Source organism: Hippoglossus hippoglossus, chromosome 6, assembly GCF_009819705.1.
Source record: "Hippoglossus hippoglossus isolate fHipHip1 chromosome 6, fHipHip1.pri, whole genome shotgun sequence".
Taxonomy (NCBI): domain Eukaryota; kingdom Metazoa; phylum Chordata; class Actinopteri; order Pleuronectiformes; family Pleuronectidae; genus Hippoglossus; species Hippoglossus hippoglossus.
This window is the reverse complement of record NC_047156.1, coordinates 18,247,891-18,353,689: the sequence shown is the minus strand read 5'-3', so window position 1 is coordinate 18,353,689 and position 105,799 is coordinate 18,247,891. Positions and strand designations below refer to the sequence as shown.

Sequence of the window (105,799 nt, the reverse complement as noted above, 5' to 3'; positions counted from 1 at the left end):
CTTCTCACACCCATCATAAAGCTGTTGGTCATGTCGCTGAATGTGACGGAGCAACAGAAAGACTATGTCCTTGGTTTGGTGATGCGGCTGCAGGAATCTCGGAAAGTGAGACCAGACAGTTTGTCTCAAGCGATGCTTGGGTGTGGTTCGAGCTGAACAAATTTGTGCAAACTGCCATTTACGTGCAAGAAATTCTTCAGCACAGGGGATAAGCCAAAAGGAAACCAGTAATTCTGTGAGTGATTGTTCTCCTCCCAGTGCTTAGAAGTGTTTGGCAAGTGTCTGCTCATGTCTTCACTGCGAGAATGACAACAAGGAGGGCTTTCCAGAGATTAGCCTGTATCAGATTCAACATCATCCAACCTTCTCAGTTATACTGCGGAAATAAACCCAGCCTTTTTGGGGTTTTATTCTGTCAAACTGACAAGCACAAGATGTAATATTTTGAACTGTACTCTAAAGCTGCTTTCAGACATGCACTGGACTCCGCAGGTGCTCAATATTGTCTCCGGTGGAGGTGCATGTGTGAACACAAATGTCCGAGTGAGACTCTCCGTAGTTTCTGCAGTATAAAGTCTGTAGAAATCCAGGTGATGTCGATGTGTGAACACAGCAGGGGATCCACCGCTGGATTACCACGAGCGAGTGTCGGGGGGGGGTTGATGACACTTCAAAACAGAAAACATGTAGAAGACACCGATGAAGATGTCAACAGAGTTTGTGTTGATAAAAGCCGGCGACGGTGTCGGGGGGCTGTAAACATGATCACGTCATCTCGGCAGTGGAGTTACTACATCGCTTCCTGTCTCTGTCTGCTGCACCCGGCTGCTCCACCGCTCGCCTGAGTAATGCAGAGGATTTGATGCTGTTGTGAATGCGTCTGTGAAGAGAACCTATGTTGCACATGTGTGAAAGGCAAACTCCGAGGCAAATTCTCTAGATTTTACCCGTAGGTCCTGTAAACAGCTTAATATTAAGGAAGAAAAGAATGCGTTTTAAGTACATAGTTATCATGGTTTTACCTTTTAAAATCAGACTTCCTTTTCAATGAATGAGCTTTAGAAAATCCAAATGACTTTTCACATGAAAGTTGTGATTTGTTCCCAGATATTTGAACCCAGACAGATTTCAGGATCATTAAATGCTGAGGCTGAGATCGCTAAACCTTGGAAGCAAAATATTTCTTCCCTCGTGCACATGGAATCGCCAGATTGTACACACAACCACACACAACCCTATTTTCTTATTATTCTTCAAAAAGCTAATCTGCCTTGAAAAAAAATGTGGTATTGCATGAAATCACCAAGCCCACAAAGGGAGAGGTTCCTCAAAGACTTCCTGTGGACAAAGTCTTATCTTTGTGGGCCAGATATTCATTTGATGCAGAGCTCCAATTCAAACCATTTTTGTGAGGGATATTGTGACCAGTAAGAAAGGGGTCATCTTTTCTCTTCATCTGAAGCACTTTCATGTAGGTTAAACAGATTATAGCACCCCGGTATGGTGCCCTGCCCCTGGCAGCAGAGACATGGCTGTCTGCGGATACAAAGATAGACAGAAACGGGGATTTGATTTAATGCAGGAAGAAAGCCATTCTGTCACTTCTTTGTAATCCTCATACTCCTTTACTCATGGGTTGTAATCTTTCTGCAGTAAATTTGCCAAACATTAGTTTATTTATACTGAGGCATCTGTGTTCTGGTGGTGGGTAAAGTTGAAAAACAGAGGTAGGCCCATTTACCTCTGGTAAATAACAAACTGATTGAATGGTCTGATACACATAGCATAAGGTAAAATGCAATTGCTGCCATTGGATGGACTTGCATGTTTTAAATCTGATAATAGTTCTAATAAAGGAGGGTTGCAGGGGGGGTGGAGAGAGGGGGAACACCCTGCACAAGTCACCAGTGTATCGCAGGGTTGACATGCAGAGATGAACGACCATTCACACTTACATTCACACCTACGGTCAACTAGAGTCTCCAATTAAGCAAACCCCAATCTGCATGAAAACCCTCACAGACACGGGGAGAACATGCAAACTCCACACAGAAAGCCCAGGAACCTCCTTGATGTAAGGCGACAGTGCTCATTAAGGTCCGTCACACATTACAGTCACAAATATGTTGCATTCTAAAAATCAAAAGACATTTATTTGCCCATAAAAAAACTTGTGTTCATCTTACTGGAGTTGCTGCCAGTCCACTCTGTGGTACATGCTGAATCAAAACACCCAAAGAAACCAGGCTACACATGGAAACATTAATAACTCTGCTCCGAAAATTGAGTAAAAGACCTTAAATTAGTTGCAGTCAGTATCGCAAGTCTGGTCATAACAGTGAAAAGCATAGTGGAATAGTTAAAGTCATTCATGGGCATCAAACATGTTGTAAAATGCCAATTGTGGTACAGTCACACTCAAAACCTAAAGCGTACAGAGCATCCTAACTCAGCCAAGTTAATGCAGCCAAGCATTGGATTAATGCAGAGCCTACACTGTAGCCTAAACATGCAGACGCCATTGTGACCATTTACAAAACTTTTTGTTTTTGTCACCCTGTCCCCAACACACATGGTTATTGGTTGTTTTCCCTGATTAAAGACATGTGCAGTGTAGAAAATCAGCCCAGCCTATGTGACCGACCCGACCTGAACCAGAATATAAATTCAACTCAGTCCTTATTACAACCACCAAGAATAATGGATTAACCCTGGAGAGAAAGCTGTAGCAATTGTTTCGTTCTAACATTGGCGATTAACAGATAAATGACAATTTGGTCGGAGAAGAGCATGTCGACCAACTACTCGGCCAATCAAACGGGAGAGTGCAGCCCTACTAATTAAGCAAAAAGGGGGGGAAATGAAGCGAAGCCAACAACTTTGACCATGAGAGTCTATAAGAGACAGATTTAGGGGGGGGTGGGGGGTGCAAAAGAAAAACTATAAGCACATTTTAGTCCTGTGTTGTGCCAGGGGGAGACGGGGAGAATTTCAAAGTCAGTTGTACCTACAAATCAAAGATAGTGGGCGCAATAGTAAATCCTGTCAGAGAAGAGCTGAGAAATGTGACTCCATCTGCCCTGCAGTGGAATGCAGCGTTGTCTCCGATAAGAGTGAGGTCTCGCCGTAACGCCTGAACACGCCATGGGGGCAGAGGCCTCGGAACGATTGCTGATCTAATGATATGCTATACTTTACACTTCTGCCAAAATAGAGGGGGAGAGAGACAGAGATGGAGAAGTCTGAAGGAGAAATCCCCAAATTAGAAAAGCTGCACAGCAGCAACACGAAGAATATTTCAGGCTAGAATAAAACGTCTGTTGGCAGCGAAATTGTTTAACTGTAGCTTCAGACACTTCCCAAACCATCCTCAGTGTATTTTGGAGTAGATTTTCGATTGTGGTAAGATGAGCACTGCCATGATTCTCAAATGAAAATCTTGATGGAACTTTGCCTGCCATTTATAGTCAAAACTAATAAATTGCAGAAAATGAATAAAATCCCTCTCTAATCTGGAATAACAATGAAAGAAAGGCCAGCAAGTGTTTCACGTGACCACTCTCAGCGTCGGCTCTACCCGCCAAGTACAGCTTACCAAGTGCAGGTAACTCAGAGTTCAAGAATAATCTGGGGATAGCAGAGGTTTTAGAAACGCTTAGCTTGCTTTGTTTGTGAAAACATTCACAAAAGCCTTGACACAACATCGCCTATGGTTCCAAAATCAGCCTCAAGCGTCTGAAAGTAAATTTGTGTTTGCCCGTGGAAAGTGTTAAGTGTTAAAGACTACAGCTCCAAGCAAGCAAATACCTCTGTACTATGACTCGAGGTCTGTGATGGTGGATATGGCAGATGAAGGAGCTTGTAGATCCACTATAACAAAGAGAGAGCCAGCAAACAGATGGCATTGTTGATCCTATATGAAATGACTGTACTGGACGGAAGATGTGTATTCAGAACCATGATTTCTTTCTCTTTTTCATTTATATAAATAAAGTTTATGCCTAAGAGGGAAACTTGCTTTGGTGTTTTTATGGGAACTTTCTAAAATGTTGCAGCATTTCACTAGATCCAGGTTTTTATTTGGATCAGCACCAACCAAATTGCACACACTCATAAATATCAGTCGTCTCAACATGCTAGATTTTTTTAAATCGAGATTCATGAAGTTCACTGACAAGGTTGAAAAACGCCCTATCTCGCAATGTTAAAGAAAGTGAAAATAATTCCCAGATCTGCCCCTTCATCCAGATCCATAATTGAATGTCTTTTTCCCTGACCCGCACCACATCCTTCAATCCAGTTTTCAAGTTGAACATTTGTATTTTTGTCAGTCGGTATGCAGTGTATTTCTGGGGATATTTTGGTCTTACCAAGTAAATGTAGGTGAGCACTCCTGTCTGTCATGCTGTTCTTTGGTGTAAACCTACCTTGAGTCTTCCTGTGTTCTTAGTGAAGATGTCTTTGACGATACAGACGGGGATCCTTGGTGAGTCCGAGTGAGATGGATGCCGCGCCTGGTCGGGCTCTGAGATCATGTCATCTTCTTCTTTCAGTGTCAAAGCGGTGAATGCACAGTTTACACCGACTTAGTCTCAATATAGTCTCAGGCTTTTGTTTGATATGTCGTGGCATAACTTGGTTTGTACTCAATTATGTGAATGTCGCCCTGAATGTTTTGCTGATCCGTGTTCAAACATCTGGCAGTTCACGAAAGCATTGTTTGATAGTCCAGATTGCATGTATATATTGAAAAGCCAAATCTGATATGACCGAAAAAAATCTTTCGAGGGTTCAGCTTGATTTAATGAAACATAGTTTTAACGTGGATCCAAATTGACATGGGTAAATTGAACGTAATCGTACAAATAGGCACTTACTAATTGTCCCTCTTCGTGGGTTTGCACTCGACACACACAAAAAGGCACACATGATTAAGTTTGTAAGAGAAGTTGAAATCCTCCCACCGGCTGTTTCAGAGTCTGTTCAATAAGATGAAATAATTCAACAGACACTTAGTTCAATTCATGCAGAACCCAAAAGACTTTTGCATGAAAGTGAATGTATTGCATTTAAAACCTTCGATCTTTCCCCAGACATGACACATGTTGCAAAATGTTTACCCAAGCAGTCGCTGATAAACCGCTGTCACAAAACACTTTTTTATTTACTTCCCATTTTGTCAAACTGTCAGCTTTTGTGGCTTCTGTGGAAGACCCGGGTAAAAATAGAGCTATTATTTACATTTTTCCTGCCAGTCATCTCACAGTTGTGACCTCAACCAAAACACTGTGGGTATGCTCGCTGCCTGTTTGTTTCCTGGTGATGTGCACCGCACAAGCGCTCAGGATGGGGATCGATGTTGCCCTCGCCAGCTGAAAGCAATAACCACGCGGTGGGTGGAAAACATTGTAAGGTCTGAACAATTTTGTGGCATACTCAGACCCGAAGAGAGTGTTGTTGATTATGTCAGGGCTGCGTATTCACGGACCAACAATGCTGAGTTGGAACTTTCACAGATTTACGAGAGCCTACAGATCTTACACAAGCATATTTAGCAAGAAGAAGCAACCTCTATGAGCTGGTTCATTAGCAAGCAAAATTGGCAGGATGTCTGTAACTCTACACAGCTGGTGGCAGTTTCAGATCCAGTCCACTCCACTTCGAGTCTTGAAGCTGGAAACATAAAAACAGACAGCAAAGTTTTTCTTCTTCCTCGCTTTCACTCTCCCGACCCAGTGAATAAAGAGCCGTGTTAACACTGACCTGATCCTCACCACTCTAGTAAAAGTCACATTTTATCAGGCTCTTAACAGAAGCTTGGCCTTTTGATCCTTTCCACTTCCCTGTTTACAGGTATATCGACCCTGCGCTGACCTTTCCTAACCCTAGTTCACCTCGAGACCAGGGTCAGGAGGGGTAAAAGGAACAGAAAGGTCAAAGGTCATTCTGTTGATTTCATGCTCTAATTAAGGCTATCACACACACATATATTACGACTGGAGACGGGGGAAACTAAAAACAATATTTTCTTTGATTCTTCCTCCTCAAGGCTCATATCATAGAATTACATGTGGCCCTCAGCAAAGTCACCATGCATGTAACTGTAGCTTTCAACTAAACACAACAGTTAGGTCATCAAAGGAGCGGTGACGAGGTATGACTGCTCCAACTTATCTGCTACAAGGTTGGTTTTCCTCTGCACACGTTTGAAAGTATTTAGATCTGTTTATCTCCAAATAGGCATTAAAGAACATGTGTAACAGTTTGTAAAATTAAGAACAAAATGTAAAAGAAAATTTTACTCAAAAAATGTGCCTTCTTTTCAGTAGTGTTCTTTGATAGATAGATAGATAGATAGATAGAGATATAAGAGCCTACCTCTGTTTTCTACCACACAGACTTAAACATTAATTTAAACCACCTTTACTGCATTTAGAAGAAACAATGCTTTCATTGTCTGTTTTCTGTAACAAATCTTTTTTAAATTATTTATATGAATATCTCTTCACGGTTTCTGATTTAAAATTATTCAAGGTTTTGCCTATTATCAGGTTGTGCATTTAACTAGGAAGATGGATGCATGATAAGCTGAGTCATATTCAAATTTGTTCATAGATGGAGTTATGACAAAACTACATAAGGTAGATTACGTGTCCCAGTGGTTGCTCAGCTTTGTTCCCCTTTCCTTTTTGAAGCCGGTGTGAAGCAAGTGCTACAAAGCCTTGGTAATCTTCTCCTTTTCAGTGACACACATCAGGCAAAGTCATTTCTACTACAAGCCTTCTGTTCACTGTGATTCCCACTGTCACAGTGGATCAAAAAAGGGCTTGGCAGTTGTCCCCCATTTAGTCTTGCTGTGTGTCAAAAATTAACAACAGTGTAAAGACTGTAGAAAAAATAACCAAAGCACATCCATATATTTATCTGTCCAGTGTGGGCTGATGAATTGGTGAAATCACAAACAGTGAAGTGTGTCAAAGTAGTATGAAGTAATCAAAACATAGTATAATATAGCACAGCAAAACTGCAGTGTATCTCTTGCGTCGAGAGCCAGTGTAACTTTAGTTATGTTGTTTGTCCTGCAAAGCCTGGAACATGAACATGGATGTGTATAACCATCTATGGATCTAATGTTTTATTGAAACATTTAAAGTTGTATTGTAAAATGTTTGTATATTGTAAGACAGAAGTTAAAAACTCTATGCATAAGTACGTTTGTATTGAAAGTCATAACAAAAAACCTACACATTGCTAATAAATTCTGTGAAACAGTACAATGAGAGAATTAAGTTCCATCACATCACTTTTACAGTCGAGCCGCGCTAGAAATAAGCACAACACCTTTTATTCCTATTTTAGGTCAACCGAGCGTCCCCCTGGGGAAACCAATAAGAGCGAAAAATCCAAGTAAAGCACAGTAGATAGATAGCATCACATTTGAACCAGATCAGAGCAGCTCTCCATGGACCTAACCACCCGGAGGCTTGCAGCCTCCCACTTTGGCCCACCCTGGACACTTCCTGTCGGGCCACTCCTACTCTTCAGTTGTGGGGAACGCTGGATCTTGGTGGAGCCTGACAGAGTTGTACTTAGCATTAGGCAGCCTTGCTTGGCGTGATTGTGGCAAAGCTTGGAGGAATGGAAGTGGACTTGATGTTATCAAAGATCCTGCTCGGTTGGGGGGTGGGGGGGGGGGGGGGTTGGGGTGGAGGGGGTGTCTGGAACGTAGGCAGCAGCCCTCCTTTTAATGACCCTCTGTCGGCTCGTAATTGTTGACTTGGCTTATGCTCAAGCTCAGCAGTCATGATCAAAGTTGTTCTTAACCTAGCAATACCTTAATCGCCTCAGTAATAAACAAGGCTTGGTGACAGAGGCCTCTTTGGTTTCAGTGTGGATTAAAGCAGTGCTCCAAAGCCCCAGCCTCTTTTATTGACATCCCTCATTGTGCCTCTTACCCAGACAGAACTCTGGAATTGAGGATTAACTTGCTTGGCTTGATCAGCAGTCACGTCCTACCTGGACCTGTCATGTTGCCACTCATGTCCTAATCACCAGTGATGGATACTCCTATTGAAAAGATGAATGCAGCTATTCTTTCTATCACCTGAGATGGAGGGATTACTGCCACATGAAGGCGAGCTCATAAGAACGTCAACAATCCATTTAGCCATTCCACAGATTCCTCTGATACCTGGAAGGGTACAGTATGATAAAGTTACACACAGGTACAGTTTGTACAAAGGTGTCCCCAGTGAAAAACAGTAATCTAGGCTTCGATCCACAGCTCCTTTTTCCTCAGGAAAACACTTTTTTATTTTTGGGGGGTTAAGAGGTTTGTGTCAGAAATCTTCCCTTGTGACTCCTAATTTAAGAGGAATTATCAGCAAAATGACATATGCCAGAACATGCAGTTATATCTAAAAGAGGAGGTTTTCATAATGGCAGGATAAAGTGAGGTTTTTTGATAACCTGTTTCACATTAACTAGCATCATATTGAACGGTTTCGGGCTTGTAACATCACTGCCACACATATCCATGCATTGGTCATGTTTGTGTTTAGTTGGTGAAGTAAGTATAGAACCAATGGACAGCCCAAATATGAATCCAAAGCTGCTCAAAGAATGCCTGAGACTTGTTTGTCCCCACTTGACTACAAGTTTATGATGTAGTAGTTTGTAACTGAAGTGCAAAGTTGTCATTATACATGTCTAATTGCAGGGTGAGTGTCTGTATGTTGAAACCATAGACTGTACAAAGAGATGGACGACATGCCGACTTCCCACAAGTGAAGCTAAAACATCTTGATCTCCCCCTGGTGGCTGGATGCGGAATATGTCATAAAACCTGCATCCTCCATGTTAGCAAAAATGGATCAAACTAAAAAGTCAAAGTGCAGTAAGTTAATTATTTTCTTCTCAAAGATGGTTTCTGTCCTTTTAGGTAATTCTTATCACATTGATGTATCTTCAAGTAAGTTTGGTTTATTATCAGAGGCTATGAAAACGGGGTAAACCACCACGATTGACAGCTGAGACTGACTCGATTTTGATCGAGCACGTGTATGAACCTCGATACTGAGGCTCCACTCCATGAACACTACTGTGCTGACTTTGGCTCGAAATGACATCACCAGTGCAAGACGGCAGCCCCTGTTCTCAAGATATCTTGGCTTCATTATTGCTCAGTGGGAGAAAGTGGAGACACGCCGTTCATCTTCATTTGCAGCCAATGGGTGAAACAGTAAAACGTCCACTTCATCCATTTTGGTTCCCTCAGTAGAGTTACATCCTTAAGCTGCTTCAGAAGAACAAATTGTACCACAGCTTCCAGATGGAAATGTTTGTATCAGTGCGAATGAAGGATCGAGCAGTGTTGATAAGCAACATCCACTCAAAGCTTTTCACTTATAAAGACGTTTTGAAATGGTTATTTGACTTCTCTGTAGAGGCCCAGTACATTTTTCCAGTGTAAACATGTTATTGTGGACAACGCTCGAGCAAAAACATGCTCACTCACCGGCTATCCAACTTGATTGACACTGGCAGTACGAGCGCCAATATATGATGCGATGTCACAGAAATATGCCTCAATATTGTGTCACCACAATGTTTCTCTGTGGGATGTGCGGTCTGCCTCTTTCCCATAAACCAGAATTTGGCTATCGTAAGACTATTGTAAGTCTTCCACGATACCTACTGCACAGTATCTGGTAAAAATTATAGATTATCAAACCATTTCAAAACATTTTTTTTTAATATTTCGAGTGAGCACATGAACATTGGTCTCAGCAGTAGTAGATGGAAAGAGAGTGACAGAGCGATAGATGATATGTGAAATATACCACGTGTACAGACATACTGTAGACAGTGTACTCTGTGTCTCCATAGCAGCCCCAGCACTAAACACCTGTTTTCACTTACACAACATACCGGTATCAACTTGCTTCAGCCAATAAACAGTTTGAGTGAATTATTGTACTGTAAAAAGTTTTCCCTCTGTGTCTGAGAATATCAGTAATATTCAACATCTCTATTTGGAGCTTTAAAGTCAAAATCTTTCGATATAAAACTCTTGTATGTTTATCTTTTTAATAACATGTTGGAAATGAACAGTTATTACCTTCACCAAGGAGGTTATGTTTTCACCCCTGTCCATTTGTTTGTGGGTTGGTTGGTTTGTTCGTTAAAACTACTGATTGGATTTCCACGAAACTTAATTGAAGAATAGGACATGAGCTGAAAAAAAAATTATCACATTTTGGTGTGGATCATGACAAACTGGCAGATCCAGAAATGTTTACCTTGTTTTTTTATTTTTTATATTTAATAATTCATGGATCTTGATGAAAAAATGTGGTTGTAGTAGATTTAAATGTGGTTTAATAAGAGGACAGTTTGTGGAGGTATGTGTTCTACTGAGTGCCACTCTAGTTTTATACTTGTGCTGACATCACAGTAAGAGTGACCATAGACACTGTGTATTGAAATAAAAGTTTAGCAAAAGTAGGTTAAAGCTGCAAAATAGTAAACATAAAAAAAAAAAAGTTTCAAGAGCAAAAATTATTCACGAAATACATGACTTTCAATAGATAAAAAAATGTAAGTTAAAGTAATCACAGGGAACATAATGTGTCAGTATAAATTACTTCAGCTAATTTGAATGATGTTTGGAGCTTCTTTTTTGATCTTGCTTGCCTTAAATCATGGACTCTATAGAGCCTGAAATTCGCGGTGGGTTTTGTCCCGGTCTCGTGAGCCTGCCGTCACAGTCATCAATTGCTCCAACAACAGAGGTTGTAAAGAGCAAGCTCTTTGGTATATTTCTGGGTTTGAATTCTTATGATTTATTATCCAGCTGCCCTCAAATATGTTCCAACTTGGCAGCGACTTCTGCTGAGGATTAGCAGCAGCCGTGGCTAACAGGCAACTGAATATTTATATGCCGCCGAGCAGCAGCAAACAAACCCCCTTTTGAGGGTCAGCAGCGTGAGCTGTGAAATTGCTCTATTTACGCCCTTGTTTACATAACTCTTGCAATATTTTCATGGAGGATGGATGCAACTTCTATCTCAATCATGACCCAGCTCAGGGGTTAAGTGGCGACAAAATGCATACGCATAGAGTGCAGAGGGACAAGTCAAACAATCTGTTCGTTCTGCATAATGTGCTTTGAAATGAGGGTGGTCACTCTCTGACTAGAATGGCCTCTTGTATGGACTTTGGCCAAAGAGAGCAGTGAGGGCCACACAGTGTTTCCAAAAAAGTGGACAGGCTGAGCAGCCACAGCGCAGGGATCGTCCTCTGCTCCCTAACCTGAAGGTGTGCGTATTAACTCTGTCTGGCTAATCCTTATGCCATAGAGAATAGAGGAGGATTAAGACTTTAACCCCTTCAGAGAGAGAGTGCCATTCTGCAGCAGAAAGGGCCCTTGGCCAGCGTCTCTCTGCTGGAGCTCCTCACGGACTCATTGTCCCGTCACGAAGGCCAGCTGTCAGTGTCCTTGGGACGAGGAGATGAATGAGGAGCCCTTGAGCTGTACGTCTGCTCCCTCTGTTTACTGAGGGGCCTCTTGCTGTGTAAATCATGACTTCAGGGCAGAAGGGGTGAAAAAAAACTATCCAAAGACTTTCTCATCTATGGATGAGTCTGAAACGTACAAGGAAGAGTAATTACATGATGTTAGTTTGGATCAGCCGACACTGACCCTAGAAGTTCTGTTTAATCCGGAACAGCAAATATGTTTGGACAGAAAATGAATCCCACTTGAAGTTATAAACATATTTGTAAAATGTCCAATGACAGCATAAGACATTTGTTTTCCCTATGGTATCTGTATACTGCATATACAATATCTCCTCATAGGAACTAGAGCATGAATAAAACTTTATAGTTGTGTGAAGACAATCTTCACTAAATTCAGATTGTTCAGCCTCCATTCACCTATTATATATGAGTGGTATATAAATGTTTATAGGACACATGGCTGTAGCTTCTCTGGCCAAGGTCCTCAGGGGGAAAAAACATATGAATATACAGTATCAAATGCAAACATGGCTTTAAATCAGGATTTAAATATCTTTTATTTCCATGTTGCTGCTGTATTATGATATTATTATTATTATTTTTTGTTATATACCCGATTTAAAAAAACTGTACCATAAATTCAAATGGATTGCTGCAACACAGCCAGCCACTCACTTACACATTTATTAGGTACATCTGGATAAAACTAATGCTGTGTAATGCAACAGGTCTGCAATAAATTGTCCCTTTCTGGTAATTATAATGTTCAGCTTTTATTGAATCCATCTGTTTGAGAGGTGTTGATTCATTTTACTGGTCATTTCGGAGGCTGTAATTTAAAGTGTTGTTGAACTGTACTGGGTTACACTGAAAGATTCCTTGTTTTTTGTACGTCATGTAATATGCTTTAATGGTTCACTCGACAAAGCAGAAACACTTCTCAGTATAACATAGAAGATTGAGGTCAATCAGATTAGTGGGTGCAAAAAAATCAAAGGACAGACAGAGATTCCTTTATTGAATCAACCCACCCATGTGTTTTTAAGTCTTGAAGACACACCAGCCAAAATCAGATGCTTGTGTTGTGTTGCATATTTGTAGTTGTTTTTTATCAAGTGAAACCAAGTACAAACAAATTGTTAAGGCCCTTTTTGTTGATGGAGGCTTTGCAGCTTTTACCAAACACGTGAGTCCTTGTTGCGAAGAAGGAAATATCACAGCTATCACACAGTGATTGAGGATTGAAAATGGGGACAGACAGTCAAAGGACATCTAGTGGGCAGATGGAGAAAACATGAGAGAAGTGAGAGGGGCTTGAGAAAGAGGCCGAGGGCACTTGAAGCAGCCGATTGTGACATACACTGTAACTATAAATAATTTTCAGGCCTCATTAATAATTAGTATTCTGGCTAAAATCTAATACTGACAGGTGAATAGAGATATGTAAATATGGAGAAATGAAAGTCAGGGGTAGACAGGACATGGAGCTGACTATGTGTTGGTACACCTGCACTGTTTATGAGGGACTGGGAGGGGACTACCCAACAGTGTCCTCTCAGACTCAAACTGTAGGTGGTCCACTCCTCCCACCTGCCTCTGCGTCCCGGCCCTGTCATCCCACACAGCTGCAGCACAGCACCGTCACTCACTTAACACCATGTCTCACAGCCTGTCTGCATCACAGGTATTCACCCCCTTGGGCTGATGTGATGTGGAACCTGCAGTGCCTCCACTGAGTGATCACTGATCAAAACAAACGCACTGATAAGGGTGATGGGTCACCAAACTGAATCCCTTCGCCAGGCTGCTTCTACTTCAGGCCGATCGGTGAACCGGCAGATCTAATGTGTGATGTTTCACTTGACTGCTCTGCAATTGGTGGTCTTCCCTTCCCATATACCTCCTACGCGTCTTGCTTGACTTTTCCCGCTGTTCCACATCCATTGTGGCACCTGAGACCCCGCATCAGCCTGCATGATCAGACGTCTCATTGTCACTCTCGAGTTCAGCGTACGGCCAAGAAAAATACCACCAACTGAGAGACCGGAGAGTTCCCATCAACAGATGTCCTGAGAAAAACCTACGTAAGCTCTCACAGTCACCCTACAATCATCCCAGGCTGCCAAAGCTCCCATTGATGCTGTAAGATTGAGATGACAGTAAATTGTCTGGGTTTGTGGTTGACGGTAAAGGGAGTGTCCGTTTCATGTCGCTGACTCAGCTCTTGCTAAGCAGGATGAGTGACGGCAGCGGAGGATGGGTTGGAAGGAGAGCCCGTGCAGGACCAGCTGTTTTTCTGAACGGTAACCGCAAAGGTCTGGACCCTCTGGATGATCCTTACCCATCCTTGACCTGGAAGTCAGTTCTGCTGTCAACAGCTCTTGGGAATGAACATGTTCACCCCTTTCATCTTGGGTCCTCTCTGTGAAATTGGCAGCACCTTCTCATCCCAGCAGGCTCCACTGTATCAGCCACTGCTGCAGCGTGAGGAGAGGAAAGCTTATCCTGCATTTTACACCTGGAGCTGCTTTCAGACATGCAGCTCTGGATACTCTTCTGACTTTATCCGGAGAATGCAAACGTCCCGAGTCAGTTGCTGCAGACATTCTCCAGAGTTTCTCCAACCAGCCCCCTGGTAAAAGCTCCAGAGAAACTCTAAGTGAGTCCAGGTGAGAACACAGCGGAAAGATTTACCATGAGCGAGTTAATGATGTTTCTAACACATGATGGACGCAAAACTGAAAATAACCAAAAGAATACGAATATCTAAAGATGAAAAGATGTGGCAGACACGTAGAAAAAAACAGAACAGAAGATGCAAACTGAGAAAGACAACAAGATTCAAGAGTTTTCGGTGATACAGGCCAATGCCAGTGTTGATGTACATTCCCTTCTGCCTGTTGCGCCTCCCACTTTCCTGAATGCTCTGGAGATTTCTGTGTTGTTGTCCACACGTCTGAGCAGGTTCCAGTGTATCAGCCACTGCTGGTGCCCACACGTCTGAGCAGAGAATCTCCTGCTGCGTTGTTCCTATGGAAAAGGCAAACTCCGGAGAAAGTCCGGACCCAACTGTGCAGACATTCACTAGAGTTCATGTCTGAAAATGGCTTGAGTTGAGCTTTTCATTAAGCTCTACTCCCACACTAAACATTTTTTTATTAGCTTTAATTATTACTCAACAAAAATGACAATATACTGTCTTCCAGATGCAGTCACCACCTCCGCACATTTCATTTGAACTTACTGGAAAGTGCCTTAAGAAATGTCAGTGATATCTTAAGGATGGTTAACCATGATAACTCCCCCTCCCCCGGACTGCCTGCCCACTGTTTCCAGTGCAAGTGCTCCCCATTTGTCTCTGTGGATCAAATGTCCTGGCGACTGCTCTGTTGATCGGCAAGCCTCCTTATAAGGTCTGAGCAGAGAGAGCAAAGCCTTGAGAGAGCCCTACCAGCCCTTTCCCGTTTATTTACATAGACAGGGTGCACACAAGCATGGAAAATCCTATCTTCTTTTCTTCATGAGCTCCAGGAACACCTTTATTGTCCAATGCTCCTAATGTGGCACAACCAGCCGCTGCGATCTCACTTCATTCTTTGTGTCCTCTCAGTTTTTTTGCCAGAATATGGAATCGATTTACACAATGTTATGTTTCGCCATTAAACAAGCTGTATAAATTTAAAATGTTTTCATTGCCGTTGCACTTAAAAAAAGTTGTAACTGTATGTGTGTGGCTCAATATTTCAACTGTGTATAAAACGGTTAATGTCTTGGCTTGTTGCCAATCTCCCATCCATGGGACTTAAATGACTGCTTTCATTTCATATCCCTTAAACTTACAGATACACTCACAGAGGTCATTACAGCACAGATCAAAATTCATAGTATGGCTAATGCAGAAACGACAGTGTCCCCCATAGCATGTGAAACAGGAATTTCCTGTGCTGGAGGGCTGTTAACCTGAATCTTAGGGTTAATCTGTCTGGAAAACGGTAATATTACTTTTTTTTCTCCCCTCATAGATTTGAACATGTGACTGGTTGAGCAAACACGTATTCAGGGAGGGCCTTGTGTGAACAGTACCTGCATTCAGCCCGACAGTCTCCCCTATAGTCCCTTTAAACCACTGGCTACAGCACGTGGTAACACAGCTCTGTAGAATGTAATGCACTCCAGAGTGTTTAGGCTGATTTTTAAGTTTTAAATAAACTTTTTAAATAAGGAAGTGCATTTGAATTCCTTTGTTTTCTCGCACAGCTGCTAGCGATTTCTCTTTCCCTGTCTTTATTCTATCAGCCACACATTTTGCCCCAAATCCTCTCCAGATAGTTGAACATGCGTAAAGGCTCACACATGCTTAGTTTATTAGTAAACCACAAATGGAACTAAAGGTATCAGGATTGCGGAGGCTTTGCCGCAGTAGCAGCTCATTTGCCAGGGACTTTACATTTTAATTATCCAGTTCCAGTCTAGGCCCAGCCAATTAAAAATGATGTATGGTTTTATGTAGGGACGAGTGCCGGCTCTCAGGAAACGCACATCCATCAAGTGAACAACACGTTCATTTACCATTTAAACTGAAGATCGACTCGCTCTGATTGGCTGAGGCGGCTGCTGTGCTGAGCCAAGCTGAATTTGAAGTGTGACAGGCATGTTGTTGTTATTGTAATGGGCTCTCAAGTTGCACTTAATTGAAAGGCTTCTCAGTATAACTTGGCACTGTTTTCTGCTTCATGTTTTTCTTTTCTCCTCAGGTTCTTTGTGTTTTCAGTCACCCTTTGCAAATTTTCTGTTACAATCACTGTCAATGCATTAATTTGCAGACAGTACATGTATATATTTTTTGTATTTCTGTCATCATTGTTTCCCTATTATAAATTACCTGCTCTTGGAAAGTCACAATCTAAAACACACACAGACATCTGCATCATTACACATATGGCTAGAGGCAAGGGAGGTGTGTGTGTGTGTGTGTGTGTGTGTGTGTGTGTGTGTGTGTGTGTGTGTGTGTGTGTGTGTGTGTGTGTGTGTGTGTGTGTGTGTGTGTGTGTGTTGGTGTACTTCTTAGGAACATTTCCAGCATAAAAGGTCCTAGTTAAGGTTAGGGATAAGGTTTTGGTTAGGCTGTCCACAATGAATGGAAGTCAATGCAAAGCTATCAAATGGATAGCTGCTCAAACTTACATTTTGTACTGATTAAAAGTAAGTAGTTACTTGCTGTTAAATGTACTTAAAGAATAAAAATAAAATGTCTACTATATTATTAACTGTGGCTTTTGAATATGGCTATGGATGGTGTATGTAATGGCCTCTGATAGGTGTTTTCAGTCATGCTGCTGCAGGCGCACTTTGCTCTCATTGAAGGAGGCATGGTCTAATAATGTAACCTGCCCACTCTGATTGGATCAGTGGATCAATCCTTCTCGTTATTGGTCACTTTAAAGATATAGAAATTGAAAAGTACAGATATTTGCTGATATATTTAGTGGAGTCAAAATGAAAAGCACACAAAATTACATCTACTTAAGTAAAGTACCGATACATGAAAAATGTACTTAAGAATAAAATTTACTTAATTGGTAGTGTTCCCTATCTGAGTCTTTCTTATGAGCTTTCCAGCAATTTTAATGGACATTAGAACAGGATTAACATCTTAACCAAATCAGTGAGGCCAGACACACTTATCCGTGTCCCAAAGGTAAATTATCGTGGCTAGGATGTTAGTCTGCGTTGTGGAGACTTGGCCTGGCTGCTGAGCTAAAGGTCTCAGACATGCAGTTATACAGATAATGAGGGAGTGGAGCCGGACAGCGGACAATCAGACCTGTGTGTATGTGTGGTTGTTATGTGTGCATGACAGGCAGAGACAGTCATCAGTGCGACAAACCTGCGTCAAGGTTGGCAGACAGTAACGACCACTGCAACTGACAGCAGCCTTCAGCGGTCAACAGGACTCGATGAATTCATGCAAGGAGGCGCAAAATCGTCCCCGGCCAATGCTGCAGTGCAATGACTTGATAAATCGGGGTATCTTGTATTTTTATGCAAAAAGCCGAACAAGTCAATTACAAAACCTACAAGCTGTTTTCCATTCCAGAGAATCCCCTTGCTCTGAGCCTGAGAGTTTACAAGCCCCATGTGAATGCGCTTTGATTTGTTAATGTGGGGTAAACCTGTTAGGAAATGCAATGTGTGTTTCTTTGTATATCTGTGAGCTAGTAAAAATCAACCAGCCAGCCAGATAGCCAGCCAGCCAGGCTCAGAGCAAGGCCCTGGGGCAGTCTGGGTAATTACTGGCGAGTCATGAAGGCCAAATGAAATGTTTACTTTACCCCCGGGTCAGCAGGCGTTATGAGAGTGCTCCTCAAAAAGCCATGACAAGATTTGCAATGGGCCACTTTGTTGTTGGTGTCCCTCTTTAAAAGATAATTGGCTTTTCACCATAGCTCTGTTTGAAAAACCTTTCTGAATGCTATATGCACACCTTTTTTATGGGTGAGGAATACTGTTGTTGTTTTAGTCAAGAAGTCCATCACAAATAATATTTTCTCACATTGCTGTTATCCACAGCTTCCTGTCTTTGCATTCCTGTCTATCCTGTGTGATAGAATTTGTCTTTTTAGAATAATAGGCTGTAAATTGTGCTCCAGGAGCAGGTCACAGGTAAACACTCAGGCCATAAACAGCTTTGTTTGACAATCCCGCCCACGCTCTATGTAAACCTCACAAATCAGCTCGCTGAGTATGATCTTTAGGCATAACTGTCAGATGCTCGGGCTGTGGCCTGGCCCCGGGCTCTTGGCCCTTGACCCCTAGGCACCGAGTTCACTGAGTGGTGAAGCTTGTGACTTTGAGGGCAGACCCTCCACGACTGGTCAGGAACCAGTCAGACGCCTCCAGGACCAAGGGGAGACTGTGCCCACATGAGTCAGGAGTGCACAGACCTCAGGGCAATGACCTTAAGTCTTTCACATCTTCAACATTGCTGAGATTCCAACTCCAGGTTTATGATTTGTTTTTTATTAGACCCTGAATACAAGCCAAACTCATGCCTCTGCATTAGATGTTATCCTGTCAAGAGCAGATACTCATTGACGAAGCTGTTAGGGGGCTCATATTTTATGGGGGAATATCCTGAGGGTGCTGAAGCAGAACTCTAAACAAGTCTTGCTTGCAGTGACTTATGTTCTGTGTTCAAATAAGTTATAACCATATAAAACTCGAAATCAATTTATTCTTAATTAAACTTGGTCAGTAAATAACGTGTTCCACAAGAGCCGGGGACTCATTTGGAGAGTGTCAGAATGATTTTGTTTCCTCGGCTGAGTTGTTGTTCTTGGCAGTAAACAACACAGTGCGTCCAAGCCAATGTCTGCGGGGTTGTAACCATTTTCCTCTTCGTTCTGAGCCACAGCTTTGGCCTTCAGCTTATTTCAAACATATAGTCGGACATATGGAGTCAAATGAATGTTTTTGAGATGTGTTCTTGTCTAGCTTGCTAGGTTTGGAGTATGGGAAAGTTTCAGCTTTAACAAGTTACATTATCTGCTATGTATCTTTCTGTCTGCTCATATGATGTAATGATGGGAGTCACTGTCGCTGCTGTAGCCAAAGGATGGATTTAAATAAATAGGGGTTGAGTTACACCCACAGTAAGGAAAGATAGGATCTGTTTCCGCCGGGTAAGGTATAGGGGAAGTGGGATGGCACAGTAGGAACCAGTTCGGGGATTTCATGTAAAAGCCCCTCTTGTTGGCTTTCCTGCTGTCCAAAATCCATGTGACAGAGATCTGTGTTGGGATAGCACTGCTGCTTCCCACCACAACAAAGGCCTCCTGCTTAAAGGCCAATGCTCCAACAAAAACTATGCCAGCACATATCCGCTGGAAACGGAGCTGTGAATCCTATCAAGATCCTACAAGATGGGAATGTATTTTAGCTCTCCAAACTGGGCTTGTTCTGCAGAGAAGGGATCAGAGTCAAGCTTGGGGGAAAATTGAAAAAGAGAGACGAGACTATTGCAAGAAGACATTTGTGAAATTGTGAAAGTCTTTCAAGCTGTTTTCAGACATGAACTCTGAAATGTCCGAGAAATTGGGTTGTGGACCTTTGCAAGAGTTTGCCTTTCACATGTGAAGAACGCAGCAGGACATTTTGCAGGGTCAGACGTGTTCACAAAAAGCAGAAACATTTCTGGAACATTCAGGTGAGGAGTAGCACCTGGGTAGAGCAAGCAGGGGGCAGGACATGACACATACATTCTGCTGTGGAAAGCACAGTGTTTTCATATACAGCACAACGTCACTAACGCGTTAACCCTTAATGTCAAAAGCTCTTGAATGTCATTGTCTTTCTTATTTGACATCTTCATCAGCCTCCTCTGCATGAATGGTACCTCTTTTTCATCCTGAGATATTTGTATTCTTCCACAAGAATGCCCACTCGCTCACTGTGAAATTACCAGATATTATCCTGCTGTGTTCTCACATGGGCTCACTCAGGTTATTTGCAGGCTTTTTACCAAGAGGATAACAGGAAACATTTTGTAAAATGTCGAGAGCAACGGACTCAGACATTTGCACAAACTGCCACTCCAGAAAGTTTCAGGTTAATGTGCAGACTTCTTTGCCTGTCTGAAAGCCGCTCTAGAGTCACGGCCTCAGTAACCCGCTGCCTAGACAGTGGAGACTTGTTCAACTCATCCACAAATCACACCATCAGTGAGAGGAAACGGAACAGGCAGAGTTGTTTTTAAAGCCGGCCCCGTTCAGGGCTGTCTGTGTGGTGCTAGAATCTCAGCTCCTCGTCAGTACAGCGCATCTCTTTGGTATGAGGTCATCTGTGTGGATCCGGGGTGCCATAGGGGCAAACTCCCTATTACGAGACAGACAGTCGTGCATGCTCCTGACAATGAGATATGCAGAGGCATTTACCCTTTATCCAGCCAGCAATCGCTTCAATCATTTGGTAAATATGCTTGTATAACACAAACAAACATAACGACACAGTCCTGACAAGTTTATGACTTTACTTTCATCACTCACTTTTGTTTTTGGTGAGGAATAATAACTAAAGATTAGTAAAAGATTTGATGCAATTTCTTGTCTCAAACTAAGGGGACTGAAATAAATCAGATAGTTTGCCTTTTATACATGAAAATAAGTTACCGACACTGAGAACTGACAAATGCTTACCAAGCAATTTAATGTTTAACAACAACTCAAAGGTTTACAGTAGTACAGAGTTAAAATCATAAATAAATTATTTCTGATCTTACCAGCATAAATGAGAAATGTAAAAAAGACTTTTGGAAACAATCTGTCCAGATCACATCAGGGGTTTATGCATCCACGGTTGAACAATATAAGAGAACTAAAGCTGCAGATATGCTTGATGGGTTTGTCATTGCGTGCACTGACTGTGGCACAACATCATGACCAATCCATCATGCATGTGACTCTTGCAGTCTTCTCCCAAACAATAGGTGTAGCCGCTGAGAAAAATACAAAAGTACCAGAAAAAAAGGAAAAAAACGCAAAAAGAACAGTTTTGGCGCTGGCTTGTTTACTCCACGCTTTACACCGCTTAGGGATGTGTGCACTTCTCTGCCTTGACAAACCAGTCGCAGATGAGAAAAATGAGAAGGTCTGGTCTACATGTTGCGTCACCAGCTTGTCCCGCCGTCACAGCCATCGCCTGGCAACAAAGCTATGGACGAAAAGGTTCTTCGGTTGATTAAAAATGTTGAAAAGATGTTTTTTTTTACGTGTACAGTTAGCTGTTCAGTTGAGTACTTACATTTAAAAATAAATTCTCCTTGCTTTTTGACGCTATTACCTCTTTGAAAAACAGTTTGTCACTGAAGCACAATGAATCATGGGATATGTTGTGCCGGGAAGGATCTACCCAGTGGAGCCTCCGTTGCTCAGGGGGTGGAAGGACACATTTGTCGGCCGCATTTGGAGGACCCTTGGTACAGTCTAGTCTCGCCACTGTGACGCAAACGGTCTTCGAATGCAGCCGATGAGGGATGCTACCCCTAATTTCAGACACAAGTTCTTATGGGCTGTAATAAGGCACAGCAAATACTTTGAGCTAAATGCTAATGTCAGCATGCTAGCTCACAGATTTTTTGAAGGTATAATCTTCAATTCATCCAGAGAGGGACATAATTTCTTTTCTAGATTTCATGGCTCTTCATCGTCGGTTGTTGGGACATTTCACCCCAAAATTATAAAGGTGGTCGTCATGGTAGCAGTCGATGGAACATCAGGGCAATCATCATGATCAGTAAACTTCAACCTCTGGTTTCCATGAACGTCTGTACCAAATCTCACTGCAATTAATCCAGTGGTTGTTTAAATATTTCAATGGTGCAAAAGTGAGGTTAGAAGTGACGCTTACAGGATTTTTCCACGAGCAATGTGGCCTGATGACAGAACTGTTTGCTGAGGCCGTGCAGGAGGTGTTCAGCCGGGCCTGATTCCGGTTAGAGGGCTGAGAGATGACACAACACGTTCAGCTCAAACCATCTGCACAACTGCTGGCCCGACTCGGGATGTGCCAGAGCATGCCAACTGCTTCCTGACTGCTGCCCAGCTCCAAGTGTTGGAGACTGTCCTTTTAGTCAGAGGAGAAGGTCATTACGGAGTCAACATACAATAACAATGTTATGACAGAACTGTGTGTTGACAGAGCAGTTAGTTATGACACGGTGGTAAGACGTCTTGTTGGCTTTAAACTGGAAGCAAAGATTTAAATCCTGACTTCAAGAGCTAAAAAACTGCTTATTGGAAAATCTGTGTAGTTTTATTTGGGGAAGGATCAAACCGAGGGCGAGTTGCCTAATGAAAAGCTAATAAATGAATGTGTGTACTGGGGGAAGTCTCAAGTGTCTTCTATCCAGGCTGCACTCTGATCAGGAATGTTAGTTCACTTCCTTACCTTCTGTATCTGACTGTAATTACAGGCCTTGATATTTCCTGTGCCCGTTCACAGTGCTAACAGAGGGACAGGGCCTCTCCGTGAGCACAGAGCCATGTTCATACTGCTATTTTCAGTACTAATGGCCAAGATAAATGTAGATTTCTCTGATAAACAGAGGATTAGGAAATATGTGTTTAATAAAGTTTCACCCCCAGTTTGTTTGCTTGTCCCGTGTGCCAGAGCGATTAAGTGCAAAAGCAGAAATGGTGCATATTTTTGTGGCCGCGCTGCATAATTGAAAAATGCTGGGTATCAAATGAACGGCCACTATCCAGGTGTGTGTAAAAGTAAATGCTAGCACTTTTTTTTTTTTTGCTGGAATGCAGAGACTTGAGAAAACATTTTTTTTGTGCACCTAGCGAAGGTGGGGGAATGAAAACAACATGGAATGAATGCAGGGCCTCAGAGCGCCGTGTCCGGCATGTGCTGACGAGAGCCAGAGACCAGACCTAATCCACACTCCTGGCTCGAACGAACACAGGCACATGCATACATGCAGAAAAGTGCCTGCTCATGCACAAACATTAGAGGACTGCTAATGTAGCTCAAAACTATTGAAATGGCAGAGTAGGAGGGGGCAGACAAGTGCATATCTGCTGGAGGCTACTGTTAAATGCCCCAGACTGAAAGTGAACTCATGTGATATGTAAGAAACTCACTCACTCACTCTCCGAGGTTTCTTTTAATTAGGCTGCGTGCTCCGTGCAGGCCTATCAAATTGTTTCTCCCAGCAGTCTTGCTGTCTGGGATACAGCTACGCAGCTACAGTGCCGCAATGCATGACTCGCCAAGACCCAGCAGGACTGGAGGCCATAAAGCATTTTCTTCATTCATCATAGAAAGCTGACCTGGGGTATGAGTGGGAGCTCGGGCTGGACTGCAAACACTCTGGCTGCTCTTAACTCATGGATCCTCCTCTCTTCACTTCCACCCGTGTACGTTGCAGAGATGAAAACTCTTTGGTTTTCTTTAGTTCAATGATGGAGGCAGAGCTGATGACGAATGGTTCAGGTTGAATTAATTAATGCTGCTAATAGTGCATCTCAAGCACAGATCTTTCTAACAGTTGCTCGATCAGACACGTTAGAGCATGTGCCCTCTGTTTCTTTTTAGCACAATGCACTTGCTTATGTTTCCACGATGAAGCGGGAACAGTCGTGCCTTCATGTAAAACTGACTGACTTGCCCCATTTCAATCACTGAGCAGTTCATTAAAAACCCTCCCTCACATGGACACACTGGGAATTCCTCTCCTCTGAGTTCTGTTGTGACCCGAATAGAAGACCACACCTACAAAGATGGAAACATGAGCTTTACAGAGTACATGTAGGAAAGTATATTTCTCAAAGTGAAACCATATGACTCAATCCTTCGCTATGTTTTCAGCTGCAGCATCGCCAGTCAGGGAGAAAAGGTGCTGGGGAAACACGGAGCAATTCTCAGCTGGCAGAGTTTATGGACTTTGCGCATTCAGGCGAGCCGAGCGTGGCACTTCTCTTGGTTTGGCGTTATTAATATGGAATCTTCTGGTCCCAGTGTAAGGGGAGATGGGATTCAGACTACATTATGTTGTGAATCTGAGGAGTCGCTGTGTTTATAAAGTTTACAAAGACATTGAAAGGTTACTGTCCAGCGCTACAGAGGAAGAAAACCACCATCGAAGTTTCGCTATTGCATGAGAGGGAACTCTAAATATCTGCACATGTTCCAGTGAATAAGTGCATTTCACAGAACGCCAAAGCAGTCATTTTAGCAGCATGCACAATATTAAATACGTCAGACAGAAGCAGAGCCAAAAATGTAAAACATTGAGCTCATATTTGTTGCTCATTGATGGATAAAATTGCATTTTAAACCTGCAGCACCCAAATAAAAAACCCATTATTTTCAAGCAAGTAAACGGCAAAGCAGAAGGAATTGGGCGTTCAGCATTTCGAGGACGCCCTATCTCTATTATTGTACACATGCACCAGTGCATTTGGGAACAATTGAGTCCGCGGTCTCCTGTGACAATCTCTCTTTTTACAAATCTCCTGCCATTACTCATCGGTGGCATTCAATTTGTCAACCAAACACTCGCAGTAATCTATTCATGTCTGGCTGCAGATGCTGCACAGCCCCCTGAGCAGGGATTGTGTGTGTTCTCTCTGCTCAAAGAAGACGTGGTCCCTTATCACAGCTCGCTGAGCTCACACATCTATTAAGATACAACATCTGCGCTGCAACGTCTCCTATTTCATCCACCTTTTTTCCTGCCTGACTCTTTTTGAGGGAGGCGGGGGAACAAAACTTTAATGAGCCAGCTTGTCCACTGAGGATGGGTTTTATTATTGCTCTTTCCGCTCAGCTCACTTTTATTGCTCATTGCTATAAGAGTGACCAAACCGCTACACATAAAAAGAGATTTTATAGTAGCTGTAATGACTCTAAGATGTTTGAATGTCAGTTACTGTGGTAAGTAAATTGATTGTCCTGCATTTTATTTGTGTTTATTCCAAACAAACCACATTTTACTCTGAAACATAGAATGTATAAAAAAGATGGACGACATGACGGCTCCCTAAAAAGTGAAGCCAAAGCATCTCGATCGCCACCCGGTGGCTAGCTGCAGTAAATGTCATTAACTCCGCCTCCTCCGTTAGTGGTTGGGACATGGACCAAAATATATCAAAAGTCTGTTCAAGTGTTCGTTTCCTGATAAGTTTGGTTTTCATGAGGTATTTCATGCTATTAAACGAGGAATGATTGGCAGCTGAGACTGACTCTCGATTGGTCGAGAGTGGGTATTGGTGGGACCTCGCATCCATGGCTGCACCCACTGGGCAGACTCTTGCTCCACAAAATGGCAGTGTTCGTATGCGGGATATCGTGGCATCATTTCTGGATGGTGTGAAAGTGTTAAACTGAGGTGTTCCATGTGCAGCAATGGACCAGAGAACTGTGTTTACAGCAGTAATAGGAAGTACAGTGTCCGGTAAAGGAATCACTACTGAATCACTGTTATACGAACCGGCAAAAAGAGAAAACATTATAAAAATGAAAAAAAACGTCAGATTATGACTTGAAAGCAGCGAGGCTACACCAGATCTGTCCGCCTGCCCCGGTCGGTGCAAGCAGCTGAGCTGTCATGGGGAGGATGAATGGACCCAGGGCCTCCACATGTCAAAAGCAGAAGTTACTGTAGCGTGGAGTGAGGGAGCTTTTGGTGCACCCTCAGCTGACCCACCCCCTCGCCCCCTCCCTCCCTCCAGCCCTTCCAGCCAAAGCTCGGAGACACAGGCTGAGGGTGTGGGTTTGTTTGGACACAGCTTGACGGACAGGCCGCGGGCTCTGACAAAGATTGAATGGCGCATCACCCGGACCAGCCGCTGGTCCCTTCGCTCCCCAAACCAGACAAAGAAACCCTTCATTGGCTGTGTCTTCATAGCAGAATAATGTCTTTTAATCTGCTTGTTTATTATCATTTGCTGCAAAGATGACACCGTGCTGGCACTTCAGTCCTCTTATAGCCCATAAAAGAAGAATGTTCCACATAATTCATGCTTCTTTCTTGCACCAGTTGGAGTGGGTACTGACTGCCTGAGGGTTTGGACCATTTTGGGTTATTTCAGCTGTGGTTTGTGCTCAGGCAAAAGGGTGTAAATCCTCAGAGCGTGAGCCCAGCATAAGCCTGTACAGACTGTCAGACCTTGTGTTTCCAATTTGGCTTTATGACACTGAACACTTGATATATGTTTTGTATTTTATTATGGACAAGCAGAGATGTCTTGGAGGGGAATAGGGCAGCAGGGGGAATTTTGGATTAATCATATACTAATAAAATTATAAATTATTCATTTACTGTAATATTGTATGACTCATTTCTAAAAAACTAAAATGACTTAGAGTAAACAATCTTTCAACAATTTCACAGTATGGCGCTGGTGGTTTATAGCTGTTTATTTAACAGTTTGCTCTCTATAGTCATTAGGATGGTTATGACCGTGGAGACTAATGCATTCATTTCACATACAATCATCCCTATTGTATATTTACACTGTTGTCCAGCGCTCTACACACACACACACACACACACACACACACACACACACAGACACTCCTTTACTCCGACAGCCCATAACTAAATTGCTCATACTTGGGAAAACAGCTGAGAGAGAGAGAGAGAGAGCATTGAGAAAACAGTCTGCAGAGTGACTCATGTCTCCTCACAACACGGCTTCAGTCCACTCATCACTGTGTGTCTCGCTCACAGTGACAACTGTCTGGCATTGTTCTGTGGTATCACCGTAATAACAGATTGGAACAAGTCTCATTTTCCTCTGAAGCCCTTATTGTAGTGTTCACCCGTTTCCAACTGCCCTGAGGGGAAGTCATGAGTAGCTGTTCACATTAGCTCAAAGCAGCTTCGCCGTGAGGGAGGGGGGTCAAAGGGTACCGATTACCCCAGGTCAGGAACCCAGACGGGGCCCATACTAAGGTCATCGGGACGTCTATGATTGGCCCCTAAATGATCTTATGATGATGATTTACTTACTGACATTTATCACTGACATTACAATTTATATGTATTTACAAATAAATGTGTGTTTAAACGTATCATCTGTTATATCTGGAACATTCAGGTGAAGGGTGGCTCCTGGGTAGCGCATGCAGGTGTCAAGAAATTGAAATTAATGTTATGGACATTTAAATTTCGCTATATAGAGTCCAGGTTTTTTTTTTTCAGCCAATTGACACCAACGTCAACCCTTATGGCCAAAAGCAAAAAAGTGAACTTCCCAGGCATTTTCCTGCTGTATTTTCACATGGGCTCTCTCAAATATTTTCCGGACAGTTCCCTCAGGGGCTGGAAGATATCAGGACTTCAGTGCCTGTCTGAAAGCTTAAAAACATTGTTTCATCTCAAGCAAGTGAAGAATGGAGTGCTAATCTGTAACATTTTTTCTTCTTAAAAGAAGATGCCTTTTGTGAGATGGATATTTTTTGCAGTGTGATCCTCTCCTGGCCTGCGCTCCCTCCCTGGGCAATAAACCGTTGCCTAATATAACCCAGAACAATATGTATTCCCTGACAGTGAATTATGGTCCTAGTTTACGCCACATTTATATCTTGGCCTGATCGGCCTCATGGTCCAACTCAATTGCTGTTTCATTGGGGGCTGAAAGAGAATAATTTGTCTTCATCAGAAAGTGCCTGCAGAACACTTGAACACAAGCTTAGTCCATCTGAGATGTGCAGAGCTCTAATTTCCTCTCTTCCAGGCATTTCAAAAAAATCCCTTCCCCCCCATGACAGACTATATCCGCAATGATGGACACAGCTCTGACACTCCATCACCTTGCTCGACTGAAAGGGTAGTATTGTGTGCGTCTGTGTGATTGTTCACATGATCCATATCTGAAGTCGGAAAAAGGAGGGCGATGACACTGTCTGTTGCCCCCGGCTGTTGGTCGCCTGGGAGCCTGGATCACTCCACACCACGCTGATTGTGCAGGAGACAGTGAAGGAGTGTTGGGTTGAATTGATGGATAAGCACTTGAACGCGAGAAAGAGATGCTGACAGGGATGTATACACAGACGTTATGCTACACCACCTCAGTGGCAACACCTTTTGTTCCACTGACGGCTCCTCAGAGTTTGGTGCAACTGATCTCCAAGTGGTTACTGCCACTATAGTATCGCAAACCTTAATAACCTCGTGTTGGTGATTCCCGATGGATGATCCTAAAGTTATGCATGTGTAATGTGGTAGCAAAGATTTGGGAAGCGTGTATCAGCAGGATAACAGTCATATCAGTAAGTTTTATGAAATCAGGATGTGAATTGAATATATGAATATGTAAGTGGAAATAGAGGATTATGTCACACAATAGACTGTAAATAAAGATGGACGACGCGTCTCCACATCCACCCACTGTCCAGAAATGAACCCAAAAAATCAAATATGGATACAGACGCTACTATCTTGTACATTTGGAGTCCGAGTCTGCGTGGTATCGATCAGTGGATGGAGCCGCAGTAGTGAGGTCCCACCAATACACACAGTCGACATCATATAACTAATAAAAACTTAAATATAAATCAGTGTGATGAGAACTACCTAAAATGACAGACACCATCTCTGACTAAAATGTATTTGTCGTTTTTTTCCATCAACTAACATGGTGGAGGTGGGATTTATGACCTCTTCTGCAGTAAGACTGTAGGATTTATATATCTATACACACAGCTGTGCAGATGAGGCCCAATATAGAGATACGCAAGTATGAGTTACTGAGCTGGGTTACATTGACGGCTTCAGGCGAGCATTCTTTTGTTCTCTACAATGTTGGTTGTGGTTCAACTGGAAACAAGATCTTTAAGATATGTAGATATATAAGTTTTTTTTTTTTTTTAAACTTGAATTACGGTAAAGACCACAATGTGAGGAAATATTGAAGAAGAAGTATATGTATTGTGTTGCAGAGATATCGACTGAAAAATGGAAACCAGCAAGTCCCGGCCTTTCTCATCATACCACTTTGTTCCTCCAGGGGCAACATGGGTCACTGTTTCGTCCAGTCTAACTTGTAGTCCAACATGAGAGGACGAAGAAATACTAACAGCGATTAGCTACCCAATCAATCCTCAGGGGGAGGATTGATTGAGGATTGATTGGGTAGCTAATCGGATAGCTCTTTCCCCAACCTCAGTCATTTATGCTGCGACTCTAGCTGCTCTCAAAGGTTTTTTTGAGAGCTGCAGCCCAACAATTTGGTCCCCAAGACCCCAACTTTCTATAAATATGCTTCCCTGTAGTTGGCCAATTCTGCACTGCCCCAGTAAATTGAAATGATTTTATCAAGATCAAATTTTGCACGGCTGTCTAAAAAAGAAGAATGGAAAAAGACACCAATTCAGATAATCTTGTAAATGCTGGAAAACCCTGATTTGAAGCTTAATGTAAAGAATGGACCCACCTCATTGATCTTAAGTGTGAACTATCAAATAATAAGAGCAGCTACATGATGGTCACAATCTAAATTTACTTGATTAAGTCAGATGTATTTCTTTTACCTTAATGAATGTTGCATGAATAACCAGCATTTCCTCAAGATCACAGTCTTTATTCTTTTCGAGGCTGCACTTTGTGAGTAATATGAAAAACTGTAACCAGCTCTTGATTGATGCTTTTCATCAGAGGGTCACCATCCATCAGTGTTTCCTAAGTCACCCAAAACATTTATCCAACTTTCCTGCACATGGCAGCTACTGAAAATGACTCATAAATATGATAATAGTGTTTGTGTCTGAACGTCACAGAAGACTGGCTGGTAATGGGCCAATGTGACCCTCCACGGTGTGTGTGTGTGTGTGTGTGTGTGTGTGTGTGTGTGTGTGTGTGTGTGTGTGTGTGTGTGTGTGTGTGTGTGTGTGTGTGTGTGTGTGTGTGTGCACCCCCCTGCAATACAACAAGACCTGCCATTTACATCCTTAAAACGAAGCATGCTTACACTGACCTTGACAGAGAAACACGTCCACAGACACACAGACACACACGTGCAGAATCAGCGGTAATAATTGGACATCAGTTCTTAGAAACTCCCTGTCTGCCAATGTGATTGTGATTGTTTTTCGAATTTCAAAAGGTCAAGTGTGTGTTTTTTCCGAAGCTGATCTCAAGGGAAAATCATCTTTTTGGCTAATTGGACAGATCTGTGGCTCAAAGGCCACAAGTTTCCTTATTTCAGACTAAATAAGTGAATTCTCTCTGGTGACACTCTTAATGAGAGCAGTGTACAATGGAGATGGTAATGATGTGCTGTGACAATAGTAATAGCTTGATCATTAAAAGTAGCACACAGCCGTGCACATGGGCCAGCTTTCTTTCATTGTCCCAACCTCATTAAATCCTGAGACCGAGTGAGAGACGCAGGTTGTTTTCAAAGCAAAGACGCCCAATTGAAACCAGACGACATTCACAGATACAGTGAGTCTAATTAGGGAGGTGTTGATTGACAGACAAACGGCCTATGTGAGAAGACATTCCCGGTCATGCAGTTGATGCTACCGGTTGTGTGTGTGTGTGTGTGTGTGTGTGTGTGTGTGTGTGTGTGTGTGTGTGTGTGTGTGTGTGTGTGTGTGTGTGTGTGTGTGAGATAGAGAGAGAGAGAGAGAGAGAGAGAGAGAGAGAGAGAGAGAGAGAGAGAGAGAGAGAGAGAGAGAGAGAGAGAGCATACGAACCAGAAAGTGAGCCAAAGGGACAAGAGAGATAGTACAATGGGATGTGTCCTATTCCAGGATCTTTCCATCAAATAACGCAAGTGTTTGGTTGGCACAAGTGCATTTAGGACGCCGCGCTTACCACCATTTATGAGAAAGGCACTCAAGCATTATGAAAGAACATTTTTTATGGCTCTGACATAAAGTCAAGCAGAGGAGACTGTCATCTGCAACAACTTTGCAACAACAGTTGTTGGCTTGTTCAAAGGCCTAAAGATGTTTTCCGTATAAGCAACCTGCTGCAGCCAAGACAGTCATGAAATGTAAAAACACAGAAAAAAAAAAAAATATTGATGAGAAGTTTGATATAAAATTAGGTTTTAAAAATTGGTTTAAAAATGTGTTTTTTGAAGTTACTTTACAATATAGCTGTGTATCGGAAGAAAACTACAACTTTCCGTAAAGTGGCGTATTTGAGCCTATTCTTGAGTTCAGATAAGTGTGCACGAGCCAGGACGATGGATATTAAACAGGAACGATGTAAAAAAGACAGAAAAAACTGTGATCATCAGCAGTTGGCCTCACATATGGTATCATGTAGCTGCTGCCAAATGAGAGAGCTGAGACAGATTTGCAGGGGTTTTTTTTGGTTCTTAACTGTCCTTTCCAGCCTTTGATCGCCTGCCAGCAGCTGTGCTTTCTGGGTAGTGTAGTCCAGTTTTGGAGCCTGAGGCCTGAGAGGATGGTTGGAATTGGTCCTCTCCAGAGACTCTTACAGCCAGTCTGCCCACAGTCATGAGTTTTATATAATGCTCAACATACTTTCCATTCACCATCACCATATAATCACACCATCAAGGACAAACGGGCAGTTCTACATGTCTTCTACATGTCTGTTTCCATTTGTCCTGCTCACTGTCTCACTCATGTTTCACTTCCTCAGTATTTCTCTCTCTCTCTCTCTCTCTCTCTCTCTCTCTCTCTCTCTACTTGTCCAAGGGTTGTTTTGACATTTCCGCTGTTTATATCCTCCGCAGACACAACCATCTGTGGCTGACCCTGACCACACTGTGATGTCCCCCAGGCGTGAACCTATGTTATTATCATCCAGCAATATTTGTAGAGTGGAAAATGATTGTCAGGACCACAACTACACCAGTTTCACATTAGGACTGAAGCGCTGCAGTGGGAAGTGCACACAAATCCCTCATCCTGGCTCAGCCCCTGGTTGGTGAAAAACAACAAAGGCGAATGGCGAGCCCGTGCAGGGATGGGTCTGCTGATAAAGATCTGTCAGTGGCGCATTACCACACGACAGAGCGTTGGAAGGAGGGAGGGAGAGGGATGGAGGGAGGGAGAAGGGAGAGTTTAAAGTGATTGTTGGGCAGAGCAGGGGACCAAAGTTCTAGATTTGCAGAAAAACTCCTGCTGGGCGGTGACAAACTAGCATCACCAACTGAAACACACTTCTCTGAAGCAGGTTGCCTAGCAAGGAATTTGGGGAATGGGGCAGATTCCTCTGTGGCGCTGCTACCTTCCACTACCTTGCTGAGACCACCCCAACCCCCACCCAAAAAAACATTCCCACATCAGCCCATCTTGCAGAGGTGCAGACAGAGTTGAACTGGCTCAGCCCCAGGTTGATGATCCTCAAGATAGGGATGTAGAGCAGCATGAAAAAAGCCTTGCATGGAAAGGCAGCTTTCACCCGAGCAAACTCAGAAACCTGTGCCTGCAAGTGCCGATAGCACAAGCGAGGTAGTAAATCTGGTTATCTGGCCTTTTCTTCAGCCCCTGACAAGTCTGTAAAAAGTAAAGTGTTATATGTGAAGTGTCGCCCAGAAGTGCATCTGGCCTCATTTTGCTAATGTATTTTTTTTGTGGCGGAACAAAGCTGTTGATGGTATTTTAGCGGAGCAATATGACCCAGCGCTGAATTCCACAGGCACACATTAAATTACAGCCCACTGCCGCTGAAAGCTGCCCAGGATTGCAGTTGAAGATGTACAGCCTCTATTATGAGGGAAACAGACACTATCCACTGGGTCGGCCCTTTGCAAGTGGTTCTCATTGCCAAGTATAGAGAGGATAATGCTGAAAAGGGATTATATACAGGCAGGGTAAGAATTTTACAAATAGCTTCCAGGCGACAACTCTCAACCACAGCATTTCTCAAACTAACGTATGCTGCGTTTCTCCCCTGGAGTTTGCAATTCTGTAATCACACACTGTACATATACCTTTACAATTGCCTATAATGTTAGTCTTTGCAAGTTCTTATAACAAGGGGATAACTACTGGGGGAGAGCTCCCTCAGGGGGTGTTGGTTGCAGTTGTGTGAAAGAGCCACCAACAGTGATATAGAAACCGAACACCGGAGCTGGTGTGCTACTTCTGATTGGGCCAAGTCTGGAAACTCAAACAGGGAGAGAGATGTAGCAAATCCAGTTGGCTACCGAAGCATCAGGAATCATAAGTGAGGACAGAGGGTAAGAGGAAGGAAGGGAAACATTAAAGAGAAAAAGAAAGTCAAGGCAGAGAAAGAAAGCAGAGGTCCTCTTAAGTTCCTTATCTGGGTAACATAAGGAATCTTAATAGTAGTGCAAGTTGTGTGCTCTGTGCTATCTCACAGGCGACAGAAGACTGGGCTGGGGAATGCAGCATGCCTAAAGGAGCTTCAGTCCACTGCTGAGGAATTAATAGCAGAAGCACGGCAATGTCTGGGATAAGAATGAAAGGCTGGCGGAAGACACTGAGATGGAAAAAAGCAAACGGAAACCATCTAACATCAGGGTCTGATCCTCTGGCAATTTATGTTTGAGGCATAACATTCAGAAGGGCTTCAAAAAATGTCAGCAGGGAAACTCGCCCACACAAACAAAGACGCAGGGATAATCAGCCGAACTGCATTAAGGAGAGGAAGATAATGCGCTGAACTCAAATCTGTTTGGTGGCTCAAATTAACCCTCTTAAGTGTTTTCTTTCCCCCAAGCTCCCTGGTTTTCCTGCTTGGAAGCCTGCAAACCTCACTCTGTCAGCAAACCTGGGACTGGGAGTGAAGTGCACAGCATCAGCTGGTGTAGTCCCTCAGATGTTCACCCTGCACACGCACGTTCCCTGCACAAGCTCCACAACTTAAAACCCCACTAATTGGCAAATGCAAAAGCACTAAACCTCTGAATTGCTTTCATGGAATTTGGATGGTTGAAGACGGGTCAACATCTATGAAGGTGCCTATACTGTACTTAAATTGAGAAGGTCGATGCCACTTTCTTTCTGCAGTAAATATTAAGGGACTTAGCTATAGCCTGGCTCTGTATAAAAGTTACAAACCCAACTACCTGCACTTCTACAGAGAACTAATGCATGTGTTGTATCTATTGACTTAGCTTACTAGTCAAGCTAGTTCCCCCAAACATTATTTTAAACAATTCCTGCATTTTGTCTCTAACAGGATCATAGACCATAAATAAAGATGGACGACGTGTCTCCACTTCCTCCCATTGTACAAAAATTAAATCTAAAATATCCTGGATATGGGCGCCGCCATCTTGGGCCTTTAATGTCATTTGGAGCCAGAGTCTGTGCAGTGGTGATCATGGAGTGGAGACACGATTGCAAGGTCCCACTGATTCATGTGCTTGACCAATCGCAGTTTCAGCTGTCAATCGTGACGTTTCCCTCTGTTTTAGCATCAAATAAATAATTCAAACTTACTGGGAAACTGAGCACTTGAACATACATCAGTGTGAAGAACAACCTAAAATGACAGACAAAGAATACATCTGCATGCATTTGCTCTGACCATTCAAATATGCTTGAAACTATGACATTAACCAAATGTTTAAAGTATTGTATTCCCTCCCACCTCAGCCTAGTTTTTACTATTAGCAAACAGTGATCTTACTAGCAAACGTAGGGAAGGAGGCCAGCCGATATTATGAAACAACTTTGAGGATTTGGTTTCTACTTCTGCTGTGTAACAATTCCATAATTAGCATGCTGTAAGCAAGCACGCCTTCTCTTGCTTCAGTGTTTGCAGTTATTTTGGGAGCCCTTGAGCAAGAGCCAGCTAGAGACTACAAAGGCTTAAGTGCAGCATATCAATTATAATGGTCTCATATTCGCAAACAGAGTGCCAACACTATATTGTTACTGCAGCACTTCATGTCAAGTCTTTTACTGCCTTTCTTTGTTTGTGGGATCCTACAGAAACCGAGGAGACCGATCCGGATCTGACCGGCTGTATCTCCCGCTCATGCATTAACTTGCTTGTTTAAGTAATGTGATCCCATTTGTCAATCTGTGGCATGCTGTCCAACAACAATTCCAGTTGACAGACTGAGCAAAGTTGGGCCTTTTGGGGCTCTGGGACGACCAGTGGGGCCTAATTGGCCAGCAGTGTTTGAGTATGGACGGCAGCCAGGTGACTGGTCAAGAGGTCCAGCTGCTCTGTTGACTAGTCCCGCCTTTGCCTTCAGCCATCAGCCTCGGTCCCGTCACTTGTTTGTTTGTTTTCCTGCCTTTGTTTGGATTAGAGATTTCCTGTGTAAACTCAGAGAAGCAAGATCCCTTTAGAAAAAGAAGCCCCTCCCAAATTAGTTTGAATGCACCTCAATGTGTTTATTTTCTCTCTTTGTAACACTAATGAACCATCAACAAGCAATTTCTGGGGAAGACACTGTTTCCATCGCTATCTCTGTATCTCATATGATAAATATGTATATATACCAGCAGGTTACAGGAAGTCATAACTTACACGATTAGAAAAATCGCATTATCTCAGCAAAATGAGCTAACGCATGCTTCCGCTGCATGTTCACTGTGCCCAAGTGAAATGCAGCCACACACTTAAAGCAGAGCAAACTTGAAAGCCAGGCCACTTGATTAAGACCACACCAACACTCCAGCAAATATCTTCACCCAACCTTGCAACCAAAGTTATCACTACATGACGACCGGGGGCCTGAGGTGTTAAACAGAGACACGAATCTCTTCAACAAACTAATTAATGCAATTTCATGCCAAATATCAAGTAACTCTAGTGGTAAAACTCTAAACGCTTTGTGACTATAAATATCGATTCAGATGGAATGCACCGGAGCTGAAAGCCACGAGCTTAATAAAACTGGGTCTTCAAGTCAGTGGCGTGACTTTGAGAAATGCTCCGTTATTGTTTCTGCACAGCTGAGAACACATCGGCTCACACTGGGAATTTTCTTTCAATAATTAATAGAATAGAAGAGAGCTTCCAGGGAAGGACGCAGTTCTCCAAGACGCAGACAGGGGAGTGCAGAGAGGGACAAAGAGTTCTTCAATGTGCAAACAACACGTGCAAAAGTGGAAGATGACATATTTTCTAATTAAAGCAGATTTGCTAATGAGCTCCTTTTAGAGGGCCCAAAGGCTGCAATCTTTTGGGGATTTGGGGATTTATCAACACTATACACAAATACAAAGCAGCTGTGAAAGGAAAAAATATATTGGTTTTTCGACCGATCATGCTCAGCAATTCACTGGGTTTACATTTGATACATGGCAATCAGAATCAAGTCCTATGTTATTAAAATCAAAAGGAAAAACATCACATGCCACATTAACTGAGATATGCTGGAAAGTATGCCGAGCATCTTTATGGTCCAAAGCCATGCAAGTGATGCTACTCGCAAGTGAGTTTTTTTCTTTCTTTACAACACCACCATAAATATCCCATTAGATAAGCTGCAGATAAGCTCTGAAGAAAGACAAGATAAGTGATCGAGAAGAGCTTTAACATTCAGGTCCAGCCGGTCAAACATCTAGGTCTGAGGCAAAAAAAGGCAACTCCAAATAATAATACACAAGCCGTTACCTCCGTCCTCCTCCGGTCGGTTGTATTTTTGGTGTATTCTATTGAATTTGGGCTTGTTTTCATTCTTCATCGAGCAGGAAAATGCAGAACAGAATAAGGGCAAATATCCATAAATACATCTAAAACTCGTAGCTCTGATGCTAAAATGAGAAACGTCACGAATCAGGATGACAGAGAAAAATATTTTGAGATTTGTGTAATGTCTCTTTTTTGGTTTAAATGAGGTATCGCTCATGTGATTAGATAATCATGGATTCTATTAATAATCAATATAGTTTCAGCTTGGATAAAGACACAACGTGTTGGGTTCCAGTGAAGCTTGATACCAAATAGTGACGTATAGCATCTGGTCCATATAAGATCTGGCACAGTGTTGATTTCGGTTGCCTAATGCCAAGGCTGAGTAAAGAACGACTGACAGGTTTGAGCTCGCTAAGCCTGTTCTTACTTAAAATGCATTCACACAGTCCCATGTATGTGATGGCCACCGGGTCGTAAACCCAGGTCAGCTGAGGATGTAGCGTCTGTTCCAGTGAAAGGGCGAGCCGTAAAGGTCAAAGGTTACACATTTAGTCGGTGCATTTGTCACATTTATGTTTCATGTTTCTCCTGTCTGAGTGTTGCCCTTTTAGAGAGATGGCAGAATTTCAAAGATGTAATAAGATCCTGATTTCCAAACGCTTCAAAATATCTCGATTTGGTTCAGTTGTTCAGGGGCACGGTGTCACTTTGGATGTCACGGAAAAAGACCTTATCTGGGTCGCGGCAGGTCAGGGAGCTCTTTAAAGGTCCACCAGTCAAAAATCTTATCTCAACCTTATTTAGTTTATCAGCGCATGAGTTCATGCGAAACCACAACAGGGTTTAGCTCCTAGGACTGTGATAAAAATCAACAAAAACATTAGGCTGGATCTACTCTGATCTGAAAATCGACAGAAAGCAACCTTTTGTATGACGACTTTGAATGCAGAACAAACCTCAGTCTTTATTGTATTGTGTTCATGCACTGATGTATGGGTGGTGGCCTCTGTCTTCAAATCTTTGATGATCCCAGAACAGTTTGTCTCAATAGACAGTGAAGTAAAAGCCTCTTTTCAGTGTATGCATATAGGCTTACCTTTCATGACCTGCTATAGGGGTAGGGTTACACATGCAGTGTGTGGGAGGACATAAAGATGGCCTTGTGAATACTTCACATTGGTGGCAAGAGGGAGACAAAAAAACAATAATAATAATAATAGTTTGGACTTGGTGTAAACAATTATGAGAGGATGGAGATGCAAATATTTAAATTGAGAAACATGGGATCTTAAAATGCATTTTTTTTCATTTCAGACAGCATAAAAGCAAAAGTTTACATGGAGGTAAAGATAGCCAATAAGTTAAGGCATCAAAAGAAGATTAACTCACTTAGTAGTTTCCAAGCGCTTAAATTACGCAAACACTTCTCCTTTAACTCCCCACTGCAGCAGCAGGAGTTCAGACTCACAGGAGCGTTTGTCCGCTCTCTGCTCCGCACTGGTCCTCTCTCCACGATTGGTGGGGGCCGCTGGTTTAAGCCAATGGGCAGGGCGCAGCGCTAATGTCATTTCACCGTGACCGCCGAGCGGAGCAGCACCACAGCGCACCGTGCGCCACTGGGATCACCGGGATGTGGTGACATATGAAGTCAGACCAGACTCTCTCTCTCTCTCTCTCTCTCTCTCTCTCTCTCTCTCTCTCTCTCTCTCTGCAAGTGCTCCTCTTCTATTCACAACAGTATCTGGGCTTCAAAGCTTATCGCTGTGCACAGCTCTGGGTTCAGCTCCGCGGCACAGTGGTGCACCCTCCTCCCGGGACTTTTTCATCTGATGCCAATGAGACGCAGCGTGAATCGCCCTTCTCACTTCAGGAATATTGGTTCTGGATACTGGTTGTACTGAGACTGAACGCTTTGGAGGGTGAGTGGATCAAGTCAGTGCATGTTTTCTGTCTTTGGGCATTATTTTCACAGTGTTCATAATCTATGGGTTTGTTTGGCAAACTTTATTTTCAAGTTTTACGCGTTGAAATTGCTCTAATTGGTACAGTTTGACCCACATTGTGTGCGTTAATAAGAACGAAACATGTGTGTAAGTGAGAAAACAGCTCATATAACATCCTCACTAATAGGTTACACTAGGGAGTTCATAAACTACTTGTGTAAGCTCAAAAGGTCCACCAACTGGATCTAATGAGTTCATCCTCCAACGTTGTTTTGCGCTTTTACGCAGCAGAGACACGTTTCACTCTCCCCTGCGCGTGTAGCCACAGCGACTGCATTTCTCTACTGATGAAAAAAAACTTGGTGGGGCTGGTGGGAGAGTGTGGAGTCCCCGGGGCCTCCAGATGTATGGACTCAGCTGTCGCCTGTCACTTTGGTGACAACTGGTCTGCGCTCCGTGACCGTTGCCTGTCCGCCACTGCAGGGCTCTATAGCTGTCAGGAGAGCTGTTGAGTGGTCACACACCCCGGCCAAATATACAGTAAGAGGAGTCACTAGCACTTTCCTCATTTCTAACCTTGATGGATAATGTTAAACCCACTTGGGGAATAACAACGTAGGCATTTAATCTCAAATGTAGTCTGGAAAAGCTTTATTGAAGTAAGGGAATCCATCTGTCAACTTGCTTTTCACAACATTGCTCAGTACGTGCTGACTCTCTTTATAGTTTGATCTACAGAATCTCCCAGGCTGCTTTTAAAAATGAGCCAAGGTGGCTTATCATGATGCACAGATATGGTGCTCAAATAAACTCATCACTCATTATCTCACAGTGAAACATTTTCTTTTTGGACAACAATGACGCACCCTCAACATTTCCATACTCATCTGTGATCAAAAGTGTTATAGAAGAGCAGACACTGTTATATTTAACCAAGAATGTCTAAAATGATATTTTGCTTTCAGTAAATATCACCATGAGCCATTGAGTCCTGTGCGTGTCCTCTGAGGAGGGGGTGGCTGACAGGATGACAGAATGACAGACCTACTTGGTTCAGACTGCATGAGTGAGACTGGCCTGAGATCTGTCACTATGGCCACAGCTGACACAAACACGTTGCTGCTGTCAGCTATAGGTGCAGAGCAGCGGCAGGACATGGCTTCACCCATACACGTTAAATATCTTGATGGTGGAAGTGATTTGTGGACAATTCAAGAAGTGGATGGGACTTTTTTTTTTTATTATAAGTTGGATCACTTTAACAGTAAAGAGGGAGATAAGCTGCACGTTCTGCACTATTTCCACAATGCCACTTCAAAGTGAAGCTCACTGGGTCAAATATAAGTGGGATTTTTCCAGTAGCTTTTTTTTGGTCACTTTCATGATTATATCACTTTCAACATTCACTCCAGACACTGTCCAGTGCAGAGAGAGAGAGAGAGAGAGAGAGAGAGAGAGAGAGAGAGAGAGCGAGAGAGAGAGAGAGAGAGCACAGAACCAAGGTGGTGGTGTCACCTAGTGGCTGGAATAGAGGTAGACGGCCTCACTGCCCAGAAACTGAACAGTAGCGTTGAGTTTATGACCTGCACAACTTTACATTTTCAATCGAGAGTAACTGTGAAGTTTGAAAGAAGCGTTCCAGGTTTCCTGTAGTGAGATTCAGCTGAGCATGAAGGCTGATTTCAACAATACTCCAGGCCCATGGTCAAATGAGAGCATGTAGGTCTTAATCTGACATCCAGCACGTTCTGAGGAAGTTCTGTTTCCACAGGATTTCTAATGAACGATGCACATATATTCACCCTCAATGTTGTTTGATGTATTGCATATCCACAAATCTGGCTCTCATAATTCGCAGCTGCACTTATTTAATGTTTAGATGATCTTGCAGGCGAGACATGTGGGGGAGATTTGAGCTGAGCTGGTATTTTCGGTGATCCGCTGCAGGTGAGAATTCTCTGTGATGATTTAAGTTATTTATAGACGTAATGATTTAAGATTTTTTGGAGCGGCCTCTCGTGTCAAACGGCGATGGTTCACATCTCATTTTCAAAGCCTCTGAGGGAATCGTGCGTATTAATAGAATCAAACGACTTTGAAAAAAAGAAAACGTTTTGTTCTAGATTGTGTGTGAAAGTGAAAGGGAAATAAAAACTACTGGTCTTATCGTCATTTTTCTTGGACGCCGCAACGGAAAAAGCCCAGATTCTCCTCGCCTGAGTGTGTTTGATTGCTCACTTAGTAAATGTGGATCATGTTAATGGTTTATTTTAGCACCAAAGTGCATTCTTATAAAACTGGAGGATTGGGCAGCAGATATACAGACAGGTCTGTGTTTTTGTTTGATCGCCTCCATGATGCAGCTTTCAACTTGAGAAACTAGCTATAACATTAGCTCACTTAGTGCCCGGCAAGACGGGTGGAGGTGGAGACAAATCGCAGACATGAAGCCGGCCTCAGACATAAACAGTGCGGCATGTTGTGGTGTGTGTGTGTGTGTGTGTGTGTGTGTGTGTGTGTGTGTGTGTGTGTGTGTGTGTGTGTGTGTGTGTGTGTGTGTGTCATTTGTCTTAGACTACTTTGTGGGACACATTTCAGACTTAAAAACAGTCATTGAGGATAGGTGGTCCCATTGGGGTGGTTAAGGTTAAGGATCAGTGGTTAAGGTTCAGGTAAGTCTCTGGGAAATGAAGGCCAGTCCCCTAAAGGTGACCTATGATAACGTGTGTGTGTGTGTGTGTGTTTGTCTGAGATGGACAGAGACAAAGTGTCCACCTCTGTGTGTGTATGGCCTCTCTGTAGGTGTCGGGAGAGTGCGTGCATTTGTGGCAGACACCCAGCTGAGTGTGAATGAGCAGAATATAAGTCCCAGTGCCCGTCTGTATACGTTTTCCACTGTTGATTTAAAAGCCCGGTACCAGTGAAATGTACACAGAGGCCTGTTTGTGCGAAGCTAGAATGAATCACCCTCGCGTCCGTGTAAATCGCCTGCAAGCCAAACACTCTGGCAGCCTTTTATCCCCCAGACGTGGTCCAGCTCACCGCAGCGGCCGGGCTAAAAGCAGAGCGGGACAGGGCCGTGTGTTGTGAGGAGCTGTCAGAGGAGGCCAGTCTTTCATGGCTCTGGACAGGGAGATGTGGCACGGAGTTGGGCCGCCATAGATAAGCTCCAGAGAGCAGAGCCCCGTCGACTGTAAACTGTTTGTGGTAGGTTGGCAGGAGGCTGGATGAAATATGGCTTGTTTGAACGCCGGTGGTCCCTGAAATCTGCGGGCACTGGGCCTGGGCTGAAGGGACGGTGGCCTGGACGGTCAAACTCAGGGCACTGTTACACTGCGGTCTGTGGATGCTGCTGTCTGTGGGAGAGATTATAACCTTTGTGCTCGCCGTGTGGTTAAAGTCCCTCGCCAGTGACTTTCAACGTGTATATGAGAGTCAGTGGGATGGGCCTGAAGCGGTGGCACACATTGGATCCACATGCTCAGCATTATTCTAAAGTGATTAAAGGTAGTTAGTGATTTTGCGCCTGCAGGCACAACTCGGTTTATTAGGGAGCTGCAGGATGATGTTAGAGGAAAAACGTTTTTTGGCTCACACACTGGATTTTAGTGCCCCGGCAGATCTCTCGTAACCACACGGCGTAATTGCGGGACCGACCACGAGACCACCGCGATGATGAAAGCCGTACTCAACACACATGTTTCATTATCACCACCGTGTATAGACACGATGCTCAGCTCTGAGTGAATAGTGGATAATAACCACGGCGCAGCGCTGCAGAGGTGCTTATTACAAACATGCCTGTCTTTGATAAAGGGGAATAACACATGTTAGGACGCCAAATGTCGGCAGCTTTAGCGACGGAGCTGCTGGAGAGTTGTTCTGACCCTACCTGACACAAACATGGCTGTCTGCAGGAGGGCGTGTTTGTCTCCCCGTCCCTCCACATCTACAGGGATCCATCCAAACAATCACAGCATCACAGGGCTGGAAGCGAAAGAAAACACATTACTCTGAGATAGTCATTAAAAAGCCCAGCTCATTTCCCCGGCACACAACAGGGGATTCAGTTAAAGCTTTCCGGACTCTTGGCTGGAAAAATGTAAAATACCACCCCCCCTCTCTCTCGCTTTCTCCCCTTCCTGTGGCTCTTGTTCCTCCTGCCCTGTTGGCATTGTCACAGGGGTGGAGTCAGTGAGCGTGGATGATATGGAAAAGGTCAATGGGGTTTAAAAATGGGCTCTGCAGGGCAAAGGGATTTTTGGAGGCTGAAAACAAAGGTATTTCCTGGGATTTTTTTCGGAGAGGTTACAGATGGTGGGGTCAGTCGCTGGATATCAGCCAGAATATTCCTCTCAGAACATTTACTCATTAAAACTTTGAGCCTGTCATTTTTTTACTACCTCCATTAGTCAGGCTTGGAAACACATTTATGCAAAACAAGAGAACGAGTTTAGGCCAATTCCAAAATTGCTAAATACACAATTTAAGTCTAATAACTCACAAGTAAAATGTAAGAAGAAGAAACACAAACACAAATCAATGTATCAATACATTTCCACATATTTAGCATATTTAAAGATCATTCATCCATCAGAAGTAGCGAGTGCTCTGTAAAACATTTTATACAGTGGATTTTATGTTCATAATGAAACTCTAGACTTCCTCCCATTTCAGTTGGACTCCAGAGGTTTTGCATTTTGACATCCTTATTATGTATTTGTTGTAGTTACAGTCATTATATTCTGAGCCAGTGTTTATCAACAACCAGTCGAAGTTGCTTCCAACTGAAGTTCTGATAAGGGACATGTTTTTATTATTCTTATAATTTACTCAAAGTCCGGATCCAATGGGAATCCAAATACATTCCTGGTGTTCAGCAGGATTTAACTTCCTTGTATGCAAAACAGAAACTGAAAACAGTGAAAGTACCTTCATGCAAAATACAAAATGTCCATCTAAGATTTCATGACTCAAATAGAAATAAGTGCAAAGCAGTGAGCACTCAGAAAAATAAATGTATGTAATATTTCTTTCTTACAAAACACTGTTTACATCTCATGACCGTTTACGACCACACTTTGTCAGCTCAAAATACAATGTTTTGTTTTTAATTTTGTTTTTTATTGTTGTTGTGCAAAAAAATACACCAGGATACAACCGGAGCTAGAATCATGATGGAATCAGAATGAATACAATCGAAACAACATTGACTCTTAACCAAGTTGACTGTTGGAGCCATAATTTATATTTAGAGTAGTGTTAGTAATTATTTATTTAAGCTGCAGGTATTCATTTTGTGAATATAACTTCCGGGTAATGGGGGCAAGGGGCGTGGTCTCCGACATTTTCTGTTGACGACACGTCTTTGTTAAAAGTTTGTAATCAAATAAATGTAACAAAACGTGCTCAAACTCAGTTAAGATCCTATTTAGCTTCTTAGTGACTTTTCTTTTTCATTGACATCGCTACCGTGGTTACCACTTCTCTCTCTGGTGAGACACTGACATGTTCGCTTTATTGGTCTCTCTCCGATTATAACATTGTATTCAAATGCTATTTTAATATGCATTTGTCTGTTAAATTGGTTTATTGCATGTGGAATGTACAGTGAGATTTACAGCTATTATTAAGTTATGTTTAGGATTTGGGAAACTGTAATCTCTTTTACACAGTGGAAATGTATTATTATTCTTATCATCTGAGAATAGTCAGCAGAGTAAAGATAGATGTTGAAGCACAATACAAAGATGGGTCAATATTGACAAAGGCCAGCTGAGGACATGTCTTGCAGAGCAGCAGCCTGAGGCCAACAATGGTCCCACTGAGCCGACACAGAAACAGTTCATTTGGCCACAACAACCTGACGGCAGCTCCTAGTGAGAGGCCAGTTGAAAGAGCTGGGCTTTTGTTTGCTATGCTCGCACTGTCTTCCTGTTAGGGGCTGGGCTCCCAAAGAAAACAAGAGCAGTGGCTCACCAGATGTGCACATCTGTGCATGCGTCCCGGCCGCAGGCAAACACACACATACTTGACCATTACAAGGGAGAAAGTTTTATGATACTGAGAAGGCATAAAAAAAGCAGCTCCGATTTTATGGGGAGGATTATTATTTTTGAAAACATAAACATTGTGTGCCCCCACTCACATGTTCTGTTATGCTGGCTGGAAGTGGTTGGGTGTCATTAATGACCTCAGTACTAGCAGCTCCAAAAATAACACGCCGGTGGAGACCCAAACAGACGCATTACATGTGATGTTTCTAAGAATAAGCGTTGCCCTCGAGGACTGGTATCCTTAATGTAGGAGGGTGATAAGCAGCCAGTTGTGTCCTTTTTTCCACTCTACATATACATTGTGCCAATACACACACATGCACACACACACACACAAAAACACACACACACACACACACACACACACACACACACACACACACAAAGATCCCAGACACTAACGGCCCTTTGTCAGGCCTGTATATCTGTGAAACTGACCAAGGCCTCCTGGGGGCTCCAGATTGGAACTCCTCAGACCTAAATACAGACAAACAAATTTACACAGTTACATAAAGAGAACCAGTTTATCTTCATGTTGAATTTATGATTCCTTTCCTTTACTATTGACTGTTTAGAGTACGGATGCACCGATCTGATCCAAGGATTTTGAACGATCAGCAGTCAAAACTCTAGTTTTAAGAGCCACAGCAGCATACGGTCTTACATAAAAATAAAAGAAATGAGGGAAAGCATTGAGGGATCAACTTGAGAAACTAGCTATAACATTAGCTCACTTAGTGCCCGGCAAGACGGGTGGGGGTGGAGACAAATCGCAGACATGAAGCCGGCCTCAGACATAAACAGTGTGGCATGTTGTGGTGTGTGTGTGTGTGTGTGTGTGTCTTTTGTCTTAGACTACTTTGTGGGACACATTTCAGACTTAAAAACAGTCATTGAGGACAGGTGGTCCCATTGGGGTGGTTAAGGTTAAGGATCAGTGGTTAAGGTTCGGGTAAGTCTCTGGGAAATCAAGAATTTCTCAAGGGAAGAATTTCACGCAGTGAGTTTTTCACATTTCAATTTTGGGAAAATACGGTGGACAAAGCAGAGGTTAATGCACATTGACTTGAATTGTTTATTATTAGTTTTTATGATAAGTAGTTTCTATCATAATATAAACCAACAAACTTGTTGAAATGATGTCATAGCGATTCATCTATAGACACCATGTCAAAAGTATTAAACTTTACGTTGAAGCCAAAGAGGACATGGAGAGAATCTTAGTGTTGCAAACAGACGCATTGATAATCAGATGTAACCTCGCCTCCCAAGATGTATGACCTTTATACATGCATACCATCTATATCCTTTTCAGAAATGTGAACACGAGACAAACATCTAACATCCAGACACGTCTCCTCAGCTAGGACTAAACGTCCAGTGGTAATGAAAGTCAGTCTAGGACTTTTTTTTTTGTCCTTCTGTACATTTGAATGTGAGTCACATGAGGAGGTTAAAGGGTCAACAACATCAGAGCAACAGGGAGCCTTACAGGGCAGATGATTGGGCCTCTCCTCTGGTCTTTCTGATATTTTTACTACCACCTTAATGACTTATATTGTGTCCAATTAAGCAGATCTGGAAAGAAGCATCCCCGCTCTGAGTTCCCTCTATGCTGTGGCATTGGAGCATGTGTTTAATTAGAACGCTCTAAAAAGACTGTAACGGAGTGTTTCTCCTGGAATGTTAATCATTAGTGGGATCCTGACTGAGCAGCTCTTAACTGTTTTAGAGTATTGTTGGATTCCATGGTTTGCCTTTTGAAGCCGTGCGGCTCAGGAAAATGCTTCCACGTGTGGGAATTACCAACTTTTCCTTCTTTTTTTTTTAAAGACTGCATCCTGTCCTTCTACGATGAATTGCTCGTAGCACTCTGGGCCCCGAGTATATTGGCTGTTTTGTTACGGTGGACTCATTCGTGTGTCCGTTTGAGCCCGAGGCTGGAAACACAGGAAATACTTTTCTTGCCATATGAGGGATATACTGTTTAACTTTGGGGGAGAAAATCCCAGATGTGTGTGAAGTGTGGGGTTTTAAATGCTTGTGCGAGCGAGACTCTCTGAAAGTGTGAGGTCATAAGCTTAAAATTCAGTCTGAAAGGTCACAAGTGTTGAACCTGGACATTGATGGGGTGCTGTTCCAACCGGAATGATCAAACCTTTTCACCTTGCATGAAAATGGATGCATGGAAAACTTGACAGCTTCCTATTCATGGGGGAAATATAAAAGTTTTGTTGAAGAAATTAAAAAGAATGATGGTGAAAACAGAGTCATGTGGGCGGAATTCATTGGCTTAAGTTGTTAGTGGTGCTGTTTTGTAATTTTACGTCTATATATTCATCCCAGTTTGCCCATGGAGACCACACATGACAGGCTGTGGCCTTTGCCGATCCAGTGCTTTTGTCAGCACAAGTGTGTAGTGTAAGAGCAGCCCATTCATCCTTGGGCCGCTCTGTGCGTAGACAGCCACAGGCTTTTGTTGAGTTATAGTGTCCTCAAATAAAGGGGCTTCCTCCCTTTAACAGCCCCGGGAGCTCTGTCGCTCCACTTCCCATTGTTCCCAATGAGGTCCGGCTTTTACAACTAGGTGAGAGGATGTCAAATTGAGGGTGAAATATGACCTGTCCGGATCGTACATCTCTGCGATGTTTAGAAAAGTGGTTAGCGAGCAGTGTACTTATGATCAAGTGAAGAAACCACCAGTGTGCTGACACCAGGCTTTGTTTGGCAGAGACGTGTCGTGTCATACAGGTTGCTTTAGGGAAACCGGACATTCATGTTGTGTTACATCATGTGCAACACAACAGGGCTACAGTGAATTACCTGAAGCAGTAATAAATAGGTAGATAAGTAAGATGTCCGCTGATTGTTTCCATGTAACCATTATAACTGACATCATCGACTTGCTGGTTTTATACGATACCATTACAAACTGTAATCTAATAATTAAATACAGACAGCTTGTTTATAGACCTAGGATTCAAGCTTTGTGACCTTTTTTGTTTGGCGAGTTGGAAAATTCGATTTTCGGGCAGAGTTGAAAAGTACAAATGCAGCCATATCTCATTACCAATTGAGGCCAATAAACCGCAAATTCTTTTTGTTTTTCATTTTGATTTCCCCTTTTCAGCGCTCTTGAGAGCCACATGATCTTAAGAAAGGTCAAGTGTCAAGTGAGTAGATATTTCTCTTTAATTTTTTACAAATGTCTCTTGTCAGAAAGTAAGCTCAGATCTAAGCTCTAGCCTGGGCTGCCTCCAATGTGTCAGAGTGAAACAGTAAAGAGGGGTTATGTGAGGGTTATAGGGCTAACAAGACCACAGTCTGACCTGAGTTTGTCAGCGCCAATCTAGCTAAGTCAATATCAATGCGCTGACTGCTCCACCAGTTGACCTTTTCCTCCCTCTTTCAAGGCGTAAAAAGGATTGTTGTTACAGTAGAGTGATAGGCTTTTATTGGCCTTTATAACTGAGGCTTTTGTTGGGCCTGTGTCCTGCTAATACCCGTTGGCAAGTCATTTAAACCCTGAGAATGCCTACTTTTTATAAGCAAGCTCACACACCAGTGAGAGCTATTCTCAACAATGGTCATCAATGAAGGTAAGCTGGAGACTGACCCTCCCTTTGCCCCCTTGGTACCCCAATTTATGATGTCGTAGGACCAAACTTTGACTAATTTAAACAGATTACGTGAGATTTGAATTTAAGATAGAGTCCCTCTCTGGACAATCTTTCACATCAGGGTCACGTCTTTACCGTGAGATATCGTCGGGTTCAGCTTTGACTAGATGCCTTATTTTATGGGTCCTCTTCTTCAAGGACATGTTTAGACCAGAGAAGAATGCGGCTTTATTGTTTAGTGGGTGTTGGTACTGACGACGATCATCCCTGTCCTGTTATTGTCAGGGCATGCTGGTCCTGGACTACCTTGCTGCTTGCACAGAGTGGTGTTTTTTTCTTCTTTTACAGCAGTGAGAAGGTGTAGACCAGGTGTGAGGTGCTGTTCAGGTCATTGTGGCTATGACAGGGGAATGGGCCGTAAAGCCCCGGGGCCATAGATTTATGGGTCATCTGGTGCTCTCTAAGGTCAGGGGTCAGGGATGCATGACTTGTCCATCTTTATATTATTCAACTATCTATGGCGAACCTTGAACTGTGCAGCCTGCTGCTTCTAACTATGGAGTCGTGCCAACTCATACAGATTTTCAGAATGCTGTTATTCTTTACCACTAGAGAGACTAAAGATAATCCACAGATGTCTTTAAATAGTTGTCCAAACCTCATAGTCAGAGGCCATTGTTTTGCTATTTTAGAGTAAGAAGTCTTCACATTTGAACTTCAAAGATGTTTAAAATTAAACTCTTTTAGGAAGGGCTTTGTCAAAAGGGAATAAACATTCTGATCATCTATACATTTTCCAACTATTTGAACAGTTCTGTTCCCTCATAGTGCTTTGGCCAACTACAGTCTGCAACCTTTGTCCAGGTTAGTTTACCATCTTAGCTTTGCATTTCATTAATGCCTCCCCCTTCCAGGGCAGGATGCTGTGTTTCCCTCCCCTCTAAGACTTGCTAATGGGGCAGGGTGCTGAGTCTTTTGGACCAGAACAAAGGCCTGAAGTTTGCTGTGAAAGGGTACCTCTCCTCCTGGCCTTGGCTGCTACAATGGCATTGTCCGCACACCCACACACACACGTATACAGTACATGCGCCCTGCAGAATAAAAGCACATTAGCTCCCATCTTCTTCAGTTTATTCATTTATATGTTTCCACTTTGGACAAAACTTAAAGCTGCATTTCATTTTAAATGTAAATGACAGTGAGATGACAGTCACCATACATCGCCCACAATGTGATGTTTAACACTTAATGGTGTGAATGTGAAGTGGGTGAGCATGCAGAGGATGGAGGAAAGTGACAATCAGACGCTGTCAGTCATGCAGAGTGTGTTAACGTAGGTAAGAGTGGTCGTGGTTTGCTCTTCTTCTCTGACTGACATTTTGATTACACAACATGTGCTTACTAGAGTGTCTAATGACCAGTTAGTGCAGCACAACATAATTGTCTACATGCAAAGTTCCACATATCAGCTGATCAGTCATCTGATTAAGGGAGACTGTGGAATTTGCACCAGTGAATATGGTGTGGATGTGTGCTGAATGGTGAAGTTGACAGTGCTTGTTCCACGTTCAATGTTATTCGAAGATACATTTGTCAAACTATTAAGTTGCATCCACTGCACAACCGTGATAATCCCGTTATATCGGCCCCCATGGTGTAAATGCTTCTTGCATGTGTTCAAGTTCACGGAATCACACCCTGACGTCATCGGCACAAAATTAAACAGCTGCTAAAATGTTTTTCAAAAGAGCAATTTTAGCTGTTTTATAGATTCCTTGCTTCCTAGTAAAATGTTCCGCTGCTTTGTTTTACATTCTTACAAGTATGTTAAACCTCCTCAACAAAACCTCACAGTGAAAAGGATAAAGTTGCATTTATCCAAGAAGAGTCGCGTTCGCTGTAAAGCACGTCCTTACGGGAGAAAGTAACACTTTGACATCGCGACCACACAACCACAAAAGGATGCAAAAGGTGCAACTGTTCAGGATTTGACTTAAACTGCTCACTTTTGTTTTCTGAGGCAACAGGAAGAGAATCACGCTCTGACATTCCTGGAGAGGTGAAGGAGAGGTAGAGGTCAACTGTGTCCTTCGAAGGGAGTTTCAAAGGATGAGTCGTTACGTGCATTTGGGTTTCAAAGAACACGTCTGTAATTTAAGCTCCTGTCTTTTTAGTACATGATAAAGGCAAAGAGAAAGCCTGGATATAAGCTATTAGGTTGGTTTTAAAGCTTGCTTCAAAAAAGTTTGAAGATTCTCGTTATTTAGGTTTGGATTGTGAAGATAAATACAAATGAGTTGAAGTCGGGCTGGAACGTAAAATTCCTTGTATAAGTATCCAGCGCCCGGTTGAGATATTCATATTCTGTAGTAAACTACTTAAAAACATAGAGATATTCACTTTACTATCATAGGAAACAAAGGAAAGCAGCAGATCATCAGATCGAAGAGGGAACTAGTTAGTTTCTTTTTTTTCTTAGTTGTGACCTGAGTATCCTGTGCTTTTTTTGGTTGCGTTTCGATTTAGCTAATTTGTTGAACCTTACATTTACAATTTGACTTTACTTATGCCCATAATATAGTTATGTTCATATTTTGTACAATGTAACAAAGTTGAGCTGTACAATGTTTAACCCTCACTCAGCTAATGTTGGGCTGATAAAAACAAATTTGTGGTGGTATCGGATGTCTGTGATTTATATCTTAAAGGCCTGACAGCTAGTCTCGTTAAGACTTGCTGACATCATATTCAGTAAGAGCGGAGGGTTATGTGAGGCCGAGCCAGAATGTTGTAGACGTGCGAAGGGATAAATAAAGCATCTTTTGTTCACTCAAGCCAGCAGCCACTATGTAATCATAAAGCCATAGTTTGCAAACATCTCTCTGTAACTTGGGGACATTTTGGGGTGCAAAGAAAAGAGGGACAACCACCAGATAAACCAAATCCTGTCTTTAACAGCCACCACCTTCCCCACATCTCTGAGCTGTCGATGGGGAAGGAGAAAGAAGAATGTCATGTGAAAGCTGTTGTGGATACGAGGCGGTCGGTGTGGTAAAACGAGCTCTGCCATCACTGATGTGCTACTTAAAAGTGCAGTTCCTGTGAGCTGGGGCTCTACCGGTGGTTCTCATTTAGGAGCATATGTTGGAAGTATGAGGGGAGGGTCAGCGGAGGAGAGACGCCTCACTCCTCCATACCCTGTGGTGACTGGCTGCTCGGAGGTTAAGGGGGCGGGCTGAGGTTAAGAGGGCTGGGTTGGGGGAAGCAGGAGGAGGAATGGTTGGTGAGAGAGGCAAGGGAGGGATGACCATCTGGTTGAGCTCCTCCATGTACACGCACGCACACACCCCTCTTAACACTGTCTCCCACGCACTCAGACAGACATCTCCCTGACTTTTTACAGCCTCAGCTTTGATATGGGCTGTTACTGTGCTGACAGCTCGGGTAGAGGAGGCTGACTGCTTCTGTCCTGGAATCAGAGCTCTGAGGATCTTGCACAGACATGGAGCCCGGAGGCTGGTGAGGAATCTAGGACTGGATATAGTGGTGATCAGATCCTTTTTTCTGCCCACCTCAGGAGACTTGGCCTACACTGAGGTAAGACCTGCAGGGAAATGACTGAGAAAGACATAATTAGGTTTCTCAAAGGAACAGGCTTTGGTTGTAGTGAAGCAGGAAAAAAATGTGTTGCTTGAAGAAGTGGGGATGTTAAAGTTCTGCACCATAAACCATCCTGAACTGTCTGTGATGCCGATGTACATGTACATGGAATCCTTTGGATTGCTTAGTTTAATTGGTGGATGATTTAATTATTAATCACAGTATTGCATGATTTACAAGAAATACAGCATATTAAAGTTAGAGATGAAACTGTGCAACTTCTCATTTATAAGTCAAGGTCTTTTCTTTAGAGGTAGTTTTTTTCCAATTAAGGTGCAAAGGTGTGAGTAGTCTCCTACCCTGCAAAGTGAATCCACAGGGATTTAGATGTGTTCGATGTCTTCTACGTGACAGCAGCATGTGTATGTAGAGTCATGGTTCAGTCTGGCCGGTGCATGCAGGTGGTCTCCCTAGTGCAGATCCCTGTGGGGATGTCACTCCCATCCATTTGGGCTTGAAAAAACACTCTCCACGCCACGAAAGGAGACCTCTGGAAGTTGACCAAACTCATGTAGCACCTGAACACTGCCTAAACCGAGCAATACTCTCTGGTCTGACTTTCAGACAGATTGGATTCAAACATCTCCTCCCTCTGTGTTGTTTTTTTTAGTTCCTGGTTTAATGATGCTCAGTCGGTTTATATGATCTTTCATCACAGGTTTAACCCCAAACAGGTTTAGGTGTGCATGTGAGGCTGCTGGCTTATACAACGATCTAATTGTTTAACAGATCTGATCCGGCCATCAGGTTTTGTTTCATACAGTTAAAACATTAAGTGCCACCAGTTGACAGGGAGCTGTTGACACTTGTCACATGAAGATATTTATAGGTGCAGGGAGGGAAATAATATGATGTATTTTCTCTGCAGTTAAGACATATCATGTCTGACACAAAAAGTGTCTGTAAGTTTTTTGGAGTTCAAGCTGAAGTAGGCAGGGAAAATCTTGTTTTTCTCTTTAACTAGAGCAGATCCTGCATTGCTGAGCTCGCAGGAGCCAAGTTAAACATGTTGGGCCGGTCCAAACTGACAGAGAGCACTGTGTTGGGTTGTGTGCATGTCCATCATCCACTTCCTAGAGGAATATAGACAGTAATTCAGACCAGAGGCTGCTTATTTTTCCTGTGCACTCTCTCAGGGGTTGTTAAGTCATGGCTCCACTGTGGATTTTTAGGGACTTGGGACTTGAGTGGAAGTGTTGTTGGATACTCTTTTAAATATCACTGGTGGCTGTATTTTCTTTTTGTCAGTCGCAGTATGAGGTCCTCTGAGAGGGTTTATATTCCTTAAATTGATAAACAAGATTATCCTATAGTTCACACAGGATCCTGTATGTACAGGGTGTTCCTTAATGAATCAAGTTTTCACCCACTCATTCTGAGTCTGTTACAGGGAGACTGATGCAATAGAAGCTTTCAGGGTAACAAAACTAAGTCATTGTGCACTTTTTTTTCCGACGACACAGATCTCTTCATTCATTCTCAATACTAGTGGGAGGCTTTCAAATCTTCATTCACTGAAAACCTTTCAAGGCGAGGATGTGTTTGAGCTTCCCTCTTTCACCTGCCTTGACTTAAATTTCCCTTTTGTTGAACAAGACAAATTAACATTTTCATACATGTCACTCACCCCATTTTAGCCTCAACCTGATAACACCCCCACTACACTCTGGCCCTCTGTGGGCAGATCAGTCAGATATGCAGGCCTAGAGCTCCCAAATCCATGTTAACAAGCACCTTTACAAAAGAGTGAGAGGCTGTTAAACATTCAGGACTGCAGGGGTCTGGCTAGTGGGAGGAGGGCAGGGCAGGGCAGGGGGAGTGGAACAGGGAGAGGGGAGAGTTTAAAGAACAAATCTCACAAACCATAAGTCCCTTGTTGGAAGAAAACCTTTAAAAGGTCGACACAAGTGATGAGTCAGTGAGTTGGCAAGTCAGTGTAAGCATGGTGAAGTTATTTGGCTCCGTGTTTCTGTCATTCAAAAAGTTAAGGAAGCGTTCTGGGCAAAGTCAGAGGAAATGAGCTGCATGACATCCAAAAGGAAAAATTAGCATGCAAGCAGATGTGGTTGTATGAGAAGGGTCTTTGCCTAACACCAAGCTGTGTACATCCTGTATTCCTTTTCGCGAGCTTGGCTGAAGTTCAAGCCCAACATTCCTATGAGTCAGGTTTGGCTGTGTGAGACATCCTCACAGAGACTTGGCCAGCACGTGAAAGCAAACATCTTTTTAAGAAATGTAGCGCATGAGTGAGTCTATGCCTGATAAAACGTGAGGCTGGGACATTGGTGTCTGTTGGCTCCTGACTGAACCTGCCTATAGTTAGCCATCTCCCACGTGAAACCCTAGCTTCTCTCAAACAAGGCCACATTTTTGCAGGTTATTTTGGTCTCATTTGAAAGTCAATGTAGAACAAGAGAGTGTCTTATTTGTCTCCCTGCGCTCTCATCTGAAGACAGGTTATCTGGGTTTGAGGGCTTTAACTGTCATGGAAATGGAGATAACACACCACATCTTCGGGAGAGAAAAAAGGAGATGAACAGGATCTTGATGGAACAAGTATTCAGCGGATTCCTCCACAATGGCACCATTGTTCAGGACGGCAGAGGCGTTTTAATGGGACTTGTCATAAGCCAATCCACCTGACTTGACACTTTGTGATACAATGGAGTAACAAAAAGACAGAGAATCCACCACTGATTGTCTCCGAAGGGTCAGACTAGATGGGGGTATGCCACTAGTTGGCAGTGATGAGGCCATAGGTGGATGACTTGAGGAAGATGAGTTGAAATGAATAGCCAGTAGATGCGTGGCGTGAAGGGGTAAGGAGGAGAGTCTGGCTTTCTGCTATCTCAGAGGGTCGTCACATAACCAGAAGCATAATCTGACAAGGTGTTTATGATAATATGTGTGTGGACAAGCATAGCCTATGGTGGCTTCTCTGCACACCTGTGTCCATGTTGGTTTCAGCTAAATGTGTGCATTCACTCTTCATGTATGAATAGGAGCTGCACATGCGCAAGGGCAACCAGGCCTATATATCATTCCAGGGGAGAGCGCAGATTTCCAAGCCCCTTTACTGTTACCCTTGTGTTCAAAGGCTGCATTCGAGTGTGTCTAGTTTTCTCAGCTGTCTCTCAGCGGCCCTTGTTGCCCTTGCCAGCCATAGGGGGTAGAGGCTTTGGGGGAGGTGGTGTAAGGGCCAGGCTGCTGGACACTGGCTGGGCTCCCATTTGATCTCAGTTAGAGCCCCTGGCCTGTGAGAAATGACCACAACTGGACACTCATTCATCATCTCCATGTCTGATTGCTACTACTGCAGTGGGAAGGGAAGTTATAGGGTTTTAGGAGTGATGTGGTCAATGGCTCATGCTTTTTCATTACTAGAAGGTTTTGGTTCCCAAACTAAGGGAACACAATTCCTTTTGTTACACTGAAAAATAAGTTTCCAGAGTGGCTGCTGCTCAGCAGAATGTACATACAGCAAGTTACACTTGACAATTAAGATTTAATAATCATTACTTTCTATTTTACCCAGCTATACACTGGTTTATTTGTATTCTATCTGTATTGCTACTCGAGTACCATCACGTCTGCAATTGGGTGGCTAAGTACAAATGTTGTGACAATTGCCACCACACACGTAGTGTCCAAGTCTTTGATCTCATTGATCTATTTTTTCCCTCTGTTGCATTGTCAGTGTCCAGCAGAGTATCAGTCAACCCCATCCCTCCCCAACCAAGTACTTCACCTGTCTGGCATTGCTCTGTCCATCTTAGAGATGAAAGGATGATCAGACACTCAATGTGGCAGGTTGGAAAACAAACAGTCCAAAGAAAAAGGGGAGATGAAGGGAGAGACCAAGATTGAGGACATTCTCCATATGTTAGTCCTGTCTTAAGGCCAGGCTTGTGTTTATACAGACCTAAGGCTCAACTGATCAAACCAGCATCAGTTCCCATGTGGTCGCCCCTCTCAAAGTATGACGCAGCACCTCAGCAGGCTACAGGATGACCAAAGCTCTGTAGATAAGGTGAAAGAACAAATCTCTAGTGTTGTTCTTACTTTTGTGTTGGTGGCAAACTAAATTACAGTGTTAGAAAGGAACAAGTCTGTTCAACATTCCCCAGCCATACATATAAGAAACTCGGAATTCACTGTGTGTATTTATGAATAGCTAACTGCTTGTTACTGTCACTATAATGAGATCGGACGTCACCTCGTGAAGCTTTGGGAATTTCCTAATGGCCTCTATATCCCCAAAAGCCACATGAGGAGGGCACATGTTTAACTTCCACCACAATAGCAGTGAAAGGGTATAGTTATTTTTACGAGTGTCTTTATGAAGTAAACACATCACTAGAAGTGAACTGAGAAAAACTTGCTCAGATACCGTAATGGCCTTTTGAAGGGGGGTGTGGGCCTCATGAAAGGGACCATGATGGTGTGACTCAGCTGGTGGTTAACATTCAGTGGAATGACACTGACATGAGAGAAGCGGATTAGATGGAGTGAGGATAGCATTATGTGGGCACTGGCTGATGTAATGGCTGATTAACCAAAATTTCATTTTCTTGTCACTCAAATCCTCCCTCCGCTTATTGTCCTCGCCCCAATTATTTTTTTCTTTGTTTCCCTCACCCTTACATTTTTTTTACTTTGTCTGTCTAGTAAAACGAGAGCCTGATGAGCCTGGCGAGTGCAGCATTGTCGGCGTCTGGCTTCCCGGGTGGGGCACGCCAGCGAGACTTGATGATGGAGCAGAAAGTCAGCAAGCTGACCTCTGGCTTCCAACGCAGCTCCACCTCCGATGATGACTCAGGCTGTGCGCTGGAGGAGTACGCCTGGGTACCACCTGGCCTTAGGCCCGAACAGGTGAGCAAAACATAGCTTACAGTCTATTCTTTTTGTTATTGTCAATGGAATTCATAAAAGTGTTATGAGCTGAGTTTAAACAAGCATTAATTTAGTTATGGCCCTCTAGTAATACAAAGAAGACTTGAAGCACAATATTGTTCATTTTAGCTATTGTATCTATTTCATTGGTTCATAAATCATTAATTCCCCTAATCACGAAAATGAATCCAGGTGTATCCTCTGGACAGAGAATAAAAACAGCTCTGACCTGATTCTAACTCCCTTCTAGCCCTTTTGCCTGGCCCAGATAAATGCTGTTCAGTTCATAACTGAGTAACATACCAACTTAAGTCTCTGGATGATTGAACCTATGGGACAGACAACATATTTCATAAAACTTTTGCTTGGTCCCTTTGTTTGACGCAGACTTGACAGGCTTTACCAGGCAGTCACTTAAGGGCAGGATGTGTGTACTTTTATTTACAAACTGCGGCATGGCAAAGTCTGCTTGTGATTATCAAGTTCTCTGTTAGGAGGAGGACTTGGTGGGTTGAGCTTAGTGCTTATGGCGGGATCAGGAATCAAGGGGCAGTCTTTTAACAAGCCTTTGTCTCCACAAACACAGGCAGGACTGTTAGTTGTGTCCGCGGGGCAGCCAGTGTGATGTGGCACTTTCCCAATCCCTCCTCACTCCTCATTTCTCTCTTGCCACGATTCTCTCCATCCACCTTCCCTTGTTAAACAACATGTATGGAATCAATGTGGGGGTGGTGGGCAAGAAGAGATGGGTTCGCAGCAGCAGAAAACTTTAAAGCCCAATCATGCAAGGCCTTTTGTTTGGAAAATGCATGGGTCAACTGTAATGCCTTTACTGCAGCTATTGCCCTGAATAGGTCACGTATTATTGGTCATCATTACAGTGAAGAAACACATAGGGCCTGGGTGATAGCTGACTGTTCCCCAGCCCCTAAGGAGCTGGATGAGGGCTAATAGCGGCATGAAAATGTGCATAATTTACGGTGGGGGGCAAACGTTGGGTTGATTGTCAGGGTAAATTGCTGTTAACCCCCCCCTCCTAGACGGCCAAAGCTGCAGGAAGCCCCACTAACACACAAGACAAGCACATCCCACCTCTTTATCTGGCTGGCTGTAATAGCCCCTCCCTCATAAAGTTTAGTTTCCAGTGGCTAGCCCCAAGGGTCAAAGTGCCACAACAACAGGCTGCTTTGTCCTGTCCTGAGACGAGCATATCACTGGAAAACTACAGCCTTTAAACCAATTTGACCTGTTGACCTGTTTGGACTTGTTTTAGTACAGAATTAAATGATTTCTTCAGTGCCATAATCAAAGAGCACTACTGCTTTATGTTGTATTTTAGAAATAAAGCTGATGGGGGGTTAGGAAAACCTCCAGCAAACATTTTCATTCCACAAACTAAGTCGTCCATACATCTAATACAGAGCTGTCCCAGAATGTGTCTCTTCACAAATTAATGTGCTGATTCTTTGGTATCTTAAAAAACAGTGTGTCCTCAGAGATACGGGCTGTTCTATCCAAGACAATATAATATATTGCTGGGATTCGATAGATGAAAGTTTGGGTTTTAAATTCTTGGAAACAACAATATATATGATTTAGAATGAGCTTCAGTTTGGTTGTGTGGGGAATCATTGAACCATCCAGCTTAACAAAAATTTAGTTTTTTTGCCTCATGACTTTTGCCTTACTCTCACTATGTTTCACTACCAAAACCTTGTACCTAGTCCCAATGCTTTTACTTGGTGTCATATGGTGTGTTTGAGTGTTAATCGCCTTACTTCATGCTTTATTCTTCAGGTCCAGTTATATTTCTCCTGTCTGCCTGAGGATAAGATTCCCTATGTCAACAGTCCAGGAGAGAAGTTCAGAATCAAGCAGCTCCTCTATCAACTGCCACCACACGATAATGAGGTGAGAATATTTTGAGTGCATGGTTGTAAAGTCAATGCGGTATCAGAGTTTTACTCTGTCAAGCTGTAAGAGAGATCCACGCTAGCTGGATCTGTTGCTGCCTGCTAAACCCACAGCATTAAAAAAACGTTAAGATGTCCATGCCATCCCACTAATGTGAGCCCTTGGCATTCATGTTGACATCACATTGGGGGATTTTTGTTCCACAATCGTGTAGACATGTAGTGTGGGCACAATGTGACTTTTGACTTGATGATTTTATGATGTTTGCTGGGAGCCCCCACCAGTGGGATTCCTGTCATAGCAGTGGTTTTTATGAGGACTGCTCAGCAGGCAACAGGGATGCTGGCTGAAAGAGGTTTTATGTGATGCCACCACCACAGTGGCACCACAGTTCAACTTGGCTGTCTTTCCTCCTTTGTTGCCCGTCCTCTTGGCTTCATTCTAAACACAGGCCTTGTTTGTGTAAACGTCTGCTTTCCCTCTTGTTAAGGCTTTGGAAACATCAAGAAGGCCTGTTGTAAAAATGAGATTCTCAATCAGGGACTGTGGGTGGAGATATGTTGGGGGGTGTGGAAAGGGCAAGCTGGGGTCAAGAGTTGGCTTTGTTCAGCATGCTTTGGTATGCACTCTGCCCACTTATACTTACCAATCACCTTTATTAGAGGCCAACAGTCTTGCAGTTTGATCTTCCAAGGGGCATAATTTGAAAAGGTCACTAAAACTATTCATATCCCACCCAGCAAGTTGTTTTTCAGTACAAGACCCTGAAAGGAAGGAATCACCTCTATTCCTGATGATTAACTGTTACACTGGCCGTCTTTTTAACCATAACTTATCACCTTCATTTTCAGGTGCGTTACTGCCATTCCCTCAGCGAGGAGGAGAAGAAGGAGCTACATATGTTCAGTGTCCAGAGGAAAAGGGAAGCTCTGGGGAGGGGTACATTAAAGCTGCTGCCCCGGAATCTTCTGAACAGCGTTTGTGAGCATGTAAGTCCCCCTTTTTACATGTATTATTTACAACTGTATATATGGAGAGGACTGAAACAATGACAGTGGTATGATGTTGTACTGAACAAAAGGACCAATGAGATATTCTTCTAAAATCCAAAACCATTCTCCAACTCCTTATTGAAGATTTGCTGCCTGTTCTCTGGGCATCTTCTCCATGGGTATTGAACTAATCTTTATCCAGTTTTAACTAAAACCCAGAGGGAAAGATGACATAAAGATCTCAGTGTCAGCCATGCTATTTAAGAGATCCCTAAACACAAGCTGGATTTGTATCCCTGCGGATTAAGAAGTATCCTCTACTGTGCAGCCTAGGGTGGCTCAGTAAAATGTTGCATTCAGAATTTACAATAATCATTGAGCAGCCTAAGGACGCCCATAAACCTTGTCAAAACATAGTCCCGCTGATATAGATCTTTACAACACACTAATACTTCCTCCAAGGTACTTTTCTCGAACTTATTGGAAATGTTTCTTCATGTGATACACTGGTAAGGAGGATAGATCAGTGGGGGGGGGAATTGGCCACTCAAGGACTAAAGTTAGGACCACCCACCTGCACATGCAGATGGGCAACACATACCCCTCATCAACCATACAAACGAACTTGGAAGCCATTTGATCTGGTTTCTGTATATTTTGTGATTTTGTGCAAATTCAGTGATTTCAAAATGTTATAATAAATCATGTCATCATGTCTGGATTTTACAGTGCGGTGAAAACATCAATGGTGGAGAAATGGCAGTGTTCGCCTCGAGGGCGGGGCCTGGGCTGTGCTGGCACCCTGCATGCTTTGCCTGCTCCACATGTACAGAACTGTTGGTGGATTTGATCTACTTCTACCATGATGGAAAGATCCACTGTGGAAGGCACCATGCTGAGCTCCTAAAACCACGCTGCTCATCCTGCGATGAGGTAAAGCCACAAGACTGTTTACTAAGTAAAAAAAAAAGATAGTTGGGGAAAAATGTCCAGTCTGAAGTTTATGGTTTTTCACATTTCCTTTGGGATAGCACTTACATTTATTTTACTTCCCCACTGACTTGAATAAATTCAACAACAATGTACCATGTAGATCGATGACAACCAGAAAGACCAAAGATGGCAGTTCTGTCTCTTACATTGAACATTTTTGTCAACAGATTATTTTTGCTGATGAGTGCACAGAGGCAGAGGGGCGCCACTGGCACATGAAGCACTTCTCCTGTTTTGAATGTGAGACGATTCTGGGGGGGCAGCGCTACATCATGAAGGATGGAAGACCGTACTGCTGTGGCTGCTTTGAGTCTCTCTATGCAGAGTACTGTGAGGCTTGTGGAGAGCACATTGGTAAGACAGTTCTGTCTTATTCTTGTGTTAAAGTAATACACCTGTCATCGTTGCCTAGCGTTTAGATTTGTTTTGCTAACCATCTCAACATTTCCCCGTTTTCAGGCGTTGATCATGCCCAAATGACCTATGATGGCCTTCACTGGCATGCCACTGAGGGCTGCTTCAGCTGTGCCCAGTGTAAGAGCTCTCTCCTGGGCTGCCCCTTTCTACCACACCAGGGTCATATTTACTGCTCCAAGAACTGCAGTCTTGGGGAAGATGTACAGGCCTCTGACTCCTCCGACTCTGCCTTCCAGTCAGCACGCTCACGTGAATCCAGACGCAGTGTGCGCATGGGCAAAAGCAGTCGCTCAGCTGATCAATGCAGACAGTCACTCCTCTTTTCACCTTCTGCCAACTATAAGTTCCCTGGCTTCAGTGGAAATGCCGATGACACCCTGACCAACAAGCTGGCCCACATGAACCTATCTGATGAGCATTTTTGGAGAGGACGTGGTGAGGAGACTGAGGCCCCTGAGAACCAAGAGGAGGAGTGGGCTGAGCATGAAGACTACATGACTCAGCTGCTATTAAAGTTTGGAGAGCACGGGGTCTTTCAGCAAGCCAATGATTCCAGACCGACAGATTTCTGGATGACTGAAAAGGATGCAAAGGCGAAGCAGGAATCGTCTACAGCTGGTGGCGGCAGTGGAGGAGGAAGGGGCAGTCTGGCCAGTAAGAAGTACCAGGCTGACATGTACTGGGCCCAGTCACAGGATGGGCTAGGGGACTCAGCCTATGGTAGTCACCCGGGCCCAGCAAGCAGTAGAAAAATCCAGGAGTTGGAGCTGGATCATGGGGCTGGAGGAGGCTTCCAGGGAGAGGAGTCAAGATGGTACAATGACTCCTTGGAGTGTATCACAGATGAGTTCAAGAAAACAGATCAAAGTGTCAGAGACTCCATGGACTCACTGGCTCTCTCAAATATAACTGGTGAGTAAACTTGACATGATCAGGTATTAAAATGTAATATTTTACCTGTTAGCAATGATTGGTTGTTGAAACAGATTCCTGAATCCATGAGCAAACATTTTATATATTTTTTTCTCTCCTCTCCAGGGGCCTCAGTAGATGGTGATAGTAGAGATAGACCTTTGGTATATTCCTTGCAAGGCTTCCAAGAACTGGAAACAGAAGACTGTGACAAAACCAGTAATATGGGCACCCTCAACTCTTCTATGTTACACAGAAGTGCAAATTCCCTGAAGAGCCTTGTATTTGAGCATGAGGAGGTGGAGGAAATTGTTCCAGAGGAGGAGATGGCTGCTCGGCCAGTGGACAGTCCCAAACCTCATGTCCCTGCAATCAGAAGGACTCGTTCACAGTCTAGGCCTCAACAGGTCAAATTCTCTGATGATGTGGTTGACAATGGTCATTATTGTGATCTCCCAGTGCGTCAACCCCCCATGAGTGAACGGACTCGACGGAGAGTGTACCACTTTGAGGAACAGGGCCAGGGACTTCAATCTGGTCGACACCATCACCACCACAGGAGTCGCCGCAGTCGCAAGTCGCGCTCTGACAATGCTCTTAACCTTCTGCCCAAGGAGAGGGCCCAGATGAGCTACAAAGTGGACCACAGAGGGAACGCCCTTGGCCCCAAGGGTCACCAAGCCATCCATGGCCGACCAAGTCCTTCTGCTTTGTCAGACTGTGGGCTACAAGGCCCAGCCATGGGGAGGTTCTTGGGGCTGTATGGGGATGATGATGACTGGTGCTCCACATGCTCATCTTCTTCTTCTGATTCTGAGGAGGAGGGCTTTTTCCTGGGTCAACCCATTCCTCAGCCTAGGCCCCATAGACACTACTACACTGATGACTTGCCCAGCCCTGTGGTAGGCATGTCTTCCTCACCTTATGGCCAATGGACTAAGTCCAAAAAGAAAAAGGGACACAAGGGGAAAAACTGTATACTTTCATAGGCTTTCACTCACTTATCCTCAGCTTTGGATAGTGCTCTGACATACACCTGTCACTGCTTGCTAATAAATGCTTCAGAGTCAATTTACCCAGGTGTTTGTGTAAGACACATGTCCTCATACATATTTTTCATAGGTGTTCGCTTCTGTAGCATTACAACCTGCAAGTAAGAAAGTATTTGAGAGTAATGTATATTTATAAAGCACCATCTGAACTGTAACAGTGCAGATATGAATGTATATATTGTAGAATAAAAAAACCTGAAATGGCTATTTTTTATACCCTTACGTTAATGGCATGCTCTGTACCAAAATGCCTTAAACATTTAATTATTGCTAAATGGTACAGAGACCTTTTCCATGAGGGTATCAGAAATGTAATGACGAATTGACTCTGACCCAAGCTCTTCAAATGTGTTTTCTTTCAGGCTTGTGCACCGCAAACATATTAAAAGAAACACTGAGTGTATTAAAAGGCCTGGCTGAGTGGTGTATTTATGGTTCACTATATCATAAGCAAATCATTGTAATCTGTATAAATGTACAAACTGGAATATAAGGCTAAGATAGATGATAATTGTAATAAAAAATATCTATATATCTTGGTTGGTGTTGTTTTGTTTATGTGCAAAAGTATTTAATCGACATAAGAAACAAGGAGTGAAATCAATGAATTCAAGATGGTAACATTTATTTACAAAAATATCTTAAAAAGGCACAAGTTACATAGATAATACATGATCTACAAATAAGTCTTGATCTTTTCTATACAGAATAGTGCTGCACTGCAAAACACCCTATAGATTTGGATCCTTCAATACTGGTTGGAGAATACATGTGTATAAATAAAGCCCGACTAAAATCGTCAGTAGGATTCAACAAATAGATCAAGACTCTAGCTGGTATGATCAGTTCAAATGTGATCTGTAATAAAGTGAATGTAATAATATTTGATAGATTTTTCCACATCATTGACCACACTAAAACACAGCTGAAATTGTGTCTTGTGCATTTCTCTCCACAAGGCTCCCGTCATTAAAATGTTTCTCATAATACTTAAAGGTTTCTCACTGTAAAAGCATATCCGTTTGGGAATTATTTAATCTGATATGAAGACTTAAATCCTTTTTATGTTGCAGTTAGTAGAAAATTGTCACAGTTTAGTCTGTTCCTTGTATATAATCACAATGAATCATGAATTAATAATAATAATTGCACTGTTGCTATAACTTGATTAAAAACAAGATTAAAATGAAATATTATATTCTTATTGGGAACATTTTCTTATCATTTAAGAAATATGACTTTAAGACTCCTCTACTACATTATGTTGCTCCTGTGTTTTGTGACCTGTGGTTTTTGCTGAGGTGTCTGGTTGATCTAATACCTCGTCCAGCTCTTTCACAAAGTGCCTGAGGGCATCTAGGCAGCGTTGTTTCATCTCCAACAGGTTCTTATCCAGAGGAGCCTGCAGCAGATTGTCCAAACTGGGCTCCTTAGCCACCAACATCTTCACCACTGTGCGAAACGTCTCACAGTCCTGCCTGTAATGCTGCACATACAAAAATGACATTAGGAAGAATCTTAATAATATTTATTCATAATGACAATAACAATTTGGTAAAAACAAAAAAACATTACAGTATACGTTTGTCTGTCCTCAAGGCACTCTGAATATTTAGAGGTCATCCTGACGATAAAATTGAATATTTAATTAACAGAAGCCCCATCATTTTGTTCTGATTGTAATAAAAAACACAAGTTATCAATATGAGTGATGCAGATTGAGAACACTGCTAAATCCAAGATATCAGGATGTTACACATTTCCACATATGGGGCGCACACACAAAAAAAAAACAATTCATCATTGTGTGATTGTCATTTAAAAGTCTAATTTAATGCATAAAACATCACGTGTGTATAAAGTGAAATCCACGCTTTCATAAATTTGTGATATAATTTAAAAGGCCCATTGAGCAAAATCTTAATGGACCCCACAAACAAGTGAGCAGCTCCACCCGTCAGCTCTTTGAATTCTACAGGTCCACTCTCGTCAGAACCATCTTCTGGTAAATTGGTATATTCTTTGAAGGTGTGTGAATGTGTGCGAGCGAGCCCATTCAAGTGCACGTCCGCCCGTAACAAAGGGAACATGAGGTGTCAGAGTATGTTAGTGGTGCTGTGGCATTCTTTCACACCCCATTGTAACAATCTCTCACATCCCTCTCAGATTTTACTGCCGACACAAAACGGCTGTAAAGTTCCTTATTAGAGTCCCAGGTGCAAGCTCACAACATCTTTATCACCTGGGGAGAAAAGGCTAAATGTGGGGCCCTGTGCCGAAGCTGCAGAGAGATTTAGGACAAGGTTAGCTTGTCAAGAAGCAGTCTGGGACGCCAGGGTCCTCCAGTGCTGAGTTAATGCAGCCCAGACCACCTCTTCCCTCAAATTAGAGTCACTGGGGAAGATAGAATGTGTTTCTGTGGCTTAAGACAACCACTCTGCTGTCCAATACAAGAAATCAAATCCAACTAGTACTTAATATTAGAGAATGTCTACAAAAAAAAACAGCCATGAAGGATATATTTATCTCCAAAAACATGGTCATTATCTTTGTTTAATATCTTTTTTGGATCAACTGTAGGAAATCACTTAATCTGATGGAAAACTTTGTGTCACTTTTACTCAAGTGTCAGGAAACATGACCTACTTCGTCAAAGTAGCGACTTGAACAAGCTTCATTTTCCTGAGACATACTGAATATCTGTGTCACGTTCATCTGCATAGACATTTTAGGAATGTGAGCAGTGCAAGCTTTTGTCGTAGAACAAAAATTTGTTGACAGTATCTCATTCGACATTTACTCTGTGTAAAACGCAATAAATCCTTGGTTTTGGTCATTTTGACAGGGAAAATGCTGCCTGTCAACCTCAATCAGTGTCCAGTGTTGAGCAGAATGTGAGGTTAACCGGTTAAATGGGTATATTCCAGGGTTCTGTCAGTTATGGGGAAATTTTAAACCACAAGTGCTGTTTCCTTGCCTAGATACACATTACATAACGTGTGTCGAGGCTAACTCATGTTCATGTATCCAGGAAGTTGAGCAGTGAATTGTAAATTAATTTAATCACAATCGCATGACTTAACTGTACTTGATGACAGTTTCTTGAGATGTTGGGGCAAAGGGAGTGTCTGCAATAAGCTCACACACCTACTGGGTAGAACTGTCATTACTGAGTGAGAAAAGAATTGGCATCAATTCATATTTTGGTATCAAGAATTGGAAAGAATTCATTTCCATGTAAAATGTGAGAGGGAGCTCAGCAGGGTGGGGTTTTGAATATACGGGTGTTTGAAAAGGTCAAAGAAACAAAAATACTACGACCTTCAGTCTTTTAGACAGAAAAAAATTCACCCCATGAGAACCGCTCACTAGGTTTTCAAGCAAAAGAACAGAGGCATGCTTTAAAAAACTAGAAGATGAAAGAGGCTGCTGAGGGTACCTGTTGGGGAGAAAAAAATCCCACGTGCACAATTTGTTGCACATCTCTGACTGGGTTAAACTAGGCTAAGTAAGGTAACACGAAATTATAAAATAACAAACAAAACCTGATGGGAGAAAATGAAAGGTCCCTATTTTATGCTGTACCTGATAATTATATTAATGTTAAAAGACTACAATGCCTCCAGTCCCGACATGACTCCAGTTCTTCTTAATAGCTTTATCGTCTCTCACCTCTCTCCCCATGATAGTTCCCCTACTCAACTAGCTACAGCATGTTCAGAGTAGATTCTCACTTATCTATTCATTCCTGTAACCCTAACCCGCATTGTACATCAAAGTACATATATTCAGGAAATTGTTTGCTCAACTTACAGGGAAAATGTAGGGCAGAGTAACTATTGATTATGAATATTTAAGCAATACGTGTTATTATCCCAATACGTGACACACACACACACACACACACACACACACACACACACACACACACACACACACACACACACACACACACACACACACACACACACACACACACACACACACACACACACACACACACACACACACACACACACACACACACACACACACGAGGGAAGGCAGGTCAAGTGAATTTAGACAGAAATATCCCAGACTGTGGGAGATATTTGGACCGGGGCTGATGCTTTAATGTCTGCAGATCATGTCAAGCGAATTTGTGGCCCCACATAATGACAGGCCTCACCACTGACCGCAAGGAAGTGAGAGACTCACAACTCGTGTGGCCAGCTAAGCTCAGGGTCAACTTCATTCAACAAAACAAGTTTTGGTTCTCCTTCAGCATACAGTATCAGCTGTCCCATCTTAGGCTTTTCTCAACCTTTTCTATTATATAATCTTAATTCAATTACACGCAACAATAAGTTGAGGTCGATTTTTACACTCTCAAGTGCAAATGTCTACTTTCCTAAACATGTTCACTCAGCGGCCATTATTTGGGAGGAACACGAATTTGTTCCAGGTTGGAAGACGTGAGAGGAAACAAGGAATAATGAGACACAAACATGTGGTGAATGTCCCACAAACCAGCACTTCTCTAATCACTTAGGGTTGATTGTGTTTGCCATCTTTCAAAACAAAATCTACCTAGGCTTTCCCGTGCTAAAGCCTTTGTTGACAGTGATTACATTTTCACTACATTACGTCGCATATACACAGTTTTACACACGCCAAAGCTTGAAAACAGGACAAGGAAAGAGGCCTCGTATGGAACTAGAACGTCACTCAATAGAGGGCATAACTCCGCCGAGGCCCAACAGTCCTCTAATGAAACCACATTTAAATTCACTAGATTGCTAAATTTTCATTAGATCCTGCACCAGACTGCACACACTCATACATATCAGTTCACTAAACATGCCTGATTTTTTTTTTTTTTTTACATCAAGATCCATGAATCATTCTCAAGGAAATCAACAAAAAAAAGCTGAAAAATGCTCTATCTCGCAATGTTGGATTTGTACCAAAATTGTATGGGTTCTTCCCTGACCCATACTGCATCATTACACCAAGTTTGGGGTAATCTGTCTTGTAGATTTTCCCTAATTCTGCTGACAAAAAGACAGAAAAACAAACAACTGCAGACAAAAACATGCTCCCATGTTACTTGAACAAACAGGAAGGGTTCTTCTGACCTGAGCGTGCTCTTTACGCTGTGAGAAAAGGTTGCAGGGAGGTTTCTGCCTTCGCTCCCTGGAGTGGGAGCCATGAGCTGATCTTTAAGACTGATACTAGGGGCCACACAGGAGGGGCTGGAGGCCCTAGAGAAACTGCAACACTCGGGGCCTTAAGGAGAAGGCTTGAAAAAGTGGGCTTCTGCCCAAATCGGATGTTTGTGGAGGTCCAAATTGTGACCATACTGACAGGAGTGGGGGGGTTGGGAAGTTGAGGGTTTGAGTGAGATTATACATAAGGCACTCACATAGACATTTAGTGAGGCTCTGTTCAAGTGAGCGCTGATGCAGGCAGGGGTGCTGCATAATAGGGGAAGTGGGGTAATGACTTGAGGGCTGGTACACATTAGGGGATATTAAAAGAGCCATTTTAATCACTCAAGCTGCAAACCGGACCTCTCGATGGAGGGGCCAACAGTTGAAATGGATAGGTTTCATTTGCACTGATTGAGATGATGATCGGACTTCTCTGAAAATCACTCCCAGGCACTTCTGAACAGATATTTTTCTGGATTCCTGTTGTTGGAGCTGCTGTTTTACATGCTGCGATTTGTTCTGCGGTCACTCCAAAGAGTGATGCATTACTCCACACTTCCCAACATGCTCGTCATTATGTCAGAAATCAAATGATTTCATATTGTGAAACATGTTCTGACAAGCAGGGATGTTTACCTTGTCAATTAATTTGTTTGAGGTTTCCGATTTCCTTTATAACACAAATAAAAGGTATGCAACACAAACTCTTGGCTGAAAAGGAGCAAGTTTAAGTGGTGTGAAAAATCTAAAGGAACCAGCCTCTGCTAACAGTATACTGTATACACAGTGTTAAGGACTGGCTGAAAATAGAAGAATAAGGAAAGACAAAATAATTAAAAAAGCATGTGGTCGTTGAGGTTTTAGTTTTAGCCTCTGTCTATTTATTGTGTTTTTCGGGATTTGGAAAAAATAACTGAATAGTTTTCCATGAAACTTGATGGAAGGACGGGACATGGGGCAAGAAAAAAACCCATTAAATGTTAGTGTGGATTTGCACAAAGGGGTATATCCAAGAATTTTTCATCACTTTCTTCAACATTGCGAGAATTTTTTGGACATTTTCACTGATTTCCCTGGGACTAATTAATGGGTCTTGAGGAACAAAGATCAGGCATATTTAGGGAAATTATTTCGATGTGTGTGATATCTGCAGATTGTTGGGCCTTGGTGGAGGTATGTGCTCAACTAGGTTTGTGGATGCAACACACTAACTGCTGTTAAATGGATCAGTTCCTTCGAGCAGGTTTAGGAAGATATGAGGTCCTGCTCCGCCCACTACCTGGACTGCTGTGTGTGTTGAACTGAGCCTGGGACAGATGTCGCAGTAAAGTCACTGTGGAGGTTTGTGCCTCTCACCACGTCTGTAGAAAGCAGTTGCAAATGGCTGGGTAAGCATGTGTCTGCTTATGCCAGGAGACGTACCACACTGTGGGTGGGCCGCCTGCATCCTGCAGGGCAATTCTTGCCCGGCTTTAACGGGAACAGATAAGTGGTACTGTAGTGGAGAGCGATGAAGGGGAGGGAAAGAAGTGCAACTCCAAATAGCAGGCCGCAACAGACGTCAAAACCTGATGTGCTAAGGGGCTGTTCTGCTGACTCATCCTTCTTCTCTGCACCAACAAATGTTTCTTCAATTAAATACCCCCAGCCACACTATAGAGTTAATGTAAATGGTTTGTGTGAATCCATGAGCCACCAAATCATTAGAGTGGAAAACACATGTGGCGAGGGCAACCACACAATATGGTGAACCCAAGAAGAACCTCAGTCCTCTGGAGCTACAATGTCTCACTTGCAGTGTACAAACTTGTTTATTTTTTCTATATATATATATTTTTAAATCTAAGTGTTTCAGTATTCTTAGCGCAGTAATCTCTCAACTACGACCCACTGGCACCCTGCCTGACCTGTAACCATGTCCTGTGTGATCCCTTCGACTCGGAACAGTCACAGCCGTCAGGTGTGACGTAAGAGAGGCAATAAAGGGGTCAACTAAAAGTTAGAAGGATAAGACTAAACACAAAATAAATGTCATATTAAAAAAAAGCCAAATGAGGTGAGACAAGTCTACAGGTTTCTCTTGCTGTTTCTCTTGTTTCAGGATTATTTTTTTAATATCCTAAAACAAGACAGAATTAATCAGATGGTATTTCATTATGAGGAAAATGTATTTAAACCTTTGTCATGGAAACAAGAAAACAATCTCAATTCATTGGCAGATTTTTCCACTTGTTTTAAGAAAATTTTATTTTAAAGCTCAGTAATGCCCTGTTAAAATTAAGTGCTTTACAGTATATTAGAGACCCAGTGATAATGGAGCATGGTTCAACTTTGACAAAAGGAGGCAAGATAAATTGTGTCTACGCAAAAAAGAGTGAAGAGAATTCACAGACGTTAGGTTGTTTAATGGACAAAACCCTGCTACCTTCTCAATTTCCAGAGCCTTCTCCTTAATGGCTTTCAACCGGCCAGTCTTCGCGTCGTCCTCTGGTGTCGGCTTTGGCTCCATGCTGGCAGCAGGCACATCCTGCGTCTCCACTACAGATGCAGTTTTTTCCTGGCGGGCCAAAGGTTAAGGGTTAGAACCAAGGTCACCAGGTTTAGAAACTGGTTCTGATTTCAAAGTGTTTCAAATAGAGACAAGTCTACTCTCTTACGGGTGTTGAGGTCTTGTTTTCGTACATGTCTCATTACGCATGTCGCATGTCAACAGTAAACAGACGTGACCAAATACGGTACAACTTTCTGGATAAAGGGTCCCTTTGCAAAAAGATTAAAATAATGACCCAGTATGGTAGATGCTACTGTATTTTATTACCTCCACTGGTTTGGTGGGTTTTCAAGATTACACAAAAACTTGCTGGATGGATGGGACATGAGGCCGGGAAAAGAACCCAATAAATTTTGGGGCAGAACCAGAAAAAAGGCAGATCCACAAATGTATTATCACAATATAAGAGGGTGTTTTTTTTAACAGGGAAAGAAATCTGATAAAACAAATCTGGCATATTTAGATGACTGATATCTACAGCCGTTTTCAGACAAGGCCTGCGGGTAAAGTCCGGAGAATTGGATACAGAGTTTACCCGCAGTTGGCTTTTCACATATGAACACATATGGAGGTTCTTTGCACAGACGTGTTCACAACAGCAACAAATCCTCTGCAATATTCGAGTCGAGAGGTGGAGCAGCCGGACGAAGAAGGCAGAGGCAGGAAGTGAAGTATTAACTCTGCTACATAGATCACGCTCTTATCGCCACAAACTCTCTTGACTTTTTTTGTCTGTGTCTTCTGTGTGTCTGACATCGCTTTTTCCCCCCGGAGATATTTGTTTTCTTTTAGTTTTTTCATTTTTGCGTCTATCGCAAATTAGAAGCAACCCCCCCACCCCCGAATCATTTATGTACCTGGGGTCACAGGTAAATACTGTTGGGCTTTGGCGGAGATATGTGCTCTACTCAGTACCCTTCAAGTTATATTTTTATTTTACTCATGCAATGCGTTTCTTCTGAGAGCATATTGTTTTACCTTAGAAGATCCTGAGCTGTGAGGAGACCCCTCCACAGGGCTGCTGGGAGTGCTGGTCGCCAGCACATTGGGTTTATCTAGAGAGAGAATAAAGACAAATGGAAATGGAAAGAACTGTGAGCCAACATGCAGATAATCAGTCTCAGATAAATAATGGAAAATACAACGTTCTGACAAAGAGGAGACAACTATAAATAGAGGGCGACCTGTAGAATACATGAGGGTAACCATGGCATTCTTTTATTTAATTTTGCTTCGTACGAAAAAACCCTGGGGGGAGCATCCCGGTGGGTTGGTGGTCTGGGACCGACTGCACTGTGCTGTCTAATAAACAGTAAAAAAGCCATAACATATAATAAGAATTTAAAAAATACAGCAGGGAACAATTACTTTCGACTGTGAGACATTAGATAATCAGTCCTTATTGTGAACAATTGTGACGCCAAGGCATTATCCTGCAGCTGAAATGAATAAATCATTATTTTGTTTATCACTCCCTTGTTAGAGCCTCCCACACAACAGTGGTCGAGGAGTTCGGCTGTGCCTGAATTGAAATATTGTCCCTTTTACTGGCTCCACTGTGTCTAGAACAAAACAAATATATTAAAGTTCGTTGTTTAAGGAATCTCCCATAGTTTTTAGAGTGAGCATAGGTAACACACCCTAATTTGAGTCCCTCAGTGGGACTATGGACTATACACACAAACAATAGTGGTAAAGGCTGAGGCATTCTAACAAACTATTTATATATTATATAACAATAGTCATCCCTGACAAAGATTTGAGTCATTGCACAGAGCTTCCTTGTGCACAGGACAAACCTGGTATACCTACCCCATCACCAAAACCCTACTTAGCTCTGCTGCCCTAATTAATACCCCAGATGGAGGTGGAAGAGGGAGGTACAACTGTTTTCTCACAGTTTTATTGCATCTTCAAAGGGTGCTGCAACCATGTTGCTAACACATTAATATGTTTATGCATCTTACAAATCAAAGCACTGGAGAAATTACTATCCTCACTTCTCTCCCTCAGACTAATAACAGGCCTTGTGTCAGAACAATTTGACAGGAGCTCTGTAAAAAGTAAATTTCATTAGCTCCACATTGTTAATTAATTTTAAGCTGTGAAGCCTGTTAAAGTCATAAAAGAAAACATGTCAAATGACAGAGCCACAGTGATTCTGAAGACATTGTTAAACCAGAGCATGAATTGGTTTCTCACTGAAGAAAAAAGGTCAGAATCTGAATGCAAAGCCAAACCACCCCAATAAACCCAGGGTATCCTTTTCCCAGCCTCTAAAATGGGTGGTGTTGGTGTAATTAACATCTTAACGTGTTTCAGCATTCCCTGACCCCTCACACTACACCTCCAAAAACAGATGCTACACCTGGAATGGCTTAATTATTTTACACATGATAATTATACACGTTTCTGTAAAATGGGGAAAGGGTCTCTTTTGTTGTCATTACAAAGCAGCTGCAAGGACACACATTGTATTAGATAAAAGGCAAACTCACAGCTCTACTGGCTACAAGCCATCTAATTGTCTCCTTCAGGGTTTTACTTGCCGTGACCAATCTCAAAATGGTCAAAAAACCCACAAACACCCACTTACATCTGGCTTTTGTCTGTAATGGATACAATCGGCTTTCACTCCCAGGTCACATGACGCTGCTTATGTTCAAACAAAACAATTTACATAGTTGCTATTTGCAACTATCCTGCATGAGGAAAAACAGCAGGCTGAGTCAGTATCTTCCTTTACATCAATGCTTAAAACATATTTCTCTTGTACACCATTCCCTGATTTGACCTAATTCTACTTTTTTATTATTGTAATAATGATCTTTTTATTCTTCTATGACTGTGTTTTTATTTGTTTTTATGTACTTTTACTTTTTTTCCCCGTTGTTTTGAGAAGTGCTATATAAATAAAGATATTATTATCATTATGAAATAAATAAGTATCATAAGAGGCTAATAAAATATTCCTATAATTCTTAATGCTATTAGGACTTAATTTCAGGACATTCAGCTGATCACAACACAGGGTTGTAACTCATCACTTACTTTTCTGCTCGGCCTGCTGATGTGCCTTTGAGCCTTTGGCCTTGTCAGGGGAGAAACTACTGCTTCTGCTGTTTGACCCAGAGCATCCCGGTATCTGGGCTTCCCTCCTCACAGGGGAGCGGTGCTGCGTAACTGGTGCAGAGCTCAGGCAGTCATCAGGGTCTCCTCTACAGAAATGAACAATAATCAAGAAGTTCAAGTGTCCAATAAATCCTGCACAAGGTTGAAGTTTGAAAAAGGTTCTGTGCAGCAAACAAAATAAAATTGTGTTAAAAACTAGACATCTGATTTCAATCTCTCCCTGCTTACACAGTTGGCAGTTTGTTTACTGGTTTTACTAGTAAAAAAAACAAAACACATGGACATAAGGGGACTGACTTGGGTTTTTTGTCCACCGCTTGTCTCCGAGCAGGGCGAGCCCTTCGGCCTCTGCTGCGGGGATAGGGAGCAGGTCGGTCATTGTTCCTGAAAAACATGGGGGGGGGGGGGGGCGGAATTCTGTCTCAGATAAATCAATGGCTACCAAAGCTGCTCTGCACCCTGGCGAACGACTGCTTGGTAAACAACGGTCCACGGAAGATATGATAAACAAATCAAGAGTTTGTTGACTGCAAATTCAAAATGCATCATTTTCATCATTACTGGTCTTCGTCAGTGTGTGCCTACGAATGTGTAATGGAAAAAGCATAAAAAGGAGGCAAAACCACAAAGACTTAAATTCCGGCTGTGGCACACTGATCAATTTGTGGAATGGAGGCAATCACCACTTTGGCACAAGCAACATTTGGCTGACAGTTGCACGACTTTTGGTCGTCTTTTACTATCTCTCTTTAACAGTAGGCATAGGCACGATTACACTAAAAATGATCCTGAAGATACAACGCACAGTAACCATGTGATGTAATGACCATTTCTGATGTTAAATGTAAAACCATTAAGTTGTGAAATTTCCCCGTTCACTGAACCTTGTTTTTAATGATTTTCCAGACTCAAAGAAAAGCTTTTGTGTGAACGAAAACCTTTAGGTCCAGAAGTCTAAATGACCGGCAGGCACCTGGTTGTCCCGACCTCTGCCTGACCTCGAGCCACATCTCAAATAAAAAGCAGGTCTAACAAGGCCTCAAACTTTAACGACTCATGCTGTGTTTGAAGTAGCCAAGAATCAGCCTGCCATTTGCCAAACGCTGGACCGCCATCCATACAGTACAAAGCCAACATCAAAAGGCGATGATAGAAAAACTTTGAGTACTTAATTTAGGGGGGGGGGTAAGAACTCAATAAAGGGTAAATCAATCTTTTAACAGACATGTTAAGGGGTTATGCCTTATTACAGAGGTAGAGATTTTCCATATGTGATATTCTTTTGATACTGACAGTCATCATAGCAAGAGATGAAAAGTTTAATAAAATAATTTGTTGTGACAAAAATCCTAAAAATAACCTGTGGGATTAAAGCAACAAATCATGATAAGAAGGAGTATATTTTCTTCTTTATTTCTTTGATATCGACGCAAAGCACAAAAATAACCTGGCTTCAGGTAACTGGGTGGATTTACAAAAGGTAGTGAAAAAATGATAATTTGGAATAGTAGTTCAGTTAATTTCATGATCTGAGGGCAAAACCTCCATAAGGATTCTAGAAGAGTGACTCAGGTGTGTGGCACTATGACTCCATGTTGACTCCACTTCTCGTATGTATCCCTATTTAAAGCTGTACAATAAGGGTCATGGTGTAGTCACGGAACCACAGCTGTAGCCGCTGCGCCATTACTCCACATTAGTGCAAACTCTCCTTTGTTTTACAGAGGCTGGAATGCCAGGACTTTCTGTCTTGTGCTGGGGTTGAAAGACTCATTTTATATTTGCCCCCTTGTCTTCAAGGCCACTGAACCACCTTGTGCAAAAATTAATCATACACATAGGCTTCCTGCTTTGTTGTCTGGGAAACAGGAGGGGGGAGGCAATCACTTTAATATTGGTATAATTTACGGTCAAAGTTGGTGCAACGTCAGCCTGAATTCAAAGGGACTTCCATGTACACAGCCAATACCCAAAGCATCCAAAGACTGAAGCAGTAACAAAATGTCTATGATCTTTCAAAAAAAAGGGTTACACAGTCTGACAAGTAATTAATCAGTGAAGTGTGATCACAACCTCAGAATGTCCAGCAACGCATGTTCAAAACTGTTCACAGCTGGCAGAATAAAAATCACTGTATTTTGGAGTGCGTCAATGGGTAATGTTTTCACGAGAATCACTATGGCACATTAAATTATCCTAAATCTGCAGTGTAGGTTGGTGAGATGCATTTGAATAGTGAGCACGTCTTCCCCCTTTGAATAATTTGACCAATTTGCAGCAGATTGATTTTAAAATAATCTGGACACTATAGATCTATGCTGCTCAGAATATTTGAGAAGTGTGCGGGTGTTAGACTGAAGAGGGAGTGGTCCAGCTGTTTTTGCTCACAAGGTGGGGGTGGGGCTGTTTGGCGGAGTGAGTAGACACTAGTGCCCTTTGTCCCTCTCTCTAGCCTGGTATGACTCCTGGAAAAAAATGGGGCCTGTGCCTATAAACTGCTGGTATGTTGAAGTGGCTGGAGTGAGGCACGCATGTGTTGATATAGGAGTTATAACCACTGGACTCAGCTGCTCTGTGTTGGGTTAAGCTCTTAAACTTAACTTAAGAGTTGTGTGGTCACAGCTAATTGAGACATGATTCCTAAATCTATTTATCAAAGCAGCACTTTCCTACCAAAGGAACAATTTGTAACTATGGATGTTATATTCTTATATTGTCTTGGGTGGAATGTAAGGGTTAAGAATTTCTAATATATTGTAAAACAGATAGCTTTATATTTTTTATAAATAAGATTTCTAAGAATTTATGCTCATTGATTGGTTTTACCCAAAACCAATCAAGCCAATAATATTCACTTTTCAAAACAAAATACTTTGCCTCCACCTACAGGTCAGTTTGATGCAGTACACAGAGAATTCAGTGAAGCAACTGATGATCGCACACAAAAACTGTGACAAACAAAAACTGTCAATTAACAAAATAAGAACACTTGAAATAGAAGGTGTGATATAAATCACCTTGAGTCCAACTGATACCTCAAGTCATCTCTGGGATAACCCTGCTGGGAGTACGGCTCCTCCTGAAAACAAAATCACATGTACAACAACATTAATTGGGAAACACTGGTCCATTGGTAAATACAAAAAGGCTTATAACCACCTAAACCAATGCAACAACAATGGACTGTGCTGTTAACTGTATGTCATGTATAGGTTAGTCACACACACTGAGATGCAATTTATTGTTGTTTCGATTTGATCAGCTAAAAATGATTAGTCTAATCATCGTTTGAACAGACCCTGACCTGGCTGTAGTGCTATGATTATTTTTCTGACTAATCAAATAACTGACTGTGATTTGCAAACTATGTATCACAAGCTTTTCTTACATTTCGCGGTGGTGTGGAATTTCTGTGAAAGTTGTCATAGTTGGAGTTGTCATCATAGTAATGACAATCTTCGGGTGGGTAACTGCATTCTTCGTGATACTCTCGTGCATCCTGGTGATTACGGGCCCCGCCGTACCGCTGGTCATCATGAAAGTCTCGGTCATACTCCAAACCCGGTCGAGGCGCAATGCTCCGCTTCTCAACAACATTGACGACTCGACGATAGTTCACCTGACAGGACACAAAAATATAGGTTTTATAAAAAAATAAAATTTAAAAGCCCATTGAATGTCAATAGGATTTAACATGATAAAGGGCCAGTGCATAGCCTGTGTGTGCTGTTTTGAAGAACCATTATCAAGTAATCAACCAAATTTTGCAGAAAAATACAACTTAAATTACCTTCTGGAAACATCACAATTACCACCATTTTCAAAAGCAGTATTGTGATGTGTAACAGAATTTTATGTAAGACAAAAAAAAAATACACCCCAACTATTCGAGGCAGTCAATGGCTGCCCACACTGAGTCCAGATCTGCTAGAGGTGCGAAAAAAGAAAAAAAATAATAGGGGAGAACTTTTTACATTTGATGATTTACCTGCTAAACAGAGTGTATTTGATTCAAACAAATGTTACTAAGGTCAGGTTGTTGTGTACACATGGAAATTAAAACAAGTTATCTATTTATTATGGTTTCGGAACAATGACCCATCAAATGTTGGTCCTTTGGCAAAACCTGGTGGGGGTTAAACGATCATAGTGTTGCAAAAGAGGTGCAGGATCTCACGAGTTTAGCAAGTAACATCATAATTCTGGTATATAGCAAGAAAAAGAGGAACAGTTCTGTCTAAATGAGGAACTAGCGGTGTGCGACAGGAATCAGCGACAGGGTGTGGAGCAGAGCTAGTAGCGGTCAAACAATGTGTGTGTATTGCAAAGACCAGTTTATTACCTTGTTTTGTAGCTTACAATGACTTAAAGTAACATGTAATAATTTCAGAAACGCATCTATGTTAATAAAGATGCAAGACTGATGACTTTAGTAACATGATGAATTCACTTTGCATGACAAAAATCTTTGTTTTTTTGCTCTTGGTTTGCATATCACTCTCTCCATGTGCTTGAGTCAAAGACAGAATGAGTAATGTTGACTTCACTTCCTTAATTTGTGGTGACATGATTACTTTTCTTTACAGTAACCTAGTTCCAGGGGGTGCCTCATCTTACCCATTGGCTCGACTTAACCCCATTCTCCTACTAAAAATATCTCAGGATGACACAAAGATGTCAAGAGAGCCTTTGGTGATAAGAGCTGTACGCTGGTGTTGATGTGCTGTAAACAAAAATACTTGACATCCACTGGAATTCATGTCTGAAAAAAGCTTGATATATTTTAGGTCTCAACTGAATTGAACCGAGCTGCATAGAAGTGGATACAACATCAATATTCATCTTGAGAGCGACTTTCCAAAGAAGGAAAAACTGCTATTAATGCCTACCACTACTCATAATACAACAACTTCAGGAACAATAACAGAGTGAGGATCTGTTAAGTTTACTTAGTAATAACTGAGGGGCCTTTGTCCAACTAACAGACTTTGGCCTTGCAAAACAACACTTACCTCTCTTGAGAACATTTCTGGGAAAGGTTCTTCATATTTGTCTCTAGTTGAATGTCGATCATGTCGATATGCCACTGCAAAAAACACAATTTCTTTTTTAATATTTGAAATGAATGGTGGAAGAATATAACAAAATTGAATAGATATGGATAGTCAATAAGGCCAGGTATTTTTTTCAAACAACACTGCGATGCATAAATGAAATTTGGTCGTCTCTGGTGAGCAGTATAGAAGAATTTCAACTCCCTCCCTTTAGCCAAACCAGAAAATCCTGAGCAGCCAACGTGTCCGCCTGTGAAGGATAGTGTCAGACCTTCACTCCAACCAGATGAATTCTGACAAGCTGGAGATTTAAAGGCCCCATATTTTACACCTTTCTGGGATTTAATCTGAGGTATTGGTACCCCTAAGATGATATATCAGTGGTTTAAAGTCGAAAAAACTGCTGCAATGTGTATTTCCATGTCCTCTCTCCTGCCTCTTGAGCTCCTCCTCTGATTGACTGACTGCACTTTGAGTGACACGCGACCAGGCCTATCACCGGTCTCATTCTAGCGCATTTGACAATCTCAGCTGAAAGTCACGCTATGTTTGGATACAGCTATAGAAGAGCAGCCACATATTTGCAGTCGGTTACAACAGGATGTTTCTGAACAGTAAGTTACGCCGTCCTCATGTTTTTTCAAGTTTTAGCAGGATAAGCTCATATAGATTTGCAATGAGCAAGCAAAATTTCACTAGGTTGAATGAAGTGATGCAGCCAGAACACTATCAGAGGTCAAGGGAAAATAAAGGAGTAAAGGAAATATCAATAACAACACTGTTAATGGGCTCCAAAAATAGTCTATAAGGAATCATAACAGGTTATAGTTTCTATATAGCGTCTATTAGTTGATTGATAGTAAAATGGTCGGTTATCGTTTTGATAATGATTAACATTCAAATAAAAAGTTGTTTCCTGCTTCTCTTATATAAAGGTTTCCTTCCTCTGTTTGAAAAAATATTAAACCGAATATCTTTGGGTTGGGACTATGGTCAACAAAACATTTTTGGTTTTGGATGGTTTCATTTTGACACAAAAAAACAACAATTAATTGTTTATCAAGACAATAAGCTGCAGATAAATTGATACTGAAAAGAATCAGGTCCTAATAGTTGCAGCTGTAGAAATATGCAGAATGCCAGTGTTATAACTTACTGTTGAATGAACCGTGTTAGTCCTGTGGGTGTGTTCCGGATGTCAGAGGAGAGAAGGATGAACCCTGAAGAAGGAAAGTGAAAACAGACTGAGCATGAACTTATTCACCCCATCCCAGATCTGTCACATACACAAATAGACATTTGTAATACACACACAAACTCTGACCTCAGCTCAGCAGAATTTCCAAACCATCTCCACCAGTAACTTCAGGACACTTACACACAGCACTGCTACTCTACTCCTTCACTTGGAAACAACCAGGCTAAGTATCCAGGAGAGTGGGAACAGTCCACACGCGGGAAAACAACAGGACTTCCGCTGCTCGGATGTTATTCTGACTGAGTGACATGCTGCAGCAGCACTGTTGTTAGCAAACACGGCTAGTTAGCATCGTAGCACAAGTCCAAAGAAGGTCACTCACCAGATGATGACGTGAACGCTGCCGGCCACAAACTGCGTTTTACATGTTTACATCTGCTCAGCCTCTGCACGTGAAGGCAAGTTACGTGTTAGTGCAGAGTTTCCTCTTCCTGTTCGCGTGCAAGTTCACCCACACGACCACTGTTGCGGCTTTTTCTTTTCCTCTAAACTGGCAGAGGACACGCAGCGATGGCGCTTGGCTGCCGCCCCCTAGATGTGGAGGCCTACTGCAACTAGTTCTTCTTTTATACACAGTCTCTTCTTCTTCTTCTTCTTCTTCTTCTTCTTCTTCTTCTTCTTCTTCTTCTTCTTCTTCTTCTTCCCCAGATGTTTCCTGACTGGTCCTCTTCCACCACACTCCAGTATGCCCTTTAAACTCACTACTTTTTTAGTGCTGCTTCTGTAATTCCCTCTATCCTGTCCTTCCTGGTTATATACTTCCTGCAATTAACTAGTACATGATCTACGGTTACTGGCACCTGACAGTGTTCGCAAAGGCCTGTTGGATGTTTCCCCATGATAGTGAATGTCCTGTTCAGGTTGCTGTGCCCTATTCTAAGTCGAGTCATTACCACCTCCTCTCTCCTATTTCCTCCTCTCTTTCTTTCACCTCTGTCTCCTCTCTTATCTCCTGATCGCAGTGTTGCTGCCACTCTTTATTGATTTCCTCCCACGCACTACCCTTTCCCTCGGATTTTGAAAGTTTCATTCTACTATAACTACTTCTTCTTATGTAATAATAATAATGATAACACAAATAATAATTGCTATTATCACTATAATTGATTTATTTTTATTTTTATTATAGTTATTTTTATCATTATTACATGTACTATGTTTCTTAATGCCTCCCTCTTTGAATTATATTCATTACATCTTCGTGTTATGACATTACAACCTAGTCTTCCTCCATACAAACCAGTGGTGTGGAGGAATTCCATTAGTTTTTTAAGTTAAGTATGATTGAGAGGTTAAAGACAGTCTTCCCCAGTTCTGATCTCTTCCCATATAGAATAAATTGCACACTGCCGATGGGCATGTTTTATGGTCTCATTCTGACCACCATGACGCTGCCCATCAGCCCACTTCTATGCCCACAGTGGCTTAACCTCAGTCCCAATAATTGAACTTGGTCTACTCTTCTTTCCCTCTGGAAATCCTATATTAAACCAAAGGCATAGTAGAGTAACTGTAGCATATAAGATCTGCTCTCATGGTTTATGACATATTTTTGAGTTTCCAGTTTCGATTACTGAACACATCTCCAGTGAACCATATGAAGGCAATATAGCATTATTTTCCTTGAGGGTTGTTTTTTATCCATGTTGACTGATGCCTCATTCTTCATCCCTATAGCCTATGTGCTGGCGACAGTCTGTGGCTGGCACCCACATGAATCCCACAGTGCATCCAGTTTTATGTATTCTGTACACTGACATCATTATCTCTATCACCGCATCTGGCCTGGCCTGAGACGTTCCATGATTTATTGCCTCTAATGCAGCAAGATAATTAATACAAATTACCCTTGACTTTGGCGTAGATTCTTCAATCCACCAAAGGGTTCATTGGATTGCCGTCTTCTCTGCAGTGAATATTGAAGTTTGATCAGAAAACCTTCACACTTATCGTATTTAAGAAATATGCCACAAATGCTACTTTGCCAGAAGTTTCATTTCCAGAACCATCACGTAAATTTGTAGGCAGCGGACTCGCACCTCATTCTGATGCTCACTGACTGCTTACACTGGATCTAACAGTCTTCCCACTGATCAAGCTCAGTATATAAAGATCTAAATCAACCTTCAGCTAAATATGTGTAATAGCAATTTGAATGGATGGATTTACAAACAGTATTTATGTAACGGTTTACCTGAAGTTTCCTTATTAAAGACAGTCTACATGGAAAACTTTACATTACACATACAGAACAGCGAACCCTGTTTTTAAACATTTTTACACCTTAATTTACAAATGTTGATATAAACAAACATTGCAGATATGGAAAAGCGGTGTCTCGATATATTCTTTAAATTCACATAAAGATCCTGTGATATTTGGGGTATTGATTGACCTGCTGAATTTATGGATGGTAAAATTGACCAGAAATGGAAAGTAATGAAGTACAAATACTTTGCAACAGAATTTAGGTGAATTTTACAGGTATCTGTACTTTACTTGAGTATTTATATTTCTGACAGCTTTTACTTTCATTCACTCATTTTAACACAAATATCTGGTCTACTTTTCAAAACAGGTGCGTAACTTTGGGTTTTAATGCATTTGAAGGGAATTATCAGTTTAGTTTTATTTTGCATGATCAAGAGCCACGTTCCCAACATCAAGGCAGATTTCAACTTAAATGGACAATAACACAGAAAAGACAAATCCTTGTGTATCTGCAAGTGCACATCACACACAACAGACATAACACAGCATAAAAGATGTATCAAGATGAAACAGACAAGAGAGAGAGAGAGACGCATTTGTCCATGACAAGAAGCAACAAAATGGAAGAATTGGTCAACATCAATGATATTGTTGATTAATTGTTGATTGTTAAAAAAGAGCAACACATTTTCCATCCCTGGCCTTATTTAAATTAAGAATACTTCATTCAATACATTGTACACATTTCCTCCTGGACAGTTTTTCATGCTCACAAATATATTCTTGCTTTGACTCCTGTTTTCAGTCAATCGACTGAGTGGTTTAAGGTTGATCGTCTTCGTCTCAGTTTGCTTTGCAACAGATACAGCACTTAGAGAACCTGTACTTTTATACTTTACTTGAGTAAAGAGGTTGAATCATCACTTATACGTTGTTTTTAACACAGGTACCTGTACTTTGAGTCAAGATTGTGCAGACTTTTACCAATTCTAAAATTTACCATAGAAAATCATTATAGGTATAGTTCACTGAAAAATAAAAATGCACTCATTATCTACTCCTCACTATGCCGATGGAGGGGTGGGTGAAGTGTTAGAGTCCACAAACCACATTTGGAGTTTCTGGGGTAAACAGCGTTCTCACTGATCTCATCTCGCGAGAACTGCAGCAGCAACTAGGAGGATATCAGAGGACATTTAGGCTAAAAACATGGTGTTCGAGTCAAATTTGAATGTCGGGGCCTACAGTCACTTGGATGACACCACAGGAGCCATAGTATGAATATTGTTTTTTTTTACATTTGAAGAAGTGGTCCCCATTTATTTCAATTGTATTGGATTTGGCTGCAACACTGTCTACCCCCTGAAACTCCAAAAGTGTTTTGTGGACTCAAAACACTTCACCCACCCCTCCATCGGCATAGTGGTGAGTAGATAAGTGAATTATCATTGTTGGGTGAACTATCCCTTTGAGTTAGATCGTCTTCCTCTCAGTTTGCTTTGCACAGACACGGTAGGTACAGAACTTTTGCCTGTACTTCTATACTTGAGTAAAGAGGTGGAATCAGTACTTATACTTTCACTTGGAGTTGTTTCTAACACAAGTAGCTGTCCCTCTACTTTGAGTAAACACTGTGTGTACTTGTACCACAGAGACTCGTCGAGCTGGTGGAGTGGGCCCTCCATCTTCATCAGTCTCGTGTCACTTCTCTCACTGCCCCTGTGTTGTGATCACATGAGCGCTGATTGGCCGAGGGCCCGTCACGTGCTCCTCCTCCGAGTTTCCCCCGACAGCTGAGCAGCAGCAGCAGCAGCTAAATGCGTCTGCTCGCCCGTATCATCGCAGCGTTTCCACTCGGAACTGTCACAACTTCCACAACATGGGCGACAAGAAGAGTCCCACCAGGTACAGCTGCCTCTAGAGCCGCCCGACGAGCACTTTCACCGGGCCGCCAGAGCCCGCACGGCTCGGTCAATGGATGGAGGTGTCGTACTGAAAGTCTTCATGGCGGCCGGTGTTAATGCGAGGAGACTCTGCCTGTTTAACCCGAGAGCGTCTCCCTCTCTGTGACGTGACTCGTGAGCGGAGTTAACTGGAGTGTCGCCTCTCGTGCAGTCTGTGGCCCGTGTGTTACACAAGCTTTGCTGCGTGTGGTAAAGCGTGTGTTTGTGTTTTGTTTTCTGTGTGCAGGCCGAAGCGGCAGTCCAAGCCCTCCGCAGACGACGCGTACTGGGACTGTAGCGTGTGCACGTTCAGGAACAGCGCTGAGGCGTTCAAGTGCACGATGTGTGATGTCAGGAAGGGCACGTCAACACGGTGAGAGACGTCACGTTTCGACTTAAAGGTTCCGTGTGTAAGATTCAGGGGAAAGGGATCATCTACTAATCCTAGTTAGGGTTTCACTAGTGAGTTTCATCTAAATTGTACGAATTGTAGTTGTTTTTTAAAACTAGAATGGGCCCTTTTATATTTAAATACTTTATATTTAGATCAGCAGCAGGTCCTCTCTATGGAGGCTAACATGTTTTTTTTAAAGTAGTCCAAACTGAACAAACTAAACACTTTGTTAGTTTTTATGACAACTGAAGGTTTCCACAGGTTCTCCTCTGTGTTTGGGAGGGGAGGGTGAGGGGTATTCAGCTGCAACATGCAAATTCACCACTAGATGTCACTAAATTCTACACACTGAACCTGTAAACCTGCAGCCACTAAGTCCTTCATTATAGCGAGGTTAACTAAAACTACTAAAGTAAAAGTTGCAGGAATGAGAGATACTCCCATCCTGTTATAATGTTCAGTGATTGATGAAACAGTTTCAAAGCGTTGTGAATTCATCTGCAGGGCCGTGTAAGACATCACGGGGGCCAGGTGCCTAAGTAAAAAGGAAGGGCACTCACCACTCAACTGATATTTTTCATATCAGTTGATGTTGATATTAAATCAATTCACACTTTCTGTCATTTCTGCTTCAGATGGTGAAAAAGATTAGTATTATTACCTGTGGTTCTGGGAACATGTTTTCGACACAATTTGCAGTGCACGCTACTCTGCTTCTTATCAGACTTTAAATAGCCAAAATATCTCCACACTACCGAATTCCTCTGACTCTTCTTTTCCTCATCCCTTGAGCCTTGGGCTGTGTGTGTTGGGGTGTCTTCTTCTGTAACGCTGTCGCTCTAGTTTTTCGTGAACATTCTCCGGCGTAATTTTCTCTTTTATCTCGCCCCTACTCTGACGTAGTGGTGTGCACGGCTGCAGAAGCCCAAACATTAGCACGTGTGCTGCTGCCGGCTGCTACTCCTACATTCTGAGCTGTGTGCGTCAACCCAACCTGACATGGCTGTAACTCTATTTCAGAAACATGATTGGTTGGGCACTGCGCTTTTCTCACTATCATTGGCTGTTCGTGTTGTCTGTCAAAACGTGGATGGACTGAGTTCTATCGATTATGTCTTATATTTCTATTGAGGAAAAGTTTTTAATTACACCTTTATTTAATCAAGTACGCATGTACACACACGAAGAGGTCTAATACTCATTAACAGACTATTTTAAATTGTATTAATTCACATAGAGAAGATGGTCTTGCATTCACTTTTTCTGTGTGTATATATAGTATTTCATGTACCATGCAGATGCAGGGTATGCATTGCCCCTGTGATACAGTGACAAACAATGTTAAGGCATTTTAAACATATTACCTTGTTGACAGCAAAGTGAGCAGGTCAGGGAAATGTAGCCTTAATGTTCCTCTGCAGGGTGTTCGATCCCAATGCTGAAGGGCCTGGTCACACATATGCAATGTGAGGTGGGTCAAAGTTAAACTACACTCGAAGCCATGGTGCAATTTGCCTCACTGCTGGAAGGGGATGTTTTATCTGCCGCCTCACTCTCACAGTTTGGAAGTGAACGGAAGGCAAAAGAATTGATGCCATCATGGGCCATGTTAAAAAGTTGGATTTGCATTAAGAAAAATAAATTCAAATACATTTTAGAAAAAGAACACTTATTTAGTTTAGCTTTTTGTGCAGCTTCAGGTTTCTGTGCAGCAGCCGACCCTGCTTGCCACAGCTCAATTACTGCAGGCCACTGAAACAGTTTCAGAAAGAAAGCCGCAAACCCCATTACCACAGACCAAGTTAACAGAACATTCCAAACAGGCAGGTTTAGAACAGGTACTGCACGAGTTGAACTTTAAAACAATAACTCTTTTTCTTGTGTCTCTTTCAGAAAACCACGGCCGGTTTCTCAGCTGGTTGCACAGCAAGCAAATCAACAGTTTGCACCACCCACACAGCCAAAAAAGGACAAGAAAGAGAAATCAGAGAAAGACAAGAGCGATAAAGAACCAACACTGAAAAAGAAAAGCCATAAAAAGATCAGGTAATTAATCCACGTGTTTAAAATAATGGTAGAATAGCTCAATATTCAGTTTTCTGTGAAATATAATTAAAATATTTAGTATCCTCTGATCAGTTTTCATGTTTTGTGAATTTTTCTCTTCACCAGGCCAAGGTTAAAAAACATAGACCGGAGCAGCGCCCAGCATTTAGAGGTCACAGTTGGAGATCTGACTGTAATAATCACAGACTTTAAGGAGAAAGCCAAACCCACACCCACTTCTACAAATGCTGCCTCCGCAGACCAACACAGTCAAAGTGGCTCAAGCTCTGATAACACTGAACAAGGTGTCTCCAGATGCTCCTCACCCCGGGGAGAAGGCTCGTCGGTCAACGGAGAGACTCACTAACCTTCACACTCCCAGTCGGCACAAGTGATTCTTCTGCACTCTCAACAGCCTCAACCAGAGATTAAACTTCATGCACATCTTTTTTTAGAATACTTTAAAAGCCAGTACAATAGCATTTACTTCCATCTGAGGTTGTATTTTTCACTGCCTTCCCATAATGATAAAGAATTCAGGATATCAGAACTGTAACAGAAAAGCTGATCATGATGAACAGAAAGAAGTAATGGATGTTGGTGGAGCTGTAGCACATGATGTGGTGAGGTGACTTGTCCTCTCACACCTCAGTTATGTTAGCATCACGCTTGGGCCTTGTTCAGACTTGGTTATATCTTCTGTTACAGCTGATCACAACTGGACAGCTCAATGTACAGGTGTGAATGCAGTTAGACCACATTCCTTTAGCAGTGTGAACGTAAATGTCTCCTGAGCCATGTTGACGGACCGCCTACTCAGCTTGCGTCCTCTGACCCCGCTACAGCTTCACAATGAATCGAAAGAATTTTTGCACTTTTCAAGCTGTTTATTGACACAAACTCCTCAATTTCCAGAAATTTGGGTCCAGAAATTTACCGGGGTTTGCCTCTTGCATATGAAGAATGCAGAAGGAGATAATCTGGGTCAAATGCGTTCACAACAACAGGGACATTTCGGGAACATTCAGGTGGGGGTGGCACCTGGGAAGAGCCTGCAGGAGGCATGACATATATATTCCGCTGCAAAAAGCTCAGTGATCTTGTTTATAGCACATCGACACCAGCGTTGGCCTTTACAACCAAAAGCTCTCAAATCTCATTGCTTTTCCAAGTTGACATCTTTGTCAGCGTCTTCTTATGCTTATCTTTTTCATCCTCAGGTTTTTGTATTCCAATTTTGTTCTGTTGCGTGTTAGAAGCGTCATCGACATGCCCACTCGATCGCTGTGAACTTTTTCCTGCTGTATTCTCACATGAGCTCACTCTGATATTCTACTGTGGGGCTGGCAGGAAAAGTTCCAGAAAATGTCTAGAGCAACTTACTTGGACATTTATGTTCTCACAGCCCCTGTGGAAGATTTCAGGAAAATGTCTGGACTTCAGTGCATGTCTGAAAGTAGGCTCTCACTAACTAATGAACAACAGACACATCTGTTTTGTCAGAGTTGGTAGAAACAACATGATTTGGTCTTTACAAACCGAAATGACATGTTTATATGTGCATATAGAGCAGGGAGGTGAGATCTTATCACAAGTTGTCTCTGGAGACACATGAAGCTGCATTCTCACGTCCTCAGAGCCACCCACTTGTGATTAGATCTCTGAGACGCACGTTAAATCCAAATCTGAACAGGGCCTTGGTTGGTCGTTGCTGATGAGAATTTATGATGCATTGTGAAAGAAAATGTGAAGAAGTCCTCTGAGAATTGTAGTTTATCCTTGAATTTTGTTATTAATTGCACTTAATGGCATCCTGTGTTCATGATAACACGTCTTAGCATTATTTCCACTTTGTCATTAACAGTAATTCATAACACTGTTGGTTACTGGCCTTATCCAGCTCTCATTTTATGACATTGGATGCAATAATTGTTTCACAGTTGTTCTAAGTATGCTTCTCTTTCACTTTGTAGAGTTGAGCATGATGTAATCTATAGAATGATTTATATTGTACAATAATGTTGAATAAAATAAGCTGTAGATACTCGGATATGTTTTTATTTTAAATGTTTCAATACAAACAGGAACAGTTTGTGAAATGTTTCCATATTATGGATTGTATGTTGAATTTGATAACTATGTTTTCACATCATGACTGATTAAGTTTTATAAAATCAAGGCAGGAAACGTAACAGACTTGGTCTTTAAGTTGCTTCGTTAGTTCAGATCCGTCAAATAAGTGAACATGCTTCACTGGACTGTGTGTTTTATTATTACCTGTCACTCTTGTCCTTATACTTTGAGAATTGGCATTGAATATAATATCATTCTCTCTCTCACTCACACACACTTTCTCTCTCTCACAAAGACACATAGACTCTTTCTCGCTCACACACACACACATACACTCTGTCTCTCTCACATACATTCTCACACAGACACTGTCGCGAGTTGTGTCGCTTTCAGGGATCTAACAAGACGGGCTGCCCTCAGAGCTGAGACTTTCCCGCCGGCCACGGCACGTTCATTAATCTGCCGCTGTAGCACTTACGGACTTCTTGGACTCTGTTAGCGGGCCCGTAGCCCTCGAGGAGGAGAGGAGAGAAGATTGATAAGAGCTAACGGATAGAACCCTGTTGGTTCAGTTCAGCAGACTGCCTCGACTTTCAAACAAATCACACAACCACAGGGTTTCTAGACCTCTCAACCTTTCAGTCGGCTAATTTCTTGTCTGATTTTCAAATAAACACATGATTATGCACTCTAATATTATCTTAACACAAAAATGAAAACACACTTTCAGTCTTAATCACAAACACTCACTCACTCTCTCTCAGACATAGACAGACTCTCTCTCTCTCTCTCTCTCTCTCTCTCTCTCTCTCTCTCTCTCTCTCCCTCAGACATAGACACACACTCTCTCTTTCTCTCACACACACTCCCTCTCTCTCTATGTCTCACACACACACACAGATACTCACACTCTCTCTCTCTCAGACATAGACACACACACTCTCTATAACACACACACACACACACACACACACACACACTCTCTCTCTCTCTCTCTATGTCTCACACACACACACACACACACACACACAGACACTCACACTCTCTCTCTCTCTCAGACATAGACACACACACTCTCTCTATAACACACACACACACACCCTCTCTCTCTCTCTCTCTCTCACACACTCATACACACACACACACGCACACACACACACACTGTAATGACAGATGGTTGATCAAACCGGATCAAACCCAACACACGCGTGTGAGTGGGCGGGGCTGAAAGTGTAAACACCAACTGTGCTCTTCGGCTTAGCTCCTGACTTCAGAGGATCCATGGTGGGAGTTCGTTCATCAGATGGTGGCTAAGATCAACAAAAATGATTCTTTAGCGTTTAAAACCTGTAACGCAAAATGCGATGCTACCTTCACGCATTTCTCCTGTGCGTGGTCCTCACCCTGTGCTCACTGCTCTACGTGTTCAGTAAACTAGCCTCCACCTTGGAGGACAGGGAGGAGTGGAGGGACGTCAGAGAGCAGGGGATACCGGGGAGGAGCAGTCATGACACCGGGCACCTTCTCAGGAAAGGACCGGGGCTGGCAGGCCTCCGGGACCGCGGTGAAGACGGGCTTGACAGGTAGCTTAGCTTAGCTTAGCTGGCTGTGTCGCTTCAATTCATTTCACCACTGACAGTAGCACTAGTTAGCTCTGGCTGCTAAGTTAAGATATCTTTGAGATGAATAATGTGGGTAAATCTAGCATTCGCTACGGCTAAGGTTCACTTATGTTACTACTAAGTTATAAAACTAGCTTGTGTTAGCTTAGGGGCGGATAGTAATAAACAAGGCCTGGGCCATTTTATATATAATGAATGTGTAATGTGCTGTGTTCCCCCCTGTCTGTCTGTAACTGTATGTGTTCAGAATTACATCTCTTATTAGCTAGCTCCTCCTAGCTAACGTTAGCTGGATACCTGATTAACCATTAACACTGAAGCTAACACACTCCTCATTTGCCTTTGGTTGGATTTAAAGCACAACCGTCTGTTTAACAACTAACTCTGTAGTGGGCCGTTCAGGAGACATCTGGTTCTGTTGTTCCAAAGTTAATGTGAATTTGAGGATCGCAAAGCTCACGTTTTCATTCTGACAGGTGTAAATCACTGTCAGTTTCTTACTGGAGTCCATATTGGAGACTGCCTGCTGATGTTTGTGGATTGAGCTGCTTTTTGGACTCTACTCTTAGGTATGACTGATTTTGTGCATCTCTATAAACGACCTGATTTATGATCCTCAGATTTCAATGTGCAACTTTCACCTACTTCACCCACAGTTCAAAATAAAGGATGGGCCTGTTGCTGATTTCCCAGTGTACCTTGTGCTTTGAGATATTGAACACATAGTCACCAGCAGTTGTCAGAAGTCACACATGCTGACAACTCAGCCAATGTGTTAATATAAACCTGACTCTGTAAAGTCAGCTCAGATCATGAGGAGTGAAAGATGGAAAAAGAAAAGTGATGATCTGAGAGAAAATACTTTACATTACATCATAAACTTTAACTCTGTTATTTTTGTCATAGAATGCCTCTCTTACATACTCCACTATACATTTATATTTATAGAAATACATACAAAAGTAATGCATAAAATATGAATTATATATATTAGACCCAGGACCCCATTATTACACTGCATAAATATCCTCACCTCAACTGTGAAACTTCCCATGGCTAATAACGATCAAACTATAAATGTCTATCATTCATCTTGCACATCTTGTTTTTTATAGTGTTTATAATACTTTTTATACAGTTCCCTATTTTTACATTTATGCTGATGCACAAACATACCACAGCAAATTCCTTTAATGTGTAAGCGTGCTTGGCAATAAACCCAGGTTGTAATTTGTATATTTATGAAGTCTGTCAATAATTCATTGACAGATTACAGTAATACAGTCATGGGTGCAGCATTAGCTTTTCTATGTTACAAATTCTCAGTGTTATCTCACGGTTACAAAGAGTATGATAACACAGCTTTTATGGAATCTGTCTTGCTACCATTTGATCTGCCACACTATGACATTTATACAGAGTTATGGTGAAAAATTTGTTTCACAATATGTGACAGGCTACATTTATGATTTCCAAAGTTGAAAGTGGTACTTCACAGGGAACACTTGAAAGCAGCACAAAGCACGAGTAATAATCCTTTTCTACATCTCTTCATTAAATCTAATGGCAGTTCCAACCCTACAGGGCTGAGTGTCAGTCAGCTGAGCCTCATTCCTTTGTTCACTCCTGATCATGTCACTGAATCCAATCTGTTTTATGTTTAAAATCTTTTTTTCTGGGTCAATTACTGAATAATCTAATTTCGTCTCTGCTCGTAGAGTGAGGTCAGGTGCTGCTGTCAAAGAACCTATCGATGACAGGAGTCACCTGGCTGTGGTGGCCTGTGGCCCCAGGCTAGAGGAGACTCTCACCATGCTGAAGTCTGCTGTTCTCTTCAGCAAAAAGCCTCTGCACTTTTACATCTTTGCCGAGGATAATCTACATGTCAGCTTCAGAAGTGCTGTGAGTGTCCTTCCCATTGTCCTCTTCAACATCATCAGAACTTTCATGCACTTCGTTTTCATTTGCTTGAGTTTCTAAGCCATGGTTCAGTTATGACAAAAACATTCTGGGATCTTTGTGTTTATCTTCTCTTAAAGCTGGACTCCTGGCCCAGAACAGTTCAGACCAAGTTTAAGTTCACCATCTATCCCATCACTTTTCCCGAGGAGAATGCAAAGGAGTGGAAGAAGCTCTTCAAACCTTGTGCTTCTCAGAGACTCTTCCTGCCAGTTAGTCTGGAGTCATCTTCTACATATACTGTATGATTTGTAATGGTTATAAAAGGGCAGCACATTATAAGAATATCTCTGTTTTATTTCCAGCTGATCCTGAAGGAGGTGGATTCTTTGCTGTATGTGGACACAGATATCCTTTTCCTGCGCCCCGTCGAGGACATGTGGGCTTTGCTTTCTCAGTTCAGTTCAAGCCACTTAGCTGCCATGGCTCCAGAGCACGAGGAGCCACGCATCGGCTGGTACAACCGTTTCGCCCGTCACCCTTATTATGGCAAGACAGGCATCAACTCAGGTGTCATGCTCATGAACATGACTCGCCTCAGGGAGAACTTTTTTAAGGTAACTTTCAGGTAGATTTTTTAATTATGTGTAACTATCTAGCAGTGTGCAGTATTCAAACCGCTCAGTTTAATATACTAGTGCATCATAATGGTCGACACCGTTAAATACAACATATGGATGAGACGTCACTTTTGAAGGCACAGATTAAACAGTGTTTTTTCCATTGATTACCTAGACTGGGCCGGCTTGCCATATTAACATTTCAAAGGAATGTTTCATAGAAAAGTTTGGCTCAAAGTTGATAAGAATATTACTCACTATTTAATGCGTATTGTGTCAATGTGTCAGTTACCAGTAATAACTTAATATTTGTTGTAAAGAATATTCCATCTGTGGAGTAATATAGTGTTGTATTTTCCAGTTCTGTTAAAAATCTACATTCTCTTAATTGGGAAGTATTTCGAGATGTGTGAAAGGAGATCTTGGGCAATAAAAGGGTCTCGGGAGTAGCTGCACCACCGACATTGACCAGTTGATGTCACTCTTGTTATTTCTTTTTAATAAGCCTCACAATGAGCAGACTTGTTTGACAGAAATAAACAGTGTGTTTGAGTTGAGGTGAAGTGTCAAAAAAGGGAATCATTTAATAAAATTGCAGGTTTATGTTTTCCTGATGCAAAATAATATGAATGCTGTCTGAATGCTATATCTTATTTTTCTAGAATGACATGACCACAGTTTCACTGCGGTGGGAGGAAATTCTGATGCCTCTTCTCCAGAAGTATAAACTCAATATCACGTGGGGCGACCAGGACCTACTAAATATCATATTCCATCATAACCCAGGTACACACTGATATTTTCAATATGCTCAAGACACAAACGAGTCTTCACTCAGGACATTTTGGTTGTTCTTTGGGACATTTCCTATTGAATAAACAAATATTTGATTTGACTGGCTTCTTTTGAATACATTTAGTTATTTATAATAATCAGCCCAACCCTGCCTCTTGCTGCATTACAGAGAGCCTGTATGTGTTTCCCTGCCAGTGGAACTACCGTCCAGACCACTGTATCTATGGCAGCAACTGTCAACAGGCTGAACAAGAAGGTGTCTTCATTCTCCATGGTAACAGGGGAGTGTACCATGATGACAAGCAGCCAGCGTTTCGAGCCGTCTACGAAGCCATCCAAAAGGTAAGGAGAGCTTCAGCTAGTCACAGGTCCGTGGTTTCTTTGAGCCCCCCCAGTAGAATAAAAAGAAAATGTGTATTTCCTGAAGGGCTCTTGTTTCTTAGCAATCACCAAGTCTTGCTGAAGGTTTTTGAAAAGAATTGAGCATATTTATTCTTTCAAAGAAAAATGTGTTAATGGTCCTTCAGACAAATACAATAGAACATGTTTAAGGATGTAGTATTGGAAAGGCTTTGTTTATTCTGGTGAATATTTTTTATAGACTTTCTCTCTGGTGCCTCTGTTTCTTTAGGGAACAGTTGTGGAAGCAGACCAGACTATTTGGAGAAACATTTACTAGTCATTATGTTATCAATAGGCTCTCCAGGCCATTGCTTTTCTCTTATGGATGTTCCCATCCACCCGTGCTTAATCAATAGTCTGTTAAACATTTCCGTCATTCTGTCTCAGCTCTCCCAAAGCAGACAAATCAGCCCTACCTGGTTTCGACCAGTGGATGGTTTGCTTGAGATGTTGTCAGCTGTAGCGCAAAGATTCACTGAGTCTGTTGCACATTTGACACGTCCGTTAAATTCAAGGTGTTAGTGCTGATGTTTCATTGGGGACATGACGTATTATCGTTGTGTCAAACTGGTCCAGGAGCTCCGGATTCTTCTAGATCAATTAGTTTGCAGGATTACACAAAACTTCCAGATGGATTACCAAGAAACTTGGTAGAAGGATGTGGTATGATTTAGGGAAGAACCCATTCAATTTTGGTGCAGATCCAGGATTTTCCTCCACTTACTTTAACATTTCGAACTGTGTGAGGGTGTTTTTTTTTTCATTTTTCTCAGACAAAAAGTGTTTGCAATGTGGTGCAGATCCAAAAAAGAATTTGTATTTATTTACTTTAAATGTGGTTTCATAAGGGGAATGCCTTGTTATAGGTATGCTCTGTACTGAGTGCCTTCTATTTTTTAAACAAGTCGATCATCATGACCAAAAATCATTTGACTCCAAAAATCTTATTAAGAACTGAATTTTTAGGCTCATTCTGTCCTTGTTTATTATCACATATTGGTGTTTTTTATTATGACAAAGTTAAAAGAAAGGGAAACATAATTGTTCACAGTGGACTGAGATTATTTTATGTTTTTGTTATTGTTTTCAAATCCCATTACAACACCAAAATCCACACTGCATTTGTCCATTACTTTCCCCAAAACGCATAGCTAGTCACGTTTTCTTTTCTTTTAAAGACTGACTTATTTTTTGGTTGTGTTTGAATGCTAGCATCCTGAATGACACCCAGCAGAGCACTGCCAGTGCTTGGCTGTGTAAAGACAAGGATCACTCAGACTTGCTTTATATGTTGTTCACTTTTTTATTGCATCATCAGTGACCGTCATCACTGAGCAGGAAAGTCTCTCTCTCTCTCTCTCTCTCTCTCTCTCTCTCTCTCTCTCTCTCTGCACACCTTCGATCTGCTCTTGTTGATTTCAGCACTCTGGTCAACATGCAGGCAGGAAAGCAAGGGAAGCTTCATTAGCTGGTCTCCATCCATTACCGCCACAGGGCCCAGCCTGGCCACTATCAGTGCGGGCAATGTTCTCAGCCATTAAGTAAACGAGCGGGCTTCATTATGGGGCACTCGGCCCCCCCACGTCTCCATCAGTCTCTCCGACAGCACAGACACACACACTGCATCCGAGACAGCACATACCATATTTCACTTGATTTTCAGAGGTTGAGGAATGCTTCGGTTTGTCATTTGTTATAGTGAAACGTGACCTGTATTAAGTAGATAGATGTAAGATATGGAGCTTTGTAGTTTATCTTATTACACCAGAGCCTGGTGTAGCTGAAGAGTGTTTCATCCTTTTGTAGTTATAAGCCACATTTTGTTGGTGCTTTTATCAACTCTTCCTGTTGGTCCAGCTCCTTAGGCCCCCCACCCACATTGTTCCCACTCAGCCCTTTGAGGACAGCATCCGAATGCCTGGAGCAGGCAATTCTGAGGGAAACTCATTTCCATCCCACCAAGAGCTCCTTAGTCAGTCTGGCTCCCATGGCGGGCTCGCCCAGCTAGCCGAGGAGCTCGCAATAAAGGGCACTACCATTACCCAGCCAAGCCCACAGAAGAGTAGTAAAATTTTTAGTGCTGATGCTAGTTTGAGACATGATGGCTGTGTGGACAACGTACCAGCAGCATCCACATAAAAAATCGATAGGAGGCTGTTAATGGTGTTTTATTGCCCACTGCACTATATGAATGATAATAAAGAAAGTGTGCTTTGAGTAACCTGATGCCTGGTGAAATTACAGTCAAATCAGTGCTGTAAAATAGTGATTTCCTTCGCATTTACTGCAGCTTTAAAACAATGGTTTACCTCGTTTGAAAACAATAAATAAAATGCCCGCATCTTGATTTACATTATGCATGTAGCAGAAGTGTTGTTATCAACTGGCTGAAGAGCTTTACTCTGTGACACAAGAGCATTGAATAATGAAGCTTATCTGTAAGGCTGCAGTTGAAGCTCTCACCACTGCTGTAACACCTCACTGAGCCCTTTCTTGTTTAGTTGGGATAAAGTATTTATCATCCAAGCACACCCCGAATTAACAAATGTGAATCAAATGCCAAACGTTTATTAATTCATCTGATTTGAATGCAGTTATTTTCTCTTAATGAATAGCACAGGTATTAACTCAGATGCTTTGGTTTAAAGGAGATATTATACAGATATTCAGGTTCGTAATGTTCACGTGGGATGTTGCTTAGAAAGGTTTACATGCTCTAATGTTCAGAAAACATCAATTTCCTCAAACTGTCGATAACTGCATCCCGATAATAAGGAAGTATCAGCTGGATTACTTACGAGGTGCTTCAGGAGCAGTGTGTTCTGTTCTGTCTACTGCGGACCTCGAGGATTTTAACTTTGCAAAGGTTATACATACAAAACATCTTCAACACACTAGAGGAAAGACAAACTGAAACAGAACCATATATCTCCTTAAAAAAAACTTTCTTGACTTATGTCTTCAGCAGGAGAAAGCCAACGATGACACATTACTGTACAAGTTGTACAACACTGTAATACTAAAGGACCTTTCTGTGATCATATGTGTGAAATCAGAAATCTAATACCTGCACGTGTTCCTTTACATCACAGTACCAGTTTGGGAAGAACATGGAGGCGTACCTTCTTCAGCCTCTAGAAGCGTCGCTGCAGACCACCACACACACCTACTGTGGAAGAGCCAGCCACCTTTTTACCAAGAGGCTAAAACAGAGCATCATCAACAGGACGTCGCACAAAGACGACAATCCGGCCGGCTCTTAAATACCACCCCATGAATAACGTCTCTCTGGGTGAAGATTCTTGGATTGAAGACACTCCTGTGGAGTCGACTAGCTGGACGAGAAACAGACTCAGGTCAACACTGAATAATCATCTGTTTACAAACTACATATCAAGATTGTTTGAATGAGGAACATTTGTCTGTCCAACAGGTTTATTTTTTATTTGAGTGAAACTAATGATGGTACATATCTGTCCAATGAACACAACAAATGCTCCATGGTTGAAAATGTACTGAATCCACTTTGCCTTGCAGAGATTTTTGAAATAATATCTGAAGATAAAGACACGTATTTTCAGACAATCAGGTTAATAATAATAATAATAATAATAATAATATTATATATATATATAATATTATTGTTGTGTTCAGAGAAAGATCCTGCCATCACATTGTAAAAAGTGTCCAAGGTCTTTGTGAAAAAACGACACTCCGCAGGGTACTTAAATACGATTTTCTTATCCAGAGTATTTTATTAGAGTTGTTTTAATATAATTTTTCATACAGGCTTTGTATTAGTCTTTTTGACTATGCAGTATCATAGAAAAGGGTTGTTATTATGTTTAGGTACTTCTTAGCTGCATAAGAATGATTGTCATTCTTTATTGAACATGAAAGTATTCATTAATCGTACTTCCAACTTGTAGTAGAATCTGATCAGTATTTGTTGTTGGAAGCACTTTTGATGTTTCACATAAGACTAACATTTCATGTACTCTGGTATGGGACTTTTTTTAAGCATTGCTTGCTATAGTAGGATTTACAGTCAGTATCGGAGTGTTTTTACATGAAAGTCTCTCCTTTCTGTTCTTGTAAAACAGTATCGAATGTCATCAAGACTCATCCTGCACTTGGTTCATCCAATCAGATGTGTAGATTCTGTTTGAACCCGAACATTTCATGAACCTTACCAAGATCTCAACAGTGTCACAGAGAGCCGTTAGTTTCTAATCAAGCCATCAAGACTGGATCATCAAACATTTGCACTATTGATTAAAGATTGTAACAATGTAATCAGATATAAGAAAGCAAAAGCTGTGGTTTCAATGTTTGACAGAAAATAAAATGTATAAGCATTTAAACGTGGGGGAAATTGATATTTTATCAATTTTTGTACACTTTGAGATGATTAAACCGTTTTATTGTTACCCATGATACTGTCTGTAATGGCTGTGAATCATGTGTGCTTGTAATGAGGATGAATTGAAAAACGCCCCACATCTCTGTGATGTGGCTTGCTGCTTTAAAAGTAGATATATATATTTTTAGCTATAAAAATCTACTTTATATTAAGAGAACCTCTTTTAAAGTATTGATGAAAAATAAATGCAATAGCCCTGCAGGCTACTTGTTGCCCACTCACTCCACACAAAGTCTGAGCATGAGCCGCGTCCGAGAAGGCAGCAGCAAGCTGAAAATAAGAAATCAATGTGTGAGTATGAGGACTTTAGAAAGTGTTAGATGTCCAAAAAAGGAGCTGATGTGTCTGGGTCAGTCGCCTCTGGCTTTTCATTTCACAGGCAGATTGACGGACGTGCCTGGAATCCGCAGTAGGTCTGCATGATGAATTTAAAATGGTCTGAGGAGCCTTAGATGTATCTCCCTTTTTTCTTGCCAAGGAACGGGGAAGTGAGCAGTTGTTTTAGAAATCTAACGCTCAATTTCATGATGTGGAAGCTCTCAAAGCAGAGTTTCTCCAAAAGATCTGCACATTAGACAGTTAATAGTTGTATTGCACTGTAAGAATAGTAGAATAGGATTTTGTTTATTCTGGTTTTGGTCAAAATGGTCGATCATTTCAAGCCTCGGGATATTCTCCTCCTACTCAGGGTTGGGTGACCTGCTGTAGTTTATAAGGATGCTTTATGAATTGGCTCTGGTCCAAGATAGAAGTTTGTCTTTTACTACTTTGTCTATTACTACTCCCACTTACAGAAGCATCTTTAAAGGTTAGGCAAGTGCATTTCTTGATTTGCTGTGTGAATACAAAACAAATCGCAAGCAAAAAAGAAGAAAAGGTCAATTTATTTCTCCTGTGATTTACAGTGAAATGCTCACAGATATTATTGAACACCTTTAATTACCGTCCTCTGTAAGATGGATGTTTACAACTGCAATATGTAAAGCATATTCAGTTTTTAGGGAGAAAGGCTTACGGCGTTACTGCCTGGTTTTACTCCCCCTGAGTATGATGGTAATTGAGCTCTCATTCTCTTTCGGTCTAACAGGAACTGCCAATGGATTATTCATGTTATTGCTTGCACCACTTGGCATCAGTGATGTTCAATAGCGATTTAAAGCCCAGGCATAAACAGTTCAGAGGCAAATGGCCCAACACAGAGTAAAAAGGGTCACAAACTAAGGTCTATGCATTATTAGGCAGTGCAAAGTCATCAATTTCCTCTTTACTTGAGGAAAGTAAACAACAGTTAATGTGCAAAGGACATTTAGAGTTTCAGGATGGCCTCATGCGGTTAATTACATCTGGTACCAGGTGTAAGAATGATATGAACTCACCTCACTGATATTCCCACTCATAACCTGGAAGAAAGCCGAGAGAGAATATGTGAGCAGACCATGCAAAGTTTTCTAGTGCAAGTTGATTATAAAGCAAAATGTTACTTTACATTGTTTTTAAATGTTACTTGGGTAAAACTGTGAAATTCACAGAGAGCAATATGTGACCTTATATTGTGTATTGTACCTCATCATTGAAGTATTTAGTATTTTAGTATAATACTTTGCATAAAACAAAACTTTCAGGGCCCCTTAAAAGCTTTTTTGGGTCCCAAATAAACTTATATACTTAAATACATTATTTTCAGATTAGTTTGCTTTTCATAGGTAAACTGAAATGACAGATGAGTATAAGACTTATAAGATGTACCTAAATCTGCAATAATCAGCCATCAGCATGCAGAAAAGCATCAAAACAAAAATAGTTCAAGCTAAATTGTTGGAATAGAGTTATTCAAGAGAACAAGTGAAAGTATAGTTTTTTTAAATAGTCAATAAAATTGAAAATGAAAATATCAAAACAAAGGAAAAGACAAAGAAGATGTAAATAATATACACCTTTAATAAAAGATGGACATGTTATTTGTAGAGAAATGTAACTGAGTAAAGTTATAACAAACAGAAACTGAGCAAAATAAACATTTATTTGAAGTTCACTGGTCACTTGATGGTGATGGTCCAGGCCCTGGTCATCTCACGCCAAGACTATTGTAACTCCCTCCTGGCAGGTCTACCTGCTAGTGCCATCCGACCTCTGCAGCTCATCCAGAATGCAGCAGCTCGACTGGTCTTTAACCTAAATTCACTCACACTACTCCGCTCCTCCGCTCCCTTCACTGGTTACCAGTGGCTGCCCGCATCCGTTTCAAAACATTAGTGCTTGCGTACCGTGCTGCGAACGGATCGGGTCCAGTCTACATCCAGGACATGGTCAAACGTTACACCCCAGCCCGTTCACTCCGCTCTGCTTCTCACTGCGAGCTAAACACTCAACAAAATCACGACTGTCTGCTGTCCTGGCTCCTAAATGGTGGAATGAGCTCCCCATTGACATCAGGACAGCAGAAAGTCTACACATCTTCCGCCGCAAACTAAAAACACATCTCTTCCGACTATACCTTGAATACAATTTTAAACCAACAATTTAGTAGCACTTAAATGGCACTTACTTATAGCACTTTGTAGTTTTGCTTTTTTGAAGAAATTGTACTTTCTTGATTCTTGTTGTTCTGGGTTTGTACCCTCATGGCTGAATGCGCTTATTGTAAGTCGCTTTGGATAAAAGCGTCAGCTAAATGAAATGTAATGTAATGTAATGTTGTAAATCCCGTGTTCATCTGCCTGTTAGCTCGGTTCCTGCATCCACCAACTCAGGTGATGTGTTCACTGTGACGTTTCTCCGACAGTAGGTCTATCAGAGCCACATGAGTGGAAACTGCTTTCTACTGGCACTGATAAGAGCAGCTCAGACACAATCATACAGTTCAATTAAACGTGATCCAACTGAAGTGTATGACAGCATTTATTTTCAACAGAGTTAACAACAGAGACTTTTGTAAGTAGACTCCAGAAACATGACATGCATCTTTAACTAATGGCGCTCAGTAGAGTGCATACCTCCACCACGGCTCAACAGGCCCCTTAAATTTAATCATGCCGCACCAAATTGAACACACTCATGGATATCAGGCCATTAAGTATGCCTGCTTTTGTTCACCAACATTTATGCATTATTCCTGAAGAGATCTGCAAAAATGTAAAAAATAAAAATAAAAACACAATTTCCTGATCGGCCCCCTGTTCCGGATCCATTCCAAAATGCAATCGATTTTCTTTGGCCCATCCTTCCTTCCACCTAATTTCAAGAAAATCGATTCAGTAGTTTTTGCGTAATCCTGGTAAAAGACAGACAAAAGGCAATAAAAATGTAATGCACTTGGTGGAGTTAACCAATGAAGGTAGGAAATGGGGCCACCCCCTCCCCCAGAGTTTATAGACTCATGGAGGAGTTAAACCAGCAGGAGGATGAGGCTTCTCAGAAGCTGCTGGAGGTGGTTGTATTGATGGGAGACTGGGTGGTTGTTTGACAGTAGGTTTGAAAGACAGAATATCAATAGAGCAGTTACGGTGTGTCCCCTGTATATTTGAAGTATATCATCCAAGCACTGACGGGCTCACAGTCGGGCAGACAGAAACAACATCGGTCAACACGACAACATTGAAAAGCAAATGCAGTGGTGAAGGTGAGAGTGAGAAGTATTTCAAAACATGAGAGAAAGATCTTTCCTTCAACTTTTGCCAGAAGCCTCAGAAGCTGGCAAACAGGCTTAAAAGAACAGTATGGAGGAGTGGAGTTGGCTGATGAATGTGTGTTTTCAGCACACAAGCAAGAACCTTCACATTATAGAGTCCTTTAATTCATTATCCATGACAAAGATATATATTAATCTGGTTCAAAGCAGACTTTATGAAAGGCTCCACACACATACAGTACAGTTTGATAAGTTCTGAGACCTGACAGGGAAACAATTAAGATAAAGCCAAAGGATGACTGAGGCTTTCATAGAGAAGACGTATTACTCAGTATGTTACATGACATCAGAAGTCTTACTCATCAAGGGCACTTCTAAGAACGCCCGGTCTTCCCTTCAACCTGCTCATTTCGCAGGACAGCACTTCTCAGTGAGGCTGAGGCTCCGGTTAGTTAAGACGTGAACCTGACAGCGAGCCATGTATCTTGTCAGTTTGATGAACCGAATGAAGCGACAAACCAGAGCGAGGATGAGAGGAAGGTAAGAGGTTTATCAAAACGGAATGGACCAGGTAGGAAAATCTATTTTTTTCTCCTTGTGCATCCATCTCTGTGCTCCCCATCCTTGCTAGGGAAGGTTATCATTAACCAGTGAACATTTTGATCAATAATACATTTGCTCGCACTGCTGAGACAGGTATAATCGTGCTGATATGTCAAGATTTAAAACAATTAACGTAATTTACGTTGAACATTAGCTATGCATGGATCCGTCAGTATCATGCTGGGAAGTGAATTTGCCACTGTAAGCAAGATGGGAAATATGCATATGCAAATATAATGAAATAGCTAGCTCCGAGCCTGTAGTCAGACATGGATATCATCTTGTCAAGTGGTGACGTTCAATTTAACCAATTTATGAGATGGTAGCTGAAAATGGTCTGGATGCTGACTAAGCTTTCTTCTTAATCCAGCACAGGGTCTCATCTCAGTACAGTTATTAATGGACTCTACTGTAAATTAAGATTCTTCGTAATTTCCTAAATGTAAAAAGATTACGAGTCTACAGCCAAGCTAGTTCTCAAGCTGTACATAACAATGACAATGCTAACACGCTGATGTTTTACAATTATATTCTATACAAGTATGTGTCTTGGTTTAGCAGGTAAGCATGCTAATACTTGCTAATTAGCATTCAACACACAAAGTACAGCAGAAGATTTGTATTTGGTCGTAAACCAAAGTGTTGGACAAATTAAAATTTAGTCCAATGACGACACCACATGAAATGTCAGGGATTCACTAAATCAGCACCATTCGTTCCGAGTGGGACATAAATGTCTTCAAACAAATTTCATGGTGATCAATCCAACAGTTGCTCACCTCAAAACCATGAATGTCAACTTGCGGTGGCACAACATGAACTGTTAGGATTCTTGGTTAAGGGCTGTTGCACATGAGGATTTTCAGCTCTGGACCGATGTGGGAGACCACAGACTAATCTTACAATCTTCAGACCACAAACTGGATGATGTGACCAGAACGTCAGACCACACACTTGCCGAAGGCGTATACATTTTGCAGCCCGAGCTGGAGCTGAGTAGTAAATGTGTTGTTGTTTTTAGTTACAGCCGTGAAAGTACGCAACATCTGGTTGGTGATGCTTCCCGGTCATCTAGTCTCTCTCCATGTCTGTCGGACCTGATTATCATATCGAGATCAGGGAGTCTCCGACTTTATCGGTGGCATTAAGATTATTTTGTTAACCCCCCACACTTCAGGATTATTTGGGCAGATAATTGGCACCGACTGAACACAAGTCGGAAACGCCCCCTCGATTGTTGGAAGGGGAAAATTGGGTCTAAAATCGGCCTGATTATCCTCTGGTGTGCAGCAAGCTTTACAGGACCCAAAAGAGAAGACTTCCCACAAAACAAGTAGTGCAGAAAAAAAGCAGGTGCAGGAGCGAGGCAGATCCAATCTGAAAAAACTGACAAGACTGAATAAACATGGTAAAAGTCTTGGTGGGCAAGCAAAAAGGAACTTGGGGCATTTTCACTACTGAAGTCTAGACCAAGATCAGAATCAAACTTTATGTCTTTGTTAGATTGTAAACATTTGATACAATTAGTTTTGGAGTTAAGGAGCACACTAAAGACTTTTGTATGACATGCATATGTTGTGTCGTCATCACCTATGTGGACTGCATCTCCCTATACTTGATTTGCTTGGAGACCGCAGCATCTAACATTGGCTTGTTGTCAATTCTGCTATTTTATGCACACTAACTTTTTTGAATAAAGAGCTTTCTTTTTCTTTTTTTTTTAAATAGTCTTCTCGTTTGAATGGAGAAAATGTATTAACTGTTTATTTTGTTGACTTTGTTGCCACAGTAATATCATAATGGTATTACTACCTGCATCACCAACTTCAGGCACACTGGTTTGAATGCACCAAGTGAACTTACTCATCATCCAAACCTCATTTGAGACTTCCAGCAATTCTGGGGGCCTGGGCAACTTAGTTTCTGGAGAGACCATGACTTCCTTCTCTTTTTCTTTTTGTGTTGTTTAATTGTTTAGCTGTCTCAACTTCCTGCAATTGGTCCAAAAGTCAAAACTGTCCAAAAAAAAAGTGTTCTCACACTGCAAACAAACCAAATCATGGTTGATTCTCTTTTGGTTTGACTAAACTTTGGTCTGTTGGTCCAGACCTGTTATTTTAGTTTGGACTAAACTGAACAAACAACAAGGCAGGGAAACTGGTAAAAACTAAGGAACACGAAATAATAATTACACCAAGTATGAGGTAACACCAGGGAGCAGGGAAAGGAACAAAACAGATGAACTGACAAAGAAGACCGGGGAGCACGGAGACTAAATACACAAGGGAGGCAGGCATAATTGGACACAACGGGAGCCATCAATCACTGAGGCGGGAAACCAAACACAGACAGGAAATAAAACAACCAAAGACAAACAAGATGAGTCATTTTAAAGAAAAACAACAACTAGCAAAATAAAAGTCTAATCAGAGAGCCTTAAAAATCCCCAAAGTATTTCCAAAGTCCTTAACAGGGCAAAGCCTTACGAAACAAGTAATTGTTATGTGTTATCTGGGTAACATGATTGCCAATCCATACAAGAGGCTAGTTGAGGTATTTCAGTTTGGATCAAAGAAGTGAACTGTCCCACTGACACACCAACATTGCCATCCCAAGAGCAACGCATCCAACCTTAAAAGGTTATTCGTGAATTAGCTTTTCTAAATTTCCTGTTCAGATTCTCTTCCAGCAAATTCTTAAAACGTGTTCCTCCAGGAAACGGAAGATGAGCTACATTAAGGAAACATCCTCATTCAGTTAAACTGTGCGTGGATCAATATTTCAACAAATAATCCATACCCTAGCTACCTGAGGTTGCTGGCTCCTCTCTCATCACTCAGCGGCCATAAACCACAGCTCAAAGAGCTTCCATATTGACCCCAAGGACTCTTGCTTCCATTGTCATCACATACAAGATA

At 42.1% G+C, this 105,799-nt stretch overlaps 4 protein-coding genes and 1 long non-coding RNA gene across 11 annotated transcripts; 3 read left to right on the top strand and 2 right to left on the bottom strand.

Annotated features, from left to right (window-relative positions):
* Positions 1-37,999: 37,999 nt before the first annotated feature.
* Positions 38,000-63,574, top strand: prickle1a (prickle homolog 1a). 3 transcript variants are annotated; one of them, XM_034587437.1, is made up of 9 exons: positions 38,000-38,502; positions 51,606-51,799; positions 56,531-56,734; positions 58,553-58,666; positions 59,521-59,658; positions 60,391-60,594; positions 60,822-61,008; positions 61,114-61,983; positions 62,110-62,972. In XM_034587437.1, the coding sequence occupies exons 3-9, from the start codon at positions 56,546-56,548 to the stop codon at positions 62,970-62,972; spliced, it is 2,565 nt and encodes an 854-aa protein (XP_034443328.1). In that variant the 5' UTR covers positions 38,000-38,502; positions 51,606-51,799; positions 56,531-56,545. The 3 variants fall into 3 exon arrangements, with proteins under 3 accessions (XP_034443328.1, XP_034443326.1, XP_034443329.1); XM_034587435.1 differs by lacking the exon at positions 51,606-51,799; XM_034587438.1 differs by lacking the exons at positions 38,000-38,502; positions 51,606-51,799 and having other exon boundaries at positions 56,546-56,734; positions 62,110-63,574.
* Positions 63,575-63,641: 67 nt separating this feature from the next.
* On the bottom strand, positions 63,642-80,760 carry LOC117762816 (periphilin-1). 3 transcript variants are annotated; one of them, XM_034587441.1, is made up of 10 exons: positions 80,545-80,760; positions 80,121-80,184; positions 78,923-78,996; positions 77,299-77,529; positions 76,928-76,989; positions 74,208-74,294; positions 73,830-73,996; positions 71,757-71,833; positions 70,653-70,784; positions 63,642-64,521 (listed from the first exon to the last, which is right to left on the bottom strand). In XM_034587441.1, coding segments are annotated over exons 2-10 (1,077 nt in total). In that variant the 5' UTR covers positions 80,122-80,184; positions 80,545-80,760; the 3' UTR covers positions 63,642-64,275. The 3 variants fall into 3 exon arrangements, with proteins under 3 accessions (XP_034443332.1, XP_034443333.1, XP_034443334.1); XM_034587442.1 differs by having other exon boundaries at positions 80,121-80,240; positions 80,545-80,735; XM_034587443.1 differs by lacking the exon at positions 80,545-80,760 and adding an exon at positions 80,289-80,440.
* Positions 65,223-66,944, bottom strand: LOC117762818. Its single transcript, XR_004614084.1, has 2 exons — positions 66,526-66,944; positions 65,223-66,434 (listed from the first exon to the last, which is right to left on the bottom strand). It is a non-coding gene; the product is annotated as an uncharacterized LOC117762818 (long non-coding RNA).
* Positions 80,761-84,102: 3,342 nt separating the features above from the next.
* On the top strand, positions 84,103-88,044 carry LOC117762817 (YY1-associated factor 2-like). 2 transcript variants are annotated; one of them, XM_034587444.1, is made up of 4 exons: positions 84,103-84,338; positions 84,624-84,749; positions 86,664-86,816; positions 86,943-88,044. In XM_034587444.1, exons 1-4 carry the CDS (start codon positions 84,313-84,315, stop codon positions 87,181-87,183), a joined length of 546 nt encoding a protein of 181 aa, XP_034443335.1. In that variant the 5' UTR covers positions 84,103-84,312; the 3' UTR covers positions 87,184-88,044. The 2 variants fall into 2 exon arrangements, with proteins under 2 accessions (XP_034443335.1, XP_034443336.1); XM_034587445.1 differs by lacking the exon at positions 84,624-84,749 and having other exon boundaries at positions 84,210-84,338.
* A 2,048-nt stretch (positions 88,045-90,092) lies between these two features.
* LOC117762815 (glucoside xylosyltransferase 1-like) lies at positions 90,093-98,664 on the top strand. 2 transcript variants are annotated; one of them, XM_034587439.1, is made up of 8 exons: positions 90,093-90,472; positions 90,988-91,080; positions 92,230-92,413; positions 92,551-92,682; positions 92,776-93,027; positions 93,693-93,816; positions 93,995-94,167; positions 97,320-98,664. In XM_034587439.1, exons 1-8 carry the CDS (start codon positions 90,249-90,251, stop codon positions 97,488-97,490), a joined length of 1,353 nt encoding a protein of 450 aa, XP_034443330.1. In that variant the 5' UTR covers positions 90,093-90,248; the 3' UTR covers positions 97,491-98,664. The 2 variants fall into 2 exon arrangements, with proteins under 2 accessions (XP_034443330.1, XP_034443331.1); XM_034587440.1 differs by lacking the exon at positions 90,988-91,080 and having other exon boundaries at positions 90,138-90,472; positions 97,320-98,657.
* Positions 98,665-105,799: the final 7,135 nt, after the last annotated feature.

Excerpts from the sequence above, each read along its gene's own strand:
- prickle1a (XM_034587438.1), top strand. The coding sequence starts at position 56,546 with ATGAGCCTGGCGAGTGCAGCATTGTCGGCGTCTGGCTTCCCGGGTGGG. Across the intron at positions 58,667-59,520 it reads TGCCACCACACGATAATGAG|GTGCGTTACTGCCATTCCCT; the intron begins GTGAGAATATTT and ends CTTCATTTTCAG. Across the intron at positions 61,984-62,109 it reads GGCTCTCTCAAATATAACTG|GGGCCTCAGTAGATGGTGAT; the intron begins GTGAGTAAACTT and ends TCTCCTCTCCAG.
- LOC117762816 (XM_034587441.1), bottom strand. Across the intron at positions 76,990-77,298 it reads ATTCCACACCACCGCGAAAT|GAGGAGCCGTACTCCCAGCA; the intron begins GTAAGAAAAGCT and ends TTTTGTTTTCAG. Across the intron at positions 71,834-73,829 it reads TCAGCAGGCCGAGCAGAAAA|ATAAACCCAATGTGCTGGCG; the intron begins GTAAGTGATGAG and ends TTCTCTCTCTAG.
- LOC117762817 (XM_034587444.1), top strand. The coding sequence starts at position 84,313 with ATGGGCGACAAGAAGAGTCCCACCAG. Across the intron at positions 84,339-84,623 it reads GACAAGAAGAGTCCCACCAG|GCCGAAGCGGCAGTCCAAGC; the intron begins GTACAGCTGCCT and ends TTCTGTGTGCAG. Across the intron at positions 86,817-86,942 it reads AAAAGCCATAAAAAGATCAG|GCCAAGGTTAAAAAACATAG; the intron begins GTAATTAATCCA and ends TCTCTTCACCAG.
- LOC117762815 (XM_034587439.1), top strand. The coding sequence starts at position 90,249 with ATGCGATGCTACCTTCACGCATTTCTCCTGTGCGTGGTCCTCACCCTG. Across the intron at positions 90,473-90,987 it reads GGTGAAGACGGGCTTGACAG|GTGTAAATCACTGTCAGTTT; the intron begins GTAGCTTAGCTT and ends TCATTCTGACAG. Across the intron at positions 91,081-92,229 it reads TTTTTGGACTCTACTCTTAG|AGTGAGGTCAGGTGCTGCTG; the intron begins GTATGACTGATT and ends CTCTGCTCGTAG.